General features: G+C 40.2%; 3 protein-coding genes across 4 annotated transcripts; 1 reads left to right on the top strand and 2 right to left on the bottom strand.

The window, feature by feature from the left end:
- Positions 1-1,912: 1,912 nt before the first annotated feature.
- FBXO11 (F-box protein 11) lies at positions 1,913-98,079 on the top strand. Of its 2 annotated transcripts, XM_047782128.1 has the most exons (23): positions 1,913-2,933; positions 67,982-68,109; positions 68,235-68,319; positions 68,747-68,891; positions 70,428-70,557; positions 72,343-72,426; positions 72,506-72,638; positions 73,627-73,733; positions 73,818-73,929; positions 74,009-74,115; positions 74,196-74,333; positions 85,351-85,568; positions 86,978-87,063; positions 87,905-87,999; positions 89,954-90,076; positions 90,161-90,246; positions 91,137-91,213; positions 91,305-91,448; positions 94,813-94,923; positions 95,582-95,689; positions 96,011-96,119; positions 96,581-96,679; positions 96,767-98,079. In XM_047782128.1, the coding sequence occupies exons 1-23, from the start codon at positions 2,711-2,713 to the stop codon at positions 96,894-96,896; spliced, it is 2,778 nt and encodes a 925-aa protein (XP_047638084.1). In that variant the 5' UTR covers positions 1,913-2,710; the 3' UTR covers positions 96,897-98,079. The 2 variants fall into 2 exon arrangements, with proteins under 2 accessions (XP_047638084.1, XP_047638082.1); XM_047782126.1 differs by having other exon boundaries at positions 2,059-2,933; positions 96,581-97,540.
- Positions 47,241-47,681, bottom strand: LOC125128085 (60S ribosomal protein L32-like). The gene has a single exon (XM_047782129.1). It carries the CDS (start codon positions 47,675-47,677, stop codon positions 47,270-47,272), a length of 408 nt encoding a protein of 135 aa, XP_047638085.1. The 5' UTR covers positions 47,678-47,681; the 3' UTR covers positions 47,241-47,269.
- On the bottom strand, positions 98,046-119,431 carry MSH6 (mutS homolog 6). Its single transcript, XM_047782125.1, is given in 12 exon segments — positions 98,046-98,218; positions 98,341-98,540; positions 98,647-98,801; positions 99,196-99,285; positions 99,837-99,954; positions 101,837-102,105; positions 103,745-106,289; positions 107,099-107,268; positions 110,825-111,027; positions 119,068-119,159; positions 119,161-119,222; positions 119,225-119,431. Coding segments are annotated over 12 exon segments (4,089 nt in total). The 5' UTR covers positions 119,328-119,431; the 3' UTR covers positions 98,046-98,136.
- Between the last annotated feature and the right edge of the window lie 24,748 nt (positions 119,432-144,179).

Below are 144,179 nucleotides of genomic sequence, written 5' to 3' on the forward strand. Positions count from 1 at the left end.
GCTATCTCTCACAGCACCTTACATACCAATGCATACAAAGAAGGAACCAATAAATGCTTGCTGAAAAAAAGTAAATTTTTAGAAAAATGAGAATTATGGATCCACTTGTAGTATGTAACATAGCATGTAATTTTCCTTTTCTTCCTAGAGTTATATGAGCCAAATCTAAAATTTTAACTATTTATACTTGCTAACAACCATAAAAATCTGCAGTTCAGTTGTTTTCTAAGTCTCCCTCCTCAAATTTTTTCTTGAGAAGAAAATTTAGATCTAAGTTTCTCCATTTTCAGAGATCATTTCAAAATTATGGAATTTTTAAAAATTTAAAACAGGATTATGTAATTCAAAATAAATTCTAATTAAAAGGTGAGGGGACAGAGTTCCCGTCTTGGCTCAGTAGTTAACAAATCCAACTAGGAACCCTGAGGTTGTGGGTTCAAGCCGTGGCCTCGCTCAGTGGGTTGAGAATCTGGCATTGTTGTGAGCTGCGGATTAGGTCGCAGACGCTGCTCCAATCCAGAGTCGCTGTGGCTGTGGCTAGGCCAGCAGCTGTAGCTCCGACTGAACCCTAGCCTGGGGACCTCCATATGCAGCGGGTTCGGCCCTAGAAAAGACAAAAATTTTTTAAATTAAAAAAAAAAAAAAAAAGGTGAGGAGACCCTGATACCTAGAAAGATGCCTGGAGGCACATATCAAAATCAGAGACTCAAACGTCCTACACGATACTGCCTCTCCCTGCTCTCTCCTGCCTCCCCAAATACACACTCTCCCCAGTCACCTTTACTTCCCTTATGTACTTTGTAACACAGTCATCTATCTCAAACCTAAGACAGCAACTGATCAAACTCAAATGAAAAAATCACCCAAAGTCCTGAAAAGAAGGGAATCAGGTAAACTGCCAGTTTTACCATAGCCAGTCAATGATAAACAAAAGAGAAAGAAGAGAATTGAGAAAGGGTACCTTTTCGGTTTTTACAACAGCAGCAAGGGAATAAAAACGCATTTTCCTTGGGGAGAGATTATGCTGAGGGGACCAGATACAGACACAAAAGATAATTCCCCCTGGGCTTTTTTCTTTTGCTTTGCGTTTGTGAGATCTCCACACATACACACACAAAATTACAACCTCAACACTTTTACTTCTCTTTTCTTCTCACATATTATTTTCCCAAATATTATATTGACCACACTGCCCAAAAGTAAATTTACCTTTTTGGTAATACCTTACCTATTACGTATTGACCACACCTTTTCAAGATCTTGATGACTCCTATTATACTACGACTGGGAACCGACTCCAAACTTCGGTTACCAAGCTTAAAGATCGGTAAAGTGGATCTCCAAGGTTCTCAAATACCCTCAGCTTGACTAAAGGGCACGGAATCTCTAGCGCTCCCTACAGCTCAGACTTTGAACCTACCTAACACAAGAAGCCCAAATTATCAAAGATTGGCTACCTTGCTCCACTTTTTTTTTTTTTTTCCGCTTAAAAAATCGGGTGAAGGAAAGGGGGGATAGGCTGAAACAGCGAACCGAAGGATTAATCACTTCTCCCCATTACATCAGCAGCCCCCGCCCTTTCCTCCCAGCACCTCCCCTCCTAGAATCGTCGCTACGCACTAACGCTCTCTTCGCCCACCCCCCGCTCTATTATATGCCCCGATACCTCCCCATTATCACCCGCCCCGCCACACTCCCCCTTTCCTCCTTCCCCCTCCTTGGCGGGGGAGGGAGAAACCCGAGAGAGGAAGCAGGGCGTTGAAGGAAGGGACTTGGCGATAAGAGCGGAAGCCCCATTGGGCCGAAGGTTGTATGAACGCCTCCCATTGGCTGCTTGGCCGGAATCCCCTCCTCTCTTCTTCCCCGCCCATTCGCCCCTCCCCCCGCCGCCCCGCGGCCCTCCCCCGCGCCCCCGGCCAGCCCCGCGGCGGGGAGGGACCGACTGGGCGAGAGGTGGCTCCGGCGGTGTCAATGGCTCCTCCTGCCACGGAGCAGCAGCAGAAGCAACGGCGACGGGGCTGAAGAGGAGGAGGAGGAAAGGTTCCTTTAAGGAGGAGGAACGACGACGCCTCTTTTTCCCCCTATCTCCTCCCTTCATACTCATTTCCCCTTCGCAGAAGAGAGAAGGGGGGGAGGAGAGAGAAGAGGCCGAAGAAAGAGAAAAAATTCCTCTCAGAAATCTCTTTCAGGGGGTGCGGGGGGGAGGAAGAGGGAAAAAAAGAGCCGGGCGCCCCCTGCTCCCTCCCTCCCTTCTCTCCTTCTCTTCTCCTCCTTCTCCCTTCCTCGCCCGCCCGCCCACTCCCCCCCGCCGCCGGAGACGCCGCTCGGGAGTCGGCGGGACCGGGGTCTGTCTCCTCTGCCGCCGACGCCGCGCTTCGCCTCGGGATCCCCAGGCGGGCAGACGCCCTTTCTTTCTTTCTCTCCCTCTGCCCGTCTTTCTGTCTCCGTCCCTCGCGGCCGCCCCGCCCGGCGGCCTCGGCCTTCCCCGTGCGTCAGGCCCGCCCGCCCGGCCTCGCTCGGTCTCTGTCTGTCTCCACGGGCCTTTCTCTTGACTAGGGGTCTCGCTCGCCCCTCCGCCCTTACCGTCTCCCCTTCCCCTCTCCCCCTTTCCTTCCTCCTCCCCTCTCCCCACCCCCTTCTACTCCGGAGCTCGCGGTGCGTGTGCGTGTGTGTGTGTCCCTCCGCCAAAGCCGCCACCTCAGCCCGGCAAATGAACTCCGTCCGAGCCGCCAACCGGAGACCCAGGCGAGTGTCGCGGCCGCGCCCGGTGCAGCAGCAGCAGCAGCCCCCGCAGCAGCCGCCGCCGCAGCCGCCCCAGCAGCCGCCGCAGCAGCAGCCTCCACCGCCGCCGCAGCAGCAACAGCAGCAGCCTCCGCCGCCACCACCGCCGCCTCCGCCGCTGCCCCAGGAGCGGAACAACGCCGGCGAGCGGGGTAAGGCCGCGCTCTCTCCCTGCCTCCCGCCGGCTTGGGCGCCCGACCGGCCGGGACCCGCGGGGAGGGAGGCCAGGGCGGGCGGGGGCGGCCTGTGCGCCCGAGGGTGGGAGCCGGAGGCTGAGTGGAGGCGGGTCCCCCCGTTGCCGCAGTGTCAGCCCGGCCGGGGCCCCGGCCGGCAGGAAAAGCCGTGGCTTCCCCACTTGCTCCGGCTCTAGCTCAGGCCGCGCTTTGTTTGGTTTCGGGGACTCGGTACCTTCTCTCCCCACCCATCCCTCTGGCTTCTCCGCTCGCTCGCGAACCTCGCAGGAGTCTGTTGGTGGGTGGGGGGAAGGCGAAGGGTGGGATTTCCCCCTTTTCGGAAGCCTTCCACCGTTTGGTCTCCCGCTTGTAATAGAAGGTGTGGGGAACGACTAGGAGTGATCGGGTGGTGGGGCTGGCTGGGGAACTTGTTTTCCCCCTTTTCTCTAACAGACTCCCCCCTTCCTGTGGAGGAGGGGAGAGGGGGAATCGGAGTGGTCGGAGGTGTTGGCCGGGGAACTTGTTTCCCCCGCCCCCCCTTTAGTCACGGGGTAGGGGGAGCAGCGACTCCTCTCCCAACCCCACAATGTTTGCTGCGCAGTTTGGCTTTAGTTACGGAGCCCCTGGGAAGGACCCGTTAAATCAAGACCTTTAAATAAATAAATATAGAATCCATCGGCCATTTCCAGCCCCCTCCCTCGCGTGCAGTGCAGTTACCCTTCCGCTGCATTGACACCCCTCTCGCCTGTCTTCCCCCTGGCGTACCCCCGCGCCACTCTGCTACCCCTCCGTCTCTTAGTGGGATTTGAACGCCCCTTCCTTAGAACTGGCCCCTTGGGAGGGAGAATGTGCGTGTGTGTTGTGTCCAAGGCCTAGTGAAATGTGTCATTTGGACCCAACTGTGCAGCTCTGTCTGGTAACCACCATTGTCTAAGGGCTGAGGCTCCCGGGGGTTGAATTCTTGCTTTAGCAAAAAATAATGTTCTACTTCGATGATGTGGTTATTTGAGGATATTTAGGAGGTGGGGTGTTGCACCTTGGTTTCCAAAAGTAACTATTTATTAATTAGTTGCTCTCAGTGGGGGTGGAGGTCAGTACCATATTTATATGTACGTTTTTTTTTTTTTTTTAAGGAGGAGGGAATTGTTAGGAGACATTTTGCATGTTTTCGTTGGCGGATTAAGGTTAATTTTACGTGCGTTGGTTGTCACACCTCCTTTGATTACAGGAATTAAGATTAAATGACTTCTTAAAATTATACTTTCTTTCTTTAAAAATTGTTTCATTGTTGTACTTGATCAGAATACTTAAATGAAAGGGGGAGGTGATGATCTGAGAAATAGTTAAAAGGGTTTTCACTAGTCACTGTTACAGTTAGTCCTTGTGAAAGCTGTTTGCTATATGTTGCTTGAAAGAATGTGATGTTTCAAGCCAGTTAGAGGTCTCGTGTAACGTATTTGGTAAATATATTTTAATGATTCTTTGATACGTTTACCAATTTTCTATAAGTTAAAAATATTTGTAGTTTCATCATTTCCTTTTACATTTGCATGTCAGGGTTCTCCTGTGTTCCATTCAAATAATATTCAAGTCTCTTTCCAGAACTGGCACTATATGTAATAGACTTGACAAATTTTTTTGAGAAAACAATGACAGTGGATTGAAGCCCTAGCATAATAAGGATTGTTACTAGAAGTAAGCTTTTTCAAGATGTACCGATTTGCTAATTACATTAACTGAATCAGATCCTTTCAGCCAAACTTATTTTAGTCTTGTTTTGTACTTTTAAATGTTTGTTCTGAATTGCCTTTTCACGATTTGTGTGTAATTTCAAACTTAGTTGAGGCACTTATATTTTGGTTACCACTTTATTTTTTTTTGAGATTTTTTAGTTATTAAAATCTTTTTCCTTTTGAAGTAAAGTGACTTGGTTGTTGGCAGTCACATGCCAGAGTGTCATTTTCTTTTTCATTGATATCCATAAACTAAGACGTTCACGAATCAGAATTTCAGTATGTACCCAATGAAATGGTAAATCAAATTCACTGTAGAATTGTTGCTTTGCTGCTGCTAGTAGAAACTGTTCTGGAGATTCTATGTTGGCACAGAGGGGAAAAGAACTTACTGATTAGCCTTCAGGGAAAATGCTATAGGTCTTTTAGAGAGCAAATAAAAGGTCTCAAAATGAATGAAACAGTTAAAATGAAAGACGAAATAATGAAGTTTTATTAGCTATCTGTAAAAAATATGTCATTCTTTGAATATTGACATTTTGATTATATTTTTAAGTGTTCAGTTTGCATAATGATCAGAAATTAGCCAGGAAGAATGCTCTTTTATTTTAAAAGTTTTATGGAGTATGCAAAGTGTCACTATTTCTGGTTTGAATAGGAAAAGTTTTGTTGTTTGCTTGAAAATTGCTGGGTTTCATAATTTTGAAAAGGTAATTAAGGAACTACAGCTAATCTGTGTATGTGCGCTCATGTTTTACTTTTTACTAATTCTTAATGGATATGTAACTCTTGCATTAGAGTCTTGGGTAGAGTTACATAATAGTGGATCAGACAGCCTTCCAAGTAGGGAATTAAAGTGAGACTTACTGTTTTAAGACAACTTAAGTAAATTCAGTCTATACATAAATTACTTACTTATTTCATATAAAGAGTGGACTTCAGGCTTTATAGTGGTAATAAAACAGTTACAGAGTAGTATTTTTTTTTTTTTCAAGCAAAAGATCTGTCAGAACTGGTTTTTAGTTGCTTCTTTGCCCACAGGTTAATTAGTCTAAAACTTTCTTGACATTTCCTCCATATCTATCTCTCTATCTATCCATCTATCTAATCTACCTATCTATGTATTTGAATGTTTGTGATGGCCAGTGTTTGAAGAAGAAAGAAACGGCCTAATTAAGTGAAATCTTATGAGGACTTTTCAAAGCCTTTCACGGGGAAGATTTTCTTAAACCTCGCATACGGAAATAATTGACCTGGATATTTCATGGAATGCTGTCTTTACTCATTTTATCTGAAATGGTCCACTGTCTAAAGATGAAATACAAATCATTACCATTTTTAGGCTTTTAATTTAAATTCCTGAGTTTAGGATTTCACATAACACTTTAAGCTTAGTAGAAAATAATTTGTGTTTCACATGGGGACACTTTGATAATATATTCCAGATTCAGTGAAACTGAAAGTAGTGTGAGGTTGTTTTTTTTTTTATATATATATTTGTTTTCTTTTAAAATCCTAAAAGGATTTAGTTTTTGCAACTTGTTCTGCTGAATTTATCTTGAAATCTATGTGGTGGTCTTTTTTTAGAAGTAAGTATGAGGAAAGCTTACAAGTCTGCAGAAGTGCTATGTATTCTAAGTATTTTTAGTTTTTAGTTGTCAAAATTTATTACTTTGGTATTAAATGCACATGATTTAAAATTCAGAAGTCCCATTTCCATACCTGCCTTCAGCTGCCAAGTTCTCCTACCTGGAATTACTCCATTGATTGATTATTTTATCTGTTGATAGTTTCTCATTTATTATATTTTAATAAAAGATGAAATTTGACTTCTGAAAATAATCTTGACATGGAAGTTTTGGAGAATTCTAGTTATCGGAAAATTCATAAGATTGAAGTGCTGAAATTTTAACTGTATGCTCATTTATAATTCAGAGATTTAATGGATACAATATATTAGTGGATTTTGCCATTACTTTTTAGTTCTGAAATAATCATATAAAATAAAAACATAAATAGTCTCTTTAGTCCCATATTCGTGGAATTAAAATCTCATCTGTGATCCTGGATTTATAGTTGTGTGTGTGTGTGTGTGTGTGTGTGTGTGTGTTTAAGTGAACTTGGTGAAATAATTTAGTATGTGTAGTATTACAGAAAATATTCCTGAGGTGGCTACATATTTACTATATGCAGCAGCTGGGAAACTCCTGAGTATTATAATCATGAATGTTAATTATGCTTTCTGTAGGATTGTTCTAGCCCAGGATGTTTTACCTTCAGATTCTTCCTACTGCTTACAGAATAAGGAACTTCTGCAACCTTTCTAGATAGAAGAGTTCTGGACAAGGAACGTGATTTTTCCTCTTTTAGGAACTAAGTACTATGGGTCACTAGTCTCCCATCTTGTGGCTAAACTTTCAAAATACTTAAAAGCCATGAGAGGAGAAATGCCCCTCAACTCTGTGTGTGTGTGTGTGTGTGTATGTAGCTTGTTTTCTCAACACATAGAAATTATTTGAGGAATAGAACTGTGATCATGACCATACTAATGTTAGAGTTTTGCTGTTAAGGCCTATGGGTTACCTATAGGCTTTTTTCTTTACTGGAAATTCTGACAAGGCCAAACAGGGAAAAGCTTGGAGACCGACCAGGTTAGGCAAGAGTAGCCAGTAGATCCTGACCTGTTAGTGAGGACCCCTGAATTTAAAATTTGGCAGAATTCAAGGGTAGTGAGTTTTTTCTCAGCCTTTTTTTTTTTTTGTATTTCTTTTAACTTTGAAAATAAACAATATATAATAAGGAGCTATTTCAACTTGAGATCTATTGTCCCCTCTTTTGTGCATAACAAGTTGCTCTTATTTTGTGTCTTATTTTGTCCCACTGGTCTCTGAAAGGTTATTCTGTTTTAGACCTTCCATTTCTCAAATTTTTCATCCCTGTCTTCCAGAGAACTCTGGTTAATATGTGAGATTGCAAGTAAGATACCCCAAATTGCAGTTGTTATCCTCTGAAAATAAAATTATAAAAAAGCAAAATGGAAGGAATGAGACAGTTGAGGGTGGTTTGATGGAAAGAACTCTCAGAGTTAGAGCTAGCTAGACCTGGGTTCTAGTCCTAGCTACACCACTAACGAGCTCTTTGACATGGTGCAAGCAGTGCAACCTCTCTGGATGTTTCTTTATTATCTTTAAAACAGGGATGGTAATACCCTTGCCTTATAATAATTGTAAAGATAAAAGATAGTAAAGTGTCTATCATAAGGTAGATGCTCAATAAATAACAGCTTTTTTAAATACTAAAAATAATAGGAATGGAAGCAGCTGTTTATAAAACTAAACCTTAAAGATAAAATATGAGTCGTCAAAGAATTTCAGGCATACACCAAAATGCAGTCTAAGTGATGTGGTATAACCTCAGAGAAGCTGATTTGCAGTTAAAAACCACTAATCTTACGTCTGGTGAATTGAAATATTCTTTGAAGAAAGAATAAGAAAACAGAAGAAATGAGTATTTGGAATAATAATAAACATTGACTCTGTTTCTTCTTATGTGCTAGAGTCTGTGCCAGACACTTTTCTTATATACTGTTCCTCTCAGCAGTTCTGTGCAATGGCCGTTACACAGCAGTGAATATGCATAGTAAGTAGAGAAGAATTTAAAATTTGATTGATATCACCTAGTCTTTCCATAAACACGGGGAGATACTGAAATGTATTTGGCAGAATATCTCTTTTGCTTTCAGAGAAAGAAATAACCTAGCCCTTGCAGCACATCTATTGCCTGTCCTATCCCATCTATCCTATCAGAGGCTGATACAGTAGTCTGATGCCAGTGATTGTTAAATCATTTGGTTTCACATTTTCTAAGTAACTTTCTGATCATAATTTTACCTCATGTAGATTTGTCTCCAGATGAAATTGCAATGATGGGCCCCATGTTTTTCCAGCTTGTTGATGAGATCACTGAGCACTCATTGTACAAAGAAGGGTAGATTTCCTTTGAATTACTCATAAGTTATGAATAAAGGGTGTTAAGTAATTTTTTAGCTCATGGTTATAGACTAGACTATTTCAGGAAGGAAAAAATGTGGGTTAAATTAGACCTTAATAGTAATTTTGACAGGTTTGTAGACGACATTATGAACTTTATACTTACATATTCTTTTCTCACCATAGCTTGGTGTCTTCATATGCATAGCTTCAGGATTTTATATATATTTAGTTAACACAAGAAATGTGTTTAAACTTAATCCTTAGAAAATAGAGAAATGAAACCAACTAACTTCCTTTACATAATGTATTTTAGTTGAAGGCAAATATCAAAAATACTTTACTTTGAAAATGAATGCATTGTATATATATATTTTTTTCATTTTAAAACACCCCAAATAAGAGGAGTTCCCATCGTGGCGCAGCGGAAACGAATTAGTATCCATGAGGACACAGTGTTAAGAGTTTCATAAAGCCATGTGTTCTTATCTAACAGACATACATATACATACATATATATATATACACACATATATATGTAATGAATGCAAGATACAAAACCAATACTTGAGTGCTAAAAGAATTCTCATATACAAACCCAGGTAGAGTCAGCAAACCAACAAAGGCTAAACTGATTCAAGTTAGTTATCAGTACATGGAACTAAAAAAACCAATGCCAAAGACCGAACCCATGTATTAGCCAGTTAATTCCACACAAACTTTCAGCAGTCAAAGATTCTAACACAATCCTGCTCAAATCATCTGAGTGTTGAGTGTACACTAGGGGAAAATAGTGAAAATCAGATTATCACTGTTACCAGAAAAATAATTTTAAAACTCTGTTTCTTACTCCATTTCTATCACTTGAATAATTTCTAAGCTTTGAGAAAAAAGTAGGCTCTCCTCATAAAAATATGAACAGCACCTCATCTCCAGTGAGATGTGAAAGTATATCTTAATGTTTTTTAAGGTTTAGCCACCAGTTGAGAGAATAGTGTTTAATAATTTTTTCAATTTTTTGGAACATAGCAATCCAATTTCCATCTCTTGGATGGGCAGACATTGAACAACTGGATTTTCAAAAATTGGGAATAACATATACAACTTATATTTGCTTTTAGCTATGCTATCTTTTTTTTTTTTTTCCTTCTTCTTTTTTTAGGGCATATGGAGGTTTCTAGGCTAGGGGTTGAATCAGAGCTGTAGCCACCAGCCTGTGCTGCAGCCATGCCAGATCAGAGCTGCATCTTCCACCTACATGGTAACACAGATCCTTAGCCCACTGAGAGAGGCCAGGGATCGAACCCGCATCCTCATGGATACTAGTCAGGTTCTTAACCTATTGAGCCAAAAAGGGAACTACAGTATTTTATTACTCCCCCCCTCCCCCCCCCACTTTTTTTAGGGCCACACCCGTGGCATATGGAGGTTCCCAGGCTAGGGGTCTAAGCAGAGCTACAGCTGCTGGCCTACGCCACAGCAACATGGGATCCAAGCCACATCTGTAACCTACACCACAGATCATGGCAACACTGGATCCTTAACCCACTGAGCGAGGACAGGGATCAAACCCGCAACCTCATAGTTCCTAATTGGATTGGTTCCCACTGCGCCATGACAGGAACTTTCTGATCTAGGCATTACTGATTACACAGATAGGTTCACTTTGTGAAAAATCATCAATGATTTGTGCACTTGTATATTTTTACCAAAACTTTACATTAAATAATAAAGTTTTTCCACAGTTTAAATAATTATGTGTAGTTTTATATATATCTATAAAATTACATATAGGTATGTCAACAGTTATATATATATTCTAATTCAAATGACCTTTGCTAATTTAAATGACCCATACATACTGCCACTTGTACCTGGTCAAATCCTCTTCTCGCCAAATCATCAACTCAAAGTTACTTTTTTGGGGAAAAAAAGTGAAACTTTAAGAAAAATTTTAGGTACAGAAGTGGGTTAGGAAAAATAAATATGTAAAGTAAGTGATTCTTGCAAGAATCTTCCACTCATCCCCTCCCCTGATGCCCTCATTTTGCCTCTAAGGGAGTATTCCTACCCAAAATGTTTCCAAATTGTTTATTTCTCCTTTCTTTTTTATTGAGTTTAAAATGCCAAAATTTCACCAAATAATCAGTTTCTTTAAAATACAGATACATTTCAGGGATTCTCTTGTGCAGTGAGTTAAGGATCCAGCATTGTCACTGCAGCAGCCTGGGTTGCTGCCGTGGTGCGGGTTTGATGACTGGCCTGGGAACTTCCACATGGCATGGGTGTGGCCAAAAAAAAATATGTTACATTTCAAAAGATTACAAAGATATTAATCATTGCAAATTGTGAATTTTGTGTGTATTTTTTTTAATTGAGGTGTGTAAGTTTCAGGTGTACAACATAATGATGCACAGTTCTGTGTCTACTTTTAGGGTATAATGGTAAAGAAATTGTTTCTATGTAAAGAAGGAAAATGAGTGATTCCACATTTTTTTTTATCATAGGTGAGTTTACTAAAAATATTAGATTTTGAAATACGGCATCTTGACTGATCCCCATTTCTTTCAAAAAAGTCTTCTTCGGTCTTCTCCACTGTGATTCAGATTTGAATGATTCTTAACTTTTCATCGTTAAATTCTGTGTACTTCTGGGAGTTCCCATTGTGGTTCAGCAGGTTACAAAACCCAGCTAGTATGCATGAGGATTTGGGTTCGATCCCTGGCCTCACTCATTGGGTTAAGTAAGGTTCTGGCAGTGCCATGAGCTGTGATGTAGGTTGCAGACGTGGCTCGGATCCTGTGTTGCTGTGGTTCAGGCTTAGGGAACTTTGATATGCCGCAAGAGTGGCCCTGAAAAGGAAAAAAAAAAAGAAAATACCACCAGGATCCCAAAAGCATCTCCCAGTCACTACCCCTGACTCTGTCTTTCTAACTACTTGGATTAGTTTTACCTGTTTTTGAACTTTTATGTATCTATAATTATCTAATTTGTATTCCGGTGTGTATTACTTGTTTTGCTTGATATTTGTATGTGAGTTTTATCCATGTTGTTGCTTATAGCAGTAGTTTGTTCATTCTTATTGCTGTATAACATTAGGTTGTATGCATATACTATGATTTATCCATTCTACAACTGATGGAGGGGTTTTTTGTATTTGACTCTCAGGAAATAGTGCAGCTATGAGTACTTTATCTTTATGAACACATACACATTTCACTATAAGTTTTATAGTTCAACATATACCATTGACTATCTTTTCCCAAGAGCAAAATTTCCATTTATTTTACAAGAAATGAAAGATAAAATAGCTTTAAGCGGATATGAATATGGCCTTCATATTACATTGTTCAAACATTGATGATTTTATTTCAAATATTAATGTTTTCTTTGATATATCCACTCTTGTATCCTTTAACAGTCTGTTAGTCAGGAAGTTTACCCATCAACTTAATATTCTTTAATTTTCCCCAGAGAGTATAGGTTGGGTTATTTTGAGGAGACAGAAAATCTTTTTTATATTTAGGAATTTTTAAAACTAGCTGTGGACCTTAATATGTGATTCTAAGTCTTCATTCCAAAAACTGTTGTTTCTATTTGCAACTGCCGTATTTTTGTTTTCCCATTTCAGTTTGGAGCCCTGTTTTCTACTTTTTTGGGTGGGGGCACACCCATGACATATGGAATCTAACCCACACCACAGCAGCATCCTTGAGCCATTGAAGTGACAGTGCTGGATCCTTAACCCGCTATGCCATAGGAGAACTCCATCTTAGTACTTTTTTTTTTTTTTGGTCTTTTTGCCTTTTTGCCTTTTCTAGGGCCACTCCTGCAGCATATGGAGGTTCCCAGGCTAGGGGTCTAATCGGAGCTGTAGCCACCGGCCTACACCATAGCCACAGCAACTGGGGATTCGAGCCACTTCTGCAGCCTACACCACAGCTCATGGCAACGCTGGATTCTTAACCCACTGAACAAGGCCAGGGATCGAACCTGCAACCTCATGGTTCCTAGTCAGATTTGTTAACCACTGCGCTACAACAGGAACTCTGACATTTTTAAACTTAGCCTTTTAATTCCTTTGAAAATATTTTGCTATTATTTGGTCAGTTATTTAATTCTATTTCTTATTTTTTTTTTTGCATACCTTGATTATCCTTTGTTATCTTACATTTGGCTTATTTTTTTTAAACTTTTTTTTTTTTTTTTGGCAGCTCCCATGGCATGTGGAAGTTCCTAGGGCGGGGATCAAACATGTGCCACAGCAGAGACCCAAGCCACTGCAGTGACAACGTGGGATCCTTAACCTGCTATGCCACAAGAGAATTTTTGGTTTATTTTTGAATTTAAAATTTTTCACGGAAAAATTGGGGCACATTTTGCTCTGAGTTATTTTTTAGTCCTTGACTAGATCTACTGATTCCTGACATTTAGGAAGAAGGTATAAAACTGCCTCTGCCAGCATCATTGATCAGTTCTTCCTCAAGTGAAAGCTTTGCTGAAGTGGTAGTGGTTTATAAGCTTGTACTCCCTATGATGCAAGTATCCCCTGAGAATGACAGTTGGGCTCTGTTCTTAAGGAACTACTTGCTTGAAACTGATGATATAATAGCCTTAGATGCCAAAGGAGTGTGATGTCATTATTTCAGTCTGCTCTTTCAGCACTTAACCAGTCCACTGTTAGTGATAACAGTTGTTCTCTTTCTTGTCTAGATAAGCAAGTATGGAGGAGACTGTCACATTCCTTTCCATTTTATTTTGTTATTTTTTTATACATAGCTACATTCAATAAATGTTGCTTGTTAATAAGTTTGGAAGGATAAGGAGCCTGAACCTTTTCAAAGTGGCTTTTTTCTTCTTTTTTTTCTGCAGTGGTTTCTTAATCTCATTTTTAAATTAGGAGATTTTAAATAAGATGACTTCTGAGATGCTCTAAAACTCTGATCGGTTGAGTTACCAGTATACAACAGTGAGGTCAGAATTTGGGTATTACTGTACAAATACAGTTCTTGCCATGATGGAACTTATGAGCTAGAGACATTTGAGTTCAAGATGACTTGCAAATAAGCATGTTGATACTGTTTTCATTGTCTTCTGGTATATATTTTTAATAGTATTTGTGCATGCATGAGAGTGCATGTGTGCATTGGAGTTTCATTTATAACCTTAATCTTAGACTGTTAGCAAGACCATAGTCTTTTAGAGAGTTTTCAATGATATGCTATTAAGATGAAGGTTTGTTATGACCCCCTACTCTGGTATATGTTTTATTTACCCTTTAATCATTTGTTAAATTCCCTTTGTGCCATACTTAAAAAGTTGTTGCAGCTCAAATATTAAGCCATGTTATAACATTTCTACATAAGTACGAAAGAAATGGGTGCCTAGTGAAGGAAATTACCCACAGAGTTGGGGTCATTCATCTTGTTTTCATTGTATTTGTCCTTCTTCATTATATATATTGTTTTGCCCTTTTATCCAGAAACTGATGGTAGGTTTAAGTTAGATTATATGTTGTTAGAATTTAAGCTCAATTGCAGAAATAAAACACTTTCAGGTTCTTCATTGCATGTGTAATCCCACATACCTAGTAGTTGTAACTCTCAGGGTGCCTTTATGGATTTTTCTGATTCTAGTATCTCTATTTCTGTATCTCACAGGAAGCCTGTTTTCTATTTCTGAGTAATTTGGTTTGAGAACCTCTTATCTGAAGTCTTTAAAGCTGAAAAACTGAGCTGGAGATCTGGATATAGTGAACTTATCCAGGGTCAATAAAACTAAGTCTAGTTTTAGAGAACTAGAAAAGTATCACATACCAATCATAGATATACTTGGTAACACACACAGAGTAAAACGGGAAATATGCACTCTTTTTTTTTTGGTCTATTTTTTTTGTGTGTTTTTAGGGCTGCACCCATGGCATATGGAGATTCCCAGGCTAGGGGTCAAGTTGGAGGTATAGCTGCTGGCCTACACCATAGCCACAGCAACACAGGATCCAAGCCGAGTCTATGACCTACACCACAGTTCATGGCAATGCTGGATCCTTAACCCACTGATTGAGGCCAGGGATCAAACCTGCGTCCTCATGGATACTAGTCAGGTTCGTTAACCATTGAGCCATGATGGGAACTCTTGGAAAGAGGCACTCTTGATTTCGTGAAGTGTCCAGAATTTTTTGGTAAAATGTTAACAGTATTGTCTTAGGATGGTGAAGGTGAGATAATTTTTTAAAATTCTTTCTATATTTCTTTGTTTTTCAAAGACTACATATGGAATCTGAAGGAAAGGGAAGTTCATATTTTTTTAAAGAATTTAATAGTTCTGATTGTGATGTGTACTCATTCTTCTTGGTTTGATGACATAGTCCCCACATGGGTCATTTAAAATTTGAATAAAAGCTTAAAACTACATGTTTCACTGCTATGTGTTTTAAGTGCTTATTAATTTATGGACATTTTTTTGAGGTTTTGTACTGACACTAACATGAGGATAAAATTGGCTATATCATTTATAGAAAATGAGGATAGGGAGTTCCCATTGTGGCTTAGTGGGTAAAGAACCCAACGTAATCTCCTTGAGGATTCAGTCCCTGGCCTTGCTCAGTGGGTTAAGGATTTGGCATTGCTGCATGCTTCGCCGTTGGTCACAGATGCCACTCAGATTTGGTGTTGCTGTGGCTGTTGTGTAGGCCTGTAGCTCCAATTCAACCCCTAGCCTGGAAACTTCTATATGCCTCAGGTACAGCCATAAAAAGAAAAAAGAAAAAATGAGAAAAACTAATGATCAGAGAGTTAGAAGTCAGACTTAAAAACAAAATTTGATATTTGGTACTTTAAGCCAGTGATTCTAGGATAAGTTTGTACGTTATGGTAGTAAATACATTCAAATAATATTTTAATTATATGCCTGGCTGAATGATGGAAGATAGAAATTTAGTGTGCAAAGGAGCTGGATAATTAGGAAAAAAAAAAGGTTTATTATTGGTCACAACAGATACCTCAACATGTACCCCGGTGGTATGGATTCATGTCTGTTTGATAATGTTATATGAGGGATTTTTTCTTTTCATAACATTAGAGTTAACTCTGAAGACATTAATGGCTGTCAGTTTATTAAATTGAAACAGATTGCAAAGGGAAATTGTTTCATCACAGCAGTTTTTTAAAAAGCCACATCTCTCCCTTTTTAAGATATTATATAATAAGATGTTTTTGATTCTGGGATCTAATGTGTTTAGAAATAAATAAGAACCTGGCAATGGCTTTCAAAAAATATAGGCCTTCAAAGCTTAAATTTAGTAGTTAAATTTGGAATTAACTCACCTCACACTTGCCTGATTAATCTGATCATCTTACAGAGGCTTTAAAAACCTAAACCAGGAAAAAACAGTCATTTCTCTCTTACAAATACACCAAAACCTTCATTGAGAGAGGTGAACTGTTTCTTTGTTGTTGTTTGATTTTAAAGTAGGGGCTACTAATATGGTTTAGGGCAAATCATTCATTAAATGTACATTCTAGACAGTAATCAACGTAGTTTTATGAAGAACTGATTACAGGTGTATTTTCTTTTTTTTTTGTCTTTTTGTCTTTTTGCCTTTTCTAGGGCCGCTCCCAAGGCATATGGAGGTTCTCAGGCTAGGGGTCTAATCAGAGCTGTAGCCGCCCGCCTACGCCAGAGCCATAGCAACGCAGGATCCGAGCTGCATCTGCGACCTACACCATAGCTCATGGCAACACTGGATCCTTAACCCACTGAAGAGGCCAGGGATTGAATCTGCAACCTCATGGTTCTTGGTCAGATTCGTTAACCACTGAACCATGACAGGAACTCTCAGATGTATTTTTTTTTTAATTTTTTGTTATAATTGATGTACAGTGTTCTGTAAATTTCTGTTGTACAGCAAAGTGACCTAGCTATACATATATATATACTTTTTCTCATATAAGATGTATTTTGTCCCTAAAAAGACAAAATAATAAATAAAAATTAAAAAGTAAAGTATTTTTCTAAAATAGTGGCTTTTGTTAACTGAAGAGGGAGCAAGAACAGCCAGAGCCAGCTTTAAATAAACCTTTTTCTTCTTTTAAGAAGCTATCACGTTGATGTTGTGACAGTTGGGGGGCACTTTAGTGTGTGTGTGTGTGTGTGTGTGTGTGTGTGTGTGTGTTTTTAGGGCCACACCCATGGCATATGGAGGTTCCCAGGTTAGAGGTCAAATCAGAGCTGTAGCTCCCAGCATACACCACAGCCATGGCCATAGCTGTGACCACAGCTCATAGAAATGCCGGATCTCGCCGAGCAAGGCCAGGGATTGAACCTGCGTCCTCATGGGTGCTAGTCAGATATGTTTCCACTGAGCCACAGTGGGAACTCACCTTTTTTTTTTTTTTTTTTGGTGGGGAAGACCTTTTTTAAGTTGTATTATATGGAAGCAGTAATTTGTAAAAATAGTGTTAAACATTTGGACGTAGATATTCAGCAAATGATTGTTTCCGTTTTCCTTCACCTTCCTTTCCTGGATTCAAATTTGTTCATATAATCACTAATTTAAGTGACTAAGCACATTAACTTCATAATTTTTTAAAATGGGATGAAATTAAGTACGTAGAAAACCAAAGATAGAAATCAAATTACTTTGAATAGTCTGTTTAAAAAAAAAATTGGAGTTCCCTGGTGGCACAGCAGATTAAGTATACAGCTTTGTCACTGTAGCTGCCCAGGTTGTTGCTGTGGCTCGGGTTTGATCCCTGGTCCAAGAACTTCCACATGCTGAGGAAGTGGCCAGACAGCAACAGATTTCATCTTGCTTTAGTCTTTGTAGAAAAACAAACAAAAAACAAAAAATGAGTACTAGTTTAGAAATTTGAGCCAAAACTAAGTATAGCAAAAAGTGATTTGGACTGTAGTTGAATGAATCATCCTAAAGTGTGTGTGTCCATGTAAACACATAATATTGTATCATAGCAATGTTAACCATTGGCAAAAATGTCTGGAGTTCCCATTGTGGCTCAGCAGTAATGAACCTGACTAGTATCCATGAGGATGCAGGTTCAATCACTGGCTTCACTTAGTGGGTTAAGAATCCGGCATTGCTGTGCGCCTTGGTGTAGGTCATAGGTTGGATCCAGCCTTTCTGTGGCTGTGGTGTAGGCCGGCAGCTGTAGCTCCGATTCAGCCCCTAGACTGGGAACTTCCATTTGCTACAGGTGCAGCCCTAAAAAAAGGCAAAAAAAAGTATATTTAAAAAACTTAAGTGTTATTCTAAAGAGGGACAAGCTAAAAGGTGAATTAAGAATTACTTTTGGAGATCCTTGCTGTGGTGCAGTGGATTAAGAATCTGACTGCAGCATCTCCGGTTGCTGTGTAGGTGCTGGTTCAACCCCCAGCCGGCCACAGTGAGTTAGGGATCAGGTGTTCTTACAGCTGTGGCACATAGGTCACAGCTGCAGCATGAATTCACTCTCTGGACTGGGAACTTCCATATGCCACAGGTGTGGCCAAAAAAAAAAAAAAGAAAAGAAAAACGAAAAAGAATTACTTTCAGAAGTAAGAAATTCCTTTTAAAATTGTGGTAAAAAATACTTAGGAGGAGTTCCTGTTGTGGCTCAGTGGTTAACGAATCTGACTAGGAACCATGGGGTTGCGGGTTTGATCCCTGGCCTTGCTCAGTGGGTAAAGGATCCGGCAGTGCTGTGAGCTGTGGTGTAGGCCAGTGGGTACAGCTCTGATTAGCCCCCTATGATGGGAACCTCCACATGCCATGGGTGCGGCCCTAGAAAAGACAAAAAGACAAAAAAAAAAAATTTAGGAGTAAACTTGATCAAGGAGGTGAAAGACTTATGTGCTAAACACTATAAAACATTGATAAAAGAAATGGAATGATGGCCAGTGCTCTTGGATTGGAAGAATTAATATTGTTAAAATGGCCGTACTACCTAAAACAGTCTACAGTCTACAGATTTTAATGTGCCCTATCAAATTACTCATGATGTTTTTCACAGAGAAAATAATTAGAGCAAATAATCCTAAATATTATACGGAGCCATAAAAGACCCAGAATTGCCAAAGCAATCCTGAAGAAAAAGATCAAAGTTGGAGACATAATGCTCTCAGACTTCAGACAATACTACAAAGCTACTATAATCAAAACAGTGTGGAATTGGCACAAAAATAGATATATGGATCAGTGGAACAGAATGGAGAGTGCAGATGTAAACCCACACACCTATAGCCAATTAAATCTTTGACAAAGGAGACAAAAATATACAGCAAAGACACTCTCCGCAGCAAGTGGTGGAATGCTAGATGACTGCATGCAAGTCAGTAAAGTTAGAATAATCCCTCACACCATACACAAAAATAAAGGCTGCATGTATACTTAACATAGATTTTTTAACGTTCATCTTTATCCCATCTTCTTGTCTTTTTGTTCTATGAATTTCTTATTTCTGCTAGCAAATATTTTAATACTTGATATTAAATATGCAATAGCTCTTTCCTCATTGATGCAATATTTACTGTTATTTTTAGTATAAACATTAATTACACTTTTTCTGAAGTTCAAAAAAAATGCTTGAAGACTTAAATATAAGGCATGATACCATAACACTCCTAAAAGCAAACACAGGCAAAAAACATTCTCTAGTGTAAATCATGCCAGTGTTTTCTTAGGTCATTCAGTCTCCCAAGGCATTAGAAATAAAAGCAAAAATAAGCGAATGGAACCTAATCAAACTTACAAGTGTTTGCACAGCAAAGGAAATCATAAACAAAACCAAAAGGTAGGAGTTACAGTTGTGGTTCTGCGGGTTAAGAACCCATCATTAAAAAAAAAAAAAAAAAAAAAAAGAGTTCCCATCATGGCTCAGTGGTTAACAAACCTGACTAGTAACCATGAGGTTGTGGTTCAATCCCTGGCCTTGCTCAGTGAGTTAAGGATCCGGTGTTGCCGTGAGCTGTGGTGTAGGTCGCAGAAGTAGCTCAGATCCCATGTTTCTATGGCTCCAATTTGACCGCTAGCCTGGGAACCTCCACATCCTGCAGGTGTGGCCCTAAAACGCCAAAAGCCAAAACAAAAACAAAAACACATAGTGCCTGTGAGGATGCAGGTTTGATCCCTGGCCTCACTCAGTGGGTTAAGAATCCCGCATTATTGCAGGCTGTGGTGTAGGTTGCAGATGTGGCTTGGATCTGGTGTTGCCATTGCTGTGGCATAGGCTAGCAGCTGTTGCCATTGCTGTGGCATAGGCTAGCACCCCTTAGTCTGGGAACTTGCATATGCCACAGGTATGGTTGTAAAAAGAAAAACCTGAAAGACAACCTATGAACTAGGAGAAAATATTTGTAAACATTGCAAGCAGCAAGGACTTAATTTCCAAATAAACAGCTCAAACAACTCAGTAAGAAAAAAACAACCCAATTGAAATATGGGCAGAGGACCTAGATGGATGTTTTCCAAATAAGACATACAGATAGCTAATAGGCACATGAAAATATGCTCATCATTGCTGATTATTAGAGAAATGAAAGCAAATACTACAGTGAATATCACCTCACACCGGTCAGAATGGCCATCTTTAAAAAGTCTACAAATAGCAAATGCTAGAAAGGGTGTGGAGAAAAGGGAACTCTCTTTCACCATTGGTGGAAATGTAAATTGGCACAGCTATTGTGGAAAACAGTATGAAAGTTCCTTTTTAAAAAAATCTAAAAATAAAGTCATATGATCTAGCCATCCCACTCCACTCCTAGGCATAAATCTGGAGAAAAGTAATTCAAAAAGATACGTGCACCCCAGTGTTCATTATTTACAGTAGCCAAGACATGGAAGCACACTAAATGTCCATGGAGAAATGAATGGATAAAGATGCGGTGTACATACACAGTGGAATACTACTCAGCCATAAAAGTGAAATGCCATTTGCAGTTATATGGATGGACCTAGAGATTATCATACTGAGTGAAGTCAGAAAGAGAAAGTCAATACCGTGTGATATACTTATATTTGGAATCTGAACTATGACACAGAATAACTTATCTACAAAGCAGATACAGACTCACCAACGTAGAAAACAAATTTATGATTACCAGAGGAGGGTGGGGAGAGGTAAATTAGGAGTTTGGGGGTTAACAGTTGCATACTATATATAAAATGAATAAGTAACAAAGACTTACTGTGTAACAGAGAACAACATGCAGTATCTGATAGTAATGTATACTGAAAAATAATCTGAAAAATATATATATATAACTGGATCATTTTGCTATACACTAGAAATTAACACAACATTGTAAATCACTATAATTCAATTTTTTTATGTGTAGGGAGTTCCCTGGTGGTACAACAGATTAAGGATTAGGCATTGTTATTGCTGTGGCTCAGGTCACTTCTGTGGTGCAGGTTTAATCCCTGGCCCTGGGAATTTCCACATGCCAGAGGCATAGCCCCCCCCCCCAAAAAAAATGTTTTTCAATTATTTTTTTGTATGCTCAGAAGACAGCTAGAGAAAATGAATTTAAATTATATTGATGATCTAATAAAAACATCTCATTTAAAGATTATATAAAACATCTCATTTAAAGATTATATACTTTCTTTGTTGGCATCTATTAATATTAGTTTTGGAGTTTGTTTTTGCCAAAGCATGCGGCAGCTTGATGTAGGATTTTAGTTCCCAAAACAGGGATAGAACCCTGGCTCCAGCAGTGAATGTGCGGAGACCTAACCATTAGGCCACCAGGGAACTCCCAGTATCAGATATTTTAACTGTCTTAAAAATGGTAAATTAACTACAAAAAAAAAAGGCAAAAAGACAAAAAAAAATGGTAAATTAGAACTTAGGGAATTGTAAGAAATAAAACCATAGTCCCAATTCTTGAGGTTTTTTTCACTTATTCAAGTTGGAATTAGAACCCAGGTTTCCTGGCTCCCAATCAGTGATGATGTTATTATCTGTTTTTGTTCAGAATTTCATTATCATTCTATTCATTTTTTAGTTTAGTGAGACTTTTGTATAATTCCTTAATTGCACCAAACAAAAGTTAATTTTTTTTGTAATACTTGTCTTATTTAGTAACTTAAAAAGATACACAAGTAAAATCAAAATATATTTATTGAGGTAATTTTTTGTTTAATTTTAGCTGTGACTGGTTGGGAAAAAAGGCAATAATATTATTCAGTGTAAGGTAAAATATGGTGATGATAGATTCATGTGATGATTTTTAGTGTAACTAATTTTAGGTGCACAAAAACTGGTTAATGCTTTTGAAGATGTAAAGCAGTTTTTTCCCCACTGTGAATTTAAGAGTTTGTTTAAGATACTGGTGGTATATCAGGTCAATAAACAAGATTTACTACTCAATAAATCATACTGAGACTATTGATTATTCATTTGGAAAAACATTCAGTTAATGTCCTTCTTTGTTCAGTAACAAAAAATATATTCCAAATGATTAGAGCTCATCATTTTTTTTAATGGCCACACCCACAGCACAAGAAAATTCCCAGGCCATGGATTGAATCCATTTGAATTGGATACTTTAACTCCCTGCCCTAGGCCAAGGATTGAACCCTAGCCTCCACAGTGACCCAGGCAACTTTGGTTGGATTCTTAACCCACTGTGCCACAGCGGGAACCCCTAGAGGTCAACATTTTTTAATTCCAAAATTTTTTTATTGTAATAAGAACATCTAGCAGATCTATCCTTTTTAACAGATTCTCTATACACTACAGTAATGTTAACTATACGTATGTATGGTGTACATCCAATCTTGAGAACTTAGATTTATCTTTCACAACTGAAATTTTATACCTGTTGAACAGCAGTCCCCATGTCCCTTTCCCCCTGACCCTTGGCAGCCAGCAGTCTACTCTATACTTCTGTGAATTTGACTATTTTGGATACTTCATATAAGTAGAAGCAGAAAGTATTTGTTCTCCTGTAACAGACTTATTTCACTTAGCATAGTGTTCTCTGAGCAAGAGCTCATTGTTTTTTAAAAACCATGAAAGAATATGGAGGAGTTTCTGTCATGGTGCAGCGGAAACGAATCTGACTAGTATCCATGAGGATACTCAGTGGGTATTCCTGGCCTCACTCAATGGGTTAAGGACCCTGGTGTTGCTGTGAGCTGTGGTGTAGGTTGTGCATGCAGCTTGTTGCTGTGGCAGTGGAGTAGACTGGCAGCTGTAGCTCTGATTCAGCCCCTAGCCTGGGAACTTCCATATGCCCTGGGTGTGGCCCTTTAAAAAAAAAGGGGGGGGGCAATAAATCAGACATTAAAAAAAAAATATATGGACAAAAGCACTTTTTTCTAAACAAGGCCAAAAAAAAAATCGAGAAGTCATTAAAAAAACATGAAATTGACTATGCAAAATAAATTGAAAGTTCTGTACAAAAAAGTTACTAAAAACAAAATTAAGGCAAATGAAACACTGGAAGAAAAAAATTTTCTTATTCAACATACGAACAGTATACGCATTTTATTTATTTATTTATTTATTTATTTATTTATTTATTTATTTATTTATGTTTTGTCTCTTTGGGGCCACACTCACAGTATATGGAGGTTCCCAAGCTAGGGGTCTAATAGGAGCTGTAGCCATTGGCCTACGCCAGAGCCACAGTAACACCAGATCCGAGCCGAGCCTGCCACCTACACCACAGCTCACAGCAACACCACATCCTTAACCCACTGAACGAGTCCAGGTTTCAAACCTGCAACCTCATGGTTCCTAGTCGGATTCTTTTTTTTTTTTTTGTCTTTTTGCTATTTCTTGGGCCGCTCCCACGGCATATGGAGGTTCCCAGGCTAGGGGTCCAATCGGAGCTGTAGCCACCAGCCTACGCCAGAGCCACAGCAACGTGGGATCCGAGCCTCGTCTGCAGCCTACACCACAGCTCACGGCAACGCCGGATCGTTAACCCACTGAGCAAGGGCAGGGACTGAACCCACAACCTCATGGTTCCTAGTAGGATTCGTTAACCACTGCGCCACGATGGGAACTCCCCTAGTCGGATTCTTTAATCACTGCACCACGACAGGAACTCCAAGTATATGCATCTTTATGAAAAAAAAATATTACTTATTGATTGGAGCTCTCTTTAAAAAAATACCTTCGATCCTGTTCCCTTCTTGCTTTCACCCTTTTCAGAAGCAACCACTGTCACAAATTTAAGAACTCGTCCATTCCTTTTAAATAACTTTATGTGTGCGCATCTGTAAACATTTATGGTTATGGTTGTTGCTGTGGAAAAGAGCTGCCTTCAAAATATTCTCTCAAAAGACATTTAATGTGTAAGTGCTAAGTAAATGGTATAAATCATGAGTGTCTCAAGCCTGACACTCTTGAGATTTTTAAATGATTGCTAAGTGAATTAGTGAATCCAGAAATGTATGAAACTCAAAGAAGAAAATTAGTTCATTTCTCTTCCCCTGTCCTTCTACTTCCCAGAAGTAATTCTTAATTATGTGTTTACTTTTGAATTTGTTTGATGCATGTGTATATAAATATACATACTTTTCTCATTAAAAAGAAACCACACTATATATATTAATTTCTAAATTAAGTTTTTATTTTTACTTAGATATATCCTGGGTGGTGTGGTGTGCGTGTATATATAAACACATACATACATACACAATATAAAAGTTACCACATTCTTTTTTGTTTGAATAGTACATTACATGAATGTACAAAAAATTTATATTAAATATACCTCTATTGAAAAACATTTAGGTTCTCTCTCTCTCTCTCTCTCTTTTTTTTTTTGCTATTATAGGATTGCAGTGAACATATTTGTAAAAGTCTTTACATGTTTATGTCACATCACTAGTTTTATGAAAAAGTCAAAGGGATTTTTGCATTTTTTCTTCCAGTTTTATTTAGATATAAATGTATACAGCACTGTATACATTTAAAGTGTACAGCATGATGATAAGATTTACATACTCCATGAAATGGTTATTACAGATAGTTTAGCAAACATCTCTCATCTCCTATAGAGATAAAATTAAAGAAATAGAAAAAATTGTCCTTGTGATGAGAACTCTTAGGATTTACTCTCTTAACAACCTTCATATATACCATAAAATGGTGTTATTATATTTATCATGTTGTACATTACATCCCTAATACTTATTTATCTTATAACTGGAAGTTTGTATCTTTTGATCACCTTCATCCAGTTTCCCCTCCCCAATTCCTCACCTCTGATGACCACAATTATATTTTCTTTTTCTGTGAATTTCTTTTAAACGTGTAATAGATCTTATTACCCAATCTGTTTAAAGAAAATAATTCCACCATTAATGTGTGAGATTAAGTGTTACTGAATAAATGAAATACTTAAGAATAGAGGGGAAACTAGTCTGAGGACTAAAATAGTTTGGAAAGCCTTCTCAGAGGAAGTGGGTACTTTAGATCTTGAAAAATGAGTATGTCTCAGAGAAAAGGGGGAAAAAAACCTTAGTAAAAGGAGATGGGCCAATAGGGTATGGATTTTTTTTACTCTGTTGTAATATTCTCTTCACCTCTCAGTTCACATTATTTGGGTGTTTCTTTTCCAGTAAGGAAATTAAAGTGGAGTTAGGCATTCTTGTCTTCAAGGCTTTACTCTACCACTTGTGGACTGATCCAAATCCTTTAGTCCAGAATTCAAAATCTTTTACACTCTGGCTGCCTATTTTTCTTTGATATGGTTCTCTCTTGAGAGACTTATCTGCCTACTGTTTCTGAATGAACCGTACACATTGCTAGTCCACACACACAGTTATAAAATTTTGAACTCAGTGGTTGCTTGACTTCAGCATTTGATACTTCCTTTAGTACCCCTATGCCTTAATGTCTACTCATATCCCAATGTCAGGTGCTTGCTATTATTTACAGTTGTTAGTAGGTCCATTTATGCTTAATGTATGAAAGATTATCAGTAAATATTTGATACTAATTTATGTCTTACCTTGTTCTATGCCCTGAATATTTTGTTTATAATACTTTTTGGCAACAAAGTTTCTGAAAACTCACCAGAATGTATTTTCCTTGTTAATAGATATCTGATATTGGTGAATGGACTTTGTAATACACAATAGAAACTATGTATAATTTATATATTAAGCATAACAAGAAGAAATATTTTTGAAGGCCCTTAGTACCAGTTAGCTATCTTGATATCCAGGAGAAAACAATATAAGGGATTTTTGTAATTATTATTATTGCTATTTAATAGTTGTAATATTAATACCCATCATTTGTTGATCACCCTGTTCTAGGTAGACATTAAATGCTGGTTTTATATTTACAACACCTCCCAGCATATGGGTAATATACCCATTTTACACATGAGGAAACAGAAGTTTAGGGAATTTAACTAACGTGAGCTAATAAATGGCAACCGTAGGGTTAGAGTCCATGTCTTTTGATTAAACAGCCTGAATAAAGTTTGAATTACTGTGTTATGCTATGTCATTAATCATTATCTCTCATGTATAACTTTTTAAAAATACGTATTTCTCGGAAATATTTGTTTTGTGGAAATGAACACTGATTGCACTGCAGTTACCTGCTTTTAGAAAGCAGGTAATGGATAATCAATTAGGCGTTTCCCAAGAAAATTTTGAAAATTCAGAAAAGCGTAATGAGAAAGTGAAAATTAGCAGTGAATAAGCTGGAGAAAACATATTTTTCATTTGATAGAAATATATATAGAAATAAATGTGTTATTACATAATATTTTTATCAGAATCATATGTATAATTTATATTATCTTATTTAATGTATTTTCCCACTATAAATATATTCTTTGAAAATGGTTCTCAATGGCTGCATAATGTATTTTATGTATGTACTTGAATTTATCTTATCATTCCCCTATTGTTAGATAGGCAGGTTACCTCTGATTTTTCTCTATTGTAAGTTAGACTGTGAGGACATATCATCAGCCTGGGTCCTATGAGTTCCAACATTGAGACTCCCCACTGTTCCAAAGACAACAGTGATAGATTAAACATGCTCACACAGGAGTTTACATTGTGGCTCAGTGGGTTAAGCATCAGGCATTGCCATGAACTGCAGTGTAGGTTGTAATGTAGCTCGGATCCTGAGTTGCTGTGACTGTGGTGTAGGCTGGCAGCTACAGCTCCGATTCGACCCCTAGCCTAAGAACTTCCTTATGCTGCAGGTACAGTTCCCCCCCCCACAAAAAAAAAAAAACATGCTTACACTTTTAATAGGTAGACTTTGGCATGATTATAGCTGCACAACTCTACATCTTTCCCCCCAGAAGTCACAAAAATTAAAAGAAGGAAAAAAAAATAAGAAAAATGTTTATTTTCAACGTTTATTTTCAGTGAGCTGAAAGACATAATATGTAGACTCCAAATTATATTTAAAGGCTGTCAAAAGCATCTGATAAAGGGTAGAAGCTGTGAGCTTAAATATATTTTATTGAAGGTTAAGGGTTTACCTTGAAGTTCAAAAGCTAAATCTCTTGTTTGTAATGACAAGGTTGGTGACAGAAATACCTGGTTTGATTCAGAAAGAAGTAAAGGTAGAGCTACTTTTATGCAGAGCTGTATGTATAGGAACCAGCTTTTCTCTCTATTCTCTCTAGCATTAAAAGAGGAGAGTCCGTCTTTGGACTGTGAAGTCTGTCCTTCCTTCACTCCACACCTCCTCTCACCACCCCACCGCTAGAACCTGTGTAAATATCTGGTTAAGGAAAAATCCAACTTATTTTATGATGAAAAAATACAAAGGAGGCGGATAGAACAGCAGAACTTCCCAAAGAACAAAGGGCAGTCATAAAAATGTTGCCACAAGGCAGTTAAAAATTGTGACACACCATTTTGCCATACATTTTTTTTTTTTTTTAGAGATGGAAAAACTTTTAAAAGTTATTCTATTAAAAAAGCAAGAACTCAGGGAAGACAAGGTAGCAGGAGATGGTTAAATGTGAGATAAAGTTTTAGAAAATGACAGAAAAGACAATAGATTCAATGTGCTTAAAATTGAAACCCCTGTCTGTATATAAGAAAACCAAAGCAGTGCAACAGAACAGGTTGTTTTAGGTACTGTTGTAACGCAACTGAACTAAAATTTACCTGTTGAAACAGAAATGGGCCATAGTGCCTCTTTTCCTGGTTTGTATTAAATTGTTATTTGAAATGTTAAAAAAAAAAAAAAAAATTGCCTGTTGGAAAGGGCACCTGTACCAGAGAAAACTGACCAGAATTGTTATAAGATTAAAGCCAGTTGCCCTCCTCATCCCCTCCATAAAGTTCTTTTTTTTTTTTTTTAGGGCTGCACCCTCGGCATGTGAAAGTTCTCAGGGTAGGGGTTGAATCGAAGCTCCAGCTGCCAGCCTACACCACAGCCACAGCAAGGTGGATCCAAGCTGCATCTGCAACCTACACCACAGCTCATGGCAACAACTGATCCTTAACCCACTGAGCAAGGCCAGGGATCGAACCTGCAACCTCATGGATCCTAGTTGGGTTTGTTGACCACTGAGCCACGAAGGGAATTCCTAAAGTTCTTTATAAGGGGTTGGTATTAGGTTGGCCTCAGATTTCTCTACCAATATTCGATGCCAGAAGATGATAGAGCATCATTTTCACAGTAAAAAAGTAAAGTGAGAGAGCCAGAGATTTCTTAGCAGCCATGCTGTTCTGCAAGTATAGAAAGTATAAACAGATCTCAGGGAATACTATGTATGTGAGCCCCTTCTTGGGGAAACTGCTAAAGTATAAACTTCAGCTAACCAAGAGACATCTGAGGAAAGGATTAGTTGTAAGCATTGAATAGATGGATAGATTTTATAATGCAAAAGATTAAAACAAATGCGGAGATCACGATGACAGAACATATTAAAGTTATACCTTGATGATGTAGAAATGATTAAAAACTTTAAAAAAGAGAAGTTTATGAATTGCCTCACTGTAATTACTAATAGTCAAAAAAAGATCATAAATCAAGTAATAGATGTATAAAATTATTAATACTTCAAAGGAAATCCTAAATGTAATACTATTGATTGACTTAGGTAAGGGGAGAAAGAGGAAGCATGTTCACTTTAACATTGTTCATATTAAGGAACTAAAAGATGTTATCGTAAAAAAATAGAAATTTAGGAGTTCCTGTCGTGGTTCAGTGGTTAACGAATCCGACTAGGAACCATGAGGTTGCAGGTTCGATCCCTGGCCTTGCTCAGTGGGTTAAGGATCCAGCGTTGCCGTGAGCTGTGGTGTAGGTGGCAGACGCGGCTCAGATCCTGCGTTGCTGTGGCTCTGGTGTAGGCCGGTGGCTACAACTCCAATTCATCCCCTAGCCTGGGAACCTCCAGATGCTGCAGGAGCGGCCCAAGAAATGGCAAAAAGACAAAAAAATAGAAATTTAGTGCTATTCTGCTGTCATAATTATGTGAGTTAACCACCACAACAAAAATATAAACTTTACTAAACATTAAAAAACTACAAACCTATCAAAAGAAAACCCATCATCTGTGGAAAGAATATTCATATACAGCCACACATGTAGTAAAATATGGCAGTACTAAAACCAAACATATCTTGCATATCAAAAAATATAAATAGGATGTCGCTTATATCTGAAATCTAATATACAGCACAAATGAACCTTTTCACAGGAAAGAAAATCATAGACATGCAGAACAGACTTGTGGTTGCCAAGGGGGAGGGCAAGGGATTGGGATGGATTGGGAATTTGGAGTTAATAGATGCAAACTATTGCCTTTGGAATGGATAAGCAGTGAGATCCTACGGTAGAGCACTGGGAACTATGTCTAGTCACTTATGATGAAGCATGATAATGTGAGAAAAAAAATGTATACATGTATGTGTAACTGAGTCACCTTGCTGTACAGTAGAAAATTGACAGAACACTGTAAACCAGCTATAATAGAAAAAATAAAAATCATGATAAAAATATATAAATAGGCTTAACTATTAAGAGAAAAACATTTTCGGAGTTGCTACTGTGGCACAGTGGGTTAAGAATCTGGATTTTCTCTGCAGTAGCTCAGGTTGCTATGTGGTATGGTTTCACACCTTGGCCACGCACAGTGGATTAAGGGTCTAGCCTTGCCTCAGCTCTGGTGTAGGTCACAGCTACATTTTAGTTTCAGTCCCTGCCCTGGGAACTTCATAGGTCGCAAATACAGCCAGAAAATTGAAAAAGAAAAGAAAAAGATTTTCAGATTAGATTCAGAATAAAACAAATTCTGTGGCTTATACAAGGTATATACCTACAAGAAAATGATTGCGAAAGGTTAACATTTTAAAAGATGAAACAGTGACAAGAGTTTAGGGATGTCATTATCTTAACATCCAGTGTGGAGTTCATTCTAAAAAGCAGTAGGCAAAGAGTACAGTTTCTTAAACAATGCAGTGAAAGTTTAATGGCTGTGAATATGTGTATATCAACTAAAATAGCAACCTAGGGTAAGCAGAAGTTACAGAAAATATGATGAACAGTGGAAACATATCAATAATAGGAAATATTTAATCAAAAGACACAAAATGACCTTGAACAAATGAAAAGACATGTTTCCTGGATAAGAATAACAGCATTATTACAATTCCCACTAACGTGGGAATAAATTGTAATTCATCGTAAGTTTTTAAAACTAGACATGTTGATTCCAAAATTAATAAGGAAAAATAATCAAGAATAGCCAAGAAAACTTTAAAATAAAGAGAACTAAGGGAGAAATTACCTTTCCAGGAATTAAGGTATAAAGATAAAATACACAAATCAAGAGTTCCCATCGTGGCACAGTGGTTAACAAATCCAACTAGGAACCATGAGGTTGTGGGTTCGATCCCTGCCTTGCTCAGTGGGTTAAGGATCCAGCTTTGCCCTGAGCTGTGGTGTAGGCTGCAGATGTGGCTCGGATCTGGCGTTGCTGTGCCTCTGGCATAGGCTGGTGGCTACAGCTCCAATTAGACCCCTAGCCTGGGAACCTCCATATGCCACAGGTGCAGCCCTAAAAAAGAAAGACCAAAAAATAAATAAATAAATAAATAAACACATCAGGCACCACACCAGCCAACAAACACACACGAGTAAGTAGAACAGACTAGGAAGTCCAGAAATAGTTTCAGATACAGGTAAGAATATAATAAAGGTGGCATCTAGGAGTTCCTATTGTGGCACAACGGAAACAGATCTAACTAGGAACCATGAGGTTGAGGGTTTGATCCCTGGCCTTGCTCAGTGGGTTAAGGATCCGGCATTGCTGTAAGCTGTGTTGTAGGTCACACACGTGGCTTAGATCCTGCATTACTGTGACTGTGGCGTAGCCCAGCAGCTACAGCTCCGATTCGACCCCCTAGCCTGGGAACCTCCATGTGCCATGAGTGCGGCCCTAAAAAGCACACACACACAAAATAAATAAAGGTGGCATCTAGAATCACTGGAAAAAGATCAACTGTTAGTTAACCTGGGATGGCTAAATAGCCACATGAAACAAGTTGTATCTATATTATACCAAATAGATCAAAGGAAAATAAAGCCGTGAAAGAATAGACAAAACATTAAAGAAATCTGTGGGGAAAACCTGTTAAATTTAATCCAGAATTCACAAAATAATGGATAAATTCTATTGCATTGAAAAAGCAGTCCGGGTAAAGAAAATCTGGTAATATACGTACAATGGAATATTATTCAGCCTTAGAAGGAGAAAAAAGGAAATCCTGTCATGTGCTATATAACATGGATAAACCTTCAAGACATTATGCCAGATGAAATAAGCCAGTCATAAAAAGACAAATACTGCATAATTCTACTTATATGAGGTACTATGTAAGGTAGCCAAATGCTTAGAAACAGTAGAATGGTGGTTCACAGGGGTTGGGGGAGTGGGAAAAGGGAAGTTGTTATTCGGTGTGTATAGAGTTTCAGTTTTGCGAGATGACAAAGTTCTAGAGATCTCTTGTGCAACAATATGCGTATAGTTAATATTATTATACTGTACACTTGAGAATAATTAAGATGGTCCTGCATTGTTACTGCAGCAGCTCAAGTTGCTGCTATGGCATGTATTCCATCCCTGGCCCGAGAATTTCCACGTGTTACAGGCGCAGCAAAAAAGAAAAAAAAAAATTAAACGAAGATAAATGCAGGAGTTCCCCTCGTGGCACAGTGGTTAACAAATCCAACTAGGAACCATGAGGTTGCGGGTTCAATCCCTGGTCTTGCTCAGTGGGTTGAGGATCCGGCGTTGCTGTGAGCTGTGGTGTAAGTTGCAGACGTGGCTCGGATCCCGAGTTATTGTGGCTCTGGTGTAGGCCCGCGGCTACAGCTCCCATTAGATCCCTAGCCTGGGAGCCTCCATATGCTGTGGGAAGCGGCCCTAGAAAAGGCAAAAAGACAATTAAAAAAAAAAAAGGCAAATGCAGAGAGAGAAATAGCACTGTACACCTGAGTCGTCCAGTATGGTTGCCACTTGGTGACTCTTTATTCTAAAATAAAAAATAAAATAAAAATTAACTATTTAAAATTCAGTTTCTCATTCACACTAATCATGAAGTGATTTTTTTCTAGGGAATGTAACTTGCTTCATTTGACTGTGACCACGTATTTTGGACTGCAGAGATGTAGTGCATTTTCAGCATTGCAGAAAGTTCTATTGGATAACACTTCTCTAGACTCTAATTATGATAGCGAAAATCATATCACTGTTGGTGAAATTGATCATATACATGAACTCTCAGATTTTGAGACTTGAGATGTCATATCCTGTATGAAAATACATTTCAAACTTAAGAATTGATGAACATACAGTTATTTCTGATGAATGCAGAGTATGTTTCTAAGGACAAAAATAGGATATTCCCCAATTAGCAGAACATTGTGTACTTGTGAGAAAGTGAGAATGGAAAAGTCATATACCTTGGTATTAATAATGAAGGTAATTTTGACCTTAAGACTCTCTGAAAGTCATCGGTTGATAATTCCCAAGAATTACTAAACCACACTTGGAGAACAGCTGCTCTATACTAAACTCTCCAGTCATAACCCCACACAGAATTTCTAAACAGCATTTAATGCCTTATTTTAACATAAATGCACAGCTGGAGAGTCCCAAACAATTGAGGAAAACCTGTAACATGAAAGATAGAAGCCTGGAGTTCCCATCATGGCTCAGTGGTAACAAACCCCACTAGTATTCATGAGGATGCGTGTTTGATCCCTGGCCCCGCTTAGTGAGTGGGTTAAGGATCCGGTGTTGCCATGAACTGTGGTGTAGGTCACAGATGTGGCTTGGATCCCATGTGGCTGTGGCCAGCAGCTGTAGCTCCAATTCGACCCCTAGCTTGGGAACTTCCATGTGCCTCAGGTGCAGCTCTAAAAAGCAAAAAGAAAAAGAAAAAGGAGATGGAAGCCAAAGCAGAAAGATGGAAACAAGTGACTTGGAAAAAGCAGAAATGGTACAGGGAAGAAGAAAACTTGAAGGACAGTTATAGTCTCAGAAGGCTAAAAGAAGCTATTCTATTTGTGAAACCAGAACAAGAGGTTATAAATAAGGAGCATCATAGAGCAAGAACAAGTTCTAAATTTAAAATATCAGAAAAGGAGTTCCCATCATGGCTCAGTGATTAACGAATCTTATTAGCATCCATGAGGACGCAGGTTCAATCCCTGGCCTTGCTCATGGGCTGTGATGTAGGTTGTATACAAGGCCTCGCCTCCTGCATTGCTGTGGCTGTGGTGTAGACCAGCAGCTACAGCTCTGATTTGACCCCTAGCCTTGGATCCTCCGTATGCCGCAAGTGTGGCCCTAAAAAAAAATAAATAACATCAGAGCAGATATGAAATGTGAAATATAACTATAAGGTAATAGAAGGAAACGTTGGCAGATTTTGTTTGTAACAGGAATGGGAAAAGACTTTGTATACAAATTTTAAGAGCACATTGCAGAGCTCCCACTGTGGCACAATGGAATTAGCAGCATCTTGGGAGCATTGGAACACAGGTTCGATCCCTGGCCTATCACAGTGGGTTAAGGATCTCATGTTGCCAGAGCTGCAGCTTAGGTCGCTACTGAGGCTGGGATTTGATCCTGGCTTACGAGCTTCATATGCCTTGGGGCGGCAAGAAAGAGAGAGAGAAAGAAAGAGAGAAAAACATACTTTAAAAAAGAGAACTAAAACAATAAAAATCTTAAAACATAAGAGTAAAACCTCATGACCTTGGATTAGGCAATGGCTTTCCTAAATATGACACCAAAAATACAAGCAACAACAACAACAAAAGAGTTAAATTGGACTACATCAAAAAAGAAAAGCACATTGCGTGAGTCAAAAAGTGGAATGAATTTGTTTATATCAGGATTAATGTATTTGATGTGTTAAAAAGGGCATAATGATAGAATGGGAGGAGATACATGTAAAATGTAAAACTAACAGGGATCTAACATCTGGAAAATTCAAGGAACTCCTAAAAATTGAAAGGAAAAAGACAACCACCCTAATATAAAAATACGTATATTCTAATACATGGTTCTAAAGAGGCAGTTTGTAGGAGGAACCCCAAAGGTAACAGGGCTATAAAGAGGTGCTCAGAATCATTATTTGTCAGAAAGTGTAAATGAAAACAAATGAGATATCAATTTATACCTGTTAATTTGTACAAGATGAGAAAACTGAATGCATTAGTTAACTATTTCCTCATAACAAATTATCCCCCAAATTTAGCATCTTAAAACAACAAACATAACCTCCCAGATACTGAGGTTCTGGAATCTGGTAGCAGTGTAGCCAGGTAGTGCTAGCTTAGCATCTCTCATGAGGTTGCATTCAAGCTGTCAGCCAGGGCTGCAGTTAATTCGAAGGTTTGACTGGGGCTAGAATATATGCTTCCAAGATGGTTTATTCACACAGCTGTTGGCAGGAAGACTCAATTCCTTGATGGTTGGTTGTAGAAGGTCTTAGTTCTCCACTGTGTGGGCCTTTTCACAGGGCTGCTTGAGTGGATCCTGCTTGCTCCTAATGTCATGGTGTTACGGACTGCATGTTGTATTCCCCCCTCTTCCTTACACTTTACATGTTAAAAGTTGTTGCATTGAAGTCTAATCCCCAATGTGATGGTATTTGGAGGTGGGGCCTTTGGGAGATGGTTAGCTCACAACAGTGGAGCCCTCATGAATGGGATAGTGCCGTTAAAGGAAGAGACCAGATAATTTACTCAATCTTTTTTCCACTGTGTAAGAATACAAGAAGTTATCCATCTGCAACCTAGAAGGTCCTCCTCAGAACCTAACCTTGCTAGCATTATGATCTTAGACCTCCAGCCTACAGAGAAATAAGTTTCTGTTGTTGATAAGCCACTCAGTTTATAGAATTTTGTTACAGTAGCTTGAGCTAAGAAACATGGCATCTGGCTTCCCTCAGAGCAAGTGATCCAAGGAAGTCACTGTGCCTTTTATGTCTCTTCTCCCAAATTAAATATGATCACCTTTCTGTTCATTAGAGGCAAGTTACTAAGTCCAGCCAATATTTATGGGGGGAGGAATAAGTCTTCACTCATGAAGGGAGAAATTTGTGGACTTTCTAAAACTACTATACTGACAGTGCCAGCTGTGTTAGTAGGAGTGTAGACTCTGCAGCCATTCTGGACGTCAGTGTAGGAGTACTTAGGTTAAGAATATGGATGCCTTATGACCCAGTAGTTTCATTTCTAGACATATATCCAAGGTATTTATAAGAACTTCGTAGAGAACATGTACATAGATGTTCATTGCAGTATTATTTGTACCAGTAGGAAGTTGGAGGCAATCTAGGTATCCTGTATCCATCTGAGTGTAGATAGATAAAATTTGTGAATGCACATTGTATTAATTTCTTGGGACTACCATAAGCAAGTGCCAAGTACTAAAAACTGGGTAGCTTAAAACAACAAACTTATTCTCTCACAGTTCTGGAGACTGGAAGTCCAAAGTCAAGATGTGAGTAGGGCCATACTCTCTCTGAGACTGAGTAGAATCCTTTCTTGCCCGTTCCTGGTTATGTTGGTGGCTGTTAATCCATGGCATCACTTGGCTTGCAGCTATATCACTCCAGTCTTTGCCTGCATTGTCACATGGCATTCTCACTGTATGTCTTCACATGGTATTTTCCTCTTATGTAAGGACACCAGTCATACTGCATCAGGGCCAGTCCTGTTAACCTCATTTGACTCGATGTTCAAATAAGGTTACATTTATAGATACTAGAGGTTGGAACTTTTAATATGTCTTTAAAGGATACAGTTCAGCCCATATACACACATGGGCTTTTTTACAGCAGTTAGAAGCAATTGATTAGGTGTACACATGCACATAGTACATAGTGGAAAATGTTAGAAACAGAATGAAGAGATAGTAACAATAACATTTATATATATGAAAAATCTATGTGCATTCATCAGGGGTCTGCAGAGAAACCAAACCGGTAGGGTGGAAGTAGATAGATCTATAGAGAGATTCAGAGATTTTAAGGCATTTGCTTACATGGTTATAGAGTCCGGAAAGTCAAAATTTGTAGTATTTTCTGGCAAGGTAGAGATCAGAGGGAGCTGATAGGTACAGTACCAGTCTGAAGGCCAGCACCCAGACTCTAGAGAGCAGATGAAACTCAAAGACAGTATGCTGAAGAGTTCCCTCTTGCTTGGGGATGCTGATATTTTTGTTTTAGTCAACCTTCAATTGATTGGATGAGGCCCACCCACATTATGGAGGTCAGTGTGTTGAATTAAAGTCAGCTGATTTAATGTTACTCTTATCCAAAACAGTCTCCACATCAACACTTCAAATTTAACAAGCCCAAGTTCCCCTCTTGTCAAATTGACACCTAGAGACATCTCCTTAAATCATAGTGAATCTCCAAATAAGGACAGTATAAAGGTCATACTTCCACCTAACATGACACAAGTATCTTGTGTACAAGCAAAAACACACTAATCTTTTTCCCAGAGGAGGATGCAAACTCTGGATAATCTTTATTACTCCTCTCCTTGATATCCTATAACCTAAATATTGTTATATTATTTGTATTTATATTTTATGTACTATAAAATCATTACATCTTACGTTGAATGATAAAGGGATAAGAGGAAAGAAAAAGATGTTTGCTTTATACACACACACAAACATTCATAACAAATAAGGAAGAAATACCCGTGGGAATTAGAGTCCTCATTTCTGTAACTGGTCATATGGTCCTAGCTGGTATTCACACCTGCTTTTATGCACTACCCATTCTGTACTACCTTTGTCTTCAGCAACTCAGCTGGTCATTCTTTACCTGGTGTGGTGACCCAAAACTTTCATTCCTAAAGGGTCTGGGCTATCTGTAGTCCTGTCTGAATTAGGTCATTGTAGTTTTCCATTGATTTTAATGACAGGGCATAGTAATACTAAAAGATACCCCTGGGGATCTCTTATATTCAGACATACTTGTCTTTACCTTCATCGTGGAGTAGCAGTCCATTTTCTCCTTGATCCAGTCATTCCAGCAACACAGTAACTCCTTCTTGGTCTGTTGGTTCAGGAGCATGAAGAGTCCAAAATGTCTAAGTGGCAGTTTTAACTCCAGTTCAGTGAAATCATTGTTATGTCTCCTTATGGAAGTATTCCCTTCCTTTGGAACTAAGACCTCTGTCAGTAAGAGCACGAGGTCATAAGGACAGGATAGCAAAAACTTTCCAAAGAGGGTCACTAGGGGTAACACTGAGTGATGCTCTTTGCATTTCCACCCCTTGATTCCTGTATTTGTGAATCCTGCTTATAAAAGAAATCACATCATGTAATGGATGCTGATTCAGAGCATATTACAGAGCTTTCTGGAGAACTTGCCCAAACCGTGCAAGATGCTTCCATCTACCTGGTGCTATAACTGAGTATTCAAAAGGCCGTTACACCATTCCATCAAGCCAGCTACTTCAGGATCTTAGGTTGCGTGGTAAGATCACTGAATTTCATGAGCATGGGCCCATTGCTGCACTTCACTTGTGTAAAGTGAATTCCTTTGATCAGAAGCAATGCTGTTTACAGTACCACAAGAGTGGATAAGCCATGCTGTAAGTCCATGTTTTAGCAGAAGCATTGCCTTCAAGGAATGCAAATCCATATTCACGGTAAATATATTCCAGTAAGCACAAATGCTTCCTCTTCCATGATGAAAGTAGGTCTAATGGAATCAGCCTCTTAGCAGCTGATCCTCCCAAGGTGCCATCTAGGGGACTCCATGTTGGTCTCTGCTGCTGGCACATTGGGCATTTAGTATGGCTATAGCCAAACTAGCCTTGGCGAGTAGGGAGCCCATGTTGCAGAACCGTGTGTAACCTCCATTTTTGCCACCAAAGTCACTGTTCATGAGCCCATATGATTGTGACAGAGGTGGCTGGGGAAGGAGGCTAATATCCCAAGTCCCTGATTATCTAGCCAGATCATTGACACAGCCCATGAATTGGTTTATAATGTGACTGGCCATTTCTCCTTTTAAGCAAAATGAACAACCTGGTACACTGCTTGAATTTCTGCCCATAGAGAGGATTTTTTTTGACCAGTTGTGCTTCGGAGATGTCCCAGAAAGAGGCTGAGGTGCTGCAGCTGTCTGCTTCCAGGTGTTGCCTACAAAGCATGCAGAACCATCTGTAAGCCAGTCCTGAGTTTTCTCTTCCTCTGTCAACTGATTGTAGGAAACTCTCCATGAGCTATTGTTGCAGTCTAGGAGAGAGAAGGTAGTGTGGCAAGGGGTATTTGGTTCGTGTTTTCTTTTAACTTAATGTGCCTTTAGGACCTGCCTGGGACCATTTCCTATGTACAGCTTCTGTTTGACGATGGAGTACTGCCATGCATGCCCCAGTTTATGGCTGGATGGGTCAGATGGTACATGATGAGCAGCAGCTGGTAAGCTGATGACCCATGGTTAAGCATTTGGTCTTTACTAAGACCCAGTAGCAGGCCAGGAGCTGTTTCTTAAAAGGAGAATAGTTAGGTGCAGAAGATGTCAAGGCTTCACTCCAAATGCCTAAGGACCTGTGCTACAGTTCTTCTATAGGGGCCTGCCAAAATTTCCAAACAACATCCCTGTCTGTCACTGGCACTTAAAGCACTATCGGATCTGCTGGATCATATGGCTCACGTCAGAGCAGCACCATGGCTTGAATCTATTGCAGAGCCATCTCTTTTTCTGGGCTTGACTCAAAATTAGCAGCTTTTTGGGTCATTCAGTAGATGGGCCAGAGTAACACACCCAAATGGGGAGTATGTTGCCTCCAAAATCCAAAGGTTTCTCTCTCTATGCCTGGGTGTTTTGTTTTGTTTAATTATGGGATGGTCCAGATGCAACAACTTATCTTTCACCTTAGAAAGCATATCTCAACATGCCCTATATCACTGGACTCGTAGAAATTTCCCTGAAGTTAAAGTCCCCTGAATTTATTTCCCAATTCCTGATACATAAATGTATCTAGACCAATAAGTCTAGAGTATTTGCTACTTCTTGCTCATTAAGTCCCATTAGTGTAATGTCACCATTGTAGATCTTGTCAAAGGGAAAAGTGACCAAGATTCCTCATTACCTTCAGCAAGTGGTGTTGGGAAAGCTGGACAGCCACATGTAAATCAGTGAGCTTAGAACACTCTCCCACACCATACACAAATATAAACTCAAAATGGCTTAGAGACTTAAATAAAAGACATGACACCATAAAATTTCTGGTGTGGAGAAAAGGGAACCCTCCTACACTGTTGAGAGGAATGTAAATTGGTTCACCCACTATGGAGAAACAAAATGGAGTTTCCTCTAAAAAACTAAAAATAGAGTCGCCATATGATCCAGCCATCCCAGTCCTGGGTATATATCTGGATAAAACTCTAATTCAAAAAATATGTGCACCCCGATGTTTATAGCAGCAATATTTACAGTAGCCAAGACATGCAAGCATACATTTGTCCATCAGCAGACCAAATGGATAAAGAAGATGGGGTATAGATATACAAGGAAATACTACTCAACCATTTAAAAGAATGAAATAATGCCATTTGCAGCAACATGGATGGGCCTACAGATTATCATACTAAGTGAAGTAAACCAGAAAGAGAAAAACATATACCATATAATATCACTTATATGTGGAATCTAAAATATGATGAACTTGGGAGTTCCTATTGTAGCTCAGGTTGTGAACCTGAGAATTCATGAGAATGTGTGCTAGATCCCTGGCCTCACTCAGTGGATTAAGGATCCTGTGTTGCTGTGAACTGTGGTGTAGGCCACTGGATCAGCTCAGATCCCATGTTGCTGTGGCCATGACTGGCAGCTGCAACTCCAGTTCAACCCCTAGCCTAGAAACTTCCAAAATGGCACAGTTGTGGCTCTAAAAAGCAAAAGCAAAAAAAAAAAAAAAAAAAGAGCTTATTTACAAAACAGACTTTTAGACATAGAAAACAAGTTTATGATTACAAAAGGGGATTAGGGGAATAAATTAGGAGTTGAGGATTAGCATATATAAAATAAATAACAAGGTCCTACTGTATAGCATAGGGAACTATATTCAGTTTCCTGTAGTAAGTCATAATGGACAAGAATATGAAAAAGAGTATAATTATGTACAACTGACTCACTTTGCTGTACACCAGAAACTAATAACATTGCAAATCAACTACATTTCAATTTTTAAAAATATTTCAAAATACATTTAAAATTTTTAAAAGAGAAAAAATGATCCCTTACCACATCATGCATACAAATTTATCCTTGTTTTGTGATAAAGATTCATGTTAGAGGAGTTCCCTGGTGGCCTATTGGTTAGGACTCAATGTCACCACTATGGCCCAGGTTTCAGTCCCTGGTCTGGGAACTGAGATCCTACATCAAGCTGCTGCATGCTGTGGCCAAGGAAAAGAAAAGAAAAAGATTCGCGTTAAACGTTTTAGAATAGTTGCCTTTTATAAGGAGGGGAATGAAAATGGAAAAATAACTTAAAATTTACAAGTAAAATTTCAAAGAAGTCTCCCAGAAGCTAGAATCAAAAGATCAAAAATATGGAATATGGGTAAGAAAAGAAGAGAATTTTCAGTCTGGGAGGCCCAACTCTCAAATAGTAAGAGTTTCAGAAAAAGAAAATTGCCAAGTAATTCAAACAAATATTTCAAGAAGGTATCTCAAAAATAAAGGGCACGGATTTGTAGATTGGAAGGGCCCACCAAGTATTCAGACAGTGAATGATAAAAAGCTCACATTGTGATATATCATGATGAAGTTTCAGGACATCTAGAGAGAAAGAGAAAAAACCTACAAGCTTCTAGAGAGGAAAGGAGTCACCTACCAGTGATCTTGAGTCAGAATATCATTGAAATTCTCAGAAACAAACCTATATGTATAATAGATAATTAACAAGAACCTTCTGTATAGCACAAGGAAATCTACTCAGTAGTTTTTAAGAATCATAAGATAATTTCATGAATATTTTGTCAATAAATTTGAATCTTAGATGACTTTTTTTTTTTTTCTGTGCCCGCAGCATGTAGTAAATTCCTGTGCCAGCAGCAATAACACCAGATCCTTAACCTACTATGCCACCAGGGAACTTCATTGGATGACATTTTTTTAGAAAAAAGTAATTTTCTAAAATTAACCTTAGAAATAAATAAAGCTAATAAATTAATCAGTAAATGCCAAAAATAAAACAAAAACCCCCCAGTACCAACTACCCACCAAAAGATACACCTAAACCTCAAATTTCATAGAGAGGAGAGAAAGGAAGAGTTGTCCATTTTATAAGACTAATCATTCAACAAATATTTTGAGCATCTATACTATATACATTAAGTTAAATAATATTAAAATATTTAATACCCAAAGCAATTTATGACAGTACAAAAAAAGATATAACTTAATCTTATGAACAAGCATGTAAAAATCTTAAAACATTAGCAAATTAAATTCAGTTTACATTAATAGGAACACATCACAATCAAGTGGAGTTAATCCCAGAAACACAAAATTTATTTCCAGAAAAACCTCTTAATATAACCTGTCACTTCTAACAAAGGCAAAAAAAGTATTTAATATATCGATTGAGCAGATATTAAGCATACACCATCTGCCAGAAACTAGGCATTATTAATGATGTAACAATGTACCAATCAGTCCTGTTTTCATGGAGTTACAGTCTAGTGTAAGACAAATGATAAATATTGATAAGATAAATGCAAGAAGAAACAAATATTGATAAAGGGGGCAGAGAGTGATAATTTTTACCAGTGTTCTTTAACGTGTTAAACATAAACCCTCGATCTCCTTTTTCTTTCCATATAAATTCTTTTTTACATAGAACAATTGCACTTTTAATCCCTTATAGAAGGATTAAAGAAAAAAATAAGCTTTCCCTAGCTTATTAATTAAATATGGTAGCACAGTGTTCTTAGCATAGTTTTTGAATTGTGATAAGCATACATCTGGGAGTTAAGTTTAATTTGAACACAGTGCTAAACAAAGCAAAAGTCGTATAAATTAATTTCGAAGATCCCTGATCCCAAATAAGCAAATGTATCCCTATCAGTCATTATTAGGTAAACTGTAGAATACTGTAGCTTTTTTTTTTTTTTTTTTTAATGTATATAGTCCCAAAACATCCCTAAGGCATATTAGGGTTCTGTAGTATAGCATGTGTTTAAAGAACTAGAGTTACTTCAGAAGAATCTAAACTATTTTAATTAGATTTGGGGAGATCTTGGATATGTCTTTTGGTTTCCTTTGTTTGATCCCTACAAAAGAACTATCATGCTTTGACTTCATTACGATAATACATTAGGAGCTTCTGCTAAAAGTGCTTCTTAAAGTAATTTTTATGGTTATATATTTTAAATAACTTAAAAAGTAGAATTGTATGAAGTATTTTAAGTTTGTTCTGTCAGACTTCTAGTTTATTTCATGATTCCCCCTCCTGTAAAATAAGATTGTTGTTCTTAGACAACAGTCAAGAATCAGGCAGCTTCCAAAAAGATGTGTGCACAAAAGGTCTCTTTGCCTAGACCAAAGGCTTCAGATTTGCAGCCAGTACACTGATCTACTCAATAGAATGTCTTATTTGTTCTGCAGTGTTCTAAAAAATGAATTCAGTTGGTTTCTAACATTTTAAATGTGAGATTCCACATAATCTTGATCATCTGGTAGGACTGGCTTGAATTTCAACATGGCAATAGTTGGCCAGTGTTTAGCACTGGGTAAGGATTGCATGAGCCATAAAACTCTCCACTTCTATCCCCCACTATTTATTGATGTCTTACTTCACCCACTTTCTTTACTTGAAAGCTCTATAGGCATTTAAATATATGATTCTTGGAAGTTCCTGTTGTGGTGCAGTGGAAATGAATCCGACAAGGAACCATAGGGTTGTGGGTTCGATCCCTGGCCTTGCTCAGTGGGTTAAGGGTCTGGCGTTGCCATGAGCTGTGGTGTAGGTCACAGACGTGGCTCGAATCTGGTGTGACTGTGACTGTGGCCAGCAGCTGAAGCTCTTATTCGACTCCTAGCCTGGGAACCTCCATATGCTGCGGTGTGGCTCTAACAAGCAGAAATAAATAAATAAATAAATAATCACTCAATTTTTGATAACTTACTGACTCACACGAAGAGCCTTTAAAAAATTTTTTTGTTATTTCTAATTGTGGCATGGGAAACTAATTAGGATAAATTAATTTTTTTTTAAGGTCTTGAATTGGGGCTAACATTACCATCTCTCTTTTCCTGAATGTTACTGTGTCTTCAGGAGAATATGTGCTTGTAAATAATCTGCCTGTGTAGGTACAGATGTATAGATATGTATATCCATTTTTTATTGACTTACTCAAAGCATTTGATGTTGATTCCCCTGGAGTCTGATAGTTTCTATAGGAAGAGTGTTGGTGAATTCAGTGAGGTGGGTCCTAATTATGTCGAGTGATTATATGACTATTAGAATTAATAATTTCTCAAATCTGTATCACTAAAAAACATTTATTTAACTTCTTTCTGTGTTATGAGGCTGGGCACTTGGGTAGTCATTTATACTGCTTACTAAATATTTTTCTCTCTGAACCATCTGGTACTTTCTCACCCCTCTGTCATTGGACTGTGCGAACAGTTGTAGTGGAGTTGTGAATGAAAATGTGTGTGTCACTTCCAGGCCAATCATTTAATTTCCAGTGTGAGGCCTTCCAGAGCTCGTGGCTACTAGAAATGTTTCAGAGAATGACTGTTCCATAAGTTTGAGTTCCAAAGGAGAAGAATTATACAGAGAGAGCTCTTCACTAACCAGTTGATAGACATGTAAAGTGAAGGGGAACTAAATCTTTGTTGTTTTAAGCCAGAGATTTTGGAGTTCATGAGTTTTGTCATCAAAGGTCGTAATTCTTAGAAATTGCAACTCAAGAGTAGACACGGAGTTTCTGTCGTGGCGCAGTGGTTAACGAATCCGACTAGGAACCATGAGGTTGCGGGTTCGGTCCCTGCCCTTGCTCAGTGGGTTAACGATCCGACGTTGCCGTGAGCTGTGGTATAGGTTGCAGACGCGGCTCGGATCCCGAGTTGCTGTGGCTCTGGCGTAGGCTGGTGGCTACAGCTCCGATTCGACCCCTAGCCTGGGAACCTCCATATGCCGCGGGAGCGGCCCAAGGAATAGCAAAAAGACAAAAAAAAAAGTAGACACAAAAGATATGTCAGAGAACATACAGAACATTTTGCAGAGTCAGCACAGTTGTAAGCATAAAAACATTGAGAAGGTGATCATCACAGTTTATCATAGAGAATCCTGCTTGCTATCAGTGGTGTGTGTGGGTATGGGGGGGGGGTGTTTCTCAAAAGTAGCATGGAGCTAAAGGGTTTTAAACAACCTTGCCAGATATATTATAGATATTTCTGACATAACACATATTTTTGTGATATAATTTTAGAACTGGAAGAACCCTTCTATCATGTAATACAATACCCTTATTTTATAGGTGTTTTGCTTCCTCATTTTCCATCTTCTTTATCATATTTAATCCTCTTAATAGTTCTAAGAAGTAGATAATTTTTCTGCCATTTTACAGTTGTGGAGACAGGCTTAGCGAAGTGATCTGCCCAGGATCATATTGCTAAATTTCAGAGCTGGGAGTTGAACACGTTCTGCAGACTCTTCTAACCCATGTTATTTACATCTGTGTCTTAAATGTATTTACAAAGATTCATATACAAATGTAGAGAGTGTTTTTACCCTATGTGATTATTAATTAAAATTAGATTTGTCAGAATGACAGGAAGCCCAAAGCAATAGGTATTTTAAAAGATAGAAGTTTTTTCTTCTCTGTTGTGATAAAAGTCTAGAGGTAAGCATCTTGAAGTTGGTATTAATGCTCCACCATGACATTAGAGACCTGGGTTCCTATTTTACTACTTCACTGTCCTTAAACATATGACTTAATTGATTCAGACTGTCAGCTCATGTTCCAACATTCTACCTACCGGGAAGCAGAAAGGATAAAGAAAGGCCCTCTTCATTTCCTTCAGAATCTATCCCAGAAGTCGTACATATCCCATTGGCTGAAACCTTTCAGTCAGCTCGGCAGTAAGGGAGGCTGTGAAATGTAGGTCGTATTCTAGGTGGTCATCTGTTCAACTAAATATCTAGAGTCTGTCACAGAAGAAGTAAATAGATGTGGGGTAATAACCATTTGTGACAGCAATGTGATCAATTTTGTCTCAAATTGTTTATTCGTAGGTATTTATTTATTTATTATTTATTTTGTCTTTTTGTTGTTGTTATTGTTGTTGTTGTTGCCATTTCTTGGGCCGCTCCCGCGGCATATGGAGGTTCCCAGGCTAGGGGTTGAATCGGAGCTGTAGCCACCGGCCTACACCAGAGCCACAGCAACGCGGGATCCGAGCCGCATCTGCAACCTACACCACAGCTCACGGCAACGTCGGATCGTTAACCCACTGAGCAAGGGCAGGGACCGAACCTGCAACCTCATGGTTCCTAGTTGGATTCGTTAACCACTGCGCCACGACAGGAACTCCCGTAGGTATTTATTAAACGCTTACATGTACCACATGCTGAGGTTTAGAAATCTTTGCAGTGGAAAATTATTAAATTCATGTGTTTGTTTACAGGTTAGAAAAATTTTACCCTAAAATAGGTTAAAATAAAGAGTACATAGGTATTTTGTATGTATATAAGAAAGTTTTGAAAGTGTTAGGTTAATATTTTACTTTAAAATATTCTTGACAAAATTAACAAGAAAAGAGAATTTTTGTCTCATGTAGCAAATAGTAAGATTAATAATACATATAGATTCACTTCGGGATCTAAAAAGTAGAATTAGGAGTTCCCATCATGGCTCAGTGGAAATGAACCTGACTAGCATCCATGAGGACGCATGTTCGATCCCTGTCCGTGTTCAGTGGGTTAAGGATCCATTGTTGCCATGAAGCTATGGTGTAGGTTGCAGGTGTGGCTCGGATCCCACATTGCTGTGGCTGTGGTGTAGGCCAGCAGCTGCAGCTTCAATTCAGCCTCCTCTGAGAACCTCCATATGCCTCGGGTGCAGCCCTAAAAAGACAAAAAATTAAAAGTAGAATTAAATTTCAAGGCTTTGGAGTTCCCATTGTGGCTCAGCAATAATGAACGCAACTAGAATCCATGAGGACTCAGGTTCAATCCCTGGCCTCACTCAGTGGGTTTAGGATCCGGCATTGCCATGAGCTATGGTATAGGTCACACATGAGGCTCTGATCCCACGTTGTCGTGGCTGTTGTGTAGGCTGGCAACTACAGCTCCCATTCAGCCCCTAGCCTGGGAACTTCCATATGCCGTTGGTGCCATCCTGAAGAAAAAAAAAAAAAAAAAAAATTCAATGCTTTGCCTCTTTTACTTTTGACTTCCGCTACCTGTGGGTCAAAATACATAATTGATATGCATGACATTTCTCTAGTGGGTATGAGTTGGTGATTTATCTAGTGTCTTATAAGAACTTTTACTCATCTTGACAGAAGACTCTTGTTTATATGTAGCAATTTATTAAATCTAAGTACTTATTTAATATTAATGCTATTACTGTCTTTAATTGCATTGTTCAAAGTTTTCTATCTCTTTATGTCGTTTCTCGTGAGTCATATCAGTAATTAGTATAGAACAGGAAAATTGATATAAGATGGATTCTGTTTAGGTATCTTAGTTGTGGTGGTAGTCTTATAAACTGAAGATCAGAGCAGTCACATGTCTTTATAAACATGACCATCTTTCTGATTTAAATGAATGAAAAATTCCAGCAAATAAGCTACTGTGTAAATTGGTTTCTGTTTTTTCAAAATAGCAAGCAAAATCATAAATCCACCTTTAGGTTTTTTTTGTTTATTTGTTTTAACTGGACAAGTTTGATGGTTTTATTAACACAGACACAATATGCACATAAGCCCACTATTCATTTCAGCTTGGGGTCTAAGCCACATCTGCTTGTTGCAACACTGGATCCTTAACTCATTGAGGCCAGGGATCAAACCAGCATCCTCATGGATACTAGTTGGGTGTTTAACCTGCTGAGCCACCACGGCAACTCCTTTCTATTCATTTTCTTGGCCGTGCAGCCTGGCTTTAGGATTGGTGACCCTGATGGCCAGCTGGGCCGCTCTCTCCACAATGGCTTTGCAGTTCTTGGAAGAGATGTTGTGAACAATCTCAGCAGAGTGAGATTTGTTGCACATTAGCAGCACTTCAAGCTCCTTGACATTGTATACCAGAAACTTCTGGAAGCCACTGGGCAGCATGTGCTTTGTTTTCTTGTTGCTCCCATAACCAGTATTGGGCATCAAGATCTGGCCCTTGAACCTTCTATGCACTCTGTTGTTAATGCCTCTGGGTTTCCACCAGTTCCACTTAATTTTGGCATATCGGTCTGACTGGTGCCAGATGAACTTCTTGGTCCTCTTTTTGACAATCTTGGGCTTCACGAGGGGTCTGAGAGAGGCCATGATGCCAGGCAAAGAGATGGCTGCCACCTCCATAAAGCAGCACTGAGGAAGAACCACCTTTAGCTTTATCTTTATGCTCTAGTAGAAGTCTTAGTCAATACCTTTGAACATTTTTGTACCACAACCCCAAAATACTAGGTCTAAAGAAAATTACATGGAACTTTTGAAATAAAGTTGTAACTTTTACTTAGCTACTTTATAAATTAGGAGCTGTTTATAGACCCTTTGTTTTGAACAGTTTATTACACTAATGCCCTGTGATTTAATTATGAGTTTCACTTAGTTTCTCTGTAACTGGATTATTTCAGAGCCATGTAAATGAACTATTTAGGAACATTCATGGGAATTAAAGTATATTTTCATTTAATTCTGTTGTCTATTAGCCTTATAACAGAACACCATCTATAAAATCAACTATATGGTAATGATTCTTGACAAAAATGTGTAAATAAAAGTATCATTAAATAATTAGCTCTTTAGCTTTCCTGTGGTATCAGCAAATCTACATACAGCATTTTAAACTTGAGACAATTTCATATTGAGCCAATGTAATGACAGTGTTTTGGCTTTATTTTCTATATTGAAACAGATTTGAAGGCAAAGGGGAGAACATTATATGTAAGTTAATGAAAGTCTTGAAGTAAATGTTTTACATTTGTAGTTATTAGTTATTAAACAGCATTGGTATGCTTGGTGCTGTTACGATAATCACTGTTGAAGGAGGATTCAAAGAATTCTACATATGTGCATGTTCTGAGATTTGCACATACATTTCTATGATGAAGGGCTTACCCCACAGATTGGGTTTTGATTGTTTTTCCCTTTGCTTCCTAGTTCTTCACATCACTCCACTTTAATTCCTTTTGAATTTCGTATTATTACTTGTGTAGTCCATTGGACTTCAACTCTGGTTGTGGTATCATGAACATTGGAACTTAGCCAAAATTCAAGATGCTTTTGGATGTGAGTAATTTAAATCTGACTCAAACTGGCTTAAACAGTAAAAAAAGAAAAGAAAGAAAAACCTTATTTTACATGACAAGAAGTTTTGTCTCAGGTTAGTTCTCCTCAAGGACCTAGGATGGCTGCCTAGGATAATAATGCAACATTTATCCTTGTTAGTATCTACTAGAAGAAAAGAGAAAAGGACCTCTCTTACCCAAAAGTCAAAAATGCAAGCTGCTTCTTAATGTTTCATTAGGCCAAATTAGTTCAGGCCTACTCACCCTTGAGGATGGAATTACCATGGTCATGTTCATATGTGGTGGAATGGATATTCTGAAGTCAATCACAATGTCCACTTCATAAGTTATAAAGTAAAGTGTGATAGTAAAGTGTCTTTATAAAGTCTACAGATGATTCAGGCACACTAAGTTTGAGCACTGCTGTTGTTGGTAATTCAGAAAATAATAAGGAAGGAAAAAAACTATATTTTTTGCCATTTTCCAATGGAACGAAGGGCAGCTTGGTTTAACTTATTTTCTTGATTTCTGCTGAAGAGGCTAAAGTTTTGTTTGGTTGGCTGTGGTTAAGTCTCCAGGGTAAAATGTTAAGGATCAAAAACTGTATTCATAATGGTCATTTAAATCTATCAGTCAGGTGAAATAGAGGTGATTTATAATATGGTGGCTGTTATTAGAGATCTTTTGACTATGTGCTGTCTGGCAAAAGAGTTAACCACTCAGACACAGTGATAAAAAGAAATATTTTAACTGTTTGGAATAAAGCTGCCCAGCAATCTCATTTATTTTAAACAACCCTAAAAGAACAGAAGCAATAATGACTTAAGCAGCATGACATAGTTCTGAAGCTAATGACTTTCTTCTTAGGAAAGTCTCCTAAGCTCCTATAGTAGTGCCTGTTTACTCTTAGTTGTAAAACATAAGTTTAGCAAGCTATTTCTTTGGCTTATTGGAGAAAAGAGGAGTCTGTAGTTACATTCAGGAATAGCTAAAATAAGTGACATTTAACAACATAACAGCAAGAAAGGAAGAGAAAAAAATTGATAAATGCAGGAGTAATGCAAGAAAACCAGCAATTTAGGACAACTTAATTTTTAAAAAGTTTTGTGGTGATCATTTTGTAATGTATAGAAATACTGCTATATCTCGTCAACTATGATGGAGTATATAATATGAGAAAAAGGAATGTATATGTATATGTGTGACTGGATCACCTTGCTTTGCTGTACAGTAGGAAATTGACAGAACACTATAAACCAGCTATAATGGGAAAAAAAATCATTAGGAAAAAAACATACTGGATCACTATGTTGTACACCAAGAACAAACACACTGTTGTAGGTCAGTTATACATCAACCAAAAAACTCGAAAAAAAGAGATGAGATTTGTGGTTATCAGAAGCAGGGATTGGGGAAAGCGGATTGGATGAAGATGAAAGTGGTCAAAAGGTACAAACTTCCAGTTATAGAGAAAATAAAAACTAGGGATGTAATGTAAAATATGATTAATATAATAACATTGCTATACTTTTATATATGCAAGTTGTTAGAGTAAATCCTGGGAGTTCTCATCACAAAAAATATTTTTTTCTTTTGTATCTCTGTGAGAATGGTGAATGTTCACTAAACTTACTGAGGTGATCATTTCATGATCTGTGTAACTCAAAACATTATGTTATATACCTTAACCATATACAGTATTGTATATCAATTATAACTCAATACAACTGAAAGAAAAAATTGCTTTGTACTACTAAGTGGGTCCTCCAGGTCTCATCATAATACAAAGCAGTAGACTTATTTCATGATCCTAATGATTATCTTATAAAAACTAAGAAAGTGTTAAATTATTTTAAGTAAGATATTCATTTAAATGCAAAATATAATGTACGTTGCTTTAAAAAACATTTTCGAGTTCCCGTTATGGCTCAGTGGTTAACGAATCCGATTAGGAACTCTGAGGTTGCAGGTTCGATCCCTGGCCTCGCTCAGTGGGTTAACACTGGATCCTGTGGTATAGGTCGCAGACGTGGCTTGGATCCGTGTTGTTGCTGTGGCCCTGGCCTAGGTAGGCAGCTACAGCTCTGACTTGACCCCTAGCCTCGGAACCAAAAAGTCAAAAAATAAATAATATTTTCAGTCAAAATGATTAAAAATTCTGTTTTGTTTTTTGAAGCATTTGTAAAACCTTCAGGTATCCTGAAAAAGTAGCTACAGGTAAAGGTGAGGCACAATAAACCTTTAGCTATTGGTACACGAGGGAGGGATTGGACTGGAATCTTTAAGTGTCATCCATTTATGAATTTACGAAAACGTACTTTTTTTCTGTGTAAATCATCCAGCGCCTATTTTAAGTCTTGCCAGGTTTTCTTCCCTCTCCCACTACCTCAATCACTAGTTTAAATCTTAGTGTAACCCATACATCATAAAAACCATTGACCTTGACACAGTTGTTCCCCAAGTCACCTACTTTTTATTTTTACATTTTAGTATTTTGAACTCTGGGTGATCTTGAGAGCAGTGGGTATGTTTTATTGTGCTAATGCTCCTCCTCACACATCTTTGGATAGAAAGGAGGTAGTTCCCCTGTGGTGCAGAGAGTTAAGGATCCTGAGTTGTGGCTGTAGTGGCTCGGGTCCCAGGTTCAATCCCTGGCCCAGAAACTTCCATGTGCCACAGACTCAGCCAAAAAAAAAAAAAATCAGAAAGGAAATACATTTGAAGAGTACCTTTAAATTACTCATATTGTCGATCAGTTCTGTTAGTGCTGTTAAGAGTTTATTATGAAAATATTGCTATGAATCCCTTTAGTTTTGTAAATATCAGTACTTTTTCTGAACTAGTAACTCCTTTGTAAGTGGTTGAATTTTTAATAAAAGGCAAAGTGTTCACAGTTGGTTCAGGTTTTTGCATTTGATACAACCTTGTGTTTTTCAATATGTATTCATGCACTAGAACATTGTTATTGTTATTAACATCAGTCTGTCAGTATACCACATGAAAATCTGGATAATTTGATGTTTTGCTTTGTTTTGTTGTTTGTTTAGGGGCCCGCCTCTGTGGCATGTGGAAGTTCCCAGGCCAGGGAGATCCAGCCTGTGCCACAGCATCAACTGGAGTCACTACAGTGACAGCATTGCGCCATGAGGGAATTTTCAGTTTGATTTTTTTTTTTAACTCTTCCATTATAGTATGAAGAGTTTTTTTATTTCAGTTAATCATTTATGTGGCCCAAGAAAGGCAGTAGTGGAAAAAAAAAATAACACTTTGGCGCCATCTACTGTTCTTTGGTGTGCTTCTTTCATCTACTTTAGTAAAACTTGCAGGTAGCTTCAAATATTTTTTCTGTTACCCATATACAGCACAAAAACATTGGAGATTTTTTTTTTAATCTGCTGGAACTGCTTTATGATTCCCATACTTCTAACCATGAAGGCTGTCTCGTAATTTTGGTGGTTATAAATAGGCTTATCTTAAAAAACATTTCTGAACTATTTTGACTGCCACTTTTGCATATTCATTCAGTGCCTCTGAATGCCTTTTTATTGCTTTTATATAGTAAAAACTTATTTTATTGCTTTTATTTTATGTAAATCATTTTCACTGCATGGGTAACATCATATTTTACATTAATCGTCTCTAATTGACTCGTGATATGGTAGTGTTCTGGTACACCAAACACACTGTTGCTCATTAATTGCCATGTATGTCTTTTCTTTCCAAACAACAAGAACATGGCATGTTCTTTGTTGACTTGGGACAGTTTATATACTGCTTTTGTAATCTTTAGATAACATATCTGCCTGCATGATTAAGTATGAAGACTTGGAAATCTTAAGCCTTAATTAAGAGAATTAAGTGCAGAGTAAAAATAGATGGATCCTGAGTAGTGAATTTGGAGTATAGGGGGTGAATTTCTGTGCATAAATGCATGAGGTTTATTTTGGCTGCATAAAGCTTATCCTCTTTTGTCTCTATCACATTTAAACATTGCCTGTTGATTGCTGCTGTGATGGTTTACTTATAGTATTCTCTCTACCCGCCTCCTCCCAGTGTTAATTTAAACTATATACTTAAAGCTTAATTTGTTTTCCTCAACTATGGGCAGTATCTGTCTGTAGACTCCCTTCTTCATAAGATGAGAATACTCATGGCTCTCCATTTTCATTATCAAGGTTGGTAATGTGTTTATCATATTGTTAATAGAGGGTTTTTATTTATTTGTATATAGGTTGATTCTAGAGGTTGGAAAATAAGAGAGTTCATCTTATTATACTTATGAAATGTTTTCTCTATAGAGCCAAATGTATGCTAGATTTTTTCTCCACTACCTGATAAATTCCTAGGCCACTCAAAAGAAATTATTCCTAACTGTTCTGATGCATTTTCTTTTATATTTCACCTATTGCCTTTATCACATCCTCAAGTTTTCTAAGCTCCCTACTGTTTAATCTGTTAATTCCCCCCTTTTCCAGGAAATTTCATTCCTGCAGCCCTTTGGAGGTCTGGTCCAATCTATAATAGTTCTTTGGGCCTCCTTCACACCTTTTATCTTGGACTGTATTCCCTTTGTTGTTTTTCTGTGATAATTTCATTAATTGCTGCATCCCAAGTCTTCCCCTTTCTGGATTTACTCCCTATTTTCGTTGAAAAATTTCCCCAATAACTTCCTAAGAAAGATTATGTATGAGAAAAACTTTGTAAGTCTCTGCATGTCTGGAAATTTCTTTATTCTGCCTTCACTCTTACTTGATAGTTTAATGAGGAGACTTGACTTTCTTTTATTGATCTGCAGTGAATGCCTTTGTTTCCAGATCCACATATCACTGTTGTCTTTTGTTTTTTACTTGTATTTTCAGAGTTCAAAGCTTCCCAGATTTTGAGAAACTTGACACCTCACTCTTCTGTTGTAGCTTCTAACTTTACTCTGCTTCACTAGTCAGTACTCCTTTATTTTTGTGTCTTCTGAAAATCATTGCAATCCCTTATGTACTAGTGGTTTTATTCCTGTTGTCTTTGTTGTAAGGATTTATATCTTCTTATTTCCTTACTAATAAGGAGTCTTGGAGATAAAATGAGTCTGTCTATACTGTCTCCCCCCCCCCCTTTTTTTTTAAAGTTAGAAGTTGAAATATACTTAGTTACTTGAGTTGCCTTTGCGGCGCAGCAGAAATGAATCCAACTAGGAACCATGAGTTGTGGGTTCGATCCCTGCCTCACTCAGTGGGTTAAGGATCCCTTGTTGCCATGAGCTGTGATGTAGGTCTCAGACTTGGCTCAGATCCTGCATTGCCATGACTATAGTGTAGGCTGGCAGCTGTAGTTCGGATTCAACCCCTAATCTGGGAACCTCCATATAACATGGGTGCAGCCCTAAAAAGCAAAAAAATAATTTAAAAATAAAAGTAAAAAATTTACTTGAACATTAGATTCCTAACGATTATAGTGATTTCACCATACCAGAATGTCATCCCTGATTTAATGTTGTTTTATAGATAGTAGTAGTATGTATGCATGTAGTTTTCCAGTGGATAATGGCAAAAACATTAGCAGGGAAGAGTGACTGAGCCATATGTTTTGAAGCTCTTTTGTTTTTTTCCTGTTCTTATTACCGCTACCTTAATCCAGGGCTTTCTGATTTGTTGCCATTATAGAATGATTCTTTTTATTGCACCCTCTTGCTGCCTGAGCCACCTCTTAACTTTTAATAAATGCTATAACACTAATTGAAAATTTTCCATGTCTTCTTACCAGAATAAAGACCAAACTCTTTACCTTGGCATTCAAGGACTTTTCTTTGTTTGACCCTAGTACTTCTCAAAGTTTCATCCCTTGCCCAGTAGCAGCATCCCTGCGAACTTGTTAGCATTATAAATTCTCCCCACCCCCAACCTCCACCCCAACCCAGTCTGATTCAGAAACACTGAGGGTGTAGAGCTCAACAAGGTGTTTTAACAAGACCACCCCATTTGAGGGCTGGTGGTCTAGTCCATCCCTTTTATTTTATAGGCAAAGAATTGAGATAGGTTAATTGGCTTGTCCAAACTCACACAACTAGGTTTTCTAATACTCTATGCTGATTTGACTTTTTATGCATTGCAATCAGAACGCCGTCAGAAATGGGAAAGTTTGGAAAGGCTTATAGAGAAAATGGGACTTGACAAAACGTTGAATTATAACCTTATATAAGTAGAGAGAAAAGAGGTGGATATTGTAAGCAAGAAGACCACTGTGACAAAGGGATGGAGATATAGTTGACCCTTGAACAACACAGTTTTGTACTGCTTGTATCCACTTATATGTGGGGGTTTTTTCCTCAATAATACTAACATTACATTACTATATGATCCGCGGTTGGTTGAATCTACAGATCAGGAACCTCAAATATGGAGGGCTAAGTTATAGGTAGACTTTCAACTTCAGGAAGGACTGGTGTCCCTAACACTGTGTGTTCCAGGGTCAACTGTGTATGTAAACATATCCTGGGAACAAAATAGATAAGTTTGACTAATAGTCAATAGGTCTCCTTCATAGGAATATAGAGAATAATGTATGTAAAATAATTATCACAGTGACTGGCATATTGATAAAATGTTAGTTGTACTTTGTTTTTGGGCTGATGTTGTTGGTTGTATTGTTGAATTTGTTGCTGTTATTGTTGTTAGGAAATATTGGAAGAAGTTAAGACTGAGTTCCTTAATCATATCCCAACCCTGCCACTTACTAGCTGTTGTATTACTCTGTAGTTTTCTAGTTGGTCTCTTAATTACCAGTGCAATCCATTTCCAGTTGTTTATACATTGTGCAGGTAATCTCCTTAAAACACAAATCAGAACATGTGAGTGTTCTATTTAAAACCCTTTGGAGGCTGTCTTTGGTTTTCAAGATAAAACCTAAATTCTTTTTTTTTTTGTCTTTTGTCTTTTTTGTTGTTGTTGTTGCTACTTCCCGGGCCGCTCCCGTGGCATATGGAGGTTCCCAGGCTAGGGGTTGAATCGGAGCTGTAGCCACCGGCCTACGCCAGAGCCACAGCAACGCAGGATCCGAGCCGCGTCTGCAACCTACACCACAGCTCACGGCAACGCCGGATCGTTAACCCACTGAGCAAGGCCAGGGACCGAACCCGCAACCTCATGGTTCCTAGTCGGATTCGTTAACCACTGCGCCACGACGGGAACTCCAAACCTAAATTCTTTAAAGTGTTTATAGTACACTTCATAATCTGGCCCTGGCTACATTATACAACCACTTGGAGCAACTTGCAGACTCCTGGACCACTTGAGACTCCTGGAGATGAGCACCTTCAGGTCTTCACACACACTATTCCTTCTGCTTAACTCTCAGTAGTTATCTCAGCTTGGACTTTCTTTGAAAAACCTTCACTAATACCCTGATGTCCTACCCCAGCATCATTTAAGATTTGATTAGATATTCTTGCGTGTTCCCATAGTACCTTCTGTTTATCCCTATTACAGCATATGACATACTGTATTATTATTATCTGCTTAGTTACTTACGTCTCTTCTAAGCTGGTGAAGGGCAAGTGCACTGTTTGGTTGCCCTGTTTTACCAGCACCTCACACAGTACATGACACATTCCTTCATTTATTCTTCATTCAGATTTTTTTGTTTTGTTTTGTTTTGTTTTTAGGGCCATACCCTCAGCATATGGAAGTTCCCAGTCTAGGGGTCGAATCGGAGCTACTCCTGCTGGCCTACACCACAGCCACAGCAACACCAGATCCAAGCCTCATTTGTGACCTACACCACAGCTCTTGGTGTAGCCAGATCCTTAACCCACTGAGTGAGGCCAGGAATAGAACCTGTATCCTCATGGATAGTGATTAGGTTCATTTCTGCTGAACCACAATGGGAACTCCAATTCAGCAAATATTTGTTGAATACGCTTTGTCAGGCAGTTTAAAATGAAGGAGTCTTGGGAGTTCCCGTCTTGGCACAGTGGTTAACGAATCCATCTGACTAGGAACCATGAGGTTGCGGGTTCGATCCCTAGCCTTGCTCAGTGGGTTAAGGATCCGGCATTGCTGTGAGCTGTGGTGTAGGTCGCAGACGCAGCTCGGATCTGGCATTGCTGTGGCTGTGGCGTAGACCGGTGGCTACAGCTCCGATTCAACCCCTAGCCTGGGAATCTCCATATGCCGCGGGAGCGGCCCAAGAAAAGGCAAAAAGACAAAAAAATATAATAAAATAAAATGAAGGAGTCTAAATCTCTTCTTTTGAAATGAATCCTTATTTGAGTTTTCAGTAATTCCGTATAATACCAAAGATATGGCATCTAAAGATGATTATTCAGGGAGTTCCCATCGTGGTGCAGTGGAAACAAATCCAACTAGGAACCTTGAGGTTGTGGGTTCAGTCCCTGGCCTCACTCAGTGGGTTAAGGATCTGGCATTGCCATAAGCTGTGGTGTAGGTCACAGATGCGGCTCGGATCTGGCATTGCTGTGGCAGTGGTGTAGCTCTGATTTGACCCCTAGCCTGGGACAAAGACCAAAAAATAAAAAAATAATTTAAAAGAGATGGTTATTCAGTGGTAAAATATATTTTCTTTGACCAGTCTTAGATAAACCTTATAGTTAATGTTGTGAAAATTCAGCAAAATTATGTGCATGTGTGTGTAAATAATAACTGAATATGTTAATGGAAGTGTAGAACAGTGACCTGAATAGTTAAATTTTTTATAGTTTGTAACTCTATATAATATGTAATATGTAATTTCAATTGTAGCAAGTGAAACTTTCAAAAAGCAGTTTCTTATAATAACTTTACTTCTGGACTCCCTACCTTAAAATATCTAAATAAATTTTTAGGAGTTTCTGTCGTGGCTCAGTGATTAACGAACTAACCTGACTAGTATCTATGAGGACTCAGGCTTGATTCCTGGCTTTAATCAGTGGTTTAAGGATCCAGCGTTGCCGTGAGTTGTGGTGTAAGTTGCATACACAGCTCGGATCCCTCCTTGCTGTGGCTGTGGTTTAGGCTGGCAGCTACAGCTCTGATTCAACCCCTAGCCTGGGAACCTCCATATGCTGGAGGTGTGGCCCTAAAAAGACAATAAGTAAATAAATAATTTTTAAAGTAAAATATTTAACTTTTAAGTAAAATATTTAAATTAAAATGCATTTAAAATAAAATTTTTCTTGATTTCAGTTTGTTCGTGGATTTCTTCAGTAGTTGGAAAAAAAAAACTGTGGTAGTTCCCAACTGTGTTAGAAACAGTTGTCAAGTGTGGTTCTTTACACTGTGAGACTGGGAGCTATTTCTAAACACACAGTTACTAGCACAGATTTGCTTAAGTTTCCAGTCTGATCTGTGGCTATGGGTAAGTAACATGGAACATATGTAATATTTGTGGGGGAAAAACTTCTGGTAATTAAATTCTATAAATTACTCTTTAACTTAGTTTTTAAACCTAAAATGTAGAGGCTTCAAACCCTAGCCAATCGATAGTATAGTTTTTTTGTAAATCTTTAAGATAGTTGTAAAGGTATGTAAAAACTTAGGTATTCTGCTTAAGATACATAGATTAAGTCTCTTCTTAAAGTGAATCAATATAAATTTTCAGAGCTATTTAATATTAAAGATTTCAAAGGTATTTTTTAGTTAAGCATACTTATTCTCCAGAAGCCTTTATTTATCCCCGTTGTGGTTCCCATTGATAGTGAAGACTAGTATATTTATATAGGAGTTGTAGTAAAATATAAAAATTATAAATTTTGATTTTATATATATGTGTATAGCATCCCTTTAAAAGTGTATGATGTTAGGAGTTCCCGTCGTGGCGCAGTGGTTAACGAATCCGACTAGGAACCATGAGGTTGCGGGTTCGGTCCCTGCCCTTGCTCAGTGGGTTAACGATCCGGCGTTGCCGTGAGCTGTGGTGCAGGTCGCAGACGTGGCTCGGATCCCGTGTTGCTGTGGCTCTGGTGTAGGCTGGTGGCTACAGCTCCGATTAGACCCCTAGCCTGGGAATCTCCATATGCCGCGGGAGCGGCCCAAGAAATAGCAAAAAAAAAAAAAGTGTATGATGTTAACATTTTATTCTTTGGAATTCCCATCACGGTGCAGCAGAAACGAATCCGACTAGGAACCATGAGGTTATGGGTTCGATCCCTGGCCTTGCTCAGTGGGTTAAGGATCTGGCGTTGCCATGAGCTGTGGTGTAGGTCACAGATGCAGCTCGGATCTAGCTTGGCTGTGGCTGTGGCGTAGGCCAGAGGCTACAGCTCCAATTAGACACCTAGCCTCCACACATGCTGCAGGTGTGGCCCTAAAAAGACAAAAAGACCAAAAAAGAAAAAAAAAATTTATCCTTCAAGAGGACTGATAAGAATTTAATAAGGATCTGTATGTATATGTGTGTATTGTCCAGCTAGGGATATTTCATAGTTTTATATGATTACATGTTGAGATGATAAATTTTAGGTAAGTGGGTTAAATTATATTGAAATTAATTTCATTGATTTTTTAAGGTAGCTGCTAGAAAATTTAAAATTATATATATATATATGGATAACTTTCTGTGATCTCTGATCAAAAACATTTTTTTCAGAGTTCCCGTCATGGCTCAGCGGAAACAAATCTGGCTAATATCCACAAGGACACAGTTGGCTCTGATGTTGCCGTGAGCTGTAGTGGAGGTTGCAGACGTGGCTTGGACTAGCATTGCTATGGCTGTAGCTGTGATGTAGGCCAGCGGTTCAGCCCTTTGCCTGGGAACCTCCATGTGCCTCGGGTGTGGCCCTGAAAAGACCAAAAAAAAAAAAAAAGAACAAAATTTTAATAAATTTTTTTCAGCTACACCTGCAATATGCAGATATAGTTCTTATTAGTCTTAGATTACAATATGACATCTGAATATTGGTGTTCTAATATTAGATGTAAAACTGAAAGCTATAAAGTTTAAAAAAATTAACAAAATATTATTTTGAGGTCTTATTTTTAGACTTTGCAACAATACCATAACTAGTGCTTTATGATTTCATGCTTCTTGGACTGGGCACAGTTTGGCAGCTATCATGGACCATTCACTTTATTCATTATTGCATTTATTTATGTAACAAACATTTTTTGGTTGCCTCATATGTGCCAGTCTACCTTAAGGAATACTCCATAATTTCGGGGGGAACAAAAAAAATGGATATGCATGTAAATGAGTTTGCAGAGTTGGAGGTAGGAAGAAATGAAGTAGTTCCTATCTTGGTTTTTATTTTCTGTAGAATGGTATGTAAGATCACCTTAGCCCACCAGTAATGGTGGTTTCTGGGGAAAACTCCTTGAATTAAATAAAACTAAAGCATTCCCCATAGATGAGAATCAACATTTATTGAGTAGTTATTGGGTACTGAGTTGAACATGGAGGAGAAATACAGAATAGGGGCCTTGCCCTGAAAACTTATAATTTTGTTAGTAAAATATGGCTTATACTGAAAAACTAAATAGCAAATAAGGTAGATGTGATATGGTAAAGAATATATGGTGTGTAAACAGTACTACTGTAGTCCAAAAATGAAGAGAACAGTAATGGGATTTTTTTGTGTGTATGTTTTGGGGGTTTTATTTAAACTTTCTCTTTTTGCGTCTTATTTATAATAGTGCCCAAGTGATCTTTACAGAATGACTCCGAAAAGATGAAGAGAACAGTAATGAGATTTTTTTTTGTGTCTGTTTAGGGGATTTTGTTTATTTTAAGCTTTCTCCTTTTGCTTCTTATTTACAATAGTGGCCAAGTGATCGTTAAAAGAATGACTCCTTTGTAAAATACCTTCTGGCATTGTATGTGATTCTCAGAAGAATCAGTGGTAATTTACTGTGAGAGCTGTATAGAAATTTAATGCAGATTCTTTATCTCAGCGTGACTAAGAGTTTAATATTATTTTACAACTGAGCTTTGAGTGCTTTAGAACAGGACAATGTTTATGAATAGGAAGTTGAGATGACTATGGCATTGCATGATTCAAATCACATAGTGTCGTATACTTACTTGGTGTAAACTTGAGGTTGCACCTGAATTAACAAGCACCTTCTCTTTCCTGTTATCACCTCTGAACTCCTTACTTTTCAGTCCTTTAAATATTTGTTGTGTTAATGGAAAAGGAAAGATGAAGTCCAGGGTGGTGTCTGGGTAAGTATCTGTAATAATAAGCCATAGATTTTAAATAGGAGTAGAGTGAGAGAATAGGATGTTATAGGATGAAAAGTTTGAGAATGTTCTTTTGAGGAGTTCCCATCGTGGCGCAGTGGTTAACGAATCTGACTAAGAACCATGAGGTTGCGGGTTCGATCCCTGCCCTTGCTCAGTGGGTTAACGATCCAGCATTGCCACGAGCTGTGGTGTAGGTCGCAGCTGCGGCTCGGATCCCGAGTTGCTGTGGCTCTGGCGTAGGCTGGCAGCTACAGCTCCGATTAGACGCCTAAGCCTGGGAACCTCCGTATGCGACGGAAGCGGCCCAAGAAATGGCAAAAAGACAAAAAACAAAACAAAAAAAAGAATGTTCTTTTGAGTATTTTAGAAACTGACTATTCGCATGATAAACCAAGCTGACAGAGATACCACACCCATATGCATACATTCCAGAAACATATAGAAATTAACACAAAACAAGAGCTAAATTGTAAATGCATAGCTAAACTCTAAGGAAGGAAAGAAGAGAAGGAAATTCCCAAGCTCCAGGAATGAGAGAAATCAAATTAAAGCCTTACATGGGAACTGATGCTAGTATGTGAAATACAACAAGGACCTTTTGGTCCTGAATGTGTGTGTGTGTGTGTGTGTGTGTGTGTGTGTGTGTGTGTGTGTGTGTGTGTACGTATGTATGTATGTATTCTAAAAGGTCTGGGGTGCAATTTTAGTGCATATGTGGGGAATGGAGATGTGGCCTTGGGCCTTTTTATAATAAAGCTAGCTCTGAGACCCAGGCATGCAGCCTAGAAACTAAAACAACCTACCTGATTGTGCATAGATTTTTAAAAGTGTCCAGTGATCTGTCTAAACGAGAATATAAGTGTTTGTGAAATGAATTAAAAGGGTAAAAAAAGGAAATGAAACAGATGAAGTAACAGACCAACATGAAAAAGAAAGAATAAGACTCAGAAGAAAACCAGATGAACATTCAGAAATTAAAAGTATAATTGTGGCAATTGGCTTTAGATGGGTTAAATAGCATATTAGATATTCTTGCTTTCACTGAAAATGAAAGAAAATATAACAATAAATGTTTAAGAACTAAAGCTAAACTGTAATGACCCAAAAGTAAAAAGTTGAAAAAACAGAGTTGAAAAAAATGCTTAGCTGATGTAAAACAAAACAAAAAACTCTTAGGAAAATATCAGGCAAAAATAGATTTTGAAGGTGAAACATTGTTATGGATAAAGAGGGCCATTGCATAATGATATGATGAAATAATTCACCAGGAAGAAATAATAATCTTGAGCCTTTATGTCTAAATAATATTATCTTTATGTCTATAAATAGTATATAAAACAAAATTTTATGTACTAAAAATGGACTACCTAAAGATAGAGGGAAATTTTAACACATTTCCTTCAGAAGCCAACAGATAAATCAGACCACTGCTACCACCATCCCCAAGACATAAAATGGGAATTCTAAAATAAGGAAGATTTCCCATCCACCTTAACTGAAAGAGTTTATATAGTTTTAAGACCATTTCAGTCTGTGGAGTGAGAATCTCCTCTTGGATTTTTCTGTTGGTGAAGATGGCCCTTTAGTGCACTGACCATTCTTTTGCCTAAATATACCTCAGCCTCATGGCAAAGATCCACTAAAGTGGAGATTTAGTTATGTGTACTCTCTGGGGCACAGGTATAGTTTGAGAATGTTTTGGTTATGACAAAGAACAATCTAAGATTTGAGGAAATCAAGAGAAAAGAGAGGAGTTCTTGTCGTGGCTCAGTGGTTAACAAATCCGACTAGGAACAATGAAGTTGCAGGTTCGATCCCTGGCCTCGCTCAGTGGGTTAAGGATCCAGCATTGCCGTGAGCTGTGGTGTAGGTCGCAGATGTGGCTCAGATCCCACGTTCTAGTGGCTCTGGAGTAGGCTGGCGGCTACAGCTCCGATTCAACCCCTAGCCTGGGAACCTCCGCATGCCACGAGTGTGGCCCTAGAAAAGACAAAAAAGAGAGGGGGAGAGAGAAAAGAGAACCTTTTTTTTTTTTTTTTTGTCTTTTTAAGCCTGCACTCACAGCATATGGAGGTCCCCAGTTGTCTGGGGGTGGAATTGGAGCTGTAGCTGCTGGCCTACGCCAGAGCTCATAGCAACACTGGATCCTTAACCTTCAGAGGGAGGCCGGGGATCGAACCTGCACCCTCATGAATGCTAGTCATACTCGTTTCCGCTGAGAACATTCTTCTGAGTGTGTGCTGCTGGAAAACTGTCTCACAAGTCATAGAGAATTCAGGGAGAAAATGGAGTCATCCAAATCATTTATTGTTATCCAACTGTATACATAGGGCACTTTAGAGTCACTAATAAAAGGAAATGCCCACCTACCCCCCAAAACTGAAATAATTCAAGATAGATTGTATCATCTTTAAGAGAAATATAGACTTCAAGGATTTTATAAAAATAAAAATTTTGGCAGCAATAAAAAAGTAAAAACATAGAATATTTGGACAACACAATTAACAAATGTGTTTAAAACTTATACTATCCAGAAAAATAGAATGTAGACTCCTTTCAAGCACACATGAAATTAACCACATATTAAACTACAATGAGGTGACTCCACAAATACCCAAGCATATTACACTGGCTATGTTTTCTAACTACAGTGTAGTGCATAGAAAACTTGCCAGGGTTTTCCAAGATTCATTTGAAAGTGATATTAATAGAACAATAACTACATAAAATAATAATAGCTAGAATACTTAATATGAGCCAGGCATACTGCTGAGTGTTTTGCATATATTACTCTATTTAAATACTTTCAGCAGTCATATAAATTATAAGATACTGTTACCATCTTTCTAGATGGGAACATGTAGTCTTAAAAATTAAGCCCAGGAGTTCCCGTCGTGGCGCAGTGGTTAACAAATCTGACTAGGAACCATAAGGTTGCAGGTTCGATCCCTGGCCTTGCTCAGTGGGTTAAGGATCCGGTGTTGCCCTGAGCTGTGGTGTAGGTTGCAGACGTGGCTCGGATCCCGAGTTGCTATGGCTGTCGTGTAGGCCGGCGGCTACAGCTCTGATTAGACCCCCTAGCCTGGGAACCTCCATATGCCGAGGGAAGCAGCCCTAGAAAAGCCCCCCCCCCCCAAAAAAAAAAAAGTCTGTAGTTGGAAAAAAACTTTTTATTTGATTTGATTTTTTTTAATTAATTTTTTTTGTCTTTTTTGCCATTTCTTGGGCCACTTGGGCAGCATATGGAGGTTCCCAGGCTAGGGGTCTAATCAGAGCTGTAGCCGAGGGCCTATACCAGAGCCATAGCAACTTGGAATCCGAGCCTAGTCTTCGACCTATACCACAGCTCACGGCAACACCGGATCTTTAACCCACTGAGCAAGGCCAGGGATCGAACCCACAATGTCATGGTTCCTAGTCGGATTCGTTAACCACTGAGCCATAATGGGAACTCCAAAAACTTGTTTTTAAATACACTGTTACAACCCCCTACCTTTGAAAAACACCTTTATTACTATAAAATAAAGCCAGATAAAGAAGCTCACACAAAACAAATGTATAATTTATTGAATTTTTGTTAAAGTTTGTAATGTAATACCAATAGGTAAAGAAGTAGAACTTTACCAGCATAAGCCTTTTAAGTGCCCCATTCTTTGCTTCCCCATAAAAAGCATTTTAATTGTTATCAGTTTCTGGCTTTCTTTATACTTTTAGTAGTGTAGTATTCTTAACATTATGCTTTATTTTTGCTTATTTTTGCCCAACTTTTTCCCATAGAGGTTACTTGTTGGAAAAAAATGGTATAGTTTGATCTTTTAGAGTTTCTAACAGGTTTGGTCAGATTGAGATCAGATGGTTTTAGCAAATTTTGTAGGTGTGTTGTGTGCTTTAATCAGGAGACATACAATGTCTGGTGGTTTTTCTTTTTGTGGTATTAGGACTATTGATACTCTGTGGTTAAATCCATTAACTCTTTGGAGATTATAAATTTTGATTATTTCTAATTTTATTATTTCATTTATTGCTGGAATGTTTCTGTAAAGAAGCTTCCTTTCATCTAATACTTGGTTACCTGGTGGTTCAGTTTATATAAGAGAGGAAGAGTAAATGTTTTGTTACGTTTTGTTTTTATTATATTCCAGTTTTCACAATGATGGATTGGTTTTCACTAGACTCTTTCAAAGATGCTTTGATGGAGTTCCCATCGTGGCTCAGTGGTTAAGGAATCCGACTAGGAACCATGTGGTTGCAGGTTCGATCCCTGGCCTTGCTCAGTGGGTTGACGATCCAGCGTTGCTGTGAGCTGTGGTGTAGGTTGCAGATGCGGCTCGTAATACGCGTTGCTGTGGCTGTGGCGTAGGCCGGTGGCTACAGCTCTGATTAGACCCCTAGCCTGGGAACCTCCATATGCCGCGGGAGCCGCCCAAGAAATGGCAAAAAAAAAAAAAGTTTAAAAAATAAATAAATAGGGACTTCCCGTTGTGGCACAGTGGTTAATGAATCCGACTAGGAACCATGAGGTTGCGGGTTCGTTCCCTGGCCTTGCTCAGTGGGTTAACAATCTGGCGTTGCCGTGAACTGTGGTATAGGTCGAAGACTAGGTTTAGAACCCGAGTTGCTGTGGCTCTGGCATAGGCCAGCGGCTACAGCTCTGATTCAACCCCTAGCCTGGGAACCTCCGTATGTGGCGGGAGGGGCCCTAGAAAAAGGCAAAAAGACAAACCAATCAATCAATCAATCAGTCAATAAAAGATGCTTTGAAACCTTTTTGTCTGTTCATGTCCTTAGCCTAGTTTCTGTTGAATTGTCAGTCTTTTCCATATTGGTTTGTAGCACTCAGATATAATAATGAAATTACCCTTTTGTGACATGTGTCACAAATATATCTTCCTAATTGTGTTGCTTCTTTTGACTATGTTTATATTTTCGTTTTCACGCATAATTTTTAAATGTTAAAATATCACTCAAATTTATTAGTTTGTTTCTAAATAATCCAAATTTAGGAAAGAGTTTATAGAAGTACAGTACAAAGAAGTTTATTTTGTCCCCAAACCCTTCAAGAATAAGTTCCCAGCCTTTGTCACTTCCTATTACTTTAGTGTATAATTTCTTACAAAAAGGGATATTCTCCTAAATAACCATATTACACCTATTAAAATCAGAAAGTTAACATTGGAAGTTCCTGTTGTGGCACAGCAAAAGCAATCCAACTAGTATCCATGTGGATGCGAGTTCAGTACCTGGCCTCAATCACTGGGTGGGGGATCTGGCGTTGCCATGAGTTGTGTTGTAGGTCACAGACATGGCTTGGATCCTGCATTGTTGTGGCTGTGGGTGTAGGCCTGCAGCTGTTGCTCTGATTTGACCCCTAGCCTGGGAACTTTCATATGCCACAGGTGCAGTCCTAAAAAGCAACAACAACAAAAAAGTTAACATTGACACATTACTATTTTCTAATTTTTAAACCCCCACTTCAAGTTTTAGTGTCCTTCAATCTGAACAGTTCTTTAGGCTTTCCTTGACTTTCATGACAGGCAATTTGAAGATTATTCAAAACAATTTAGAACAAATTCAGGTTTGTTCTGATGTTTCCTCATAATTAGATTTTGGTTATGCATCTCTGTCAGGAATATCATAAAAGTGATTCTGTGATCTTGTATGCTCCCAAGTGCCGCACAGTTTCAGTTTGTCCTAATAATGACGATGTTCACTTTGATCACTTAAGACAGTATATGATGGCAGCTCTACACTGTTTTTACCTTTCTTAACTAATATTTTGTGTGTGGGGGGGGATGTTTTAAACATCCTATTCCTTATCAAACTTTACATTTATTTATTCATTTATTTATAGTAGTATGAATACAGTTGTTTCCATTCAGTGGATTATAATCCCTTTGCTATCATAATAAATATTGATGCTTCATTGTAATTCTGCTAGTGGGTGACCACTCAGGCTGACTTTGACAGGGCCTCATCATCCTTTGAGCACTTTCATATTTTTACCACAGGATATTCCAGGCTCATCTTGTATTTCCCCTGACCTGGAATCAACCATTTCTTCAAGGAACCCTTATTCCTTTTATTAAAAAATATTCAAGGAGTTCCTGTCATGGCGGAGTGGTTAATGAATCCGACTAGGAACCATGAGGTGGCAGGTTTGTTCCCTGCCCTCGCTCAGTGGGTTAAGGATCCGGTGTTGCTGTGAGCTGTGGTGTAGGTCGCAGATGCGGCTTGGATCCCACATTGCTGTGGCTGTGGCTGTGGCGTAGGCCAGTGGCTACAGCTCCAATTAGACCCCTAGCCTGGGAACCTCCATATGCTATGGGAGTGGCTCAAGAAAAGGTGAGGAGAAAAAAGAAAGAAAGAAAAATATTCAAGAAATTCCCTGATGGCCTAGCAGTTAAGGATCTGCCATTGTCGCTGCTGTGCCACAGGTTTGATCCCTAGCCCAGAAACTTCCACATGCTGTGGGCATAGCCAAAAAAAAGAAAGAAAGAAAAGTATTCATTAGCAACGATCCAAATGCTCGTCATGCTCATTGCTGTTGGAGTGGAATTGCTTCCGGTCTTTGTCAGTGATCAGAGCTAGGGAATTTTCACGTGTAAATCCAATCCATATAGATTTCTGAACATCTATATCTATGCCTATGTTTATCCATCTATTAAAAACAATGAGTTCACGGAGTTCCCTTGTGGCACTGTGTTAAGGATCAAATGTTGTCACTGCAGCCATCACTACTGTGGTGTGGGTTTGATTCCCTGGCCTAGAAACTTCTACGTGTCTCAGGTGTGGCCAAACAACAACAACAAAACAAAGCAAAAACAGGGTTCCCATTGTGGCTCAAAAGATCAAGGGACCAACATTGTCTCTGTGAGGATGCAGGTTAGATCCCTGGCCTCATTGAGTGGATCCTTAATCTGGTGTTGCTGTGAGCTGTGGCATATGTGGGCTGGCAGCTACAGCTCTGATTTCAGCCTGGCCCAGGAGTTTCTCTATCCCAAAGGTGCGGCTGATATTAAACACACACACACACACACACACACACACACACACACACACACACAACTATATCTCCCACCTAAAAAAAGCTTATGAGGTTTTTTTCAGTTCAGTGTATCCATAGAGGTTTTCTTTAAAATGGGTATCATTTTTCATATATTTTTTTTGTTTATAACAGATGATGATGTACCTGCAGATATGGTTGCAGAAGAATCAGGTCCTGGTGCACAAAACAGTCCATACCAACTTCGTAGAAAAACTCTTTTGCCAAAAAGAACAGCGTGTCCTACAAAGAGCAATATGGAGGTAAGTTAACTGTAACTGCTTTTTTTCTGTGTAATGAAAGTATTGTTTTAAACAAAGTCATTTTTTAGAAGTAATGATTATGGTAAAAAATACTTTCTTAACTAGTTTTCATTTTGTTTTTGAAGGGTGCTTCAACTTCAACTACAGAAAACTTTTTTGGTCATCGTGCAAAACGTGCAAGAGTCTCTGGAAAATCACAAGATCTATCAGGTATTTTCTATGAGAAAGCTAAGGAATGGGGTCAAGTAATTCTTTTAAAATTTTTGTTTGCTACAAAAAAAATTAAATTAAAATGTAGTTTATTTGTACATTGGAGATTGAGAAAGTGATTATTACAGAATAAACATGAAAACCCTCACCTCCATCTTTGGATTTTTGTATAAAAATCCTTTTTGTATATTTATTTGTAACCAGTTTCTGAAATGGTCCATACTAGTTAAAAGAGTGAATACTGTTAGGTCAAGATAAAAGATAAGTGTGTATCATTTATGAAAGCAAATGTTTATAAAATGATTTTCGCCAAAAAAATAAAAGCGTTCATTAGATAAAATGGAAATTGTGCCCTTTAAATAATGAGAAAGTCTTTGCTAGGACAACAAATACATTATTTATATTGTGTTTGTTGATCTTTTTATAGCTGCACCTGCTGAACAGTATCTTCAGGAGAAACTGCCAGATGAAGTGGTTCTAAAAATCTTCTCTTACTTGCTGGAACAAGATCTTTGCAGAGCAGCTTGTGTGTGTAAACGCTTCAGTGAGCTTGCTAATGATCCAATTTTGTGGTAAGTGGAAAATTTATTTCTTATTATCTTAGTATATTTTAGTTGCTGCCCAAAATGCTAAAGATGGTAGGAAAGTCAGAGTGTAAGTTGATGGTTACAGTTAAATAGAATAAGTAGAATGCTTATAAATGCCAAATTCAAGTTAGCTGCTTATTACAAATGTGGGTTGTCAGTCCAGGCAGGGTTTATAAAACTGTAAAGTATTTTTTCTGTTTTTTATCGGTTAAAAGTGATTGAGTGATTATAGGAAATGCTTTTCATCTAATTGCTTTTTAGAAACAACTAATCTAATTTAAAGAGCTAATTAATTAAATCTAATAGTCTAGTAAAAATGTAGATTTTGTACATTCTTTTTTTTTTGTCTTTTTGTCTTTTTGCCATTTCTTGGGCCGCTGCCAAGGCATATGGAAGTTCACAGGCTAGGGTCTAATCCGAGCCGTAGCCACTGGCCTGTGCCAGAGCCACAGCAACGCGGGATCCGAGCTGCATCTGCTACCTACACCACAGCTCATAGCAACGTCGGGTCCTTAACCCACTGAGCAAGGCCAGGGATGGAACCCAAAACCTCATGGTTCCTAGTCAGATTCGTTAACCACTGAGCCACGACGGGAACTCCTTATACGTTACTTTTGAAAAATAGTTTTGACAGTTGTATTCATGAACCTTAAAATACACATGCTCTTTGACCCAGCAGTTCCACTTCTGAAAATTTGTTTACCCTATGTACAGATTTTTTATAATAGCATAGTAAATAGTGAGGCAAAATTAGAAATTATCTAAATTTCTAGCAATAAATGAATGGACTAAAAATAATGTAGTGACTACTGGGAGGCTGTGATAGAATCATTAACCATGATTTTCACAGCATTTTTAGTAACATGGGAAAATACCATGTTATAAAAAGTAAAAACAGAATACAAAATTGTATATGCTATATAATCACAACTATAGTAAATGAAACTGTAACTAAAAAGACTAGAAGGAAATACAGTATGCTCTTAACAGTGAATATATTGAAAGTATAGGTTATCTCTATACTTTTCTGTATTTTACAACAGCTATATGTATTACTTCTATGGTACTCAAAATAAGGTACACCTTAAATTTAAGAAATAAAAGTATATTTGTGTTAGAAAAGAAAAAAGAGCAGAAGAAGAAACATTTTGCTTTCAGGAAGTGATAATAGTTAATGTTACCCCACTTCTAAGATTTTATGGTTCTGGATAGGATGTAAATGAAGCATCCTAGTTATTTTTCATTATTGACAATAATCATTTTAAGTTATAACTGTATGAAGCTTACAATAAAGATGGCTTTTATTCCCCCTGAACTAAACAAATTTTAAAGAATTCACACTTCTTACTGTTTTGGGTGGACTGTTTTTTTATACAGTTATGTTGTTTTAGGCAAAAATTATATTTTTATATTTAAAATTCTGCTCTTTTATATTCTTATAAGTTTTGAGTCTTCAAATAATTTTTATAGTTGTTTAAAGGACATTTTATGAAAAATTCTTTAATTCCTTTCCCCCTTCAGGAAACGATTATACATGGAAGTATTTGAATATACCCGCCCTATGATGCATCCTGAACCTGGCAAATTCTATCAGATTAATCCAGAAGAATATGAACATCCAAATCCTTGGAAAGAGAGTTTCCAGCAGTTGGTATGAAGTATAAATCGAAAACATTAACTTACATTAGATTTTTTTTTTTCTTTTCCAGGCGGCATATGGAGGTTCTCAACCTAGGGTTCAAATAGGAACTGTCGCTGCAGGCCTCTGCCATAGCAGTGCAGAATCCGAGCCATGTCTGCAACCTGCACCACAGCTTACAGCAACACCAGATCCCTGACCCACTGAGTAACACCAGTGATCGAACCTGCATCCTCATGGATACTAGTTAAGATTTGCTTCCATTGTGCCACAACAGGAACTCCCTATATTCAATATTTTTAAATAAAAACTCCTTTTTTTCTTTTTTTGCTTTTTAGGGCCACACCCACGGCATATAGAGGTTCCCAGGCTAGGGGTCTAATTGGAGCTACAGCTGCCGGCCTACACCATGGCCACAGCAATGCCAGATCCAAGCCGTGTCTGCGACTCACACCACAGCTCACAGCATTGCCCAATCCTTAACCCACTGAGCAAGGCCATGGATCGAACCTGCAACTTCATGGTTCCTAGTTGGATTTGTTTCTACTGAGCCGTGGCAGGAACTCCTAAAAATTCCTTTTTTATTTTTATTTTTTGTCTTTTTAGGGCCACACCCACAGCATATGGAGGTTCCCAGGCTAGGTTTTGAATAGGAGCTGTGCCCACCTATGCCACAGCCACAGCAACACGTGATCTAAGCCACATCTGTACCCTACACCACAGCTCACGGCAACACTGAATTCCCAACCCACTGAGTGAGGCCAGGGATCGAACCGCATTCTCATGGGTGCTGGTCAGGTTTGTTTCCACTGTGCTACAGTAGGAACTCCCTGTATTAGTTATTTTTAAATAAAAATTCCTTTTTTAGGAATTCCCGTCCTGGCGCAGCAGAAATGAATCCAACTAGGAACAGACATGACTCAGAACTGGTGTTGCTGTGGCTCCGGCGTAGGCTGGCGGCTACAGCTCCAATTAGACCCCTAGCCTGGGAACCTCCATGTGTCGCGGGTGCGGCCCTAAAAAAAAAAAAATCTGTCTTTAAAATATAAACTCAAGAATAGGTTTTAGAGTTCCCTGGTGGCTCAACAAGTTAGGAATCTGGCATAATTGCTGCTGTGGCTCGAGTTTGATCCTTGGCCCAGGAACTAGTGCATGTTGCAGGCACAGCCAAAAACAAAAAACAAAAAGAATAGGTTTCAAGCCAGTGGACGTTTATCAACAAACAGAAGATTCAACAATTCATTTCACTACTGAGTATTTATTAATAATTTAAACAGTAGCAATAAGATCGGTTGCCTAAGAGTAGTTATTACTTTCCGTGGATCAATTTGAACTTATATTTAAATTACTAGTGTTGAGTAGTTATTTAAAGTTTCACAACTTAATTTTCATATGGTCCTTTATGAATGGTTCTCAACTGGGGATGCTTTTGCTCCACCAGGGATGTTTGGCAGTGTGCAGAGACACTTTGGGTTGTCACAACTGGAGAAGAGACTGCTACTGCTATCTAGTTAACAGAGGCCAGGGACGCCTCTGTTAACTACAGTGCACGAGAGAGCCCCAACAAAGAATTATCTGTCCCAAAATATCACTAGTGCTGAGGTTGACAAATTTTGTCCTGCTATTGGATATTACAAGTCATAAGCTATTTCATATTTTACATTGCAGTATGCAACAGAAAGTTAATTGAACCAATAATTGTTTTTGATAATAAAAAAAACCATACAGTACTAAAATAACTTGGACTATAGTGTTTATATTAGTAGTCAGTGTTTTTGTTTGTGTTTGATGTTTTAGTATAAAGGTGCACATGTAAAGCCAGGATTTGCTGAACATTTCTACAGTAACCCTGCAAGATACAAAGGAAGAGAAAATATGTTGGTATGTTTGATTTATATTTTTCAGAGATTTAAAATGGTGACCTTACAGTTCTATACTAACACTTTTTTTTTTTTTTAAGTATTATGATACAATTGAAGATGCCCTTGGTGGCGTACAAGAAGCTCATTTTGATGGACTTATCTTTGTTCATTCTGGAATATATACTGATGAATGGATATATATTGAATCTCCAATCACCATGATTGGTGCAGGTATTTTGAAATGCATTGTCATTAAGATTTTAACATTTTACTTACATGATGTGTTTTTTAAATGCTTAGGTGACTTAATATCCAGATGAACGTTGATAATACCTTAATCGTAGCAAAAAAATAGGAAATATCATATTTATTTTATATGATGGAAATGAAAACTTCAGAGTTCAGAAATTGTAATTGTACCTATTTCTTTTTTTAGATGTATATATTCCTTAATGTTGTTATTCCCTTTGTCCAACTGCTTTAGTTGTTCGTTAAGGAGAGAAAAATATTTTGTTAATTTTGTCTTTTTGGGGAGGATAATTTTGTCTTTTATTAATACAGATACTGATATTTTTATTACTGTGTTTTTAATGAAACATGTACTTTTAAAATACTTGGTATATTGATTCAAAGCTAGTTTTATGTTCAGGTTTCTGAGTATAAATGTAGTGTTTGTTGAACACTGATAAGTTATTTGAAGATTTATGCTATCTTTGGCATTTTTTAAGGATACAGTAGTACACAGACCATTTTATTAGAAGTATTATTACTCATGCATTTGAATGTAATGGACTCAAAAACACCTATGTTAAGTATGACTGCCTGTATGAAGGCCAATGAAATATAGTTATCTATCTGGTAAAATGAATATTAATCCTATTTACTCAATACTAAGGTTCTTTAAAAGTTCCCTCACTAGGAGTTCCCTGGTAGCTTGCAGGTGGAGGATCCAATCAATGTTGTTATGGCTGTGGCTCCAGTCACTGCCATGGTATGGGTTTGATCTTTGGCTCAGGAACTTCTGTACGTCACAGGTGTGGCTGAAAAAGGAAAAAAAGTTTTCTTTGCAAAAAAAGTCCCCAATTTAAAAACAGTAAAAAGACTTCTATTGAATTATTAGTTTCATGGCAGAGTACTTCTGCTCTTTAAAGAAGTATTTTTAAATTTCCATTTCATCTGTCTCATAAAGGTAATGTGCTTTTAAATATTTTCTTCACAGCACCTGGAAAAGTAGCAGACAAAGTTATAATTGAAAACACTAGAGATTCAACCTTCGTATTTATGGAAGGTTCTGAGGATGCTTATGTTGGATATATGACAATAAGGGTAAGAAATTAAAATTTTTAAGTATATGTATGTAAATCATTAAGGCATTGCTTGTTTAATTCACACAAAATCTCTACTTTTCAGTTTAACCCTGATGACAAATCTGCTCAACACCACAATGCACACCACTGCTTAGAGATTACAGTAAATTGTAGCCCTATTATTGATCACTGTATCATCCGAAGTACTTGTACAGGTTAGTGTTCCTCTTACGTTTTACTATAAAATGAGTCACTGTCACCTGGTAGGTTTCTAATTAATTCTTTGTCTTACAGTTGGCTCTGCAGTATGTGTTAGTGGTCAAGGAGCGTGTCCCACTATCAAGCACTGTAACATCAGTGACTGTGAAAATGTTGGACTTTATATAACAGATCATGCACAGGTATTTTTCAATTTTGTCTTTTTTCTTTGCTAATTTTTTTTTTAGCACTACTAACGTTTGTTTGTGGTTGATTGTTGTAGGGAATATATGAGGATAATGAAATTTCCAATAATGCTTTAGCTGGGATTTGGGTTAAAAATCATGGAAACCCGATCATTAGAAGAAATCATATTCATCATGGACGTGATGTTGGTGTCTTCACATTTGATCATGGCATGGTAAGAGCATTTCTTCTTAATAGAAAAAGTGACTCATGTCAGTTAAATTTCAAATAGGCTTCAGCATTTTTTTCATCACCAAACTGTATGAATTGAAGAATATAGGTTTTAAAAAGATTTCAGAAGTTTCCATCGTGGCTCAGTGGTTAACAAATTCGACTAGTATCCGTGAGGATTCGGGTTCGAGCCCTGGTCTCAATGGATTAAGGACCCAGTGTTGCTGTGAGCTGCAGCTGGGCTCTGATCCTGCGTTGCTGTGTCCACGGCGTAGGACAATGGTTATAGCTCCGATTCGACCCCTAGGGAACCTCCATATGCCACCAGTTCAGCCCTAAAAAGCCAAAAGAAACAAAAAAAGAAAACAAAAAGATTTCAGTATAATATTTTTAAATCAGTATGTAATATCGATTCTCTGAATTCATGAATCTAACATTACATACATGTAGAGAAAGTGGAATGCTTAGGGAATTAATGTGATCTCTGAGGGGAGTAAGTTCTAATCCAGTAGCTCTCAAGTGTAAGTATGCATAAAAACCACCCAGAATACAGTAAATCAGAATTTTTAAGGATGGGGCTCAGGATATGCCCGTTTTTTTTTTGTTTTGTTTTGTTTTTGTTTTTGTTTTTTTGGCCCCACCCATGGCATATGGAAGTTTCTGGGCCGGGGATCAAACCCATGCCTCAGCAGAGACAATACCAGATCCTTAACCCCCTGTGCCACAGCAGCAACTCCAGGATATGCATTTTTAATAAACACCATAGGTGAGTTTAATGTAGGTTGTTTGTAGACTACCCTTTGAGAAGCAGTAGTTCACCAGTTTGATTTCCATTTTCTTCCTCTTAATTTTTTTTTAAACTTTTTTTTTTTTTTTTTGTCTTTTTAGGGCCGCACTTGTGGCATATGGAATTTCCCAGACTAGGGGTCCATTCGGAGCTGTTGCTGCCAGCCTATGCCAGGGCCACAGCAACACCAGATCCAAGCCGCATTTGCAACCTACACCACAGCTCACAGCAACGCCAGATCTTTAACCCACTGAGCAAGGCTAGGGATCAAACCTGCAACCTCATGATTCCTAGTCAGATTCGTTTCCGCTGTGCCATGATGGGAACTCCAACTGGTAGAACTTCAGTAAGAAATACAATGATGATAATATATTGATTCTAAAACTGTTATGTAGCAGGTAATTAGGCATCTTTATGGATCATACTGTGTTTTAGATACTACCAGGTCATTTTCCACAGTTTTTAGAGATAAGACCTTTTGAGCTCTCTTAGGCCGCTATTTCAAAATAATGTTCTTGGGTGCCTAGTTAGGTATTCTTTTCATTTAACGTCTGATTTTTGTTGAAGTATTTTTTAAGTGCTAGTACAGCATTGACAACACTTTTTGTTAAGGAATTAGATAGGATAGGAGATGGTGACAGGGCATGGTGATGTTTTGTTGCTATTATATGATCATTAACCAGGCAATTTAGCAGTGTCAGATATCATATACAGATTGTAGATTTGTGGACATTCCCTTATGGCGCAGCAGGTTGGGCATCCAGCATTACTGTAGCTGTGGCACAGATCGAAAATATGGCATGGGTTTGACCTCTGGCCTAGAAACTTCCATATGCACTGGGTGTACCCCTCCTCCCCCCAAAAAAATCCCATTGTCAGTTTGCTAAGGACATTTTTCATTTTTATTGTTTGTGCCTAAAACCTTAATGTAGAACTCTTTTTCAAAACTGAACTAGACCATGAAGAATAAGTACCCTTTTATCAAATTCTAATTAGACTTAAAACTTAAATAGCTTCAGACCACCTGATTCATTATATTCTTGGGGTAGCTGTAACTTGGGAAAAACAGTTCACCTAAAACTCAAGGTATATATAGTTTGGGCCTTTGGATGGGAAAGCACAGTGGTGATGATCACTTGCTTCCCCAGCTAGAATTTAAAACCTGACATTATCTTGTGAATTTTAGCTCTTTTTACAAAGGAGTGGGTAGGGGAGTTTCGAGAATTAGGGGATCTGGGCAAAAGTGTGGAGGCTCTCCAAACCTAAGAGTCTTAAGATGCTCTCTTCCCTTAGAGTCTCGTATTGGCTGTAGTTTTTTTTTTTTTTTTTTTTTTTTTAAGGGATGCACCCGCGATATATGAAAGTTCCCAGGTCAAATCGGAGCTGCAGCTGCTGGTCTGCACTACAGCCACAGCCACCTGGGAATCTGAGCTATGTCTGTGACCTACACTGCAGCTTGATGCAGATCCTTAACACACTGAGTGAGGCCAGGGATGGAACCTGCATCCTCATGGATACTAGTCAGGTTCATTACCTCTGAGTCACAACAGGAACTCTGGCTATAACTCTTAAATAGAACTCATATTAATATTTTATGGAATCCTATAGATAGATATTTTCCATTAAGGATGGATGAGGAGGGAGTTCCCTGGTGGGTCAGTGGGTTAAGGATCTGGCATTATCACTGCAGTGGCTGGGTTTGATCCCTGGCCCAAGAACTTCTGCATGCCGTGGATGTGGCCAAAAAAAAAAAGGATTGATGAAGAGGTTTGTAAAGTATTACAGATTTATAAGGCGAAAAAGCACATCCTGGACCTATCATCTGTTTTAGAATTGTGTTTTAGAGTATCTTCAAAATCCTTTTGGTAGAATGTTCTTCTATTCCAAGTATTCTTTGTGTTGGCAGCCCATGATTGATAGAATGACATCATTAAAGCTAACCTTGTTAAAATTTGACTTTTTTTTAAAAAGAACTTCAGAGAACATCAGAGTATGTATTTAAACAAGTTTCTGTACTATTATCTTATTTTTTTTTAATTTTTTTTTTTAGGGCTGCTCCCTTGGCCTATGGAAGTTCCCAGGCTAGGGGTCGAATCAGAGCTACACCTCCTGGCCTACACCATAGTCACAGAAATGCCAGGTCCAAGTGGTGTCTGCAACCTACACTGCAGCTCACAGCAATGCCATATCCTTAACCCACTGAGCGAAGCCAGGGATAGAACCCATGTCCTCATGGATACTAGTTAGGTTTGTTTCCACTGAACCACAACAGGAGCTTCTATATCTTTAAATATATTCATATTAATTGTTTTTTTTTTTCCTCTGAAATTGTCTTTCTTTTTACTTGTCTGTGACCTACTTAGAATTTAAATTCCTGGAATTCCCATGGTAGCACAGTGGTAACAAATCCCACTGGTATCCATGGGGACTCAGGCTCGATCCCTGGCCTCACTCAGTGGGTTAAGGATCCAGCGTTGCTGTGAACTGCAGTGTAGATCACAGATATGGCTTGGATTCTGGTGTTACTGTGTCTGTGGCATAGGCCAGCACTATAGCTCAGATTTGACCCCTAGCCTGGGAACTTCCACATGCCAAGGGAGCGGCCCTAAAAAGCTTAAAAAAAAAAAAAAATGAAGAAAAATGTAAACTCCTGTATTTGTAAGAATGAATCATAAAAGAATTTCTACTCTTTATTTATTTTAAAGAATTAATGTTTTTGGAGTTCCTCAGTGGCCTAGTGGTTAAAGATTGGTGTTGTCACTGCTGTGGTGCAGGTTTGATCCCTGGCCCATGTGTTACCACTACAGTGGCTTGGTGCACTCCTGTGACACTGGTTCAGTCCCTGGCCTGGGAACTTATACATGCTACAGGTACATTCGAAAAAAAAGATGAGATCCTTCTTTTTCTTTTATATAACCACAGTGCCAGTCTCCTGAAAGTAATTTTTCTATCAATGTTTACAGTTCCCCAATTCCTTTTAATAGTCAATCTATTGCAGAGTGTTGTTTTCATAAAATAGGGAGTTCCTGTTGCGGTTCAGCAGGTCACAAACCTGACTGGTATCCATGAGGATATGGGTTCGATCCCTGGCCTCGCTCAGTGCGTTAAGGATCTGGCATTGCCGTGAGCCGTGGTGTAGGTCACAGACATGGCTCAGATCCCTAGTTGCTCTGGCTATGGAGTAGGTTGGCAGGTGCAGCTCTGAACCTGCACTCTGGACCTCTGGTCCAGGAATTTCTATGAGGTGCAGATTTGGTCCTTAAAAAAAAAAAAACCTAAATACCATATCAATGCCAAATTGTTATAACATTTTTGAGACATTTATTCTGTTTGTGAATTTAACTCATGATAGGTTGACAAGTGACTGACTCTATGTCAAAATATGGTTGTCCTCTCCCCTCATTTCACTTTACGTTGGATAGTCCCCCTTAGATAGGACATAGAAGTTTTGGATGACAGCAATGGCATGTTAGTGCATTTTCTTCTTCAGATTTACTTCTTGTGCCAGAGTTATTTCTTTTCTTTTTTTTTTTTTTTTGTCTTTTCTAGGGCCGCACATGCAGCATATGGAGGTTCCCAGGCTAGGGGTCTAATCGGAGCTGTAGTCGCCAGCCTATGCCAGAGCCACAGCAACTCAGGATCCAAGCAGTGTTTGCAACCCACACAACAGCTCACAGCAGCACCAGCTCCTCAACCCACCAAGCCAGGCCAGGGATCAAACCCGCGACCTCATGGTTCCCAGTCGGATTTGTTAACCTCTGAGCCTCGATAGGAATTCCCTAAGTTATTTCTATGAAGATACTACTGTGGGAGTATTTCCTTCCTCTCCTGTGTTCTAGTCATGACACTGAATCTCAAAAAAAAGGCTGGACTTGATTTTTAGAAAAGTTACTTGGGGAAACTTGCTAAAGGTATAAGGTAACATTTGCTAGCTCTCAGCATCTTATTCTTCATTATCTAGATATCACAGTATTTGGCATGTGTTTGATAGATTATAGTTTGGGGTTATAGAAGTTTATTTCAGTGAAGGTAGCATTTTTTTTCTCTCTACTTTGCATTCTTGTTTTATTTGGAGAGTTTTAAGAGGAACTCTTGAATGAATGAAGACTGTTTCGCTTCAAAAAATTTTTAATAAAAAACTTAAGTCTCACCTTTCATTTTTGTATCAGTGTTAACTTTGTAACTTGTTAGAATGATAATTTTCAGGATGATTTTTGTTGTATGTGGCAGAAATTTAGAAAGCTGAAAAGTTAACAAGCTCTTATTTTAAAATATAGAAAATATTCTTCTGGTAGGGAAATAAATCATTTAATAATATGAGGTAAGGAGTTCCCGTTGTGTCTCAGTGGTTACTGAATCTGACTAGGAACCATGGGGTTGTGGATTCGATCGCTGGTCTTGCTCGGTGGGTTAAGGGTCTGGCATTGCCGTGAGCTGTGGTGTAGGTCGCAGACGCGGCTCGGATCTGGCGTTGCTGTGGCTGTGGCATAGGCTGGCAGCTGCAGCTCCAATTAGACCCCTAGCCTGGGAACCTCCATATGCTGCGGGAGCGGCCCTAGAAAAGGCAAAAAGACCAAAAAAAATTAAAAATATAAATAAATAAAATTAAATTTGAGGTAGTCCAGTAAAATCTCTATACCTTTGGAGGGTTGTTTTTCTGTTTTGTTTTTTTTTTAAAAGGGCCACACCTGCGGCATATGGAAGTTTCCAGGCTAGGGGTTGAGTTAAGCTGCAGCTGCTGGCATGTGCCCACAGCAGCGTGGGATCTGAGCTACATATGCAACCTACACAGCTCACAGCAACACTGGATCCTTTAACCCACTGAGCCAGGCCAGGGATCAAACTCATGGATACTATTCGGATTCCTAACTCACTGTGCTACAACAGGAATTATGTTGGAGTTTTTGTGGTTTGCATCTTAAAAGGCAGAGTACAATTCGGTCTGTCTTTCTGCTTAAAGTTCTGTATTACTTTCAATAAAGGCATTTCCAAATAAAACAGTTTTCAATAAAGGCATTTCCAAATAAAACAGATACATTTCATTAAAATTTATTTTAAAGCAAAATACATTAACTGAATCCTTTAATCCATAATAATAGGTAAGTTTTCTTGTGATATCATTAAACTATATGTCATTCACTTGTCCTTTCTGAATGTAGTCACAGTTGTAGCAATGTTAAGATGGTTCTGGATTAAAAACATAAAGAATAATTTTTTTTTAATTTTTGCTACTTTTCTTGAAGGTAACCTTAAAACAAAAGATACAGATTACAGTGCCCATCTTTGATGGAACTAGGGGTCATTTTTATCCTCCAATCTAAATTACAGTATGGTAAATAACCATGTGCCTATGACCATGGCAAGCAGTCTGGATTAGAGTAGGTTATAAAACCTGCTTATGGAGTTCCTGTCATGGCTCAGTGGTTAAAGAACCCAACTAGCATTCATGAGTATGCAGGTTCAAACCCTGGCCTCGCTCAGTGGGTTAAGGATTTGGTGTTTCCATGAGCTGTGGTGTAGGTCACAGACACAGATCCTGTGTTGCTGTGGCCCTGGGGTAGGCCGGTCGCTACAGTGCCAACTTGACTCCTAGGCTGGGAACTTCCATATGCTGTGGGTGCAGTCCTAAAAAGACCAAAAAAAAAACCAAAAAACCCTGCTTTTATATATATATATATATATATATATTTTTTTTTTTTTTTTTTGCTTTGTAGGGCTGCACCTGCTGCATATGGAAGTTCCCAGACTAGGGGTTGAATTGGAGATTGGAGTTGCAGCTGCCAGCCTACACCACAGCCATGGCAACACTGGATCCTTAACCCACTGAGCAAGGCCAGGGATCAAACCCACATCCTCACAGATACTCATTCGTTACCATAGTGCCCCAGTGGGAACTCCAATAAATTGGTAAACTTAATGTGAATATGGACATATTAAGAAGTGATTTGAAAGAACTAGTAGCAAGTTCAGGATAGAACTATCACTAGAGATCTAAGCAAAAGAGAAAAACAAGGTAATTACTCACTTCAGGGAAAACTAAAGGTTGTATAGCAAAGAACATATAATTATACTTTATGGCTGAGCTCTAAATAGCACACTAGCCTAACCAAAATTTTGATATAACTACATTGGAAGGATACAATATGTGAATGTATGATGGGGGATCAAATGGTAGGAGAGCAAAATTTCATCTTCCGTAATAGGAAGTCACCAAGTAATAAATACCTAAAACTGCAGACTCAGGATAAAGCAATACAGGTTTTATATGGAGGTTGAAGGTCCCACTGTAGCACAGTGGGTTAATGATCCAGCTTGTCTCTATGGAGGTGCCAGTTCAATCCCCAGCCCGGTTTGAGGATTCATTGTTGCTACAGCTGTGGTGTAGGTTGTAGCTCCAGCTCAGATTCAATCCCTGGCCCAGGAACTTCCATATGCCATGGGTGTGGCAGAAAAGGGGGATGGGAAGTGTAGAGGTAAATCAAAATAATTAGCTTAAATAATGACAGTGGGGGCCTCTGGATAAGGGAAAATGAAGAGGGGGGCTTCTGCTTGCCTTAGTAACCTTGTGGATCTAATTGATTCTCTTAACTGTACAAAATTGAAACTTAAAGAAAACAGAAAGAGCATCCCTGCATTTGAAAAATGTTTAGTAGATATACTATAGCAAAGTACTTTCAGTACTCTGTGTTAAACTAGTATAGCCAGGATACAACAGTGGCCTGTTACTGGAATCTTCATGGAAGCCCAGTAAATAGCATACTTTTTCCTGCCATGTTCTGAACAAATTATAAAATCCACGAAGTCCATGAGGAGCCTGAATTATCAACCTCATTAATCTTAAAGGGTAAATTGGAGGTTACAGCTTGGAATGAGAACCAAATGGGTCTGTTTAACCAAACACCAAAATTAAATAAGCTTATCTACTTAGTCACAGGCACTGTTCATGGAGTAGTAACAGAAGGCATGCTCCCTTGATGGGAGCTCATTTCCATGAGGAAAGGGGTGACACTGAATTGAGCATACTCAGTTTATTTTTTCATAAGTTTACCATTCAGATGTGTCATTCAATTCTTGGCAGAGAGAGACTAACTGAGCTCTCTTCTCGATGATGAAACCATCAGAATTGTTCCAATCTGACACTTTTAGTCTAGCCTCTTTTAGAAGTTGTTTCTGTTTCCTTGATGCTTCGTTTTGCCATAATAGACTCTGAATACACCTGGTGTATGTAAAAAAATCAAAGACGGAAAAACATTTTTATATTTTAAGAAGCTATTTTTTATGCAATCCCCCAATTTTTTAAAGGAATAAGATCATAATCCATATGTTAATAGGTAAGTTATAGGTGATTTATACTTTACTTGTGGAGAATGAAACCTGGAAACTTTTTTTTTTTTTAGGGCCGCACCCATGGCTTATAGAAGTTCCCACACTAGGGGTCGAATTGGAGCTACAGCTGCAGCCCACAGCCACAGCAGCAACGCAAGATCCAAGCTGCCTCTGCAACCTGCACCATAGCTGACAGCAATGCCAGATCCTTAACCCACTGAGTAAGGCCAGGGATCAAACCTGCATCCTCATGGATCCTAGTCAGTTTCATTACTGCTGAGCCACAACAGAAACTCCCTGAAAGCTACTTTTAAATATTCTCAGAGATCTCTTTTCTTAAAGAGTTAAATATGTATATGTGTTAGAATACTCAGAATTATATCCTGTTTTAAACCTCTACTAGATTGGGCAAAAAGTTTATCAAGTCCTACTTGAGTGCTTGCCATGTGTAAACTCTTATATAGATGCTCCAGAAGATAGTATAGTCCTTTCTCTTCAGGAGCTTATGATCAGGTAAAAATAGATATGACAAACACAGTACAACACAGTACATGGAGGTAGTATAAAAAAAAATACTTAATGTGGAGTTCCCACTATGGTGCAACGGGACTGGTGGTGTCTTGGGAGCACTGGGATGCAGGTTAGATCCCCAGCCTAGTACAGTGGGTTAAGGATCCTGTGTTGCCACAGCTGCAGTTTAGGTAACAACTATAGCTCAGATCTGATCCCTGGCCTGGGAATGCCAGTGCTGCAGGGTGGCCAAAAAAGAAAATACTTAGTGCTGAAGGGGATTCAGAAAGAGGAGAACACATTCATTTTGGCAGGGAGCGGCAAATCTGTGCCTGGAATCAAATCTGTGTCACAGCAGCTACCCAAGCTGCTGCAGTGACAATGCTGAATCCTCAACCCACTTCTCCACGAGGGAAATCCCAACATTCAGTTTTTGAAGGGAGATAGGCAAGGAGGAGGAAATGGCTTTTAGAGGTCTCATCAAAATTTCTCAATTTTTGGAATACTGCTCAGCTATAAAAAAGAAAATTATGCCATTTGCAGCAACATGGATGGAACTAGAGAGGCTCGTAGTAAGTGAAGTAAGTCAGAAAGAAAGACAAATACCATATGACATCACTTATATCTGGAATCTAATATATGGCACAAATGAACCTTTCCACAGAAAAGAAAATCATGGACATGGAGAACAGATTTATGGTTGCCGAGGGGGAGGGGGAGGGAGTGGGGTGGACTGGGGATTTGGGGTTAATAGATGGAAACTATTGCCTTTGGAATGGATAAGCAGTGAGATCCTGGGGTAGAGCACTGGGAACTATCTAGTCACTTATGATGGAGCATGATAGAGAAAAAAATGTATACGTGTATGTGTGACTGGGTCACCTCGTACATTAGAAAATTGACGCAACACTGTAAACCAGCTATAATGGAAAAAATAAAAATCATTATTAAAAAGAATAAATAAATTTCTCATTTTTCCGTCTAATATTCAGTCTGAGTCTTAGAACTTAGAATATCAGTATTACAGTAGCTTTTATCCTCATTTAAAAGTAAATATATCCATTATAGAAAATTTAAGAAATTTAAAAACATGTAAAGGATACAGTAAGCATCCATAACACCTTAATTAATTATACCCTTATATTCTTATATCATCAAAGTTAGTTTTTCTTCAAATGAAATTGAGATCATCCAGTATACTATATTGAAGTATACTGTCTTGAAATATATACTCTTTTCATTTAACATGATAGCATGTATAACATGAGCATAAGCCTTCAACAACATTTTATTTAGCCAGTTTCCTATTATTGGGCTAAAGTAAACTTATTTTGTATGTCTTTTTCTGTAGTCTTTATCTCAAGTCAGTTTTTTTTGTTGTTGCTTTTTAGGGCTGCACCTTGGTATATGGAGGTTCCCAGGCTAGGGCTAGAATCTGAGCTACAGCTGCCAGCCACAGGCACAGCAACACCAGATACAAGCCGCATCTGCAATCTACACCACAGCAATTGCCAGATCTTTAACCACTGAGCGAGGCCAGGAATCGAACCCACAACTCGTGGTCACTAGTCGGATTTTTTTCCGCTGCGCCATGACAGGAACTACCAAGTAAACTTTTTAGAAGTTATTTCTTCGGAAATTTTTAAAGCTGTGTGTGTTTATTTTCTTTAGTACCTAAATAAACTTTTTTTTTGAAAGATATATACTTGGTAATTGTATTTATATTTGCGTTTATTGAGTAAATCTTTCCCTATTCTTTCTTGGCTTTTTTTTTTTTTTTTTTTATAATGCCTGCATCTGAAGCATATGGAAGTTCCCAGACCAGGGACCTACAGCACAGCTGTGGCAACACTGGATCCTTTAACCTACTGCACTGGGCCTGGCAGCAAACCCATGCCTCCATGGTGACTCAAGGTTCTGCAGTCAGATTCTTAACCCACCGCACTGTGGGGGGAACTCCTCTTTTCTAGCTTTAGATTTGTAGTTCTCTGTTTTACTAAAGTATTTAATATTTATCATTTAAAAATTAATGTAGAAAAAAATTAAAAATAAAAATTAATATAGAAGTTCCCACTGTGGCACAGTGGGATCAGTGCTGTCTCTGGAGCACTAGGTCACAGGTTCGATCTCCAGCCTGGCACAGTGGGTTAAGGATCCAGTGTTGGTGCTGGTCACAACTGTCACTCAGATCTGATTCCTGGCCAGAGAGTTCCTTATGCTACAGGGTGGCCAAAAAAGAAAAAAAATTTAAAAACAATGTATATCTGTTTGTTTCATGCTTAATTAGCGCTTGAATATTTCTGATACTTAATTTGAGGTATACATTAAAAAGATTTTTTAATGTCATTTCTTTTTGGAAAGTAGCCTAACCTACAGGTTTAATTTCTATATTTTCTAGGGTTACTTTGAAAGTTGCAACATACACAGAAACAGGATAGCAGGCTTTGAAGTAAAAGCCTATGCTAACCCTACAGTGGTTCGATGTGAAATTCATCATGGTCAGACTGGAGGAATATATGTTCATGAAAAAGGAAGAGGACAATTCATAGAGAATAAAATCTATGCAAACAACTTTGCAGGTGTATGGATTACCTCAAATAGTGACCCAACAATAAGGTATTTATATATAAATATAGATGGAAACTGCTTTTTCAACTTTATATTTTGAATTATTAGAGTAGTTAAAATAGCTTTAATTCTTATTGTTTTTTCAAGACACCTGACTACTATAAAATAGATTTTTATTAGTGATCTAAGCCATGCAAGATACTTTTTATGAATAATTGCAAATGCCATGATTTTATTTTAAATTCATCAAACTGTACTGTAAATGAGTAAATAGAGCTGTGATCTTCCTTTGGAATCTGAATGTTGTCTTCTTTTTTTTTTTTCTCCTGAGAGTCAGCAGATAGAATAACTCAGGAAATTATCTCACAGATAGTTGGACAGAGAGACCAAGAATAACAAAAAATCAAAACTTCAAGCTGTCACTTTTTTTAATAGTTTTCATCAGTCCCTCTGGCCACAGTAAGGAAGCAAACAGATCCAGACTTGAAGGCACTGGTTAAGAATGTAGAGCAGGAGTTCCCGTCGTGGCGCAGTGGTTAACGAATCCGACTAGGAACTATGAGGTTGTGGGTTCAGTCCCTGCCCTTGCTCAGTGGGTTAACGATCCGGCGTTGCCGTGAGCTGTGGTGTAGGTTGCAGATGTGGCTCGGATCCCGCGTTGCTGTGGCTCTGGCGTAGGCCAGTGGCTACAGCTCCGATTCAACCCCTAGCCTGGGAACTTCCATATGCCGCAGGAGTGGCCCAAGAAATAGTAACAACAACAACAACAAAAGGCAAAAAAAAAAAAAAAGAATGTAGAGCAGAGCTGCTCTAATTTAATCAAAAACCATGAATATTTTTGCCAGAGTTTTTTTCCACTGGCTTTATAAAGATCGATTACGTGATTTCTATTTTATTAATACTCAGCAAATGTTTATAGATCAGCTAAAAAAATTCTTTTAAATGTATTAGGTTTTTTTTTTCTCTCTTTTTTTGTTCTTCAGGGCCACACTCATGACATATGGAGGTTCCCAGGCTAGGGGTCAAATCGGAGCTACAGCTGCCAGCCTACACCACAGCCACAGCAACGTATGATCTGAGCCTAGTCGTGACCTACACCACAGCTCACTGTAACGCCGGATCCTTAACCCACTGAGTGAGACCAGGGATCAAACCTGCAACCTCATGGTTCCTAGTCGGATTCATTTCTGCTCTGCCACAACAGGAACTCCTAAATATATCCATTTTTTTGAGGGGGATATTTAAGCATGCTATTTTGGCTTTTCCAAAGTTTTTAGGTCTTAGAACTAGAAAACAAATCATCTAGTTCCTCATTTCATTGTTTAGGAAAGTGAGACCCAAAGAAGTTAAATAATTTTCTAAGGTCACATGAACATGAGTGGCCTTAGAATTAATTGTATAAAACAAGTTAGCTTTTCTGAATAGATGCTTTTTGGTTTTTTCCCACATAATTATAGGGGGAATTCTATATTTAATGGAAATCAGGGGGGAGTTTACATCTTTGGTGATGGACGAGGCCTTATTGAAGGAAATGACATTTATGGTAAGCATGTGATTTTGTTCTATAAAATTTTAGAGCTTAGCCTGTTTTCCTGACATTAGCAAGTAGACCACTTGGAAACTATCTGAGGAGAACTGATCCAGTTTCTTTAAATTCTCAATAAAGATTTTTCTATGACATTTATTCACTTAACAAGCATTTACTGAAGACCTACTATGTACTAGGCACTATTTTACATACCAGGGATGAAAATAAAACTAAAACCCTAGTCTTTCAACGAATCTACAGTTCCCTTAGATTCACTCCATTGTTTAACAATTAAGAAGTTATTTCTGTGGTAGTTTGATATATTTTGGTACTAATTAGAAAGGAAAAATATTTATTAAAATTTTCGTGGTACTCAGCAGACATTTATTAGTTATCTATGTACTAGACATGATATGTTCCTGGACTTCCTCTTTTGCTAACACTTACCTGGATAATGCTTACATAAAGCTTACTTAGTGCTAGACACTTTTCTGAGCACCTTACCCGAAGTCATATAATATTTACATCATCTCCATGAAATAGATGCTATTAAATATCGCTATTTACTAAGCAGGAAGCAAAGGTACACAGAGGTTAAGTAACTTACTCACACAATCAGTCAAATTTCTGGGTTTTAAAACTTAACAGCGCAGCTCCAGAGCTGTTCTTAACCACTATACTTACATTGCCCATGGTCCTTCTGTATCTTTTTACACTTCTGGTTTCCTTAGTTTTGTCTTATAATGTTGGTGGACCATAAGTATCTCTCTGACTATGACATTTTTAACAAAATTTTGCTCTTACTGTGTTGCATTAGGTTGCATCCGTTGATATTGTTAATTTTATTTTTAAATAGGCAATGCATTAGCGGGAATTCAGATTAGGACAAACAGTTGTCCCATTGTTCGACATAACAAAATTCATGATGGCCAGCATGGTGGAATTTATGTGGTAAGTTAATGAATACAGTTCTAGAATCTCCTGCTTCAAAAATTCAGGGAAAGGAGTTCCTGCTGTGGTACATTGGGCTAAGAATCCGCCTGCAGTGGCTTGGGTCACTGTGGATGCCGAAGGTTTGATCCCAGCCCAGCACACTGGGTTAAAAGGGTTCAGGGTTGTTGCGGCTACGGATGGGTCACAGCTGTGGCGTGGATTCAGTCCCTGGCCCAGGAACTTGCATATGCTATGGGTGCAGCCATTAACAAAAAATTAAAGTAAAAAATTTTTAAGAATTGAAAACTCAGAAAAGGGGGAGAGTTCAGAATTATGTCTACCTTTAGGTAGGCCATATTCAACTATTCCTATTCAAAGTATGATTTTGTGACTACCTTTAATATTTAGGCTATAAATAAGACTCTTATGCTCTCTGCCAGTCTATGAATGACCTAATTTTTTGTGACTGCTCTGTAAAATTTAGTCAGCTGAATTTAAGCATAGGAGGTAAGTTTCTTTTTTTTTTTTTTTTGCTTTTTAGGGCTACCTGCTGTAGCATATGGAAGTTCTCGGGCTAGGGGTGGAATCAGAGCTACAGCTGCCAGCCTACACCACAGCCACAGCAACACCAGATCTGAGCCGTGTCTGTGACCTACACCACAGCTTACAGCAATACCAGATCCCTATCCTACTGAGAGAGGCCAGGGATGGAACCTACATCCTCATGGATACTAATTGGGCTCGTTACCGATGAGCCACAATGGGAACTTCCGAGATAGGTCTTTTTATTTAAGCTTCTGATTATAATTGGCAGTATAGGCTGATCTCTTAAAATCGACTGGTTGGCATTCTGAGTTATATTTGTTAACACTGGAATTTTGCCATTGTCACTATTGTCTGAGTCTTTGAAATTTTTCGAAAGTATTAAGTAAAATCATATCAGTGAAAGTATTAATAATGCTAGACTTTTGAATACTTTCATCTGAAAAAACCAAACATTTGAATTTATGTTGAAATATAAAATCTTACAAAATTTAGGAATTCCCACTGAGGCACAGTGGGTTAATGATCCAGCTTATCTCTGGAGGCATTGGTTTGATCACTGGGCCTGGCAGCCTGGCACACCGGCTTAAGGATCTGGCATTGCCACACTATGGCATAGGCCACAAATGCGGCTCAGATTCAGCCTCTCTCCCAGGAACATCCATATGCCACGGGTATGGCCAAAAAAGAAAAAAAAAAACTTAAAAAATTTAAAAACCTACCTATGTATTTATCAGTCTTAAGTCTTCTGTCACCATGGTATCTGAAACTGCTTTTCAAGTAAGAACATGTAGGAAATTTTAGAAAGGCCTTTGTGTAATGCCAAGTGTGACTCTTTTTTATTAACAGTTTTGGAAATGTTCATATCTTAAACCTGCTAAAAATAAAAGTTTTAGTAACTTTAGTCTTGTTTTGAAGTGATTTCACCAGCAATGTATTGAAATAACTATTAATTAACTGAGATTTAAAAGTATAAAACCAGGAGTTCCCTTTGTGGCTCAGTGGATTACGAACCCAGCTAGTATCTATAAGGATGCAGATTCGATCCCTGGCCTTGCTCAGTGGGTTAAGGATCTGGCATTGCCATGAGCTGTGGTGTAGGTCATAGACATGGCTTGGATATGCTGTGGTTGTGGCTGTGGTGTAGGCCAGCAGCTGCAGCTCCAGTTCAACCCCTAGCCTTGGAACTTCCATATGCTACAGGTGCAGCCCTAAAAAGCAAAAAAAAAGTTCAAAACCACATAAAGAACAGTATAAAAACTTTGGGAATTTAAACTCAGGTAGAGACTGTAAAAAGAATGTTATAATTACCTTCTATTCAGATAAAAAACAAAAATTGAGGGGTTTTTTTGTCATAAAAGAGAACATAGGCTATAAACTGCTTGGTTTATACATGATACATATTGTAATCAGCGTAACTTTTATTTAGCATGAGAAAGGACAAGGTGTAATAGAAGAGAATGAAGTCTATAGTAATACTCTGGCTGGAGTCTGGGTGACAACTGGCAGCACTCCAGTACTGAGAAGAAACAGGATACACAGTGGCAAGCAGGTAAGATTATTTTGGACTCTTGTACGGGAAATATATTGTTGTAAACACTTTTTTTATTTGAAAAAAAATTTTTTTTAATTTTAGGTTGGTGTTTATTTTTATGACAATGGACATGGAGTGCTAGAGGACAATGATATCTATAATCATATGTATTCAGGGGTTCAGATAAGGTAAATGTTTTCACATTTGGCTTTCTTTGGGGAGGAAGTTGTGAGTATGTGGGGAATAAATAGAGGAAATTTCCTGGTTATTTAATGCTCAATCTTTATGCCTCCTTTTGTATATACATTTCCATTCTATCACACTCCTGGCTTAAACCATCATAATATAACTTTGCTGGAGGTTTGTGGGCTCAGCAGGTTAAGGATCTGGCATTGTCACTGCTGTGGCTTGTGTTCGATCCCTGGCCTAGGAACTTCCTCATGCCATGGGTGTGCCCAAAAAAAAGAATATAACTTTTCTTAGACTAGCTAAGGACAGCAGCCAATGGCACATATGCTGTAAGAGCTCATGTCCACTGTTTTCTCATCCACTATGACAATTGTATCAGCTGTCATTGTACTCCATCGTACTTGCAGAGGGGAAGGCTGTATAAAAATACTTCTGAGCTATACCTGGCATGTCATGGGTACGTGTTAAATGGGAGTTTGTGTTTTTATGCTATTTCTGTAAAATTAATACTTTTTACACCCCTCTTTCCCATATTTTAACAGTTCTTGGAACTTTAGGAGTCCCAGTTGTAGTTTAACCCTTTATTTTACATATGAGGAGACTATATAATAATAAAAGTTACTTTATCTAACTCCCTCAATTTAGTTTACATATTAGAATGTTCAACAGTAATAATATAGTCTATAGCTAAGTATGTTCTGTAGGAAATAGAAATAAGCAAAATTAAACCAGTTTCATAACTGACAGACTTCTCAGAGCATCCTGAAGGTGATGCTTAATTATATGGTCAGTTCTTACTGTGATTAATACAGATTTTTCTACTGTTACCTAACATGGCATGTAGGAGTAGAACCAATTGAAATGGCATTATTTTCTATTCTGTCCATAGGACTGGAAGTAACCCTAAAATTAGACGCAACAAAATCTGGGGAGGACAGAATGGTGGAATTCTAGTTTATAATTCTGGTATGTTTAATCTTAATTTTTTTTTCTCAGTGCTAATAGTCTTCAGAAATAAACTTTCTAAATAATATAACCTAAATTTTTGCATTTATAGGTCTAGGCTGTATAGAAGACAATGAAATATTTGACAATGCAATGGCTGGAGTCTGGATTAAGACAGATAGTAATCCTACACTAAGAAGAAATAAAATCCATGATGGAAGAGATGGTGGCATCTGTATATTTAATGGGGGTCGAGGTATTGTTGTTAATTTTGCATTAGTAAAAAACCCAGTATTCTGTTATTCTTCCATATCTTTAATGGTCAGTGACATTACCAATTAATGTATTATAAATAAGGGAAGCTCAGTCTTTTTCCTTATTAAGTCTTGAGATGGGGTTTAGGAGATAGTGCATAGAGTTAAAGGAGACACATTTTTACAGAATTTTTCTTTTCCTTTTGTAGCCACCTTGAGTGTGTCACTTAGTAGAGCTTTTTTAAGGTAGCAGAGTTTGTTTATACCCCCTCTCTGGACCTTTTATTATTCAGAAGTGATATGATTATAATAAACTTTAAAGTCAATATAATAAACTTTAAAGTCAAGTAATAAAGTCAACTAGGTGTGAACAGTTGGTCTGTAAATATATTAAATGTCTGTAGTAAACAAGTATTGCTTCGTATCTGTTCACAACTGTTTGTTGGAGAATGGAATTAATGAAGCTAATATGTGCTCTGTTTGGTATCCATAAAAATCAAATCACTTTGCACTGAGGCAGAAGCTCAGTCCTTGTCCCTTGCAAATGCATATTGTTCAAAAAGAGAGACTGGGAAAGACTGCCAAATGCAAATTATCACCATTCCTGAAATAATCAATAATGCAGCATTATACTTAACCTTGTATAGAGGGTTAGCAAGTTATTACTCTAACATATAAAGATTTAATCCACAAAATTTTATGAATACCACCAAGCAATGATGATTCTGTTAAACTAGGTTCTCAGGGAACTTACAGTAACTCATAAGTGACATATCTCCGATAGAGTTCTTTGTAAGATATAACCCTATCTTATGTGTTGATAAGGAAACAATACAGAATGGTTGATTTATTTGTAAGGTGTTGTGAAAGATTCAGGAGTAAAATCACTGAAGCTGTGTCTTGAAAAACGAATATTTACTGTTAAGTTGGGTAGGAAATCGAGGGCCATTCCAGTTGTAAAAAGTAGTTATTTCGCTCTTTCATTTGTTCTTTACATACTTATCAATTAAACATCTCTGTACCAAATACTGTGATACAGATGCTAATGATAAAATGGTGAATAAAACAGTACTATATCCAGAAAGTTTAGTCTAATGAGTGGCACATTGTTAAGCAGAAGTGTAAAGGAAACTGAAAGTGGTTTAGTAAGGTAATAAGAGATACTGAAAATTGAAAGGGTGCAGGGCCTGAATCATAAGCTTTGTGTATGCAGTATAATGAAAAAACATTGTATATATGCAGTACAGTTTGGACTAGATCTTAGCAATAGTGCTTGAGGAGATTATAGTGGACATATGCAAGATTAGGGGCAGGGAAGGAATTGGAACAGTCTCTTGTAGGGCCAAAGGAATTTAGAATTCAATACTGTGAACTACTACAGAGCGGTCAAACGTCTGCATAAATTAAAAAAATTTCACGTCTTCAGGAAGCAGAGAAGCACTAGTATGCAACTAATTATAATTCACTGTACGTAAATAGGTTTTATAGGAGTAATATTAAATATTTATTCAGTACTATGTATTTTTACATACATTAACTACTAATAACCATATGTGGTATGTGCTATTATGCCCATTTTAGAGATAAGGAAACCAAGACAGAAGGAAAGTAACTTGCCCACACATAGTAAGTGGTAGAGTCAATATTTGAAGGCATAAAGTTTGATTCCTCGGCCCACTTTTAATCTGTTTTCCTGCCAGAGAGAAAATAATTAATTTGATGTAGGGAAGGGGAACTGAAAACGTCCCAGAGGAAGTGACATTAAGAATACAGTTCCCATCGTGGCACAGTGGAAACGAATCCAACTAGGACCAAAAGGTTGCGGGTTCGATCCCTGGCCTTGCCCAGTGGGTTAAGGATCCGGTGATGCGGCTCAGATCAGATCTGACGTTGCTGTGGCTGTGCTGTAGGCCAGCAGCAACAGCTCTGATTAGACCCCTAGCCTGGGAACCTCCATATGCCGCGAGAGCGGCCCAAAAAGACAAAAGACAAAAAGAAAAAGAATACAGGACATTGCAAAAAGAGGAAATAATATAAACCAAAGGCATTAGGAATAAAAATGTATAGCATATTTAGAGCATAGGTAATGTAGTAAGACAATGGAGTAGGTTAGAGGAATATTTTGAAAAACTAGTTGGAGTTCCCGTCGTGGCGCAGTGGTTAATGAATCCGACTAGGAACCATGAGGTTGCGGGTTTGATCCCTGGCCTTGCTCAGTGGGTTAAGGATCCAGCGTTGCTGTGAGATGTGGTGTAGGTCGCAGACGAGGCTCGGATCCTGAGTTGCTGTGGCTTTGGCGTAGGCCGGTGGCTACACTCCGCTTAGACCCCTGGCCTGGGAACCTCCATATGCCACAGGAGCGGCCCTAGAAAAGGCAAAAAGACAAAAAAAAAAAAAAAGAAAGAAAGAAAAAGAAAAACTAGTTCTCTTGTGGGGCTGTGGGCTAAGGACCTGGTGGTGTCCCTGCAGCTGGGGTCACTGATGTCGTGCAGGTTCGATTCTTGCCCAGGGGTCTTTCACACTACACGTGTGGCTAAAGACAAACAAAAACCTGTAAATAGCTAGCAAGTTTGGTTTTTTGTTGTTGTTTTTGTTTTTGTTTTTTGTCTTTTTGCCTTTTCTAGGGCCGCTCCCACAGCATATGGAGGTTCCCAGGCCAGGGGTCTAATTGGAGCTGTAGCCACCAGCCTACGCCAAAACCACAGCAACTCAGGATCCGAGCTGCGTCTGTGACCTACACCACAGCTCACAGTAACGCTGGATCCTTAACCCACTGAGCAAGGCCAGGGATCGAACCCAAAACCTCATGGTTCCTAGTCGGATTCGTTAACCACTGCGCCAGGACGGGAATTCTGCAAGTTAAACTTTGTTATAAACGTAGATTTTTATACAGATAAAGGGACATGATTAGAGTTGTAGAAAACTGGGGGAAATACAACAGAAGAGAGACTGGAAAGAGACTGGAAATTGCTGATAGTGGCCAGAAATAATCAGGGCTTGAACTGAAACATGGAGAGTGCAAAGGTTCTAAAAATATTTCAAAGAATTTAATTTTAATTCAGCATTGTTCAGTGAGAATCAGCTTTGTGCCAGGGCTCTGGGATGCAGTGGTGATAAGCTAGACATAGTCCATGCTACCAGAGAACTTTGGGTTTATTGGTTAGCATGGCTACCTGCCAGTTTTAGCAAGTTTTGGTTAAATTCTCCTTTAAGGTGTCTGTGAATAAACTTTCTTCTCATTTGGAAAGTTAATGCTGTGAATTTTGCAATGCAGATAAACTAAAAGAAAAACTTTAAAAATACCAAAAAGCTTAGTAAAATTTGCTGTATGCATTAGCCTTAATCTGGGGAAATATTTTATTGTAGGTCTCCTTGAAGAAAATGATATTTTCAGGAATGCTCAAGCAGGTGTTCTCATCAGCACTAACAGTCATCCAGTCTTGAGGAAAAACAGAATATTTGATGGATTTGCTGCAGGTTTGTATTTTCGTTTGTTACCTATAGCTAGTTTTCTATACATTAAATTATTTGATTCTTGGTATAATATTTTTTTTGCTTAAGGTGTACAAAGTGTGCTGCAGAAGAATTTGGCTGAATGCCTGTTAACAGTCACTTATGAGAGCACCTTCTTCCAGTCTAAGCCAAACATAATTACTGCTGAGCTGCAAGAGTAATATTTATGAATCATTGAGTAAATACAGTGCAGACTAAATACATGCTAGTACTACCATTAGGAATAAATTCAAATAAATGTAAGCCTTCTGGTCTCACACACAGAGAAATTTTTTTTTTTTTTAAGATCTTGGTAAGTTAACGCCAAGTATTTCAGCTTTTCCCAGTGAAGACAATGATTACTTTTATTAATTTTGTATAACCTATCTAGCTCCTACCAAACATTTATGGGCCCTGTCTTCTTAGTTTGCAAAGGAATTTATTTTAAATGACATTATTAAATGACAAACAATCTATACCATTTCTTCCTTTAGCAAGGATAGTGGATTATCAGTAGTGGAAAGTGAATGTTATTATAAATGATTCAAATAAATATTTGCATTTTATTCTTCAGATGTTGAGAGCAAATGTACTTTTTGTATAAGAGAACAAGTTTACTACATTTGCTATATTTTTGCCCCAGGTATTGAAATTACAAATCATGCAACTGCAACACTAGAAGGCAATCAGATTTTTAACAACCGTTTCGGAGGCTTGTTTTTAGCATCAGGTGTCAATGTGACAATGAAAGGTATGTTGGAGTCTTTTCTGCCTTTAAATGCACTCAATATGCCATGAAAAGATAATCAGAAGGCATTGTTATTCATTAACAATGCTTTCTGTTACTCTACAGTAGTTAACAACTAAAGAGAACTATTTTCAAAGAATATAGAATTGTTCTAAATATTTGGAATCTTACACCAGGAAAACTCATTTATTTCTAAGCCAATTTTTTTACTTCATTGGTTATCCTCTTTTAAAGCTTCGAAATCTTCTAATTAGAATAATCTTATAATTTATATTTATCTTATCTCTATACTCTAGAATTTTACTTATTTTTCTTTTATTACAGATAACAAAATAATGAACAATCAAGATGCCATAGAAAAGGCTGTCAGTAGAGGCCAGTGTTTATATAAAATATCAAGTTATACCAGCTACCCCATGCATGATTTCTACAGGTATAATTTCTAAATTGAGTCTTGAAAAGGGGGAAGATAGCGATTTTCTTTTTTAAACTGACAGAACCTCACATCTTTAGACTTCCTTTCAGTGTATGAGCTAAGCAATAAACAGGGTTTTTTGCTAGTGGAAAGAGACTAACTGAAAATCTTACTAATTGTCCACGTTGAGTTCTGTGATTGACATCTACTTTGGGGATTCTGTGTTTGGGACCTAAAGTATGGAAAAATGTAATTTTTATATTGCTTTCCTAGGAAAAAGTAAAGCTGTCATTAAGTATTCCATATATCCCAGTTACTGAGTGGGTTTTGACTCCCCTCTCCCCCTTAATGACTCAGTAAAAGACTTGATAGGGGTTTATATGCTTTCTTCAGATAGAAGTCCCTTTACAGAATTAATCTGCAGAAGGGATGCACTGTTACATGTTCAAGGGAAAGTAATGTAAGCTTTTGCTTTTTAGATGTCACACTTGTAACACCACAGATCGAAATGCCATATGTGTGAACTGCATTAAGAAGTGCCATCAGGGACATGATGTAGAATTTATTAGACATGATAGGTATGTATGTAGCACACTTGCTTGCTGTGTTACCATTTATTGTCCTCCCCTCTCTTTCCTAATATTTGGGTTTTCATTTTCCTTTAGGTTTTTTTGTGACTGTGGTGCTGGAACACTGTCTAATCCTTGTACATTAGCTGGTGAGCCTACACACGATACAGATACACTATATGACTCTGCACCACCTATAGAATCTAATACATTGCAGCACAACTGAATTCCTTCCCTAAGGAAAGTCCTGCCATTCTAACATCGTAACTTAAAACATTTTTTTTGGAAGATTTAAGATATTTGCCCATGCTACAGGAAGAGACTGTATTAAAAATGGATACAAGAGGTCAGTTGACACTATGAAGCTCAAGCTACCAAAAAGAAAGTGGCAATATATTGACTCAGGATCTCAAAGCTGGGTGTTTTAGCATTACTGTGTAAAGACTTTTGAAGGGACAGAAGTGAAGAAAATAAGCTGCAATTTTGTACAGATACCAACTTCTGAAAAAAAGCTGGTGTTTTTACAACTAGCATTGAATGCAGTCCAATTTGCAGTAGTACTCTCTTCAATAGACAAGCAGCTTTGTTGCTGCCTTTATGGACGTGGGTACCAATTGCTTTTGTAATATGGTAAAAAAAAAAATGTGAGCTAGCACTTCTGCGTTTCTTTTGATTTTTTTAACATGTATTCAGATTGAGAAATATGATTTTAATGCTTTAATCTCATGTAGTTTGTTTTTAATTTCAAGCAAAATCTTATTGTACTTGAATGTGCCCTGTTTTGTTAGCACACCTAGACTTGCTGTAACTGTACTCATGTCCCAGTATGTACGTTCTTTCTATGAAAGAGAAAACACTAATCTTAAATTATATCCAGCAATGTTTCTGGTATCCTTTAAGAAAAAGTTATTATTCCCTTCCCTGTGCAGCATTCAAAATCACCCTAGAAAAAGTGAGTGTTTTAATGAGACTTCCTAGGAAGGGATGCACTGTAAAACAAAAGTATTCTTGTAACTCAGTTTTGTGAAAGGTAAAAACTACTATGTTTTAAAAGTACACTTTAGAAAGTCTCTTCAAAACAGTCCTGTATTTGAACTCTGTTCATAGTTTTTTTTTGAACAGTCTAGACAAACTGCTGGAAATTAAAACAATTTCCCGCATTAAGCTGAGACAAGTATATATACAGCCCTATACAGTTTCATAGCCCCCTCCCCATTTATGTGTATTGGTGACAGTGGGTATAAACAGCCTGAAAGTGTATGCATGTACCATAACATCTAGACTTAATATATTGTGGAGTATTCAATAACCATTATGTAGAAGGTAGATAAGAATTAAAAGGGTTTAATTTCCTAGAAAGAAAATGGAAAAATGGTCATTTTTAAAAAATAAAGTTTATTAGATCATAATGTATTGTCTGAATTTACCACCTTTGTCAAAAGTGAACTTAAAGCTTCCAATGTAGCCTATAATTCCTCAATCAAAGTCAGCAACTTATGGACAGCTTCAGCATCTACAGTCGACCTTTCACTAGCCAGACAAACTTCCCTTAAAATTAAAAAAAAAAAAAAAGTTTTAGTTTAGTTTACATTTTTCACAGTGCATCATCCACCCCTTTACTGTTTCAGTAAGCCGAGATACATGGTAAAATTATATTTAATTATAATTACCGAAATAATCGTAATGACTGAGTCATCTTCTCGAATTCTCTTGCTTTTCTATGTCCCTTTTGAATAACCTCCTCTGGAAGATTAGCAAGCCTTGCTGCATTAAAGCCATAGCTTTTAGGACAAGCTCCTTTAATGAATTTATAGAGGAAGGTAATAGTCTCCTGGCTGGGATCCTCGCATTCATTTTCTACCATGCATGCCTAAAAAAGGGGAAAAAAAAAAAAATTAGTGACGTTTACATGCTAGCAATGGAAATAAGTACCCATTCAAAAACATAAACAACTTTCGAATAAACAATTTGCATACCATGTGTCCCAGGCGCACTGCAACATTTTGAGAATAGTCTTCAACTAATGAATGGTAGTGGGTAGAAAACAACGTACGACACTTTATATTCTCAGCCAGTTCTTTAACAACGGCATTTGCTATTGCTGTCCCATCAAATGTTGCAGTACCTCTTCCTATGAAAGTAAAATATACATAAGCTATGAAACAATCTGCCAAATCACACACCAAAAAGGATGTGCCTCACAAAGGAATGAAAACAGAACAGTGACATCAGTTAATACATCCAAAAGCATTCTTAGCAGCCCTTGGATTCCAAGAACGAATACTACTCAACTATCACTGCACTTCAGAAACTTCCTTTTAGTTCTCTTTAAATAGTCTCATCCAATAAATATTCTCATGACTGTATTATAACTAAATTTTAATGAGATTATCCTATCTCCCTCCAACTGTGGGGTCTATGGACAAAGGTGAGTATATTCACATTTTCTTTAAGAGATGTCCTTCAGACCATTTTCCAGAAAAATAATTCTTTGTACTAAAATTTTGGAAATTTTAATGTCTTACCTAATTCATCCACAAGCACCAGAGAATGTGCTGTTGCATGTGTAAGAATACTGGCAGTTTCACTCAATTCAACAAAAAATGTACTTTCACCTAAAAAAAAAATCACGAATGGATGATCACTTTAACAATCCTATTTTAACAGTAGATTCATCTTTTACATTCCTATGATTTGAATCTATCATGAACTACCCAGTGGTTCTAAAGGTTAAATCTCATTAAGAAGTTACTTTTGGAGTTCCCGTCATGGCTCAGTGGTTAACGAATCTGACTAGGAACCATGAAGTTTCGGGTTCGATCCCTGGCCTCGCTCAGTGGGTTGAGGATCTGGCATTGCTGTGAGCTGTGGTGTAGGTTGCAGATGTGGCTCGGGTCCCGAGTTGCTGTGGCTATGGCTGTGGCGTAGGCCTGCGGCTGCAGCTCCAATTCAACCCCTAGCCTGGGAACCTCCATGTGCTGCGGGAGCAGCCCTAGAAATGGCAAAAAGACAATTTTTATGTTAAAAATTGCATAATGCTTTCAAATGTCTGAAAGCATTCTGGTTTGCCTAACACTGGGGAATCAAAGATCAAATTCAAAGTCAAGTGTGTTTATCACCTAAAACATAGAAATGAACTGTCAAATAATAAAAGGAAAAAACTCACCTGACATTATTCTGTCTGAGGCACCAAGTCTAGTAAACACTCTATCAATTGGTGTGAGCCTGCACACTTCAGCTGGTACATAACAACCCATCTGGGCCATTACAGCTAATAGGCCAGCCTGTGAATGAGGGAGGAAAAGATCTCTATCTTTATCCAGAAGACAGCTAATAAGCAGGGCTAGCAGACATTTATTAACTAGGAGTCAAGCACTCAGAAAAAATTCACAATCTTAAGTAGGAAAACAAAGACTTAGTAAGGCAAAAAGCTTAGGGCATAACTGGCTTAAAACCTGAGGAAGAACATACCCCTACCCCAATTCCCAGGTACTTTTTTGTTGTACTCTCTGGATGATTTTGATTTAAAAATGAAAAGGAGGGAATTTCCTTTGTGGCTCAGTGGTAACAAACCCAAGTATCCATGAGGATGCAGGCTTGATCCCTAACCTTGCTCCAATAGTTAAGTATTTGATGTTGCTATAAGCTGTGGTGTAGGCTCAGATCCCGTATTGCTGTGGCACAGGCTGGCAGCCGCAGCTATGATTCAACCCCTAGCCTGGAAACTTCCACATGCTGCACATGGGTCCCTAAAATGCAAAATAAATAAAAGGAGGTTGAAAACCACTTTACTACTACCCCTGCATAGTTAGCTAATTTGTACAGAAGTATATTAATACAATGCAATAAAATAAGGAGGTCGACATTTTCTGGCAGGAGCTCAGTGTCTCTGTCACAACCCTTTAAAAGTCTGAATCATGGAGTTCCTGTCATAGCGCAGCGGAAATGAACCTCACTAGGAACCATGAAGTTGCAGGTTCGATCTCTGGCCTTGCTCAGTGGGTTAAGGATCCAGTGTTGCTGTGAGCCGTGGTGTGGCCGTGGCAAAGGCAGGCAGTTGTTGCTCTGATTTGACCCCTAGCCTGGGAACCTCCATATGCTGCGGGTATGGCCCTAAAAAGACCCCCCCCCCCCCAAAAAAAAAAAAACTGATCATGTTTAGCTCAGTAGCTAGCCAAATGTCTTCCATAAAAGCAGTTCCCAGCAGTTAACTGGGTCGTGAATTGTATGTGCTTTCCTATCTGAGTAAGTGCAATTCTTATATAAGTTCCTAGAAATCAATTTAAAAACAAATTTGTATAATTTTCTCTTTTCTTTTGCTTTTTAGGCCCATACCCACAGCATATGGAGGTTCCTAGGCTAGGGGTGTAATCAGAGCCGTAGCCACCAGCCTACGCCAGAGCAACAGCAAACGCAGGATCCAAGCTGCATCTGCGACCTACACCACAGCTCACAGCAGTGCCAGATCCTCAACCCACTGATCAAGGCCAGGGATTGAACCCACAACCTCATGGTTCCTAGTCGGATTCCTTTCCACTGCGGAAAACTCCTATATAATTTTCATTCATTATGAATATATCTACCTACAGAGAAATGAATTCAAAGTCAAAGAGCTTATTCAAAAATCATGGCCTTGGTGTTCCCATCATGGTGAAGCAGAAAAGAATCCTGGGAACCTCCATATGCCATGGGTGCGGCCCTAAAGACCAAAAAAAAAAAAAATCATGGCCTGGAGTTCCCGTTGTGGCTCAGCAGATAAGAACCCAACATAGTGTCCACAAAGATGTGCATCTGACCCCCTTAACCTCGAGTGGGTTAAGGAACCGATATTGCCACAAGCTACGACATAGGTTGCAAATGTGGCTCAGACCTGGTGTTGCTGTGGCATACATAGGCCAGCAGCTGTAGCTCCAATTCAACCCTAGCCCAGCAATTTCCATAGGCTGCAAGCACCGCCCTAAAGAAAAACAAACAAAAAAAACACCTTCACCTTCTTTTAACATCAAGGAATATTTAACCAATGAGATAAAAATAATTCTCAGCTTCCTGTTAAGTCAGTGACTGAATTCTACCATTTGCTATTTGGGAAAGGGTGAATTAAATAATGTAATATATTTACTCTTATAATGTTACAAATGACTTGGTATAACAAAACTTTAAATTTACCTGTCTCATAAGTGTAGACTTGCCCCCCATATTTGGCCCAGTAACAAGCACACAATAAGCTTTGTCATTTTCCTCCTCTTCTTCCTCACAGCCTATGAGAATGTCATTAGGAATAAAGTCATCACCAAAAAAAGTCTTTGTAATGCAGGGATGGCGTGATCCTTTAAGGTACAGAAAGGGAGGAGTGTCTTCTCCTGGCAACAGAATTACTGGACGACACATAGGACCATCACCCCCTCGACTGTAGTTAGCCAGGCACAATAAGACATCTGTTAAAGAAAGGCAAAAAGTAAGGCTTCATCATTTTTGAGGTTTCTTTATAAGCACAAAGGCCCACTTTATATAAAAAATCTTCAAAAATGCTTTTATGATGGAGGTGGCAGGTTCTGCTTACTTACTCTTTAATGTGACATGGCAGCTTTTTTCTCAACAGGCATTCTAGTGGCCTTCTCACTAAATGCATGATGCATAAAATGCTGTGATAATGTATTCACTAGCTGAAAATGAGTCATCAGTCTAAATATTTTACATGTCCTCATTATAGCGCTTGTACTAAAATGAGAAATAACTTTCAATTTTTCAACCCAAGAAGCTCTCCTCTCAAAGTAGGATTTTGTCCCCTAACATCGGGACCAAAGGAATGCCAGAGGCAAGCTAAAATACACAACAGAAAGATGATGTACTGATTTCCTAGATATAATCCTGGAGCTAACACTTCTTAGAAGCAGAACATTCTGATACTAGACACAATCATTTGAACACCTGTGCTGAGAGACAATTTTAAATTCAAAATTGTTTGAAGCTGTATTGGCTTAAGGAATAAGTGTGGCACACTCAAAAAAGAATAGATGCACACTCGAAAGTAGAATAGAATGCTACTCTATTCTTGACAGCTGTGTTCAGAATAAAATAGTTTGCTTACAAATCTGGTTAAACTGGTTTTAACTCTCAGTTGCTATATTTTTAAAACACAAGAAAAAAAAACCCTAAACTGTAAAATAAGCAAAGGCTCCAAGTAAGATGGCCATTAAATTTAAAGAAAAAAATTATTTATGAAGCTGAAAAGGTTACCTAGTTACAAATATATAAATCAGGGCTCTTTAAAAATCAACTGTAGAAAAGAAGTGAGGCACTGTGGGTGCAGCAGCTCAGGTCGCTACAGGGGAGTGGGTCTAATCCCCAAGGGGCACAAAGGGTTAAAGGATCTGGCACTGCCACAGCTACAGCTGTGGCTCAGATTCAATCCCTAGCCTGGGAACTTCCGTATGCTGCTGGTACGGCCATTTAAAAAAAAAAAAATTGCTTAGAGAAAAAAAGGGATGATTTAAATCTTTTGAAATATGCATATACTGACAGTCACTGAAATGCAAAAATGAATGCATGGGTATATATTTACCTAAAAACTAAGTGATACAGGATAGCTTGAAGGAGTTAACAACAAAATAAAAAAGAAGCTTTAAAGCAGCATTTGTCGGCATTCCTGTCACAGCTCAGTGGTTAATGAATCTGACCGGGAACCAGGAAGTTTCCGGTTCAATCCTTGGCCTTGCTCAGTGGGTTAAGGATCCAGCGTTGCCGTGAGCTGTGGTGTAGGTCGCAGACACAGCTCGGATCCAGCGTTGCTGTGGCCCTGGCGTAGGCCAGTGGCTACAACTCCGATTAGACCCCTAGCCTGGGAACCCTCCATATGCCAAGGGAGTGGCCCTAGAAAAGACAAAAAAACAAAAAACAAAAAACAGCATTTATCGAATACTAAAAATTCAACTGAAATCTGATCAAAATATATACCTGTTACTTGAGGAGTACGAGATAATGGGGACTCTCCAATGGATTGCAATTTTAACATATAACTGGGACACAGAACATTACTAACCAGAACTTTAGGAACAAGCCTGCTGAAAGCCTTACCCAACACTGCGATGCACTCTACAGCAGCCTGCCAGTCCTTGTAATTTTTATCAAAGTTATAAAATAGTCGTCGCATGCAGTCCTTCAGTGAAACATCTCTCCGTTCTTCAGCATTTATCAGATTAGCCAACTTCTTCTCAATTGTTTTGGTCCAGTATCGTTTACAGCCCTTCTTGGTGGATTTCAACTCATATTCTTCTGGCAAATTACGGGTGGTGAAATTCTCTGGAATTTCCAACTGGTAACGATTCCTACCAATCCCCCAGTAGACTATGGTCCTACAGCCAATTCGACTGCGCTGTTTCTCCAAGTATTCTAGGAGGCTCTGTTCATTTTCTCTTATGTCAGCAAGAGCTTGGTCATAATCAGAGTCAAATCCTGCTTTAGGAGTAATGAGTCCAGTCTTTCGAGCCTTTTCATGGTCAAAGGCTGTATCCCATCGGTTCAGTTCTACAGTCAAATCAGGAAAGCGGCCTTCAGGATTTTTTGTCTGCAGAGTAAGGACCTGCTTAAGGATTTTAGACTTAAAGTCATCAATGACTTCTTCCATAATCCCTCTAATTTTACATATTACTTTAAATCCTTCCAGAGCGGAAAGAAAATCAATAATCTTTTTTTTGCTGTATGTGGTTTCTTCATACATTATAGCCCTGCTATCTGGGTGGTTCTGGCTCTTCAGGGGAGACCCAACATTATGAATTTTACTCAGTAGCCGCTCAAGGTCTGGAAGCTTCTTTAGAAGGTCTACAACCTCAGAGATTTTGTCAGGCACAACCATGAGGTCTTCTATGGCGTCTAGACGATCACTGATAGCATAAGGGTTACAGAGGGGGGCACAAAGCCATTGCTTTAGGAGCCGCTTGCCAAAGGGAGTATGGCAAGTATCAATCTTCTCTAGCAGGGTCCCTTCAGGAGAACCATTTGTTGCGTTCAAAAAAATCTCCAAGTTGTTTAATGTCACAGCATCTAGCACCATTCGTTGATTGGCTTTAGCAAAGACAGCACCAGGTCTTGAAGCACTGACCACATCAGAATCCAAGGGAATATATTCTTCAAAATTAGCCATTGATAAAAGCTCCTGATCAATAAGGCATTTTTTGAGGTAGAAGACACAACCACCTAGAGCAGAGAGGGCCAATTCACTTTTCTCTCCTGGTGTCAACCCAATAGAATCAGACTCTGATGTCATACCTTTAAGCACCTGGGGTAACATCACCCCACTGTCTTCATTCAACTTGTCTGTAAAATATCCTTCTTCAAGGAGAGTTCTCAAAGTTTTGCCTGCATCCCAAAACTGGGAGCCTGGTATCAGACCTTCCTGAAGAGAAGAGGATAATGAACCCTTCAGAATCATCTTCGTTTCCGTTGAGAGACTTCCTTTCTCAAACAACACTTGAACTGGCGGATAGTGTGCCACTAGAGTCCTGAACCTGGAACAATGGCGGTCATCTGAAAACTGACCTATAAAGAACTTTCCCAGAGAGGTGTCAACAAAGCATACACCATACACTCGAGTGTGGCCGGAAGAATCATCCTCTTTTTCTTTGAGGCTAAGAAGATACTTACTGTAGTTCTCAGAGGGGTCACCTTCCAGCACACTGTAGGTCTGTGTGCCCTTGGTAATGACCCTACAGATCTCCCTCCTCACCACTCGATCATACTTCGATATATGTGCCATCTTTCGGCATCGTGCCTCCATCATTTCTGGGGTCTCAGTCTGTTCCACTCGTGCTACTTTATAGCCCTTCTGAACCAGGGAATCTGAATATCGGCCAAATGCAATTTCAGGGAAACCAGAATGGGCCCAGTTGCCTTTCATGAATACAAGCCCTAGCTCACTAACTCCAGTAAGAGCATCCATGTGGTACAGCTCATAAAACTTCCCCACTTTATAAAATATGACAAGATCAAAGTTCTGCGACTTAATTTGCCACCACTTCCTCATCCCAGGCGTACAGGAATTAAGGAAATCCTCAGGCACATAGAGGGTGGATGCATCAAAATCAGGGTGATCGGGTCGCCTCCTGTGCACATCTCTCCTCTTTTCCTCCTTGAGCCACTCTAAAGTTTCATGATACCAGACAGTGGGGCGGTTGCTGTCATCACATCCTCCGCTAATGTGGGTCTGGGGTTCAGAATTTTGAGGGGCAGAGAAAGCACTCAAAGTACTCCTGGTTTCTGATGAAATGCCAGTTGCTCGTTTGGTGGCTGAGGGCATTTCCTTCCTTGAACTTTTCCTTTTGAGGGAGCCATTTCCAGTTACCATTCTCTTACGCTTTGGAGCAATTTTGACAGGGCTGTCCAGGCCTTCACTGTCACTTTCTCCCACTCCACTGCTCATTTCATCACTGCTTCCTTCCTCCTTAGTGTCTGGCTTGAATTCCACGTCAGAGCCACCAACATCACTCTCAGAGTCTGATATGACCCTTCGTTTTTTTATATGGCGGCTACTTCGCCTGGATCCTTGCACTTTAGGCTGTACTTCCTCTTCACTCTCCACTTCATTTTCTTCTTCACTCTTTTCTGATGCATAAGGCGCACCTGCCTGGCAGGCAAAGAAAGAGTATTTAAAGACAAAATTTGGAAAATGACAACATAGCTGTGGAATATCTCTCAGTATGCTGCAACTGCACATACCAAGAGAAGAACCCACCTCCAGAAATGATAAACTTCTTTCTCAACAAGTATCAATTTCAGGAGTTCTGGTCATGGCGCAGCAGAAACGAATCTGAAGTTTCCAGGCTAAGGGTCCGAACTGGAGCTACAGCTGCCAGCCACAGCCACAGCCACAGCAATGCCATATCTGAGCTGAGTCTGCAACCTACACCATAGCTCATGGCAATGCCAGATCCTTAACCTACTGAGCGAGGCCAGGGATCAAACCCAGGTCCTCATGGATACTAGTCAGGTTCGTTACCACTGAACCACAATGCAAATGCCCAACCTCTATTCTTACCAATACAAAATACAACAAAAAATATTAGAGCGTAAAATGGATAATTAATTTCCACACCCTCATATAGAAGCTTACTACCAGATACCATGACCAATTTTATCACCAACCATGTTCTCACTGTCCCTAGCTCTCTGTACTGATTACCAAAATGGAACTACCTCTTACGGCATGTGTTTTTCCAGCAGGCTTGAAAACTTAAGTAAAAGGGGTGCTAGGCTGCTGAAATTCTGAGTAATCTAACACAAACTATAGTGCAGCGATGTACAGAAGTGTGTATGAGTACTACATAAATATATTTGCAAATGTATACAAGTAAAATAACAGTATCACCCTAATATGCCCTTCCCCCTTTCCATCACTCTCCTATCATTGTAAACCACCTGTTTACAAAGTCCCACCTCCATCTCTTCTTCCTCCTCTGGTTCTGAGGGCTCATCACACACCGCCAATTCAAGCCTCTTAATCTTGTCTTTATGCAAGGCTTCATCTGCACGTTGCATTGCTCTGAGTATTTCAGGCTTTGCACTGTAAAAATGACCTCCTTTCTGGGCTTCCTTTGATTTTGAACCTAAAAAACATACATATAGAGATAGATAAATATGTGTGTGTGTTTATTATATAAACTGTTGGCTGGATATTTATCTCAATGTACAATCCTTGCCCTAATGAAGAATGACAACAATCAAGTATAAATTTTTTTTCTTTCATCTTTTTAGGGCTGCTCCCACGGTATATGGAGGTTCCCAGGGTAGGGGCTGAACTGGAGCTGTAGCTGCAGGCCTACACCACAACCAAAGCAACGCCATATCCAAGCCACATCTGTGACCTACACCACAGCTCACGCAACACCAGACCCTTAACCCACTGAGTGAGGCCAGGGATCGAACCAGCATCCTCACGGATACTAGTCGGATTTGTTTTCGCTGCACCACAACAGGAACTCCCAAATGTCCCATTATTTTTGATACAGATAGATCAAGAAAGCCTATAAGGAAGGGATTTTCAGGGGAAAACCACCAGTGAAACTGAAATTACCTATTTCCACCTTCTTTCAGTTGCCCTAACTGTTGAGTCACGCAGGACCATATGATGAGCTCCGACTGTGGACCCAAAACACTTCATGAGATGTAAAGGGGGTCTGAGGAGTTCCCATTATGGCTCAGCGGGTTAGGAACCCAAAATAATGTCCGTGAGGAGGCAGGTTGGATCCCTGGCCTCTCTTAGTGGGTTAAGATCCAGCGTTGCCTCAAGCTGAAGTGTTAGATCACAGAGGTGGCTCAGATCTGGTGTTCCTGTGACTGTGGTGTAGGCCTACAGTTGCAGCTCCAATTCAACCCCTACCTAGCCTGGGAACTTCCATATGCCTCAGGTATGGCTGTAAAAATCAATTAATTAATTATATAGAAGGCGTTTGAGACCATTAAAAAAAATTACTTCAAGAAGGCAAAAACAGGAGTTCCCGTTGTGTCACAGAGGAAACGGATCTGGGTTCCACCCCTGGCCTCACTCAGTGGGTCAGGGATCCGGTGATGCCAGGGCTGTGGTGTAGGTCGCAGACACAGCTCAGATCTTGCATTGCTGTGGTGTAAGCTGGCGGCTACAGCTGATTCAACCCCTAGCCTGTGAACCTCCATACGCTGCAGGTGCAGCCCTAAAAAAACAAACAAACAAAAAAAAGGCAAAAATTACACTGTCAATTAAATGAAGCAAAAATAAGTGGGTTCCCAAGGCAGTTAGATAAGCTATAAAACAACAACAACAACAACAGGAGTTCCTGTGATGGCTCAGTGGAAACGAATCTGACGTATCCATGAGGTTTCGGGTTCAATCCCTGGCCTCACTCAGTGGGTTAAGGCTCTGGCATTGCTGTGACGCGGCTCAGATCCCCCATTGCCATGGCTGTGGTGTGGGCCAACACCTACAGCTCAGCTTCTACCCCTAACCTGGGAACTTCCATATGCCACACATTCGGCCCTAAAAAGACAAAAACAAACAAGCAAACAAAAAGCCACATCCTACTCTAAGAAACCCTAACATTTTCGGAGGGTAATCCAGTTCAGACTTTGAATGTGTTAAATTTTTTTCAAAACAGTTGGCGCAAACGTCCTGCTCTGCTTTATACTAAAACTCTTCCTTTATGCCACTTCAGAGAGCTACAGTATTAAATGACATTTCTATCCATTGATCAAAAAGCTGATGTAGAAGATCACAAGTCAAATTGTATAGAAATGTTTGGGGTTTTTTTTCCAAGAGCCATAACTAGGAATATCTGTTCTCTTGTTCTACATGAATGTAACTATAATTGGATAACAAACCTGATTTTGTCTAAACTTAACAGATCCAAACATTACCTAACTCCCTTCTTCCTACATACTAAAACTGATGGGACATCCTAAATTTCAGAGAATTAGCAACTTTCATGCTCAAACTAGACAAAGCTGCAATTTCCCTTTTCTCTAAAGAGCTACACCAGAACTACAAACTACAGCAATCAAAATCATAGAGGGTGGCTCTGAACTTTTCCCCAAGTACCTGCTGCAGCTGAGCTTCACCTCCCACCTATCTAGTGTCGTAATTCCCCAAAGCTTCAGGTACAAACTACAACTCTAAGACCATGCCCTCCAAGACCTACCTTTTTTATCTATGCCTCTTTGCTGATTTATTCACACACATGTATTGCAATAATTTGGAAATTTAAAGGGCAAGAGCAGGAGTTCCCATCACAGTCTTCAAAGTAACTATACTATTGGGAATTCCTGTCGTGGCACAGTGGAAACAAATCTGACTAGGAACCATAAGGTTGTGGGTTCGATCTCTGGCCTTGCTCAGTGGGTTAAGGACCTAGTGTTGTCGTGAGCTGTGGTGTAGGTCGCAGACACAGCTCAGATTTGATGTTGCTGTGGCTGAGGCACAGGCCAGCAGCTATAGCTCTGACCGGACCCCTAGCCTGGGAACCTCCATATGCCACAGGTACAGCCAAAGAAGGAAGGAAGGAAGAAGTAAAGAAAGAAAGAACAAGAGCAGTATGCACAGAGGTGCTGTATAAAATAATTACAACATAAATGTAAACTTTAAAAATCTCTTTTTAAAGATACTTTTCTGTCAAAGCTTTGTTTAGAATCTCCTAATTAGTCTTGGAAAAAGACCTTATTTATTATCTGCTCCAACTCTTCTAATTTTATTTTATATGCAAACAGAATCAGAAATTAAGTTACCTTGACCAAGATCATATAGCAAATTAGTGGGGAATAACAAATATCCTTATTCTCTTTCTATCATGCATACCAGATTTCTGTGTAGACTTAATTTCCTTCAGTATACGCGCCCTGCCTTGCAGGATGAGGAGCACTGCATGAGGAACAAGACCAAAAGGCATGGTTCCCAGAGGTTTCTGGAAAAACCGACCATTGCTCTGATTCCAAAACACTGAGTTCAACATGGTCTAGCCTGGAGATTCTTGACAATAGAGAAAGACTTGTACATGCCTGAGGATACAGGCACCGCATCCTGCAATCACACTGCATGTGCGCTGTACGATTCCACAGACTGATAGGGTGCACTCAGCCCAAATGGAGCTACACATGCAGGACCACTGGTGTCTGATAAACAGGTTCAGCCTGGGAAGAGAAAGTTAGGGTTCCAGAAGTCTGATGTGAAACTCAACTCAAATGTGCTCCTAAGGTTAGGATTTTGAAGGTCAGATATAGCATGTATCAGCATCTGTCCTAGAGAATGTCAGTGAGCTATGCTACCCATCCTGACTGCACTGTCTTTCTTTTGGAGCCTTTAAGGTCGGAACACTGTTTAATTTACTCTTTTCATGTCTGATTTTGGCATTTTGATCCAAATCACAAGATCCAATGATGAAATAATTTTTCCTTTAAGGGTCTGATATTACTGTCAGTCTCTCAAAAGGACAGAAATAAAAATTCCAATCCAACCTACCAAATGGATCAAGACCAGTTACATCTTATCCTTGTCCCATGCTAGAAGCTTTCACCAATTTATTGGAGTAAAATATGCTTAATTCCACCATACGGGAGATACTAACACTTGTGCTCACATGTACAGGCATGCTCACTCTCTCTCCCAAACATACACAATCTGTGAAGTGACTCTCTTACCTGTATATGGCTTTAATAGCCTCCTGCTAACCCAGCCTCTTGTTGGGCTGTCATCAAAAAACTGTACATGAACTCGGGCAGACTTTCCTTTCTCCCGTATGAATGTTCCATCAAAAGGGTGGTTGTAAACAAGGCAAGGCCACCAGGGGTAACCCTCCATCTTGGCCCAAACCAAATCACCTGGTGAGAAGTCACAAGAACTGCTGCCGAAAAGAGATACATAACCTGGTTAATATTTGGTTAAGCTACATTAAAGGCAATTTCCTACAAATAAGCAATTCTAAGGAAGGTATTTTTAAGACTCCTTTGAAGTTTCCTGTCATTAATATTTAGGTACAGAGATTGCAGAATGATTTTTTTTAAATCAGATTTTCAAGGTTTTTTAAAAATATAAGCAAATATCACAATACTTATTAAGACAAACACAAATATAATGAATTCTGGTATTGTCAGAACTATCTCAGAAATTCATTGAGTAATGTTTAAAAATTTTTTTAAATACCAAAAAAAGAAAGAAAAAGAACAAAAAAGAAACTATCTCAGAATCATTCAGGGTTTAAAAACCATGCCAAAAATTTGATACAAAGTTCCCATTGTGGCTCAGTAGGTTATGAACCTGACTAGTATCCATGAGGATGCAGGTTCTATCCCTGTCCTCGCTCAGAGTTAAGGAGCCAGCATTGCCTAGAGCTGTGGTGTAGGCCAGCAGCTACAGCTTTGAGTCGACTCCTAGCCTGGGAATTTCCATATGCCATAAGGCCCTAAAAAGACAGAAAAAAAAAAAAAAATCACTGATAACAGGAAAAAAGCATAAATTAATTGTACATGCTCTCCAAATTTTATTTATTTTTTGCTTTTTTATGGCTACCCCCCCTCCGTAGCATTATGAGGTTCCCAGGGTAGGGGTCACATCGGAGCTATAGCTGCCAGCCTATGCCACAGGCACAGTGACACGGAATCCAAGCCGCACCCGTGACCTACACCACAGCTCATGGCAACGCCAGATCCTTAACCCACTGAGCAGGGCCAGGAATTAAACCTACATCTTCATGGATACTAGTTGAATTCCTTACCGCTGAGCCACAATGGGAACTCCCCAAATTTTAATAATTAACACCTGTAACTACAATATGGTATATAGTAGGAACAGAATCTGACCCAAATTGCTAATAAAATACCAAATACACCAACTACATAAATTTGCTACCTCTATTAAACATCATCTCATTAGACTTCAATTGGAATCTGTTTCCAGGAGTTCCCGTTGTGGCACAGTGGAAATGAACACCAGTAGGAACCATGAGGTTGGGGGTTCAAACCCTGGCCTCGCTCAGTGGGTTAAGGAGCCAGCATTGCCATGAGCTGTGATGTAGGTCGCAGATGCAGCTCAGATCTGGCGTGGCTGTGGCTATGGCCATGGCCAGCAGCTATAGCTCCAATTAGACCCCTAGCCTGGAAACCTCCATATGCTGCACAGGCAGCCATAAAAAATAAACAGTAATCTATTTCCAGCTAAGCTCCAATGTATTCCAAATACTCCAAAAGCTATGTAGCACACTACTATACCCAACCCATCCCTTAGAATCTACTTTTCTGGAAACTCTTGTCAAGAGAGAAGTGCCTAAAGTGCCCAGAATGATGAGTACATATGCCTACACAATCAACAGAAGATTCAATCTTCACAAAAACTGATCTAGTCCTGAAGGTTTCCTGAGAAAGGGAGAGAGGGAGTAAGGGGAGGGAGAGGAACAGAAGCATCTAGCTAACAGAAGAGTCCTCAGTGATAGAGGCCACAACTGATAAACCCTACCAAGTACTATACACAAAGATTTTCTAAGCCTGCTTAAATGCTTTTGCTGAAAAACTACAAAAGTAAAATAAGCATACTACAAAAAAGAATGTTTTACACATGTGAGAATAGTCAATTGAGGCCACCTTAATCAGGCCCAATCATAAAATTAGAAGTTTTCCTGGAGTTCCCCCTGTGGTGCAGTCAGTGGGTTAAGAATCCGACCATAGCAACTCTTGTCAACAAGGTGGAGTTTGATCCTCAATCTAGCTCAGTGGGTTAAAGGATCTGGCATTGCAGCAGAGGCCAGATCAGATTCAATCCCTGACCCTAGGAGCTTCCGTATGCCACAGGTTTGGCCATTTAAAAAAAAAGAAAAAGAAAAAAGAAACCACCAGCTGTCTTCAAAGTTGTACTATTGGGAGTTCCCATCATGGCACAGTGGAAATGAATCCGACTAGGAACCATGAGGTTGTGGGTCTGATCCCTGGGCTTGCTCAGTGGGTTAGGGATCCCGTGTTGTCGTGAGCTGTGGTGTAGGTCACAGATGCAGCTCAGATCCTACATTGCTGTGGTGTAAGCCGGCAGCTGCAGCTCCGATTTGACCTCTAGCCTGGGAACCTCCATATGCCATGGATGTGGCCCTAAAAAGCAAAAAGCAAAAAAAAAAAGAAGTAACTATTATTTTGCATTCCTTTCTTTTAAAAAATGTGCATATGGAGAGTTCCCTGGTGGCTCAGTGGGGTAATGATCTGACGTCACTGCTGCAGCTCAGATTGCTGATGTGGTGTGGGTTTGACCCTTGCCTGGGGAACTTCCGCATGCTATGGGCATGGCCAAAAAAACCCTATACATGTCTTACCTATATTCTTTTATATATTCTTATATATAAATAAGTAAAAGTTAAAACAGTCGGATACTGATTTTACTGTATTTTAATATTTGGCTATATTTCTGACAATTTAATATCCTTCTCTTTTCATACAATTAGGACTATGTTAAACATTAACAATGATCATCGAACCCTATGCAAGTCCAATTTGAAAATAAATGGGCCAAAAAGTCACCTCACACCTAGGTATTAAGTACAATGTAAAAAGCATGGGCTATTCCTAAAGTCCAAGCTAAAATGCCAAAATAAATACTGAAATTATCTTACGTTATACTTTATAGATAAGATTCAACTATGATTTTACAAGTGTTTTTAAAACAACAGTATATCTTAAATGTTTGATAGTGTGGGGATTTTAAAGACAGTGAAAAAAAGTTAAGAGGAAAAGCTGAAGTTCAGAAAAACTAATGTTAATGTCTTCATACAATTTAAAAAACAAGAAATGACTTAATAAGACTAAATATACACTGAACAGATCTTTAAACTTTTGACTTAAAAATCACACTATTCTTGCTCTCTCTTTAGCCCATAACCTTGATGTTGATTACTAGCTGTGCCCCAAATTTATAAGCAACATTCTGGGTTATCTACTTTTTAAAAAAAAGAATCGTAGATACCAAAGTACTGATAGAATCTGCTTATATAGATAAAAGACTGCTTACATCTTACAAAAGTATGCATATACACATACAAGTTTCACAAATGTGAAAATGCTCTCAAATCAACTTTAGAGATCAAACTATTCAGTTTGTATCTACCTGTCAAAGTGGACCATTAGAGCAGTACCGAGTACTGAGAAAAAAGCAATCAGAGCAATTAATTCCAAGGGCTCCCATCATGCCTACCTGTTTACCTGTACCTCTGCCCATATACCGGGCTCGCTTTCTTTCAGCTTGAGTAACTATGCCATCCATCACTTATGCACTAGGTCTAGCGCAACCATATTAGTTATCATTCAAGCTAACCTCTAATACCAACTCCTAAATATTATTGGAAAAGAAGCCTAGGAGTTCCCATTGTGGCTTAGCTGGTTAAGAAACCTATACAGTGTCCGTGAGGAATCCCTGGCCTCGATTAATGGGTTAAGGATCCAGTGTTGCTGCAAGCGGCAGCAAAGATCACAGATGTGGCTCGGACACGGTGTGGCTATGGCATAGGCATCAGCTGCAGCTCCAATTCAACCCCTAGCCTATGGACTTTCATATGCTGCAGGTGCAGCCATAAAGAGAAAAAGAAAAAAGCTTTGAGGTAACGTTAAAAAAATAAAAGCCAGCTTAAAAGGTTTCCAGAGTTCCTGTCGTGGCTCAGTGGTTAATGAATCTGACTAGGAACCACGAGGTTGAGGGTACGATCCCTGCCCTTGCTCAGTGGGTTAAGGATCCGGCATTGCTGTGAGCTGTGGAGTAGGTTGCAGATGCAGCTCAGATCCCCAGTTGCTGTGGCCCTGGTGCAGGCTGGCGGCTATAGCTCCGATTCGACCCCTAGCCTGGGAACCTCCATATGCCATGGGAGCGGCCCAAGAAATAGCAAAAAAGACAAAAAAAAAAAGAGGTTTCCAATAACCAAATTATGACTCCTTCAGCATCTTTTTAAATACTGGTTTCAATTATATCAATTACATAAGTTAGGTCTGTAAAACTGAGTCCACAATGATACTTTTTTAACAGCTTGAATTCTTTTCTTACAACGACCAATATTATATTAGGTGTGATATTATTTGGAAAAATATACTGCTACAAATAGATTTAACTCTGAAAAAAAAAAAATCTCAGGAAAGGCACCTATAACTAGGGCAGACAGTAATCTTTAGTCAAAGGCTTAGAAAAAAAATTGTCAAATTTTAACATACCACTCCTTGTCTATAAATGAGTACAAGGCATACACGTTAAAATTTACTTTCCTCCTTTCTTACAATCAACAATTATTACTGAAATGAAATTGTGTAAAGTAAACTAAGACAAGCTTTTTTTTTTTTTTTGTCTTTTTGCCTTTTCTAGGACCGCTTCCCACAGCATGTGGAATTCCCAAGCTCTAGGGGTCCAATCGGAGCTGTAGCCGCCGGCCTGCACCAGGGCCACAGCACCTCGGGATCTAAGCCACATCTGCAACCTACTCCACAGCTCACAGCAACGCCGGATCCTTAACCCACTGAGGAAGGCCAGGGATCAAACCAGAAACCTCATGGTTCCTAGTCAGATTCGTTAACTACTGCGCCACCACAGGAACTCTGCTAAGACATGCTTTAAAAAGCCAAACTTGGAGTTCCCACTGTGGTGCAATGGCACAATGGGATCTGTAGCATCTCTGAACCTCTAGAACAAAGGTTCGATTCTGGGCCCAGCCCAGTGGGTTATAAAATCCAGTGTTGTCAGAGTTGTGGTGTGGGTCACAATTGAGGCTCAGATCTGATCCCCGGCCGGGGAACTCCATATGCTGCAGGGCAGCCTAAGTAAATAAACAAATAAATGGTCAAATTTAAGTGGTCAAAAGCCTTGCTCACAGCTCTTTAAATTATGGTCTTAATAAACTACAGAGGAGTTCCTGTTGTGGCACAGTGGGTTAGAAAGCAACTGCAGCAGCTCGGGCCAGGATTCAATCCCCAGCCTGGCTCAGTGGCCAGTGGGTCTCAGATTCAATTCCTGGCCCAGGAACTTCCATATGTTGGCATCGATCAATCCTGCGCAGGCCAGGATTCAATCCCCAGCCTGGCTCAGTGGCCAGTGGGTCTCAGATTCAATTCCTGGCCCAGGAACTTCCATATGTTGGCATCGATCAATCAGTCAACTACAGAAAAAATAAAAGTATTGAGAAGGTGGTCCAAGATGCATAGACTGACATTCTGTAGCCCTTTTCTCAACTCAAGCTGATGTCACCTCAACCCTTTCCTCACCTCTCATCAACCCAGATGAAGAGTTTTGCATCACATCTGACTGACTAACTAGGGGGAAAAAAAAAACAGGCAAAGACTGTAACACTGGAGCACAAGAGGAAACCAAAGGACCAATGTCCATAAGATATTCAACATTTTTGAAAGCTTTCAACTGATGCTCAGAAAAAGAAAAAGTCCGTTAAGTCTCTGTGGCCCCTCAGCTTGTTCGTGACTGGATCCCTGCATACCTAAGGCGTCCATCTGCTCTTCATTCTACCCTCAATTTTCAAGACCTTACCCTTCCTGAACTGGCTTCCTAAAACCCGCTCAACCGCCAGGCTAATTCCAATCTGTCCTCTGGTCTCAACCTAGAGAGGTGAAAGCCAATCAGACCCATACATATCCCCAAAGGACAGACCTCCTACATTCTGTTCCTGCTCTAGAATTTCCTTTTCAACTGTCCTGTTTCCTGTTCAGTGTTATATTCAGGATCCACAATGCCTGATACTATGTCGGCCAGAGGCGGTACTTTAACTTTTGTTGAACAAAGGCCATTAACATTTGTTGAACAAAGGCCAAACCTATACACTAGAAAGTTCTTTATAAGCCTAATATCAAATGCCCACCATTCTTGAATACTAGGGAAAAAATCCCCATAGCAGGAGGGCTAGTATAACAATGTTACACTTTTACAAGTCTCCTAAATTCAGACCTCAAAACTAAATCGCATCCGGTATTCAATACATAAAGCTCGACCATACAATAAATACTTCTGTCCGTTTAGAACGGATGCAGGATATTTAAGTAAACATAACACACTGCATCTCTCACCATGAAAAATAGTCTGTTATGGAGGATGCACATGTAGGGAAGGAAAAATATTTTTCCCCTCTACCCTTCTGAGTTCTTAGCTAAGAGCCCCTGTAATAAAAGAGCAAGATAAAAGTTTATTAACATGTATACCTCCCTGTATACACTGGAGATAATAAGGAAAACTAACTCCCAGAGTTAAACATCCACCCCAACTAAAGACAAAAGAAAGATGTTTGTTGTTGTTGGGGGAGGCGGGACAGTTAAGGGAGGTTACCAGGAAAAAAAAGAAGAAAAAAAAAAAAAACAAGGGTATGGTTGTGATTTAGTCTTCTTTCTCTTCCAAGTTCAGAGAGGGAGACAAAGGATCATTTCCTTTTTAAATGTAAATTTGCCTTGCTGAAGAATAACTTCTAAGGTTCTCAGAGCCTCTCCGGTGTGCCCAGTTTCTCAAACATAATGAGCTCAAAATAATCTCTATGCCAGAAGCATATTTTGGGGTGGCATGGCCTGCTATTCTTCAGAAAACTATAAACTGCATGAAAGGGTCGCTTAAAGAAGGAAAACACTATACTCATACTCAGACTGAAAAATCTATAGGACAGCTAAAACTCGGGACATTCGAAATCAACTACCGAACCATGCATCAACTCTCTGATCTTGAATGCGTTATTTTTTTTCTGTAATTCTACTTCTTCATCCCCTCAGGCGGCTACCATTACACTTTATGCCTAAGACAGTATCCGAGATACAGTAAATGCGAGCTTTTCAAAATGTCGCCCGCTACTCCGACAAAGGCCAGCCAAGCCCTGGTAACTGCAGCGAACTGCCGAGAGGGCGAGGAGGACACCTCCAGGCAAGCTTCCCCATAACCGCGTCCATACAGCCTAGCCCAGAGGGCCTTTAGATGCTCACACTCAATTCCGAAGAAAATCCTGCGCTCCATCTCCCCTGGAATCGTCAACAAAAGATGTGCTATTTCTAAATTCAACATTTTTTTCAACTCGACACGTGTCAAAATTAACCCTGCTCCTGAACTTTCCTTCTGTTTTTGTGCATAGGCTGTCTACCAAAGGGACGACCCAGCGGGATCCCAGCACTTTGCGCGCCCCGGCCCGGGTAATCCTCACTCAGGCCAATCAGGCCCCTTGGTCCACGAGGTGACACACCCCCGCGCTCTCGTCTCGAAGTCCACCCCACCACAACCCACACATCCAAGCCGGGGCCCATCGCCCCCTTAGAGCCTTGGCATCTGAGTCTCTTATCCAAACCTCCGAGCTTGTTCCTCGAACGACTACAGGACCCCCCTAACTCACTACCCCAGCTCAGAACCTCCGGGAATCCTACTCGCGGCACGCCGCGCCCCCGTGGCCTGCAGGTTGTAGGCATTCAGCCTCTCCAAAAGAGATTTCTCTTTCCCGCCACCCCTGCCCTGCCGCGGGCCGGCACCACCCCCTCCCTCCCTCGGGCCCCGGGGGCGGGGGCGCACCCCTAGCGGAGGAGGCTGGTTCCTCTCCCTTCCCGCCCCACCCCCAACGCTCCCATCTCCCCTTTCTCCTCCCTACCCGAGCACTTTCCATCACCCCACCCCCCCACCTCCCCACCTGGCGGACCGCGTCTCCTGCCCTACCAACAAACTAGGCGCGTTCCCTCCAACCAACCCTTCTTGCCCTCCAACCCTTCTTCCAGCACGGCCTATTTCCTCCCACTCTGTTTACAAGCTACACCGCCACCCCACCCCCCCGCGCGCCATGCTACAAACTCAGTCCCCGCACTCTTTCCAGCCAATTGTGCAGCCCCACCTCCTCGGAGCCCAGGGCCTGGCTAAGCGCCCCTCAAGCCCCTGAGGCGACCTCCCCACACCCACCCCTCCACCCCGCTACCTGGCGGGGGCAGCAGGCGCTGCCGACCTCCGCAGCCCTCCGTTAAGTTTCCTCGCTTCACCCCGCGACGCGGAGCCCGCCGGGGACCCCGAGCCAGGCCCAGTCTCGCTCCAGGCCGCATCCCCGCCTGGGGAAGGAGAGGCCCCGGTGGCAGCGGCGGGGGCGCTGCCTTCCCTTGAGACCCTGGCTGGGGCTTTGTTGGCATTAGTCAGCGCAGGAGACTTGGGGAAGAAGCTGTACAGCGTGCTCTGTCGCGACATAGCGAAGGTCGCCGAGGCCCAACCGCTCAGTCGGACCGAGCCACCAGAGGCACGGATCCTAACGCGCGGGGCCTGCTGGCGGGAAATCTGGGGGGAGGCGCGCTCCGCGGGAGGAACACTAGCCCCAGCGGCCAATCGGCAGGCGCCTGGGAGTGCGCGGGCGTCGTCATAGGCGCTGCGCGTCCGGCCCCGCCCACTCGGGCGCCAGGCGACGTGGGGAAAGGAGGGGCTGGCACTCTGCGCCAGGCAGCTGGCGGTGACGCCCCCAGCGGTGGAAACGGCCGACCTGAGGGGGTACTGGTTGGGAGTGGAGCACCACCGCCCAAGCGGGATGCGGCTGCGGGGTTATCCTCCACGGGAAAGACGTTCTTTTTGGGGAGAGAATCTCGGGGTCACTGGGGCTGCAGTCACGCGGGGACCAGCGTGTGCACCGCGTAGGCGAGAGTGGCCGCGGTGCAAGGAATAAACCCAAGGGGACAGTCTTCCAGCACCTGCCTGAAAAATCCTGCGGTTAGAACGCTTCCCCTAAGAAACCGAAAAAAAAAAAAGATCCAGACTTAACTCAGCAGAAAATCACATTTCCTGTTCACACTTGTTCACGTTGTATTCTCAAAGCGTTGCACAGAGTAGGAAATAAATACTTTACAAATTCATGCTAAGTAGCAGGCCCTTTATGATGAACAAATCTGCCAGCTACACTGCTTTCCTCTGCAAGGCATCAATCCAATCCTTTTGCAAAGATTAACAAATTTCATCCTCCAAATAACCTAAGAGGTAAGTACTTCAGGCCCACTGTTCCTTATCTGAACTTAATGGGCCAGGTGTCTCAGAATGCAGGATTTTTCAGATTTTAGAAAAGTCACAAGCTGTGAATAAAAAGTTCCCATTCTTCGGAGTTCCCGTTGTGGCTCAAGGGGTTAATGAATACGACTATGAACCATGAGGTTGCCAGTTCCATCCCTGGCCTTTGCTCAGTGGGTTAAGGATCCAGAACTGCTGTGAGCTGTGGTGTAGGTCACAGATGCGGCTCGGATATGGCGTTGCTGTGGCTTTGGCTTAGGCTGGCAGCTACAGCTCCCATTAGACCCCTAGCCTGGGAACCTCCATATGCCCCAGGTGCGGCCCTTGAAAAAGACAAAAAAAAAAAAAAAAAGGTTCTCATTCTTCAGATTCAGGAAAGAAGTTGGAAGACTGACAGCTCTTTGGCCCTAATCCCAAACGTTATAACTATGGAATCCAGAATCCCAGAAACCAGCCCCAATCAGCAGTAGCTGTGCTTTTAGTACAAACATGTCTAGGATCAACTCTTTGCTTTGTGCAGGAGGCTGTGTTCTGCCACACATTTCTCCTTTGCTGGGAAAGTAATAAAATCAACTTTGTTTCAGAAGTAGTATTTGAAACAATACTATTCCCTCTGAGGGTATAACACAGGATACCTGTTGACCTGTATTATATTTTCAGTTTATGGGTGAAGAAACTGGCACAGATGGATCAGATGGCCTAAGACCAAACAGCTAGAAAAAGGATGGAGTAGAGATTTAAACACTTTTGAGAAGTGTTTCTAGAGACCCATGTTACTAATAGAAATGTTATCCTGCCTTCAATTTAACATCATCTTATGTTATTTAATCCTTACAACAACCTTATATTAGTTTGAACCGTATGAAATTGTCAATATTCAACCTTTTTTGAAGTACAAAAATTCTCTTTCATTTGGCTCAATTTCATGTGATATTATTATTCTTGTTTTACAAAGAGGAACTGCAGGCTCAGGGAGAATGAGCCAGTTATAGGACAGAAGTTAAGAGCCAGTGCTTGTGGGGTAAATCAAGACCTAGTCTCTGACCCTGGCCCACCAGCCAGATAACTGAGCAATTTTATTTCTCTGAACTTGTTTCCTCATCATTAATGAGAACAATTATAGCTTTGAACCAAATTTTGGAGGACAGTTAGATGCCTCCCACAAACTCCATTAAACAAGCAAGAAGTCACACATCTTAGAATCATTAAACACATAATCCCTTGGTGAGGGAAATCACCCAGGCTTCTCCACTCAGAAGGTACATATTGTGTGTAGAAATACATGAAGAATACCCAACTAGGAACAAACAGAAGAGGCTATTTATTCAGAGCTTCTTACTACCACTGGGCCTCTGGCAGAGACTGAAAGGCAGGCAGAGGAGTAGAAAAGCTTCATAGTGAAAAAGGGAAGGCTTCGGGTATCCTGTGATTGGAGGGAGCTGACACGGGGAAGCTGGAGGTGGGCGAACTAGAAGTAGTGCATCCTCTGCGATTGGTTTGGGGAACATATTCTCTGATTAGCCCTAAGTTGGAAGTGGGGATAAAAAAATAGAGAAGCTGACCAGCCACAGACCAAGTCCTGACAGTTCTGGGGCAACTGCTGCAGAGGTCTTCATCTTCTGGACTGGTTGCTGCAGGGATTGTGATTTGGCTTCAGTCTTCAGCAACCAGCTCAGGAAGTCATCCATAGCTGCAGCAACCGGGCCAGGGAGCTGAATGGCAACACCTGTAGCAATGCCCTTGAGCCACTGCCAAATGCAAATCATGGTGGCTGACTCCCTTGCTGTATGTAGCTGGTGCTGAGTAAATAGATTTTGCTTCTTCTCATTTGGAAAGTCTTGTTTGTTTTGTTGTCTTTTTAGGGCCGTACTTGCAGTATATGGAAGTTCCCAGGCTAGGGGTTCAATAGGAACTGCGGCTGCCAGCCATGGCAATGCCAGATCTGAGCTGCATCTGCGACCTACACCATAGCTCATGGCAATGCTGTATCCTTAACCCACCGAGTGAGGCCAGGGATTGAACTTGCATCCTCCCAGTTACTAGCCAGGTTCGTTACTGCTGAGCCACAGTGAGAACTCATTTGAGAGGTCTTAACCATTTCCATGAGTCCAAGAGTAAAACCTTGTAGGCAGAAGTCAACAGCCTCTAAGTGAAGAGCAAACACCTTGAATTTGGGAACAGCAAGTTGGCTAGAATGATTGGAGGAGGATGAACTGGGGTGTGGGGCAGGGGGAAGTGGGGAGCAGTAGTTCATGAGGTCAAGGAAGAAAGGCAAGGGCAGATCATCCAAGCCCTCCTGGGACTTACGGCTTTGACTGTCAGTGAGCTGGGAAGCCATGCAGGTTTTGAGTAGACGAATGACCTGATCTGACACAGACTGCTATGTTGAGAATAGACTGTATTTAATAAACAGTAACCTAATTGAGCTACATTGTTCTCTACAGAAGAAAGAGTGTGGAAATAGAAAGCATGAAGTCTAGGGGAAAAAAACCAGAAGAGCAGGAATCAGTGGTATTTATATCCAAAATTCTGGACACATTTATTCTGAGATGACTCATGAGTGGGGGTGGGGGGAGGTAAAATATTCCTCAAGAGTTAACTGTGTGTGCTCTGCACCTGTGCTCCCCACTCATGTGACACCTCCTTCAACTTGGTTCTTTGTGCCAGGCACTGATGTCGGCCCAGCAGATACAGCTATGAATCACAGTCACATCCAGAGGAGAGAGTAGGGAACAAAAATTTTCACCCTAAGATGTATCTCTTTGACATGAGGATTAATTTAGGCTGATGAATTTAAAGAAATAGAATACTTGGAAATTTTTTTTTATTATCGCCCCCTTAACTGCCTAAAAGAATTCAGATAAAGGGCCTATTCCTGGATAGGGCTATCCCCAGACATGTCTGCAAAGTGTATGGGCTAAGTGTAGTAGGGAAGACTCAGCAGGGCCTAGAGATCAAAGTCCACTGTGTCCCACGCTCAGCCTGGCCCAGCAAACACTTATTTACCAAACACTTGCTTTTCCTTCTCCATGGGAATTGCCTTCCCCCCTCTGAGGTCCCAAAACACTACCCCCAACATCTTTTTTGTCCTTAGCTGAATGCAATATTTAAAGTGAAAACTTCTGCCATTTTGGTGAGTTAGTTTTCCTGGGCCTCTCCCATGTATAAACATTATTAAACTTTTGCTGGATTTTCTTCTGTTAATTTTAATCACTTAATTTAATTCTTAGGCCAGCCAGAACTTAGAAGGACAGAAGAAAATTTGTTCCTCCCTGATACTGCAGAAAAAAAAAAAAAACAACAAGCATTTATAGTATGCCAGTCCCAGTGGGCTCATAGACAATGTTAGATCACATTAATAGTGATTTAAGCTACTACCATGGTTCTCAAACTGGGCACCAAGACACCCCACAGAACAAGACCAAATTCACAGGGGCACCATGGTTTGGTTTTGTTTTTTATCTTTTTAGGGCCATACCCATGGCATATGGAGATTCCCAGGGGAGGGGTTGAATTGGAGCTGAAGCTGCAGTCCTACACCACAGCCATAGCAACGTGAGATCCAAACTGCATCTGCAACCTACACCACAGCTCATGACAACGCCAGATCCTTAACCCATTGAGCAAGGCCAGGGATTGAACCTTCGGCCTCACTGACCCTAGTCAGATTCTTTTCCACTGAGCCATGAAAGGAACTCCCACCATGGGGTATTTTTAAATTTCAGGAGAAATTCAGCAACACCTCTTACACTGCGCAAGACTATTGATGTCAGGTAGTTCACAGTTTCAACACTGCTTTTAATAATGTCCTTGGGGAGGAGTTCCCATCGTGGCTCAGTGGTTAACGAATCCAACTAGGAACCATGAGGTTGCAGGTTAGATGACTGGCCTTGCTCAGTGGGTTAAGGATCTGGCATTGCTGTGAGCTGTGGTGTAGGCTGCAGATGCGGCTCGGATCCCGCGTTGCTGCGGCTCTGGCATAGGCTGGCGGCTACAGCTCCGATTGGACCCTTAGGCTGGGAACCTCCATATGCAGTGGAAGCGGCCCAAGAAATGGCAAAAAAAAAAAAAAAAAAAAAAAAGACAAAAAAAAATATCCTTGGGGAAGTAAAACAATATTTCCTCTAGCCTTTTAGGGTTCGGTTTTGGGCATCTGCAAATTAAGCTGACAAAACAGATTGGCAAAAGAAAGAGTTTACTTTTCATGTAATGTGTCTACATGCAGAAGTGCTCAGTGATGAGTAACTCAAAGGGGTAGTTAGAATTGGGGGCTTATGTATCTAACTTAGTGAGGAAAAGAGTGAGAAAAGACTTCTATCCAGCCAAAGTATTCATTGGAAAAGATACATGCACCCCTATGTTCATTGCAGCGCTAGTCACAATAGCCAAGATGTGGAAACAACCTAAATGTCCAACAATGGATGAATGGATTAATGAAGATGTGATACATATACACAGTGGAATACCACTCAGCCATAAAAAGAACAAAAGAATGCCATTTGCAGCAACATGGATGGAACCAAAGACTCATACTAAGTGAGGAGAAAGACAAATACCACATGATATCACTTATATATGGAATCTAATTTACGGCACATATGAACCTTTCCACAGAAAAGAAACATGAACATGGAGAAGAGACTGTGGTTGCCAAGAGGGAGGGGGAGGGAATAGAAGGGACTGGGAGTTTAGGGTTAGTAGATGCAAACTATTGCATTTGGAATGGATAAGCAATGGGATCCTGCTGCACAGCACTGGGAACTATATCTGATTACTTGTGATGGAACATGATGGAGGATAATGTGAAAAAAAAAGAATATATATATGTATAATTGGGTTACTTTGCTGTACAGAAGAACATTATAAATAAACTATAATAAAAAATTTAAAAAAAAAGGAAAGGCTTTTAGGAGTTCCCGTCGTGGCACAGTGGTTAACGAATCCGACTAGGAACCATGAGGTTGTGGGTTTGGTCCCTGGCCTTGTTCAGTGGGTTAAGGATCCGGTGTTGCCGTGAGCTGTGGTGTAGGTTGCAGACGTGGCTCGGATCCCATGTCGCTGTGGCTCTGATATAGACCGGTGGCTACAGCTCCGATTAGACCCCTAGCCTGGGAACCTCCATATGCCGCGGGAGCAGCCCTAGAAAAGGAAAAAAGACAAAAAAAAAAAAAGGCTTTTATAGGAAGGACTTCTATAGGAAAAGAATTCTTTGGGAAAGACAAATGGGTTTTTAGGATAACAAATACAAAACTAGAAACTTTGTGATAATAGCTTATGTAGGTACAAGTGGTCTTTCTGTCTTCTTCATGGTCATGAAACTCCCCTGGAAAGAGAGTGAATCCCAGTCTCATTTCTCAGAAGTCACTGTTTTTGGTTATTCCCACTGGCAGTGTCTCTGGAGCACTGGGACGAAGGTTCCACCCCTGACCCGGCACAGTGGGTTAAGTATCCAGCACTGCCAAAGCTGTGGTGTAGGTCACAATTATGGCTTAGATCTGATTCCAGGCCTGGATTCTCCATATGCAGAGGGGTGCCCCCCCCAAAAAAGTTGCTGCTTTTAGTCAGAAAAAGGAAACTGCAAGAAGGCTTCTTCCTGCATGTTGTTGAATCTTAAATGTCTTCAGCTTAGAATAATCTTTATTCAGGAGTTCCCAGCATGGCTCAGCAGTAATGAACCCAACTGGTGTCCATGAGGACAAGGGTTTGATCCCTGGCCTCGATTAGTGGGTTAAGGATCCAATGTTGGCATAAGCTGTGGTGTAGGTCACAGACACGGCTCAAGATATGGCCTTGCTATGGCTGTGGTGTAGCTCCAATTTGACCCCTAGCCTGGGAACTTCCATATGCTACGTTTGCAGCCCTAAAAAGACAAAGAAAAAAAAAAAAAGTGAGTACCCTGTGGAATGAGGCCAGTGATGTCTAAATCTAATTTTAAATTTGAAAGGGAGTTCCTGTTGTGGCTCAGTGGGTTATGAATCTGACTAGTATTTATGATGATGTGGTTTGATCCCTGGCCTTGTTCAGTGGGTTAAGGGTCTTGCATTGCCGTGAGCTGTGGTGTAGGTGGATCCTGCATTGTTGTTGCTCTGACTGTGATGAGGCCAGCAACTGCAGCTTGATTCAGCCCTTAGTCTAAGAACTTTCATATGCTATAGGTACGGGCTTAAGAAGCAGAAAAAATTGGAGTTCCCATCCTGGCTCAGTGGTTAACAAATCCGACTAGGAACCATGAAGTTGCAGGTTTGATCCCTGGCCCTGTTCAGTGGGTTAAGGATCCGGCGTTGCTGTGAGCTGTGGAGTAGGTTGCAGACGCGGCTCAGATCCCGAGTTGCTGTGGCTGTGGCGTAGGCCAGAGGCTACAGCTCCGATTAGACCCCTAGCCTGGGAACCTACATATGCCGAGGAAGTGGCCCAAGAAATGACAAAAAAATAAATAAATAAATAAAATAAGCAGAAAAAATTTAAAAATTTTTTAAAAATAAAATTTGAGGAGTTTCCATCGTGGCGCAGCAGAAATGAATCTGACTGGGAACCATGAGGTTGTGGGTTTGATCCCTGGCCTTGCTCAGTGGGTTCAGGCTCGGGCATTGCTGTGAGCTGTGGTGTAGGTTGCAGACAGGGCTCAGATCCTGCGTTGCTGTGGCTGTGGTTTAGGCTGGCAGTTGTAGCTCTGATTAGACCCCTAGCCTGGGAACCTCCATATGCCGCAGGTGCACCCCTAAGAAGACAGAAAAATAAAGTTTGAGAAGTTGTTCAGTGTGCAACCAGCGCACACATCTCAATAGTATGTACTGAATAAAAATATTATTTTTTCTCTTTTTCCTTTTTAATTTATATGGAATTTTCCCCAAACAACTACTAAATTATTAGGACATAAAAATTAAAATAAATAAATATTTAGGACTTACATGCTTATTAAGTTGTGTGGACATATAACGTAATAAATGGAAACTTTTAGCATTTTTTTGGCCTAGGGGGCTTGGTGCAAAAAGTATTGAGATATTAAGAGCACAAAACTGTAGGTTAACTTCTCTCCATGCCTCAGTTTCTGCACCTGTAAATTGGGAATGATGGCAACAGGACCCAGTTCACAGGGTTGTGGTGAGGATCAAGTGGGTGGCCTTGTAAAGCCCTCGGTCCAGTGCTGGCCCCCTCCGTGCACACTGGTTAATGGGACAGCGTTACATAAAGAAAGCTCTGAGGGTTTTCTAGAAGAATGCAGTGCTCTTTGTTTCCACTCCGCCCATCCCAGGATCAGGCTGACTGAACAATCCTCGCCTTTGTCTTGGGCCTTGGAAGATAAAGTCACGTCTGGAGAAAAGAAGGGAAGGTTTTGTGAGGGCCCTACCGTCGTCGTGTAATCAGCCCTGGATCACCAGAGACAAGTCCAAAGTCTGACAAAATCAGGGGTTTTTTGGCTAGCTGCACAGGAGACTCCACAGCACAGGAGGAACAAAGGACCAAACAGAGGAAACAAAAGAAAACCTACAGTTCTGTGCTTTGGGGGAGGGTGGGGTTGAGGAGAAATTTACCTGAGCCATTTAGATAGGCTCAGAGCAAAGCAGTGTGTAAAGTCAGTCTGGACTGAAAGGTGGACTCCTGGTCGGTTTCTTTGTTAAGATAAATGGGGCAAGGTGTGTCCAAAAATCCTTACCTAATGTGCTGCACCTGGGTGGTAAATCTAAGCTGATTCCCTGTGTCAAAGTGAATTAGAAGCTCCAGGCAAGAGTCGGGTGTTTCATTCCTGCTGACCAAATTTCCAACAGTTAAGTTTCAGGTGGTCTCTGATTTTAGAAGACAGGACTTCTCATGAGGAGAAAAGCAGGAGGCCTCGTGGCATTTGACCCCTGCAGCTGGTCCCTGGGAGAAATAATGCTTCCTGTTCAACTTTGTAACTGGCTTTATCTTTGTTTATCCCAGCCGGATGAATGGCAGGGCACATTTTAACTTCTCATTCCTCGATAATTTTTATTTGAGAAATGAGGAGGGAAATTTTGTGGCAGCCAGGTAAAAGGAGACAATAGCTGCATCCTGTCTTTCTTTCAGGCAGCAAGGGGACAGAAATCAAAGGCACCAGGGCACTCCCTGCAGCGCCCAAGGCTCCGGCTCAGGAAGGACAGGGCCAGACCACCTGGAGTGATGGGAGAAGGGCCAGCACCCTGCACAGCCTAGAGCACTCTCCTCCCCTACTCCCAGCAGTCTTTTTTTTTTTTTTTTTTGTCCTTTTTACGGCCTCACCCTCAGCCTATGCAAGTTCCCAGACTAGGGGTTGAGTCAGAGCTACAGCTGCTGGCCTACACCACAGCCACAGCCACACCACATCTGAGCCTTGTCTGTGACTGACCTACACCAGAGTTCACTGGATCCTTAACTCACTGAGTGAGGCCAGGGATTGAACCCGAGTCCTCATGGATACTAGTTGGGTGCCTTACTGCTGAGCCCCCACAGGAACTCCCCAGCACTCTTCTTTCTTACAAACTTTCCCATTATTTCAGACCACCAAGGGGAAGGACTAGCACAGGCATTTCGATGGTTCCCAGAGCTATCTTAGGTAGAATTGCCAGGTATTTTGCTAATTATTACTAGAGCAAGCCCCACCCCCACCCCCCCCTTTTTTGGTCTTTTTGCCTTTTCTAGGGCCGCTCCCGCAGCATATGGAGGTTCCCAGGCTAGGGGTTGAATCGGAGCTGTAGCCACCGGCCTATGCCAGAGCCACAGCAACGCCAGATCTGAGCCGCGTCTGCAACCTACACCACAGCTCATGGCAACGCCGGATCCTCAACCCACTGAGCAAGGCCAGGGACCAAAGCCGCAACCTCATGGTTCCTAGTCGGATTCGTTAACCACTGCGCCACGAAGGAACTCCTAGAGCAAGCCCTTTTGTGCGGAATGTGGTCTCAGCTTCTGAGCTCTGGCCCTTGTCTTGTTATGGCCACTGTGCAGCAGCCCTGTGGCCGCAGTCTATCAGCTCCAGCATCTCTTTTACCCAATGAGAAACCAAGAGAGCCCTCGGAGAGCTGGAGAACTCAGGTTTATTATGCCGGCGGGCTCAGAGTGGATCAATCTCAAGAGTCTGAGCCCCGAGGAAAGGTTTCACAAGGTTTCCTGGGCTAGTTCTCCCAGGTCTTGGCTTGACGGGACGGACCAGAGTGAGGACAGGCAAGGTAGGAGATGTGGAAGCAAAAGTTCACAGAGGCGGATGCGTGGGGGAGGGGTGGTTGGGGCAGCTGACTGGACTTTGCTTAGTCATCATGGCGGGGTCTCTCCTTTCTATTTTTCTTTCTATTTTTTTTGTCTTTTTGCCATTTCTTGGGCTGCTTCAGCGGCATATGGAGGTTCCCAGGCTAGGGGTTGAATCGGAGCTGTAGCCACCGGCCTACACCAGAGCCACAGCAACGTGGGATCCAAACCACGTCTGCGACCCACACCACAGCTCACAGCAGCGCCAGATCCTTAACCCACTGAGCAAGGCCAGGGATCGAACCCGCAACTTCAAGGTTGCTAGTCGGATTTGTTAACCACTGTGCCACGATGGGAACTCCCCTCCTTTCTACTTTTTATCAGGAGATTTTCTCCTACAGTCTCCCTTCCCAGGTAACCACCATTCCTACTCTCTGCCTTCAGTCTTCTGGGGTTGTCTCCGCTCTGAAGCCACACAGGCCTGGTTTAGATCTCAGGAACCTCACATACAAATGGTGTCTAGCTGGGTACGTTATTTGCAGTGGAGCCTTGGTCTTCCCAATCTGATAAATGTGATTAAGGAATATCTACCTCCTAGGGTTACTGGGAGGATGGAATGAGATGAAGTAAAGACAGTTACCAAGCATATAATGAGTGCCCTATAAATGTAAGTCCCTTCCCTTTGACAGGCAGTTTCTGCCCTTCACAGTGCTCTCGCTCACATCTCCTTTGCTAATCCCAATTCAGATGGAATAGGATGGGAGTTCTGGTCCTGGTGCAGTGGTTAACGAATCCAACTAGGAACCATGAGGTTTTGGGTTCAATCCCTGGCCTTGCTCAATGGGTTAACGATCCGGCATTGCCGTGAGCTGCGGTGTGGGTTGCAGATGCAGCTCGGATCCCACATGGCTGTGGCTGTGGTTGTGGCTGTGGCTGTGGTGTAGGCCGGTGGCTACAACTCCGATTAGACCCCTAGCCTGGGAACCTCCATATGCCATGGGTGCAGCCCTAGAATAGGCAAAAAGACAAAAAAAAAAACCAACAACAACAAATGGAACAGGACAGAACCCTTCATGCCCCACTCCCACCAAGAACAAAGGCCCTGTCTACATTGTCTGTAGAAAAGCCAAAGTCCCCTAGGCCTCCCTGAGTCATAAAAGATCAGGTTCATTTGTGTCTCCCTGCTGTACTAACACTTTTTCAGTTTTAACTACTTGTATTACTTATAACCTGTCTGTTTTACGAGATTGTTGTCTCTGACATTACCCAATGTGTAAATAGATCTCTGACAAAACTGATGATGGCTAAATATCTTGAGAAAACAGATCACATTTATGACTCTTAGAGAATAATTATAATATTGCGATTCTAGGTGTGGAAAGAAGCAACAAGGGAAAACATTTTCTGGATCATACTAGACAATAAAGCAGAGGATCCAGGAGTTCCCACGGTGGCTCAGTGGTTAGTGAATCTGACTAGCATCCATGAGGACGCAGGATCAATCCCTGGCCTCAATCAGTGGGTTAAGGAGCTGGCGTTGCCGTGAGCTGTGATGTAGGTCGCAGATGTGGCTTGGATCTGGCATTGCTATGGCTGTGGCGTAGGCCAGCGGCTACAGCCCAGATTAGACCCCTATCCTGGGAACCTCCATATACCGAGGGTGTGGCCCAAAAAAGGACAAAAGACAAAAAAATAAATAAATAAAAGCAGAGGATCCAGAGAATCTTTCATCATCAACAGGACCTAATCCAGAAATTAGCACCTGGAGTGTCAGTCATATCAACAGGAAGTGTCACCTGAACTGGGATGAGCCTCCTAGTGCCATGGGGCAAAATGTGGTCATGAAATGTCTCCCAAATGTTGATCAAATTTTGGAACAAGAGGAGGAACTGAGAAATAAAATACTGCCTGCCATATCAATAAACACAGGATATCATGGTCATCAGAGATCATAGCCTCAGTGAGCCCTGAAGGAACTCCAAAAGGAAGCAAAGAATACCTGCCATCTAGCAGCCAACAGACTTCAGCCACTTCTAGCAGCGGATGCCCTGAGGGAACACAGGATTCTGGCCCCAGATAGCAGAGATGCGTTATCAAAGGAAGGATTTCAGTAAGCTCAGAATCTTGCATCTTCCCACACACAGAAAATCGATAAATTCCTTAATTTGAGATATCTGACTTGCTTTACTTAACAATAATCTTTTGATGTTTAGACCACCTGCTTTTTTTTTTTTGTCTTTTTTGTCTTTTTGTCTTTTTTGTTGTTGTTGTTGTTGTTGCTATTTCTTGGGCTGCTCCCGCGGCATATGGAGGTTCCCAGGCCAGGGGTTGAATCAGAGCTGTAGCCACCGGCCTACGCCAGAGCCACAGCAACGCGGGATCCGAGCCGCGTCTGCAACCTACACCACAGCTCAGGGCAACGCCGGATCGTTAACCCACTGAGCAAGGGCAGGGACCGAACCCGCAACCTCATGGTTCCTAGTCGGATTCGTTAACCACTGCGCCACGACGGGAACTCCACACCTGCTTTTTGTTGCAAAATTCCTATAAGCTGGCTCTTCTCCCTGCCTCTGCCTCCTTGGAGCAGTTTTCTCAGGGTTACTTGAGATGCTGCCTCCCCAGCTTGAGACCCTAGGATTGCCTGATGAATAAAACATAACTCTGAGTTCCCACTGTGGCACAACAGGATCATTGGTGTCTCCAGAGCCCTGGGACTCAGGTTCGATTCCCGGCCCAGCTCATGTGGATTAAGGATCTGGCATTGCCATAGCTTAGTCTGCACTTGATCCCTAGCCCAAGAACTTCATATGCAGAAGGATGGCTGAAAAAAAAACCCTACAGGAGTTCCCTTTGTGGCGCAGTGGTTAACGAATCCGACTAGGAACCATGAGGTTGTGGGTTTGATCCCTGGCCTTTCTCAGTGGGTTAAGGATCTGGCATTGCCATGAGCTGTGGTGTGGGTTGCAGACGCGGCTCGGATCCCACATTGCTATGGCTCTGGTGTAGGCCGGCGGCTACAGCTCTGATTAGACCCCTAGCCTGGGAACCTCCATATGCTGCGGGAGCGGCCCTAGAAAAGGCAAAAAGACAAAAAAAACAAAACAAAACAAAAGCAAGAACAAAAACACACACACAAAAAACAAAAAACCATAAATCTCAAAAAAAAAAAAAGAGCAGTCAATGAATAGTACACCAGAGTAACAGAATCTTTCAGTCTGATGCACATTCCTGAGTTGTTTTACAGATACTCTAACTGCTGCCAGAGGGAAAAAGCTAACTGAAGGATGACCAGACTACAGCCATGACAGAAGCTGCTTCATTTTGAGCAGTACTGAGTCTATGGCTTGCGAAATTCTAAAAAACTGGCCTTAAGAGAATGGGATTAACACTACTGCTCATAATAACCTATGTCTTGGGAGTTCCCGTCGTGGCTCAGCAGAAACAAATCCAACTAGTATCCACAAGGATGTGGGTTCGATCCCTGGCCTCGCTCAGTGAGTTAAGGATCTGATGTTGCTGTGAGCTGTGGTGTAGGTCAGCAGCTGTAACTCCAATTGGACCCCTAGCCTGGGAACCTCCATATGCCGCGAGTGCAGCCCTAAAAAGCAATAAATAAATAAATAACCTATGTCTTTCTGGGTATCAAAATAATCATAACTTGGTTAGCCTGTATACGCAAACAGGTAGCTAAAATTATCAGCAGAGAGACTACAGACCCATATCAACGTCTTCCACTCTGAGAATAGGACACCCTATGTCCACGTGAAGAAGTTACAAAAGATGGACCTTTACGCATGACCCCGTGGAAACGTAATAATATTCTGACCAGCGGGTATTGGTAAGCAGCTTTTGGCAAGAAAGAGATCTTTATAGGAAAGAACTTTCTTGTAAGAGGCCCCTTTTGTCTTGTCATTTTTGCAAAGCTATATTGTAGCTAACTTTAAACCATGCTCTGCTCATCTCTGGCCCAAGCACACTTTCCAAATCTTCTTTTTTTTTTTTTTTTTTTTTTTTGCTATTTCTTGGGCCACTCCCACGGCATATGGAGATTCCCAGGCTAGGGGTCCAGTTGGAGCTGTAGCCACTGGCCTACGCCAGAGCCACAGCAACGAGGGATCCGAGCCGCATCTGCAACCTACACCACAGCTCAGGGCAACACCGGATCCTTAACCCACTGAGCAAGGGCAGGGACTGAACCCGCAACCTCATGGTTCCTAGTCGGATTCGTTAACCACTGTGCCACGACGGGAACTCCCCAAATCTTCTGATTACACAATACCTTGCCTAACCAGGTGGTTCTTTCTGTAAATCAAAGAAGTAGAAATAAAGCTAAGTAATTAACAGATGGCCAGATCTCTTTCCTAGTTTCCCCTTCAGTAATTTCACAAACTGTTTGAACAAGAGAGCATCTAAAGGAAGATCATGAGGAGCTGAAAGCCTGCACACTGTGGAAGATGAAGATGTCTGATCCCCTATCATCATCTTCTTCTCCTTTTTTTTAAAATTTTTTTTTCTTTTGTCCTTTTAAGGCCGCACTAGCAGCATATGGAGGTTCCTAGGCTAGGGGTCCAATTGGAGCTATTGCTACTGGCCTACACCACAGCCACAGCCACGCCAGATCTTTAACCCACTGAGTGAGGCCAGGGATCCAACCCGCAACCTCATGGTTCTTAGTTGGATTCGTTTCTGCTGTGCCACGACAGGAACTCCTTTCTTCTTCTTCTTTTTTTTTTTTGGCCACACCTGTGTTGGAAGTTCCCCAGCTAAGGATCAATCTTGCAGCACAGCAGCAACCTGAGCCAGAGCAACACCAGATCCTTAACCTTCTGAACGTCCAGGGAACTCCTGATCCTCTATCTTCATGATTAACTGAGATTACTTCCCCTATTCCCTTTAAAAATTTTCATGGCTAAGCAGACTCTTCGGAGTTGGATTTGGGATGTGAGTCTACCTTCTCCCCAGAATGTTGGCTTTCTGATTAAAAGCAGTGCTTTCTTTCTTTCTTTTTTTTCTTTCTTCCTTTTTTTTTTTTTTTTTTTTTTTTGCTTATTAGGGCCACACTCATGGCATATGGAAGTTCCCAGGCTAGGGGTTGAATCAGAGCAGCAGGTGCCAGCCTATGCCATAGCCACAGCAACTCAGGATCCAAGCCACCACAGCTCACGGCAACGCTGGATCCTTAACCCACTGAGTGAGGCCAAGGATCCAACCTTGCAACCTCATGGTTCCTAGTCAGATTTGTTTCTGCTGAGTCATTTTGGGAACTCCTAAAAGCAGTGCTTTCTATTTCTACCAACATTTGCCTCCTGAGTATTGATTTTCAGGCAGTGAGCAGCCAGACCTGAATTCAGTAACACAAAAAGCCTTTGCCAGCTCAGTTGAAGTACCTGCCCAGGTAGCTCCCTTCTTTGAACACACCATTCCCTAATCAAGTAGCTTCAGTTTCAAAGTATGGCCTCTTGAGTTCGCAGACACCAAGCTATGATTTGAGAGCTATGGCCCCAATAGCTGTGGCATATATTTCATCCTGTGACATATCTCAGGTATTCATTTGTCATTTCATGGCGAGCCAAAGAATAATTGAACTGGATAAGCCCTGTTGGGACCCACTTGGAACCTGAGAATTGGTATGAAGATTTTCTTTTTTTTCTTTTTCTTTTTTTTGCCATTTCTAGGGCCGCTCCCGCAGCATATGGAGGTTCCCAAGCTAGGGGTCGAATCGGAGCTGTAGCTGCTGGCCACACCAGAGCCACAGCAACGCAGGATCCAAGCCACGTCTGCAACCTATACCACAGCTCATGGCAACACCGGATCCTTAACCCACTGAGTGAGGCCAGGGATCGAACCCGCAACCTCATGGTTCCTAGTCGGATTCACTAACCACTGAGCCATGATGGGAACTCCAAGATTTTTTTTTTTTTTCCTTTTTTGGCTACCCTGTGGCATATGGAATTCCCAGGCCAGGGATTAGATCCAAGCCATAGTTGCAAACTATACCACAGCTGCGGCAACGTGGACCTTTTAACACACTGTGTCAGGCTGGTGATCGAACCTGTGTTCTGATGCTGCAGAGATACCACCAATCCTTTTGTGTCACAGCAGGAACTCCTGTTAGAAAGATTATTTTAAACTGAAGACATTTTTAAGATTCAATAAATATAGATAGAAGCCATCTCAGAGTGTCTCTCATCTACTAAAAGCAGAAATTTCTGTGAAATGAAGACAGCCATACATTCTCTTTGAGGTGAATCTGCTTCCAAGAGAAAGACCAAGAGGAAATATACAATAAATCTCCTCTCCTGGGAAGTTTTATGTCCCTGAAGACAGAAAGACCACTGGCACCTACAGAAACAAACATTAGCACCAACTTTTTTTAATTTTAGGGCAGCCCCTGGGACATATGGAAGTTCCCAGGCTAGGGGTCGAATTGAAGCTGTAGCTGCTGGCCTGTGCCACAGCCACAGCAAGGTGGGATTCAAGCCACATCTGTGACCTACACCACAGCTCATGGCAATGTGGGATCATTTAACCCACTGAGCAAGACCAGGGATCAAACCTGTATCTTCATGGATACTAGTCATGGTCTTAACCCACTGAGCCACAACAGGAACTCCTGTTACAAAATTTCTTATCTCCCTTTTGCTCTCCTAAAAACCGATTTATCTTTCCAAAAGAAATCTATCTGTTCTTCTCATTGGAGGCTTTCCAGCACCACCCTTTTCTCTATGGAAGGGTGGGAAAAGTTTCCTTTCTACTCTTCTAGGTTCTTTGACTGGTTCAGTAAGAAAACTGATATTAGACAGATTAACAGGCGACAAGCAAAAGTTTAACAACATGTACACTTCCTTTTTACAGGAAAACTGAGTAACACTCTGAAATGGCCAAAGCTATCACTTTATATACTATCTTCAGCCAAAGAAAAAAGAAATGGTGTTGGGGGGGAGGGACGGGGAGACCAGTTTGGGGAGTGAGAGTCACAGTAGATAACAGTAAGCTTGTTATGTAGATTTACTATGTGCCATCTTTATTGGTAACAGTTTCTAGAGATATTCCTCCTTTTCGTGGCACGGGGAGGGCAACACCCTTGCAGATAGAGATTTCCCTTATAAATACAAGTGTTTCTTATAAAAGGATAACTTCTACAAAAGTTTTTGAAGTTTTTCTTCTGTCTGCTCTTTCTTAAAAATAATAAGCCTAAAATAAGTAATATGCCAAAGAGGCACTTTTTTTTTTTTATTTTTGCCTTTCCTAGTGCTGCTGCCACGGCATGTGGAGGTTCCCAGGCAAGGGGTCGAATCAGAGCTGTAGCCACCGGTCTACGCCAGAGCCACAGCAACGTGGGATCTGAGCCGTGTCTGTGACCTACACCACAGCTCACGGCAATGCCGGATCCTTAACCCACTGAGCAAGGCCAGGGATTGAACCCGCAACCTCATGGTTCCTAGTCGGATTTGTTAACCACTGAGACACGACAGGAACTCCAAGAGGCACATTTTGAGGTGGTAAAGTTTACTTTCCTTCACCTACTAAGTTAGATATTGTCAAAAAAGAAACAATATGGGAGTTCCCCCTGTGGCACATCATTGGCATCTTGGGAGCTCTGGGATGCAGGTTTGATCCCTGGCCTGGCACAGTAGGTTAAGGATCCTGAGTGGCCACAGCTGAGGCTTAGGTTAAGACTGTGGTTTGGATCTGATCCCTGGCCCAGGAACTCTATATGCTGTGGGGTAGACAAAAATGGGAAAAAAAAAAAAAGAAACAAAATGGAGTTTCCTGGGGGCTCAGCAGGTTAAGGATCCAGAATTGTCACTACTATGGCTCTGGTCACTACTATGGCATAGGTTCAATCCCTGCCTTGGGGAACTTCCAAATGCCATGGGTGTGGCCAAAAAGAAGAAACAACAGGATCAAAATGGAGTCACATGTGCTAAGCCCCACAGAGGTATAGGAGAAAAAATTTGCCATCTCAAAATGTCTCTGGCATGTGGATTATTTCAAACTGAAAAAAAAAAAATCAAGGCTCAAAGACTCAGTAAGAAACTTTCCCCTTCCCCCAACTACCTAAAATTTTTTTGTGTGTGGTCTTTTTAGGGCTGCACCCATGGCATATTGGAAGTTCCTAGGCTAGGGGTCGAATTGGAGCTGTAGCCAGCCAACGCCACAGCTACAGCAATGCGGGATCTGAGCCATGTCTACGACCTACACGGCAGCTCACAGCAATGCCAGATCCTTAACCCAGTGAGCAAGGCCAGGGATCAAACCTGCGTCCTCATGAATACTAGTCAGGTTCATTACTGCTGATCCATGTTGGGAACCCCCTAGGATTTTGAAAGAATAAGGGCTTGGTATAGTGGGGACACTGTAAGACCTAGTGATCAGAGTTCACTGTGTCCTAGTGGCTCTGGATGACTGAGCACTTATTTACCAAACACTTGCTTTTCCATCTCTATAAGCACTTCCTTCCTCCCCTTTGAAGTCCCAAACCACTTCCCTCAACCTCCTCTTTTGTCTGTAGCTGAAAATGGTATTTAAGGTGAGGGTTTCAGTCATTTTTGTGAGTTATCCAGTTTTCCTGGGTATCTCACATGTATACATGTTATTTTTTTCCCATTTTTAAAAGTTGTATTGAAATATAGTTGATTTACATGTATATGTGTTATTAAACTTTGATTTTCTCCTGTTCATCTGTGTCATGGCAACTGAGTTCTTAGGTAGTCAGAAGAACCTAGAAGGGTAGAGGAAAATTTCTTCCTCCCTGATATCAGCAAACCAAGACTTAATACTATAGAGAAAAAAAATGTTGCCTGTCATTCCAGTTCTACAAGGTTTAAGCCACTCACCCCTGCAGTCACCTGCTGACCGTGTGCCTGAAGGAATTGGGGATGCGGAAAAACAAGAAGCATTCTGTACTTTGGATATACCAGCCCCTAGGTTGTTAAGATGTATATCTAAGGAGAAATGCCAATGACCTCAGATTCTTACGTCTTCTCATACATAGAAAAGCACTACAATCATCAACTTGGGGGAGTTCCCGTTGTGGCGCAGTGGAAATGAACCTGACTAGGAACAATGAGGTTGTGGGTTCAATCCCTGACCTTGCTCAGTGGGTTAAAGATCCAGCGTTGCTGTGACCTGTGGTGTAGATTGATTCGACCCCTAGCCTGGGAACCTCCATATGCCACAGGTGCAGCCCTAAAAAGACAAAAAAATAAATAAGTAAAATAAAATAATCAACTTGAAATGTCTATTCTTTGTGATTAGTAGTCTTTTTATGCTTGACTACATTTTTTCACAGCCCCCTCCCCCCACACAAAAAGTTCCTATGTGTTCTGATTCCTCCCATACTTCTTCAGAACAGTTTCTTAGCTACCTGAGAGGCTGTCTCCTGGGCTGTAAATCCTCAGTGAGATACTGAATAAACTCAACCCACAGCTCTTAATGTTGTGTGTATGTGTTTTTTTTTTTTTTCCAAGTTGACCATTTTGGCAACAACATAGGAACCCAGAAAAGACTTCTCTCCTTTGCCTGAACTCCGTGAGGTTCTAGAGCCTTGGTACCAGGAGGGCTGCTTATATCCATCGCCTCCTCAATGAGTCCAGAATTTGGGTGAGTCTCCCCTGGTACCTAATCATTCACTCTTTTTTTTTTTCTTTTGTCTTTTTTAGGGCTGTATCCACGGCATATGGAGGTTCCCAGGCTAGCGGTCCAATCAGAGCTATAGCTGCCAGCCTATACCACAGTCACAGCAACATAGGATCCAAGCTGTGTCTGCCACCTACACCACAGCTCACAGCACCTTCGGATACTTAACTCACTGAGGGAGGCCGGGGATTGAACCCATGTCCTTATGGATCCTAGCTGGTTTCATTTCCATGGAGCCACACCCTTGACTGAAGATCCTGAGTTTATCCAGAGGTTGTTAAACTCTTCACTATGAGGAGTAGGATATTATTGAACTTCGGCTCAAGAAGAGGTACTTATCTTTGTTCAATTGAAAGACCCTGAGAAACACTGGGATGATTTTGCTTAGCTGCAAGATACTGAGGAGGTTTGAATGGGTGATTAGGTAGGCGGTTGACCTGACCTTTTTACTCGACGGAATTTGTGTAGATAATAGTGAAGTTACCACATGAGAGCTTTGCTCTGAAGAGAAGGGGCAAGACTTCTCCCAGTCAGTATTGCTTTCTTGGGCAACTGAGAAACATACGGGGAGTGGTGGAGGCAGAGTCCTCATAATGTGGAGTGGTCCCATAGGAAAACCCACTCATTAATTTAAAACTTGCCTATCCAAGGAGCACATATAAGGATTGGCCATTCTGGGAGTTCCCATTGTGGCTCAGTGGTAATGAATCCAACTAGCATCCATAAGGACTTGGGTTTGATCCCTGGTCCCCTCTCAGTGGGTTAAGGATCCCGCACTGCCATGAGCTATGGCCTAGGCCACAGATGCAGCTGTGATTCGGACCCTTAGCCTGGGAACTTCCATAAGCTTTGGGTACAGCCCAGCCCTAAAAAGCAAAACAAACAAACAAAAAGAGAAAAAGAGTTGGCCACCCTGGAGTTCTCACTGTGGCTCAGTGGGTTGAGAACCCAACACAGCCTCTGTGAGGATGTGGGTTCCATCCCTGGCCTTGCTCAGTGGGTTAAGAATCTGGTGATGCTGAAAGCTGCGACTTGGATCCAGTGTTGCTGCTCCTGTGACATAGGCCTGCAGCTGCAACTCCAATTCAACCCCTAGCTTAGGAACTGCCATATGCCACAAACAAAACAAAACAACAAAAACAGAGTTGGCCACTCAGTGCTTTGAGCACCCACAGCAGTTTTGGACTGCCAGAGAGAGAAACTAACACAAATAAAAGAGCTGAAACCACTCCCAGGTGACAGCTACAGGCGTTAAACGCATAAGCAGTACACTGACTCACAACAAAGTTTCGACAGTAAATTTTATCCCTGACATATTCAGCTTATTTTTTATTTTTTGCTTTTCAGGCCTGCACCTAAGGCATATGGAAGTTCCCAGGCTAGGGGCTGAATCAGAGCTGCAGCTGCCGGCCTACATCACAACCACAACAATGCAGGATCTGAGCTTCCTTTCCAACCTATTACCACAGCTCATGGCAACGTCAAACCCTTAACCCACTGAGTGAAGCCAGAGATCGAACCCACATCCTCATGCATACTAGTTGGGTTTGTTATCACACAGCCACAATGGGAACGTCCAACTTAAAAAAAAAAAAATATGTGTGTGTGTGTATCTATATATGTCTATATCTATATCTGTATATATATGTATATAAATGAACCCTTGCCACCGCACGGACCTGAGTCACTGTAGTAACAACACTGGATCCTTAACCAGTGGCTGAGCCACAAGAGAACTCTGACAATTTCAACTTTAAAAATGAAAAATAGAGTTTTTCAAACAAAATGAGGGGCAACAGAAAGCCAACTTACAACTAACACTCCAGCCAGATTTTGTACATAGAGATTTTTTCTTTTTTGGCTGCTCCCTGTTGCCGCTGCCACCACAGCATATGGAAGTTCCCAGGGCAGGGTTCGAATCCCAGCCAGAGATGGGACCTACAAGGTGAAGCTGCAGCCTATGCCACAGCTGCAGCAATGCTGGATCCTTAACCCACTGCATTAGGCTGGGGACCAAACTGATGCCTCTACAGAGACAAGTTGGATCATTAACCCACTGTGCCACACTGGGAACTCCTCTACATATAGATTTTATATTGGCAAATCCTTATTTAATTGGGAACCATGGAAATCTTGTCCTAAAAATGGGTGAGATGGAGTTCCCGTCATGGTGCAGCGGAAATGAATCTGACTAGGAACCATGAGGTTGTGGGTTCAATTCCTGGCATCACTCAGTGGGTTAAGGATCTGGTGTTGCTGTGAGCTGTGGTGTAGGTCAAAGATGCAGCTCATATCCCACGTTGCTATGGCTGTGGTGTAGGCCGGCAGCTGTAGCTCCGATTCAACCCTTAGCCTGGGAACCTCCATATGCTGTGAGTGTGGCCCTAAAAAGCAAAAATAAAAAAATTTTTTTAAATAAAAAAAAGTAAAAATGGGTGAGATGGAACTCTTTCTGACTATGCAAAACTGGTTTTTGCATATCTAGTTAAAGAAAGCCAGCTTGATATGACATCTTTTCAGAATTATGACCTTAAAGGAACAAAAGCCCTTCTAGACATTTCTTTCCCTGTGCCTTTCCTTGATCTTTTTAGGCATTTTGTTCTGCGTTTTGAGAGCACAGTCTCTGCCATCCAGAAGGCACACAGATGGTGTACATCTGACAGCCAGTTGAATAGACTGGGATTCCAAGCAGTCTTTTCATCTGGCTGTGCCAGCTTTCTGGAAAATTTGCTATAACGGGTCCCAGCCCATAAGGGGTCTCTGTCATTTCAACCATTATTGCATTTACCTGTACAACAAAGCCTTTTACTTTCTTTCTTTTTTATTTTTTGCTTTTCAGGGCTGTACCTGGGGCATATGGGGGTTCCCAGGCTAGGGGTCTAATCGGAGCTGCAGCTGTCAGCCTACACCACAGCCACAGCAATGCAGCATCCTTAACCCACTGAGTGAGGCCAGGGATCGAACCAGCGTCCTCATGGATGCTAGTCGGGTTCCTGACTTCAGAGCCACGATGGGAACTCTTGATTTTTATTTTTCAATAGTATATAAGCCTCAAATCCTAACCATTCCTTTGAGTTATGCTCTGAAAGGCCCCACTTGTATGGGTGATGCATGCAGAAATAAACTCTTTTTTTCTCTTGCAACTCAGTTTTTTAGGCAGTTCAATTCGAAGGCCGAATTACCTTAATATAGACGGTAGAGGAAAAGATTTTCCTCCTGACAAAGCTTTTCTCCTTGACCAAACTCTGAATCAGGTTCCTCTGGACTCTCTTCTCAACTAGACCCTGACTGTAGGGCTTCCTGTTCATTTCTGCGTTGTTTAGCTGTAACGAGATTCCTGCTGAGTCAGTTTACTGAAAATCCCTCACTGTTGGTCTGACCCCCTTTGCTACCTTTCCACTCTGGCCTGCCTTCAGCAAAAATCCTGCCAAGTCAGTTTAGCAAAGAATTACTCTACCTCTTAGGAATCTTCTATCCCCTGAACCGCTGTCCTGCTCCTCGGCAATAAATACCCACTTTTCTTTGTTATATTCTAAGTTGAACATGATCTCTCTCCCCTACTACAAAACCCCATCCTAAAGGCTCCTTTAGAATAAAGCCTACCTTATCATCTTTTTTGTTTGTTTGTTTTTGTCTTTTTAGGGCCACATCCACCGCATGTGGAAGTTCCCAGGTACAGCTGAATCGGAGCTGTAGCTGCTGGCCTATGCCACAGCAACGCCAGATCTGAGCCACATCTGCGACCTACACCACAGTTCACGGCAACGCTGGTTCCTTAACCCACTGAGAGAGGCCAGGGATCGAACCCGAAACCTCATGGTTCCTGGTCGGATTAGTTTCTATTGCGCTAAGATGGGAACTCCTACCTTATCATCTTTAACAAGTGTCATGAATGATTCCTTCTTTAACAACTCCCCTTCCTGCCAGCACTTATCTGGGCAGACCTTTCATTGTGCATTAGGAGAAACTGAAGTTAATCAGGTAAACCAGGGAGAGTTTGAACTCTGGGACCCAGATTTACCACTTGACAGCCGTGTGACCTCAGACAGATTAATAAATCTGTTTGTGTTTAAAAGAAGCACATCTGGGAGTTCCCATTGTGGTGCAGCGGAAACAAATCTGACTAGGAACCATGAGGTCGCGGGTTCAATCCCTGGCCTTGCTCAGTGGGTTAAGGATCCGGCATTGCTGTGAGCTGTGGTGTAGTTTGCAGATGCAGCTAGGATCCCACGTTGCTGTGGCTCTGGTGTAGGCTGGTAGCTGTAGCTCTGATGGACTCCCTAGCCTGGGAACCTCCATGTGCCAAGGGTGTAGACTTAAAAAAATGATAGTAATAAGAGGCACATCTGTAACGTGGCGCAAATAACAACTCATCTTACTGGGTTGTTGTGAGAATTAAATGAGGCAATACCCATAAAGTGCTCAGAACTGTCCAGCAGAGTAGGCATCATATAGTATTACTATTATTATTTTTAAGGCACTTGCCTGAAGACACTCAGTTACTGATGAGAACTGAAATGAACACACTTTCCCGTCCCTGTGTTCAACAATACCAGGACCAAGCAAAAATAATTCAGTTGCTGGCTCCAGGAAATATCTGCTCCTGAAAGATAAGATTGGAAACTAAGCAGATGACTTATCAAGACTAACAGGTGGCTGATCAAGACTCTTTTGAGACCCTTGCCCCAGAACCCATCAATCTATACAGTCACAAATTCTGCCCGCCCAACCAGCTTCCTCCTTTGCAAGAACCAACCTCAAAAGACCTTTCGGGAATTCCATTGTTGCTCGCTGGTATTGAACCTGACTAGTATCCATGAGCATGTAGGTGTAATCCCTGGCCCCGTTGAGTGCGTTAAGGATCCGATATTGCTGTGAGCTGCGGTGTAGGATGGCAGCTGCAGCTCCGATTTGACCCCTAGCCTGGGAGCATCCATATGCCTCAGGTGCAGCCCTAAAAAGATGAAAAAAAAAAAAAAAAGACCTCTTTCTGGAGTTCTCGCCCCATATATCTAATTTTCTGGCTATCTCACAGGCATCTCATACTTAACATATTCAAACATTCAAGCTGAACTCTTTTTTCTTTGTTTTTTTGGCCATACTTGTAGCATGCAGAAGTTCCTGGGCCTGGGATTGAACTCAAGCCACAGCAGTGACAATGCTGGCTCCTTCACCCGATGAGCCACAAGAGAACTCTGTCAAAGCTGAACTCTTTTTTTTTTTTTTCTT

This window comes from Phacochoerus africanus, chromosome 5 (genome assembly GCF_016906955.1).
Source record: "Phacochoerus africanus isolate WHEZ1 chromosome 5, ROS_Pafr_v1, whole genome shotgun sequence".
Classification (NCBI taxonomy): Eukaryota; Metazoa; Chordata; class Mammalia; order Artiodactyla; family Suidae; genus Phacochoerus; species Phacochoerus africanus.

Coding starts and splice junctions, on each gene's coding strand:
- FBXO11 (XM_047782126.1), top strand. CDS start 2,711: ATGAACTCCGTCCGAGCCGCCAACCGGAGACCCAGGCGAGTGTCGCGG. Junction 74,334..85,350: donor TCACATTTGATCATGGCATG/GTAAGAGCATTT, acceptor TATATTTTCTAG/GGTTACTTTGAAAGTTGCAA. Junction 91,214..91,304: donor AATTCTAGTTTATAATTCTG/GTATGTTTAATC, acceptor TTGCATTTATAG/GTCTAGGCTGTATAGAAGAC.
- LOC125128085 (XM_047782129.1), bottom strand. CDS start 47,677: ATGGCCTCTCTCAGACCCCTCGTGAAGCCCAAGATTGTCAAAAAGAGG.